Below are 132366 nucleotides of genomic sequence, written 5' to 3'. Positions count from 1 at the left end.
TGTGTGTGTGTGTGTGTGTGTGTGTGTGTGTGTGTGTGTGTGTGGTTTGTTTAAAAATAGTAGGGATTATAAGAGAAAAGGGAAAGCTCTTTTTTATAGTACACTACTGGCTAGTAAATGAAGAAGAATTTGTTGGTTTTTTTTTTTTTAAATCAGCCATGCTGCCACTATCATAGAATTTACAACAGCCATGAATGCTAAGGTGAATGAAAGTTTATTGAGGCAGAGGTTATATATGACACTTCAATGCTTAGTAATTTCAAAGGGAAAGGACATTTTGCACTTGACAAATGTGTGTACACCTTCAGAATCAAGTGAACCGAGTCAGCAATAATGGTTTCCTGACTGACATGCGCTCCCATGAGACCAATTCCGTCATGTGGGATTCATGCCCAAAACACAATGGGCAAGATGATGTGTTGAGCATTGCACCAGCTGCATATGATTGACACACAGGGGACCATACAGCTCTTCTCCCTGCTCTTTTGCATGATTTAATTTCTTTGTGATAACTGAAATATGAGAATGCTATGGAGGATTTTAATTTCCTATATGTATTCCATGAATATGTGATATTCATATCACAGTTAAATAAATGAAGGAGTGCATTTCCTAGGATATCCCATACTCCCTAGCTGAAGAAATAAAGGGGCCCAGACAAAGCCTCTGAGTCTTGCATCTTAAGACACTGAAGAGACATACAGCAGAGCTTAATGGGCAAGCACAGAACCAGGAAGAAAAGAGTCCAGGCAGCAGTAGTAGGATGACCTGGGAGAAAGCAGCAACAGACCAACAGACTAAGGAACCTATGGATGAGGACCTGCAGTGGGAACTTAAGATTTGCATAGCCATAGAATCCTGGAATGAGGGGCCATATCTAACGGCTCTCTCTCTCTCTCTCTCTCTCTCTCTCTCTCTCTCTCTCTCTCTCTCTCTCTGTGTGTGTGTGTGTGTGTGTGTGTGTGTGTGTATGTGAATGCAGTGTAGTGTATGAGCATGTACGGTACATATACCCACACGTGTACATGTGGAGATCAGCAGGGTCCTGTTCTGTCACTCTCCTTTTTATTCCTCCGAGACAGTCTCTCGCTGGACATTCAGCTGGTCTGGCAGTCATCAAGCCCCAGGAATCACCCTGTCTCTGCCTCCCACAGCAGGCCAGCACATCTATGCCTGCAGTCTAACTCAGCTTTTTATGTGCATTCTGGAACTTCAAATTCTGGTCCTTTTAGCTAGTGCTTTCTTATCAAGCACTCTTACCCACTGAACCATCTTCCCAGCTCCTCTAGAAAGGTAAGAAACCTTTCTGCTTCATGTGCTTCACAACACCTGGAGGATGATACATTTACAGAAAGCCCACAGGAAAGACCTAAGCTGCTCTATCCAGATTTCAGAGGTTGGGTCTGTGACTTCTTTGAATGTGACACTGTTTTCTCTTATGCTGGTTAGGACGGCAGCTCGAATCCGTGGTACCTGTGGATTTCCACAGGGATTATCTGACCTGCTTACTTTCAGTAATTTTTAGTTCCTTTTACATTACCATAGCCAAAATACCTGACAGAGATACTGAAGAGAGCAGAATGTTATTTTGGCTTGTGGTTTTAGTTTATATTACTCCATCATGTTAATGGCATGGTGGGAAGGACCAACATGTCAGTGGGTGTTTGGGATAGAGACTGTTCACAGAAGCAGAGAGCTAGACACAGAATATAGCCTTCAAAATCCCGCCCCTTTGTGGCCCTCTTCCTCCAACTAATTCCTGAATCCTTAAAGCCCTACCCACTTCAAAACAGTACCACTAGCTGGGAAACGGGTACTGAAAATATGAGCCTGGAAGGACACTGCAGATTCAGACATCAAAACCTATATAGTGCCTGCCTATGTCCAGGCATGAAACAGTTACTAGGCCCAAGGAAAGACCTATGTACATCTTGATTGCATGCCTTATTGAAGCCCTCACAAAGAAAAAGAGTGAGTTGATAAGTGTAATGACTACTCCTGGTTGTCAACTTGACTATATCTGAAATGAACTAAAATCCAGAATTGTAGGGCTCACCTGTGATCCATATCTTGAGGCAGGGAGATACAAGTTTCTGACCTGGATCTTGGCATGGAGATCTTGAGACATAGTGGCTATGCCTCCCAGGAGACTAAGGCAAGGAGATCTTGGAGTTCAAGGTCAGCCTGAGACAAAACAAGTCCCAGATCCAGGTGTGGTGGGCCACACCTTCTGCTGGAGACCTACATAAGGACTTTGGAAGAGGGAAGATTCGCTCTTCTTCACCTGCTTGCATTGACTTGCCAGCACATCTGTTAGATCTGCTAGCCTTGTGGGACTGAGCAACTACTAGATCCTTGGACTCCTCATCCTCAGTTGACCATTGTTGGGGAGTTTGACTAAGACGGTAAGTCATCATAACAAATCCCCTTACTATATAGAGACTATCCATGAGTTCTGTGACTTTAGAGAAGCCTGACTAATACAGTAAGAGTCAAGAGATTTTGGAAGGGTCCCTAGTTTGGGATTTGATACTTCAGACAGAGAACCTGACTTTGCACGTCCGTTAACTACTTTTTTGTTATTGCTTTTTGTTTGGTTGGCTTCTTTCTCTGAGATAAAGCATCATAACCAAAAGCAATGTATGGAAGAAAGAATTTACTTGTTTATTTTGGTTTACTGTCCAAGAGAAAGAGTCCATAATGGCAGGAAGCCATGGCAGCTGGCAGGCAGAAGAGGAAACTAAGAGAGCACATTCTCAAACATAAGTACAAAGCACAGAGTGCAGACTGGAAACAGAATGGGGCTATGAACTCTCAAACTCTGTCCCAATGAAGTACTTCCTCCAGCAAGGCTATACTTCTTAACAGTTCTGTAACCTCCCCCGAATGCCACCTGGTGACCAAGTGTTAAAATACATGAACCCATATGTCTTAGTTACAGTTTTAGTGGTGTGAACAGACACCATGACCAAGGCAACTCTTATAAGGACAACATTTAATTCTGGCTGGCTTACAGGTTCAGAGGTTCAGTCCATTATCATCAAGGTGGGAGCATGGCAGCATCCAGGCAAGCATGGTACAGGAGGAGCTGAGAGTTCTACATCTTCATCTGAAGGCTGCTAGGAGAATACTGACTTCCAGGCAGCTAGGATGAGGGTCTAAACCTTACACCCACTGTGACACATCTACTCCAACAAGGCAAAACCTCCTAATCGTGCCACTCCCTGGGCCAAGCATATACTAACCATCACACCATAGGAAACTTTTTTTTTCATTTAAATCTATACATCATGTATATGCAAGTATATTCCCCTGGGAAAGCTTTAAACTCCTAGAGATCTGACAAAGTAATCACCATTTTTTTTGGTTTTTTAAATTCAGCACCCTTCCACTGAACCAAAATTTGTCCCAGAGCCTCTGTGGAAGCAAGAAATGGGGCCAGGTTCCTCCCATCCACCACCTTGGGTGAGGAATGCAGTCACCTCTGAGAAGTATGATAGCCCAGCAAACCATCCTAAGAAATAACTGTGTGTTTTGTTGCTTTAGAAAATGGACATGGGGGCTGGAGAGATGGCTCAGCAGTTAAGAGCACTGTCTGCTCTTCCGAAGGTCCTGAGTTCAAATCCCAGCAAGCACATGGTGGCTCACAACCATCGGTAATGAGATCTGATGTCCTCTTCTGGAGTGTCTGAAGACAGCTACAGTGTACTTACATCTAATAAATTAATTAATTTAAAAAAAGAAAAGAAAATGGACATGGGTACCCAGTCCACAGCCAGGATGGCTCTTTTTACTAGATAAAAATAATTCCCAGGAGGCCTGTGAAGTGAGAGCCAAATAACAGCAGGCTCTATAATTTTGAGGGTTTTTTTGGTTGTTGTTTTATTTGTTTGTTTGTGTATGTGTGTGTGTGTGTGTGTGTGTGTGTGTGTGTGTGTGTGTGTGGTGCACGCGTGCACAGGTGCACAAGGGCATAGAGATCAGAAGTCGACCTCTGGTGTCATAACCAGTTTACCTGGTAGTTTTATTTTTTATGTTTTTCAGTAGTGAATCCAGCTGACCTGGAACTTTTATCACTTTCTCCTCTTTCCTGAACTTCATGAAGATAGCTATTTTTGTTTCTTTCATTTGTCAACACTATAACCTTAGATACCATATAATATAATTGAGAGGCACAATCTTCCATACGTCACTTACATTATACTTGTATTTCCTCTAGGCCTATGTTAGTCACTTTGACTAGACTTGGAGACAGTTTCCTAGATCCTCTTTGTAAAACATCTGAAGTTGACAGGTCACATGCTACCAGTTGCTCTTAACAGGAATCCCAGAGGGAGACTGGGAATCCAAAAGAATACTTATTCTCTCCTTCAGTTTCTTTTTTATAAGTTTATTTTTTACAATTTTATATTTATCTATTTGTGTGTGTGTATAGGTCATGTGTCACAACAGCATGTAAGTGGGGGTCAGAGTACAACTTGCAGGAATGGGTTCTCTCCTTCTACCATATGGATTCCAGGGACCTAACTCAGGTTTTCAGGTTTGGTAGCCAGTGTTTTTACCTGCTAAAGCGTCTCGCTAGAGCCTCACCCTCCATTTCAAGGTTGTACTTTCAGACTTCTTCACCTCTCTGGATGTGCTATACTTTGACTACCATGCACTGGATATATGAGCAAATATGTATCAGGAATGGAAAGAAATACAAAAATCAGATGTTTTTTTGAGGGTCTCATGTTTCTAGGTGGACCTTGAGCTCCCGGTTTAGCAGAAGATGATCCTGAACTTCCGATTCTCCTGCCTCTGCCTCCTGAGTGCTGGGATTAAAGGCATGTGCCACCACGCCCGGCTTTTTTTTTTTTTTCTTAAACACTTTAATTTCCCTTTTAACCCACCACCCACCAGAGGTAGTGGGAAAGAAAAGATACTGTGGAAGTGGACCTGTTTAGAAAGGTTCTTTGGAGTAACTCCCATCTGTGTTATTTGGAAACCAGCAGTTCAGTTCACAGGTTAGCAGCAGCAGCAGCAGCTCAATCCACTCACAAACTCTTCATGGAGCACCAGCAGTCCACTTTGGTAGAGTCAGGATAGCAGACAGGAATCATCAGTGGTGGCACTGCCTAGCAGAGACAGCCAGGCCTCATCCTTGGCACGAGGCAATAGCAGGAGAAGTATATGTTCTCGGCTGTGCCTCTCTCAGTGAACTGAAGATCAGCGAAGATTCAAGACCAACAAACACTGCACAACTCGCTCTACCAGCAAGCCAAGGTCATCCCCCATCACTGTCTCTCGAGTCCTATTTACACCCTCCATACATCACAGGTCCTCCATGGGTCATGCCTCAGCTGACATCACTCTGCCAATCAGCCCAAGTCCATGGAAGCAGCAAGAAACTGCAGTACATCACATAGAAGTTTTTGGTGCATTTCCCTCTGTGGAGTCCCAACAAATGGAGCTCAGCGACACATGTAAGGTGAACCAATACATGCGTATTAGCAAAGAATCCTTTATAAAGTGTCCTTTCACGTGCTTGCTTTAGCAGAACATCCTTTCACCTGTGTCTGCTTCAGGAAAACACTCCTCACGTGTTTGCCCCAGCACAACACCATCCAACACAACCAACTTTTAAAGAACTCTTAAGTTTTCACTTCAGGTGTGTGCCGCCACACCCAGTTTAATAGTATTGGAGATCAAACCCAGGTCTTCAAGCATGCTAGACAAAGCATTCTACCAACTGAGTCACATACCACAGTCCTGATTCAGAATTTTTATTTTGTCAGGAATCTAAATCTATTATTTTTTATTGTGTCCCCCTATTTTAAAAACCGTTTTGATTCTTCATTTTAAAGCATCCCAATATTTCAGTTTTAGTCAGATAGTTACTAAATTGTTATTTCACATATGAGAAAACTTTGACAAGTTCATTTTTCAGGTTTTTAAAAATATGATTGTAAGTGACTGTTGACTACTTGGCCATAGGTGGACATGCATTATCTGCTCCAAGGTCCATGGCACAGGGGCAGAGAGGATGTGACAGTCAGGGGGAGGGGAGGACCTATGGAACGCTGCCATCTGGGCCTGACATGGCAGTAGCACTCTCATACTCCCAGCAGCTCTGATTGCCTGCAAAGATTGGGCTTGTTTGAATTCCATGATGGAGGAGACAGGGTACATGAGGCTCCAGGCCTCTTAGGATCTATAGGCAGTTAAGGGTTGCTGGAGGAGGGAGAGAATTTTCTGTAGTAATGTAGCCATCCATAAGGTGCCCATGGGCTTTTAAATTACCTCTAAGTTGTTCTCTTGTAAGTGATCCTAGCAGAATTCATGGGGTCATTAAAAAACAAAACAAAACATGGAAGTAGAAGGGGAAGTCATTGAAAAGAATCAGGAGGGAGACAAGGAAGAGTAAGAAGGTGGTAAATATACTCATAAAACATTATATACATGTATCAAAATGCCGTAATAGAATCCTTATTGTATATAATTAACACATGCTAATAAGAACTTATAATAAAAATAAGATTGTACATGTATACATATATCACATTACAATCCACTCCACACAGATACACAACTGACAGACACACAACTGAAACAAAAGTTTCACATAATATCGGCAACTCGTACCCTGTATCACACATGTGCTAAAACAACTGTAAACTGTACACTTACGGTGGCCACACTGGTTTTATGCTGTAAGATATTTAACCTCTATCTTAAAACACATTATGAAATAATACTTGACTTTTACTTTGTGCCACTTTGATTCTAGTTTTGTTCATTCTGGTTGCAGGCATTTAAGTCTATTCGTGCTTTGCTGATGTCAAAGCTACTACTGGCAAAACGCTGACCCAGCTGATGAGACCACGGAAACTCTGGCTCCTGATTTCCTGCCACCCACATAATCTCCTCTATGTGCACAATCTGCTGCTTTTGAAGATCAGGTTTGAAACCCTACATAGAAACAGGCGCTTAATTGTATGTTAGTAAATGATATTTCCTGTATTAATTTGAAATTTTTATATTATTGAGTTAATTAATTTTTCTATCTTGAATGATACAAATTTCAAACACGAATGCCTTTAGGGACCGGGCAGTAGGGTCAGTGGAGGAACTGACTGGTGTGTGGTAATAGGGAGTGGTGAGCCTGCGGCTAATGAAGGGATGTGTGCACAAGGAGGAGGTGCTCCAATTCACTTTAACGAACGGTGACGCTGACATGATGTATGCCTGGAATCACGCACTGCCTGGAATCCCAGCACATGGGAGGAGGAACCTTGAGGGGCGGGTCTTCAAGGCCCTCTGGGGTTACACAGTAAAATTCTGTCTCTAAGAGCAAAAACAAAGCAAACAAAAGCACAGAATGGATGCACAAACTTCCGTGCTGACAAAGGGAATTAGGTGATCTTGGACCCAAAGTTCAAGATCGTGGTTAAAAACAGGTTTTTCAGAGGTTTGGGGGATGAGCATGACCTCGTGGAGAGTTTTAGGACTTGAAACCCGGAACACACGGAGTATGGAGAGCATTACCACAGAACACGAACTTACAGTGCCCCTGCCTCTTCAGTCTGATGAACCAGCTTAACATTGCAGAAGAAGTCGTTTGTAGTTTCTACCAACAATAGAGGATTTTACTAGCAATCCAAAGTGCTTCTACATAATAGCATTATGAATAGTGTAGACCAAGCTCCTGAAAAATCACAAGACGTGTTTCCTTTGTATCATCCCCTATACTCCAAACGGCGCTGGAATGTAATTTACCGCCATGTTTAAGTGAGGAATATAAAACTCAAACACTGGAACAATCTAGCTGAGATTCCCCTGAAAAGGAACAGAAAGCAAAACCGGAACACTGGAGTCTAAGCATTTTTTTCCCACTCCCCTCCCTGTGTCCTTTGTGCCCCACCTGCAGAATGGAACTCCTACCACAATGTGGCATTTTCCTTCATTCTCATTCATTCTCTCTGTCTGTCTCTGTCTTTCTCCTTCCTTCCCTCCTTCCCTCCTCCCCTCCCTCTTCCCCCCTCTCTCCTTCCCCCTCCCCATTCCCTCTCTCTTCCCTATATGCTTTGCTTAACACAGCAAAGTGGAAGACAAATAGCTTTCTATATAAAGAAGCAATCAGATTTAATATATTGCTCTCTGGTGGTTGGGTCATAATGTGCTGCCTCAGCCCAGAGAAGAGGAGGTTCTTCTTCCATTGAAGAACTGTTGTGTGTTGTGGGTTCGGCTCTGGTTATACAGCTCCTGCTGAGTGGAGATGAGAGTTAGTGGAGATCAGAATTCCTTTGGTCCTGAGAGGTTCTGTCTGTATCTTAGTGACTCCAGTTAAATGCAAGCAAATGTCCATCTTGCTGTACCCCTGACTCCTCCCTGTCCAGGGTAAGGCTCCATTCCTATCCTGAGCAACGTGCTGCTCATTCAGAAGTTCACACCAGGGCCTGGAGAGATGGTTCAGCAGTTAAGGGCGCTTGCTGCCCCTGAACAGTGCCGTCACCTCCACAGCATCTCGCCACCTCAACTCTACAGCTCCAGTTTCAGGGGATCTCACATGCTCCTTCCAGCCTCCTTAGACAGCAGTACCACATGTGATGCATATACATGTACACAGACAAAGCATCCATTCACATAAAACAAAAATAAATGAATCCTTTTGAAACAGGAAGGTCACAACAGACTCTTCTTTTGTTAATGACAGGGTTTTAACTGTGTTCCTCCTATGTTTGAATCTCTCCATGCTATGTATTTTTGTTTTAATTTGTATTTCCTGTGTTAAGTGTATTGTAAAACACTTTCATATGTTTTTTAGTATTTTTGTCTCCCTTCCAGCTTAGATTCTGTGGTGATTTGTATATGCTTGGTCTAGGGAGTCACACTATTAGGAGGTGTGGCCTTGTTGAAGTAGGTGTGGCACATGCCTGCTGGATGCCACCCTGTTCCTGCCTTGATTATAATGGCCTGTACCTCTGAACCTGTAAGCCAGCCCCAATTAAATGTTGTCCTTATAAGACTTGCCTTGGTCATGTGTCTGTTCACAGTAATAAAACCCTAAGATCCAGATTTTAAGTTTTTTTTTCTCAGAACTTCATACATGAACACTGCATCTAAATCACTCCAGCCCCCCTTTCTCACTTCCCCCCCCAAATTTATGACCTTTTCTTAATGATTATGGGCATATATGTGCACATATACATACATACATACGTATGTACATACATACATACATGATTATACAACCCACTGAGTTCATTTAGCCTTATTCATTAGTACATGTATCCAGAGCTGACCACTTGAGATTGGACAGCCTATTCAAGAGTTTGTTCCTGGAGGAAACAGATTCACTTTCTTTCAAGTCATTGACTACCTAGAGCTCTTCATTTATAGGTAGGACCTTCTGGATTTCCCCACCCCACCCCATCCACAATATCCATTGGTAGTGTTGTTATTCCGATCTTGTTGAAATTTTGTGGGTGCATTTTCCTTGCGTAGGGGATACTAGCATCAGGCATCGTGGTCCTCTGACTTACAATCTTCATGATGTTCAATGAGCTTTAGTGGTGATACATGTTACATTGCAGAGGTGTCAGTCAGGGTTGGACATCCTTCTTGAAGGAAGTTTTTTGTATTTTTACCTGTTGTGGTCCTCTGTAGTAGTTTCCTTTTGTTGCAAAAAGACACTTCAGATACAGATATTTGTGTAAAAATTTTTTTTGAGTAAAATACCTTAGAAATGAAAAAGGTGGGGACAGTTATGCTAATGGAAATAGAAAATACTAGTAGAGGAAAGGAGATAATTATAGAGAAGTTAGAGTAAGCTTCCCAGATAGCTAGAGTATCTTCTTGTTGACCAGGAAAAAAAAAAAAAACACATAAACTGCAAAAGAATAGAAAAAGGCTCAATGGATATTATACGATCTCTGGAACTTTCCCTAAGTTATTGATTCTTAATCACCATCACATCACAGCATGCTGAGATAAAGTAACAGAAATAAAAAAAGAAGCAACTTTAAAATTTTTTACATACTTCCAAAAATTCACAAAGAACATGCTATGTTCCTTCTTGCTACTTATTTTATCAAGTGTTCTCTCCACAGCCTAGGCCGGCCTTAAACTTTACTTCACTGACACCTAGTGCTGGGATTATGGGCATGTGCTATCATACTTACTCTTCATGTTCTTTATTTAAAGGTGTGTGTGTGTGTGTGTGTGTGTGTGTGTGTGTGTGTGTGTGTGTGTCTTCATTTCTGTGCGAATGTGTGTGGAGGACAGAGTTGATGCTTGGTGTTTCCATCTTTAGTTTGATACAGTGTCTCCCCTGATTCTGGAGTGCATTGATGCTGCCAGATGAGCTGACCAGCAAACCCCAATGATCTTTGTTTCTGCCTCTCACGTGCTTGGATTGTACAGGGATTTGACAACGCTGTGCTCAGAATTGGGATTGGGAAAATTCAAACTCAGATCCTCATGTTTGTGTGACAAGCACTTGGCCGACTGAGCCATCTTCTGGGCCCTATATTCCTCCTTCTGCTAACACTTTCTATGCTCTTAGTTACAAAGGCTTGCTTTAAAATGAAAACAAATACTTTTGTCTTGTTGGAGAAGGAAATAACGGTAACATTTACAAGTAAATGCACACTTATCCAAAAAGACAGGAAGATGCTCACATCATATATCTCCATAGAGACAAAACTGATATGAGATGTATGTAAACATACAAGATGGGAATCTATTGGGGAATTGGCTACGCTAGTGTAGCAGCTAAGAAGCTCCATGATAGGCACAACAGGCCAAGCTGGATGCTCTGGGATGCTTATTTAGGGACTAAACCCTGAGAATCTGGGGAGGAGGGTGCTGGCAAGAGTCCAAAGGCCAGGATGTCTACACTTCTGGTGCACTTGGGAGGGTGGTTAGTATGGCAGGTCAGTTTTCCTCCTGTATCTGTTCTGTCTAGTCCTCTGGCTGTACAGATGGTACCTATCCACACTAGACAAGGTTTGTCCCTGCTACAGTCTCCTGTCACCTTCTCTTAAAACACACTACAGGCACACCTAAAATAGTGCTGCATCAAACCCTTAGGCAGTTCTCCATCCAGCCAAGGGCACAGCAAAATTGGCCATCACAGGAGGCAAGCAAATTGCTGCTAATTTTCAAAGTAATTAGTGTGGTTTCCATGTTATTCTTAGCTAAAGAATCATAGGCAAATCACCCTTCCTTTGAAGCCTCTTCTTTGCTGTAGTGACATGATTGAAGAGTTACAAATGCAGAGCCTAGGGTCTTGGGGGTACCCATTTCTGCCCATACATTTTTACTTATTATTATTGTGTGTATGTGTGTGTATAGTTGCATGATGTGTGCATTTGCCATGGCATGTGTGTATCTGTATTGTGTGTATATGTCTGTGTGAGTGTGTGTTGTGTTGTCACCCATGGGGCCATCTCACTGGCACCAACTGCTGCCTTTTGTCTACATCTCTAACTTTTTATATCTTATTTTTCTATTTGTTGAAGCAGATAATTGAATTAGAAACTGTACTGTGGTTAAGCAAGGCTAATATAGTTGCCTTTTTTAAACTTCAAAACTTTTTTTTATTTTGATTTTAAGGAGAAAAGCACTGAACAGTGAGGACTTATGTTCAAGCTGACTAAAAGGAGCAAGGCCGGAACACTAACTCGGAACCATTTTTATCTGCTACATTCCAGAGCAAACCTAGCACAGACTCGAGAGGAAACAAGAATCAGCTCTTCATAACCAACGCCATGGGTCCCGCCAAGTCTTGGCAACAAGTGAACAAGCAGAAGGTTTTGTTCTGTTTTTTTCATGCACATAGACAATGTGGCAGTACTGTATGAGAAGAGCAGACAGCCAACTGAAGTACTTCCAGGTAGCAGGAGGGGTCAGTGGCCCACGTACACTAAGGAAGGCATCGGATGCTGGCCCAGCTAATGAAGGTGCACAGTGCAGTTCTAGGAATAAGGGAAGACCTAGCACAACCTAGCAGAGAATAAAATGTTCTCTGGCCCCAAAAGGCAGAGGTGAAGAAAACACAGAATTTCTTATGGGTGATAGGTGGTGCCTTCTTTAAATATAAATGTCACCCCAAATCAGGAAGTTACTGGTGTGATTTTTAAAAATTAATAAAGCAAACAGAACTTGCTCTATATGCATTCTAGTGAGACAGCTGGCAATGTGATCATGGACTTGGGACTTCACAGGGCTGCACAGAAGATTCTGAGAGCAAGGACTTTCTGTTCCTTGGGGGGTGGGGGGTGGGCTTGCTGAGACAAGCTTCGTGAAGTCCTTACCCCAAACTCCAAATATAAGGTCACATGTTTTTAATCAAAATTTTGATTCTGTGTATAATTTATACTCAGTTGTGACAAACGATGCAGAGAGATCCCGTGTGCATTTTACCCACCAAGGTAACAGATTGCACCACTAGAGCTCAATGTCATAACCAGACTGAGGGAGAAAACATCTCACAGTTCACCCCTTAGAGTCACTCACATGCCTACCAGAGACCCCTCAACTTTAATCCTGACAATCCCCCACTTACGGTCTCTATTTCTACAATGGCGTCACTTCCAGCATATTCTGTAAGTGGCAAGTGTACTCTTTTTATCTCTTTTTTTCCTCATTAATTTATTTATTCACTTTACATCCTGATCTCTGCCCCCCTCTTCCTGGTCCATCCTTCACACAGTCCTTCACCCATCCCCACTTCCCTTATCCTCTGAAAGGATGGACGCTCCCTCTGGGCATCTTTCCTCCCCACACAAGCACTTCAATTCTCTGCAGGGCTAGGCATATCCTCTCCCACTGAGCTCAGACAAGACAGCCCAGATAGAAAAATATATGCCACAGACAGGCAACAGCTTTTGGGATAGCCCTCGCTCCAGTTGTTCGGGACCCACATGAAGACTGAGGTGCATATCTGCTACATACGTGCAGGGAGCCTAGGTCTAGCTGTGTATGCTCTTTGGTTTGTGGTTCAGTCTCTGAGAAGGATCCAGTTTAGTTGACTCTGTTGGTCCTCCTGTGGAGTTTCTAACTCGATCCTTCCCCCAACTCTTCCATAAGACTCGCCCAATGTTTGGCTATTGGTCTTTGCTTCTGTTTCAGTCAGCTGATTGGTGGAGCCTCTCAGAGAACAGTCATGCCAGGCTCCTGTGTGCAAGCATAACAGAGTGTCGTCAATAGTGTCAGGGACTGGTGCTTGTCCATGGGATTGGTCTCAAGTTGGGCCAGTTATTGGTCGGCCATTCCCTTTGTCTCTGCTCCATCTTTGTCCCTGCATTTCTTGACAGGACAAACTTCGGGTCAAAGTTTTGTGGATGGGTTGGTGCCCATCTACTGGGTCCTGCCAGGCTGGTAAGTGTACTCTTATGTAAACTTTATCATAGGTGTACTTCATCCAGTATAATATTCTGGAGATTAATTCATACCATGGCATGGATAAGCAGGATTTTTCCCCTTTTCATTGCAGAGTTGTGTCATGTAATATGGACTTAGTACTGTTTGATTAATCGGCCACTTGCTGAGGTTCAACTGGGTGGTTTCCAGTGTGGGGCTAAGACAAATAAAACTGCTATCAATGTTTGTACATAGGTTTTTGGTATGAACACAAGCCTTTATTTTTCTGGGATAAATGCCAAGGTATGCAATTCATTGTTGTGTTGCATGTTAGTTGTATATTTAGCTTATTAAAAACGGTCAAACTGTTTCCACAGTGGCTGCATTGGTTTTTATGTTCCCACCAGCCATGACTATGTGTGAGCGATCTGGTTTCTCTCTGCTCACATGCAACATTTGGTTACTATGTGTAACTATTTGTTACTTTAGTCATTACCTTCTTTCCTCAATGCTGGAAATCAAGCCTAGGACCAAATCAAATCAAATGCTAGGCAAATGCTATGCAGCTGAGCTGCATCCAGGGTTCTCCTGTAATCATTCTGATGGAGACAGTGACACAGTGAGCTGTGGTTTTAATTTGCATTCCCTGGATGCTCCCCGAGTATCATTATATTGTACATCTTCTCATGCACTTATCTTGTCAATGGATATCGTCTTCAAGTTGGGCCATTTCCTACTTCATTACTTTGACCCCTTTTCTAATTGAATAGCCTTCTGAAGGCATTGAATTTTGTGAATTCTTCATATATGTTTGATACTAGTTGGTTGGAAACCTGGTTTGTGGGCATTTTCTTTTAGTTTGGAGCAAGTTCACAAAATAGTTCTTTATTGAGAGAAGCACTGACTAGCCTGGAATTTGCTATGTAGACCTCTCCTCCTCTTTCCCTTCTTGGAAGATTTTATTTCTTTCTCTTGCTTTAATTACAATGGTTAGGGTCCCCAACACTATGCTGAATAATGATTCCAGCAGTCATCCTTGCTTTGGTCCTGATGTCCTGGTCTTCCAGGACAGCATTAGGAGAAGAAGCACAAGGCTAGCTAGAGGTAACTAGGATGTTCCCATCTGTTCTTACTTTTTCAGAAAGTTTTTTTAAAAGATTTTATTTATTATATTTATATGAGTGCACTGTAGCTGTTTCTAGACATACCAGAAAAGGGCATCAGATTCTATTACAGATGGTTGTGAGCCACCATGTGGGAATTGAACTCAGGACCTTTGGAAGAGCAGTCAGTGCTCTTAACCACTGAACCATCTCTCCAAATGGAAAGTCTTGTTTTGTTTTTTAATCATGTAGTGGTCATTATTTTTGTTACATGTATTTTTCTGCATCAACTGACATGATTCTTTGATTTTTTTTTTCATTTTCTTCCCTCTTTTTTTTTTTTAAAGCTTGTGTAAATGTAATATGAGTTCCTGGTTCTGAGCTTCAAGTCTGCAGTTCCAGACTTCCCTCTTCCAGTTTCTTCCCTCTTAATGTGGTAGATTACATGAAAAATTCCACTTATCAACTTTATAATCTTAGAGCAAGTTTAACTATAGTATATTATTTCTTATACATGCTAAACTTTATATGGTATTTTATATAATTTTTGCACTTAAATTCATGAGCAACATTGGTCTATAGGTCTTTCTTTTTTGCACTGCTATTGTCTAGCTTTGGTATCAGGGCAACACCAACTTTATAAACTATCCTCTATTATACTTCCAAGAAAATATGAAGTAGAGCTGGGCTTAATCATTTAAATTTTGATAGAATGCTGTTGTGAAACCTCTGAGCCTAGAGATTCTTCCATTCAGGTTTAAGTTTTTCTATTATGAATTTTTTAAAAAATAATTTGTATTTCTTTTATTTCATGTGCCCCATTCTTTTTTTCAATTAAAAGGTACCATAAAGGAGCAGACTCAAATAAAGAAAATCCACGCTCCGGTATTCCAGCTGGCACCTGAGGCCGGCCGGCTGGATGCAGCCCTGAGCATCTGTGTCCCGTTGCCTTATAGCCTCCTCCCAGCACAGGTGTGTTAACCCAGCGTTAGGACTAGGCTTTGGTCTCAGCTTCCTGCTTAATCAGCCTTGCCCAGAACCTGGCCTGGTTGGCTGCCAAACTCTCCCCCATGCCTGCTCCTCCTCCTTACTCATTGTTCCTGGAACTTCAGTGTTGCCTCTTACACTCTGAGAGCCTTCTGCTGTTTACTTTTCCTGCTGTGACCCCACCTCCTTGTTGTTCTCATCCAGGAAGTGGACTTCTGTCCAGTTCAAGTCTGAACACTATGCTCTAGACTCTGGACCACCCCAGAGAGATCAACCCTGTCACCCAGGTCAATAGCTTCTTTTGGGAGGCTGGTGTCCTCTTCCTCAATTCTCACACCAAGGCTTCAGGTATATAAAGCTGGCATGAATTTTAAACTATATATTTGACCAAGTTGTTGTTAATATCAATAATGCTAAGCACTAATAAGTAACTAGTCTTTTTGAATATCAGTTATTTAAAATATCCTAATTTCTTTACTACACTCACATATCTAAATGGCATAGATAATGTCTCGCATGGCTTCTCTGCTGCTTTTGTCTTGTTTTGTTGAGACAGGCTTTCATGGAGCATAGGCTGGTCTCCATCTAATGTGTAGCCCAAGATGACCTTCAGCTTCCAATCCTCTTGCCTCTACCTCATGAGTGCTGGGGTTACAGGTGCATGTCACCATGCCTGGGTTTATGCATTGCTGGGGATTGAACTCTGGGCCTCTTGCAAACTAGATAAGCACTTTATCAATTATGCTATGCCCTCTTTAGATGTTCAATATCACCCATAGGGGTTTTTAATCACAAAAAGTATATCAGATGCATTTACTAGTATGATTAAAGAAAGGAAAAGGAATAATTGTTGTAGGGAGAAATTAGGATGATGGGCCTAAGGATGAAGGTAGAGGACTCTGATTGCAGAACACTCAAGTTCTCCTTCCTGCACAAGTAACATTCACATACAGATGTATCGGCTTGGTGGTCCAAGGGTTTCTTATTAGATAGAATGTAAGAACCAACAGAGGAAAACTTAAGAAGAAATAGGCTTATTGAAGTCAAAGAAAATGCTTCCTTAAAAGGGCCAGAAGGCACCCACTGAGCTGCTGAGTGACCCAAACTCTTAAATGTTGGGGATGAGGGAGGGTCTTATGAGTTAAGGCAGGTCTCATGCTAATTCTCAACACATAGCTGGGAATTCAAAGGAGTGGTCTGACCAAATGCGCATCTTTCAGAAGTAGGATGGTGACTTGGAAGGAGGTGCATATATACAATGGTAACTCTAAAGGAAAGTCCCTAAACGCTCTTCCCGATCGATCGTTCCGATCCCTGCAGTACCCAGCACACTGACACAGTAGCAAGAAGCCCTGCAGTGTGGAGCCACATCAGGACATGGCCATCAGTCCACATGTTTAACCCACTGTCCCTGTCCTTTTTAACTTTCCACATCAGAAACATTGGGGATGTTGAGGGAAAACTGATAGTTATGCTGGGCTGGAGTGCTGGGGTCTGTAGTGTCTGCTGCTTGGGAGGAGGCAGCTATTCCTGAGATGCTATTGTTCCTGTGCATTACAGTGTCAGCAACTGTGAAGCCGGAGAATACACACATTAACACAAATGAAACCACAGTTGGGAAGGGAATAAAGGATTATATTTTATATGAAATAAAATGTACTTTTTTCCTTAAAATATATCAACATATACATGAAGTCCCATATTTCTTCCAAAATTGGAGCACTTTGGTACTTTCTCAAGAGAAATGCCCAATATAATGATCCCAAAGCCATGTTTACAGAATCATGCCATACAGCTTGGACTTTATCTTTTCCTAATGTACATCCAAAACGGGTATCATGACAAAATAGCAATAGTGATAGCTCATTGATAACTCAGTGATGTGATCCACCACCAAATGGTGTCTACCTACCTACCTAACATTGAAAACCCCAGAGCCAGAGGTGATAGTGTACTTGGGAGACTAGAAGCAAGAGGACTGGGAGTTCAAGGCCAGCCCAGGTTATGAAAAAAAAAAAAAAAAGAAAGAAATAACAAAAACCCCAGGCATGTTTTTCATCTTGCATGTTTTTAGTTGTTCGTCATATTTTTATTTTGGTTCAAGCAAGCAGGGATGCACCACATAGCCCTGGCTTGTGGTCCATGCTGCTCTGTTCCAGAGGAGGAAGGTTGGTTCTCTGAGATCCTCAGAATTGCATGCACAGAACAGTCTTACAGGACCCTGGATAATCTGCCGAGCTCCTCTTCGTCTTCACTTGAGCCGCACAGCACAGGCATTTTCTGCTTGTCAGAGAGCTTTGGGCTCTCGCCTCTGCCTGAGACTCACTTTCCTGATTTACTCAATGCTCGTCACCCATGGTGAGAATTCAGAGAAACAGTGGCTATGATAGGGAGTTACGGGACACATATAGGGAAGGACATCTCTGAGATAAAGACCTTTACGTCTAGACGTGGAGTCTAGGGAGAAAAATCTCTAGGCAGAGGGTGCAGTATGTTAAAAAGTCCCGAGCCAGAACAAACCTCTAATTAGTGAGAGAAGGCTAGACAAGGTGAAGGTGTGAGGGAGGGGGAGGTTGGACAGTGGGCAAATGTCTGGCCATGTGTGCATTCTATACCCATTCCGGAGTCATCTGATCAACCAAGAGAGTAAAATGATAAGAATGGGGCTTAAGAGCATCCAAACTTTTTTTTTTTAAGATAGACAATGAATGGAAGCAGAGAAGCCATTCTCACCACCCCCGCACACACACCCCCCCCCCCCCCCCCGCCCAGATGATTTCGGCTACAGTGGATATTCAGTTTTGTCTGGAGGTGTTTGAAGTTATGATAGCTGTGGGCAGAGTGGAAGCCAGGAATGAGGCTCATATCCTGCTAAGCACAGGGTGCTCCCTTACAGTCAGATCCCTGCAAGTATCAACAGAAGTGCCGCCCTCCGAGAAACCTGTTGGTCAGGAAGAAAGCTGCCTGGGCCACAGAGAGTTGCTGCGGTGTCCAAATAGATGGGACGTGTTGTGGCTGGAGGCAGCTTCAGAATATATCTGGGAAAGGAGGATGTGACTTCTGAGAATGGAAACAGAACTCAAGTCCCGAGTTTCTGAGCAACCGTGCCTATGGAAACTTACTCACCCTGATGTAGATACTTGGGAGGTGTATGTGCTGTAGGGGGCAGGTGAGAGGCACATTTCGGGCATGTCTGGTTTGAAATAACCATAAGACATCCAAGTACAGGGTGACACTTAAAGGGTGTGTCAGGACTAAACGTCAGGACTAAGCACTGGGCTCTTCAATGAGTGTATAGTTTTGTAACTATCAGAACTGGTAGATCTGTGTCTTAGGGTTACTATTGCTGTGATGAGACACTATGACCAAAGTAACTGCAGGAGAAAAGGGTTTATTTGACTTACATATCCCAAATCAGAGTCTACTGGGGGAAATCAAGGCATGAGCGGAAACTAGGCAGGAACCTGGAGACAGAAGCTGATGCAAAGGCCAGAAATGGGATCATCCACCAGGATCTGGGCTCTCCCCCATCAATCATCAATTAAGAAAATGCCCTACAGGCCTTCCTACAGCCAGATATAAGGGAGGCATTTTCTCAATTGATGCTCCTTCCCTTCAAATGACTCTAGTTTATGTCAAGTTGACACAAAACTAGTCAACATATTTAGAAAATTACAAGAATACAAGTAAAACTGTCTCAGGGTAAAGCCTCAAGGCTCCCTTCTTTCACTAATACTCTCTCTCTTTCTCTCTCTCTCTCTCTCTCTCTCTCCATCTCTGTCTCTCTTTCCCCCTCTGTCTCTGTCTGTCTGTCTGTCTGTCTGTCTCATTTTGTGGTGTGTGTGTGTGTGTGTGTGTGTGTGTGTGTGTAAGGCAACACATTGTGGGTGTCATCCACCTTTTCCTTTTGAGACAGGGTTACTTTAGTAACCTGAAATTTGGCAATAAGAACGACTGTCTGGCCAGTGAGCTCCAGAGACCTGCCTGCCTCTGCTTCAACAATGCTAAGAATATAGGTTCTGGTGAGATAGGTACTCCAGTTTGCAAGACAACCACATTAACAATTGAACTATCTCCTTATGCCTAAACATTGTGAGGGTTTTTTGCATATATAATACAGTAAGGGAAATCACTTTGAATGGAATCATCCAAGTTGATGAAAAAAATACTTATAACATCAGAGCAAAGTTATATTTTTAATTAATTAATTAATTAATTAATTTTACATTCTGATCGCAGCCCCCTTCAGTACTACCCTTACAAATCCTCAGAGGAGAAGTGGAAGCCCTTCTTAGGTTCCACCCCACCCTGAAATATCTAGTCCGAGCAGAACTAAGCACATCTTCTTCCACTGAGGCCCAAATAGGCAGTCCAGTTAGGGGAAGGGAATCCAATGACAGGCAACAAAGTCAGAGACAGCCCCAGCTCCTATTGTTAGGGGACCCACATAAAGACCAAGCTACACATCGACTGCAAATGTGTAGGGGGCCTATGTCCAGCCCCTGCATGATCTCCAGTTAGTGGTTCAGTCTCTGTGAGCCCCCATGAGCCCAGGTTAGTTGACTCTGTAGGTGTTCTGCTGTTCTTGACTCCCCCACCCCACTTGCTCAATTATATCCCCGACTCTTCCACAAGACTCCCCAAGCTCTGCCTGATGTTTGGCTGTGTGTTTCTACATCTGTTTCCATCTGCTGCTGGATGAAGCCTCTCAGGAGACAGTTCCTGACTGTATGTTCCTGGTGTGGTAGGCCTGGTGAAGGTGGGCAAAGAGGTTGCAAAGCTGGTCTGGATGTTAAAATATACTGCATGTTTAGTGCTACCCTGTGGTCCTCCTCAGCAAGTGTGCAATACAAGAAATGTCCTGCTTCTTATCAGAGTATCCAAGGGTCTAAGGTGGCCTGTGTTAGTAGAACTGGGCCAGGCTAGGTGGAAAGAGCACTGTGGAGATCAAAAAATATGAACCAATCTCCTTTCCTGACATTGGCCCCAGACTCTAGTCATCAAAGAGTTCTTCTAGTGCTGAAACTCTCTGCTGCCTGATGACACTCAGCGGAAATCTGGCTTATGGCTAGTATTTGCTAACATCTTATATAATTGGTTAACGCATAGACCATTAATCCTGAATAATTGTATACATAAATATCAGACACGGGTCTCTGCTTGGCCAAACTTCCGTTGACCTTCTGAATTAGCCATGAAGTCTATCTGTGTATTTCTTCATGAAGCACATTTTGAGTAAAGCATGCTATTGAGTCAGTTTAGCGACTATAGCTCAGCATTCTGAACTTCTGTTTATCTACGATAGTATGATCAGCAGCAGCAGCCTCTACCACCCTTAGGTGACATCTATTCCCCTTGATCTGTCTTCAGCAAGATCCTGTCAGGTCAGTTTAGTTAGAACTCCCTTGCCCCCAGTCCTAGAACTTTTCACTCACTGGTCCCCACAAACCTCCTTGGCTATATGTCTCCACTGCCCACGCTATGTTCAGAACTAAGCTCTATGTCTTTCCTCACCAAAAGAGCCCATTTGCAGTAGTCACAATACAAGCAGTCCTATGCCTTGGCAGATGAACATTTTTTGCTCTTTAATACATCCTATATGAGCATGCAGTTTTACTTTGTTAACTTTTGTATTCCAACTTTGAATTCCTCAAACTCTTCTTTTATGACAAATCTTACTGTAGGACAAACCAAGTGATTCCACTACAACATGAAGCATCCGATAAATACAGAGCACTGGACAGAGCAACATACATTATGATAAAGAAAAGTAGAGCTCTGTCACACTCTGAAAAGGCCAAAGAGGATGCCGAGTGTGAAGCAGACACTGAGCTCTATAGCCAGAAAACAGCAAACAACTCACTTTACATCCGTAGGGTTTCTATCACCACCAACAAAAAAAAAAAAAAAAAAAAAAATATCAGTAGGCTTAGCTGGAAATCAGCACTGCCTTTAAGGAATCCCGGTGTTGTGTTCAGAGAGAAAGACAGACCCTCATTCTTTTTTTCTGACAGTTCATAGGCAGGCCCCAGCTCATGACTATAAGAAGAGAAACACCTTAGCCCCCTTGGTTCTTGCTGTTGTGGCTAAAATATATGGTATGTCAAGAGGATCTGTAGTCTCAAGAGAAACAGTTCCTAGATATCTTGAGGTGCCTTTTTCTTTTCCCACCTTCCCCACCTTATGCTACCTAAAGTTTTCCCCTAGGTGTATTGGAAGCCGTGAAAAGGAGAGCCTCCCTGGGTGAGCTCTGTCACAGCTGTAAGAAAACAGCTGCCAAGGAAGCAGAATAGTTACTGAGAAGAAAATTCGACCAAGCTTCAGGTTGCCTGTAAAGCAGCCCAGAGAGTCTCAGAGATGAGCATAGAAAATGAAAACATAATGCCCAAGTCCAGCTCACAAAATGGGAATGTGGAGGACAGGAGATAACTAAGTCAATAAAGAGCTTGCCATGCAAGCATGAAGACAGGAGCTCAATCCCTAGGACCCACTTTTTAAAAGCAGGGTGAACTAGCATGCACCTGTCATTTCATAGGGAAGATAGGACAACAGAAATTAATCCCAGAGGCTTACAGGCTAAGAGGAGCTCCAGGCAAGTGAGAGACCCTGTCTCAAAGAGACAAGATTGACAGCTCTTGAGACATAACAGTGTGTGTGTGTGTGTGTGTGTGTGTGTGTGTGTGTGTGTGTATACAACTTAGAGCTGTTCTCTGGCACACATACACACACTACACATACTGAGAGTGTTGGGGTGGGGGAGGAAGTTCTTTCTCAAGGTCCTTCTTATCCTTCTTTGAGTCACAGTTACTTTTGTCTTTAGGTTCCAGATAATGCTAGTGATATCTGCAGATGATTCTGCAAGAAAGCCTACAGTGGGAAAGAGGGAGCCCTGTTCTGGTTCTTGCCTTGATCATGAACTTTAAGTTGCGTATTCTTTCTGAACCTTGATTTACTCACCTGTAAACTGGGAGTCACTATTCTGAACTGCTAGGTTTTTTTAGCATTAAGGAACTGACTCATGTCACCCACAAAATAGAATAAGCAGGTTTGTTTATTCATCCCAAACAAAACCCTTATCACTGAATTCAACAATCATAATTGATGGTTGCTTGCTATGGTTGATAACAGGAGTCAAGGGGTCAATTGTACTGGCTGGTTTTGCGTGTCAACTTGACACAAGCTGGAGTTATCACAAAGAAAGGAGCTTCAGTTGTGGAAGTGTCTCCATGAGATCCAGCTGTAAGGCATTTTCTCAATTAGTGATCAAGTGGGAGAGGTCCCCTTCTGGGTGGTGCCATCTCTGGGCTGGTAGTCTTGGGTTCTATAAGAAAGCGAACTGAGCAAGCTAGGGGAAACAAGCCAGTAAGTAACATCCCTCCATGGCCTCTGCATCAGCTCCTGCTTCCTGACCTGCTTGAGTTCCAGTCCTGACTTCCTTTGGTGATGAACAGCAGTATGGAAGTGTAAGCTGAATAAACGTTTTCCTCCCCTACTTGCTTCTTGGCCATGATATTTGCGCAGGAATAGAAACCCTGACATATGAATTATGCATCCAAAGATACTTTTAAAAGCCAAAGGATTAACCCTCAGTTGTATTCGGTAAGTCAGCTGGGAATGGAAACACCATTTGTAACCTTATTCTGAACACCACACAGGGATTAGCTTTAAAGGAGGAATTCTTTGTAATATGAGGACCCTGAGCAGCATGTCTGAACAGATGCCTCTGAAATACCTCCCTCCTGAGAGACAGAAACTGACAGCGGAGAACTCAGGGAGAAAGCATCAATTCATAATCAAGGTCCTTCCATTTATAACAGGCTGCATTCAACACCACTGAAAATACTTCTATACAGGGCTGTCTCGTGCAATCTTCTGCCTTGAGCCATTTATTCCTGGAGGGTTGTGACTCACCAGCTGGTGGAAATACTGCTACCGTGGATTTCTGTGACAGCTACGCTTCCTTCGGGGACATTTCATTTAATTATAGCACAATAGTAGCATTGCATATATTCTTCTGGAGCAGATGCACTTAGATTTTTACTGTCAATGGAAACTGCTTGGAGAAAATGTGTGGTGTTTGCTTACAGAGTTTTGCAGCTATAGACCAAACACCACTGCTATTTAAAGCCTCGAAACTTAGCTCCATTGTAAGCCCTCCTCTACTTTCTCTTAGCTATTGATACAGCTTTCTATCCAGAGCAGAAAGGAACCCAAAAGATACTTCACCATGCCGGCAGTTCATGAGAGTGAAGCATGGTGTAAATTGCTGGCTGTGGAATTCCACCTGGAGATGGTTATTTTCATCAAAAAGAAAGAATATAAACGGGAAGCAGACTTTTGACTCAGGCACGAGCCAGAGACACTCTCCTTATACTCTAAGATCTAGCATTATCTTTGTTCTTGCTTCATCTATTTATAGTTTCATCGTGGCCTTCAGTTGCTGTATGGACCCAGCAGCAAGAAATTCTCAAAACAGACTAGAACGAAGAAAAATAAATGGAACTGCAGTAACAGAGCCACACAACTGTCCAGGAACTTCACACCAGCCATGGAGCCGAGAGCCTCATTTCTCATGTGTAAAATCAAATAGATTTTTAAGGATGTCTAAGTAAGGAGAAATAACAGCATGAAACAGAACCACTGGGAAAAGTAGGATAAATCAACCCCAGATATAGTGGTGCTAACTTAGAAAAGAGACAAGAGCTTTAAACAATGTTAAAAACAATAGTGTAATCAGAGAGACTCAAGAAAGTGTTGAATTTGACAGAAGGAGATGCCAGAGTGGAAGAGATAGACAGTTTCTAGTTGCCAGGTGTTGTAATTTGTATATGCATGCCCATGGAAGTAGAAAGACATGGAGCAACCTCATTGTCGCTCCTCCGTGGGTCTCACTGGCTTAGAGCTCAGCACATAGGGCAGAAGGGCTGGCTAGCAAGCCCTAGAAGCTCACCTGCCTCCACCTTTCCAGCACTGGGATACAAGGAACTGCCACCATGTCCAGATTTTAAAACCCAAGTTCTGGGGGTCAAACTAAAGCCCTCATGTTTTACAGAGCAAGCACTTTACAAACTAACCTATCTCCCCAGTTAAGCCATTGCCCTTTCAAAAGTACATTTTATTTTTATTTCTATTTTTATATTTTTGCTGCCCAAGAAACATAAATCTTTTATCTGTTGCCTGGGATGGGTAGTTTATATCTTCTAACTTCATGGCTCCTAAAGAACATTTCTAGGCTGCTTGACTTCAAAATTTGCCTAACTTATGACTTCTTCTTTAAGTTGTAATAGACAAAGAAAATATTATTTTGACAGTTGGAATAACTTGAAACTGCAGAAAATTCAGTGATGCATATATACATATACATATACATATATATAATGTATATACATATATTCACTTAAATGTATATGTATATGTATGTGCATGTATATATATATATATATATATATACATGTATATTCCTGTGAGAGAGAGAGAGAGAGAGACTGAAAGAGAGAGAGGAAAGTGTGTGTTCCTTTGAAACCCCTAGCAAAATGAAAATGCATGCAGCTACTTTTAAGCTTGGACCTCTGTTTCTCTATCTTAATCCCACTAGCTGCCGACTGCCTGAGAATTCTCTCCCCATGTTGTCCTTCAAATATCCATCCCTCACTTTGTATACACTGGTGCCTGCCAAGCAGCACTTGGAGGAAAGGAGAAAGTACACACTACTCTGCAGGAGAGGAGGCTCTGAGCCAGGTTTCTGGTCTATCCACCAAACTGGCACCTTCTTTGTAGAGCTGTTCCAGGAGCTGACTCAGACAGCCTTTCTACTCCCCAACTGTTAATGACCCCATGAACTCTGATGGATTAAATCAAATTATACAGGTACCAAACCCTCCAGCTAGGTATAATGGCAGCTTGGAGTTTGCCGTGTACCACAAACTACAAACTACATAGTTATGTTAGCAGAGTACTTATCGGCTCCCATCTGTGTGCCCAAGGCTACACCTACATCCAGGAGGCTCAAGCAGCAGAGTCTTTATATGGGCAGGTAAAGACTGCCCAAGTCTCTACCTTATAATTTTGTTCAGTCTAAACTCAGCAGGTTCCAACCAGAATGTTCCTTCCTTGGGTCTGTGAGGCACAAGACTCCAGGCTGCCATCCTCTTTGGCTAAGCTCACAGGCCCACTAGCCAATAGGAAGGTCTCCTCTGAGGCCAGGGTGGAGGATGGTCTTGAAGGCAAGGAAAAGGAGAAGAAAACTTTCTAGGTGACTGTTATTTGGGAGGGAAACAAGGAAGGTCCTAGAACGCAGCTGCGAGGCACACACACAGAAGAGCTAATGTTTTCTGGCTCCTGCCTTTACGGTTTTGGTCTAGAGTAAAGCCTGAGACACTGCCTAGGTTGTGTTGCCTTATCCTCTGTTGTTTCTTGATGAGGATAACTCCAAGTTAGAATTGAACTAAAGCCTAAAATCCTAAACCTTAGCAACTCTTCCCCTATCATAAGTATTTCTGACAAAGGGAGAACGGTTGTCGGTCCTCTCAGGGAGTCTGAGACAGTGTGTGGTCCTTCTCCAGTTCATTTTCCAGTCTTACACACTCCACTCTTCTGTTCAGATCCTCTTGGGTTCTGACATCAACATTCTGACTAGTGCTTCTCCAGGCATGCCGCTCTGCCTCTCTGCAAGGTTTTACTATACAGCTCAAGCCAGCCTCCAAGGTGCTATCCTCCTGCCTAAGTTTTCTGAATACTGAGACTGTACCTGATTTGGATTCTCCTTCTCCTTTCCCTTTGTTTCTTGTCTACTCCCTGCCCCCTTTATCCTCTTTCTGCTCCCATTACTTTCCCTTATCCACTCTCCAGTGTTTCTCTATGTTGCCCAGGCTGGCCTCGAACTCATAATCCTCCTGTTTTAGCCTCTCAAATGCCAGGATTACAAGCTCACACCACCATACTTGGCTCAGTACCTAATTTCTCTGCATATAGAAGTCATGCATCCATGGTCTTTGGCCACTAAGATGGAAGCTGTAGACAAGGCCAAAGTAAAAAATAAACACTTCCCATATTCCCACCACCAGGAAATAACAGCTTGTCTGTATATGCACTTCTAATACTCCATATGTGATCATAAAGAGGTATTATGATGCATGAATAAGGTTTTGTAGAGTAGCTTTTCCCTTCTTTATGTGAAACTCACCATTTTGTATCCCTAAATATACTGAGTGGGCAAGGGTCTGCATGAACTATACTTCAGTAAACAATTCTTATCAGATGCTAGCATTTTTTTTCCCCAACCATTTTAACCATTGAAATTGATGCTTTGATGAGTGTCCTTGTAAATACACCTTTGTGCACACTCATAATTACTTTTACAAGAAACATTCCTGGGAGTCAAATTACTAGGTTATAAGTTATGCAGCCAATGCGATTGGTGTGTCTCCACTGGCATACTTTAGCAAAGTTGCACTAATTAAGAGCTCACCAATCTTGAAAGTAGCTGTTTCCTTGAAGCTCCCACCTTCAACCCCAAGCACAGTGCGATCGTGCTGCTTTGTTTCCATGAACTGAAAAGGAAAAGCGAGCCGGGTGTGGTGGCACACGCCTTTAATCCTGGCACTTGGGAGGCAGAGGCAGGCAGATTTCTGAGTTCGAGGCCAGCCTGGTCTACAGAGTGAGTTCCAGGCCAGCCAGGGCTACCCAGAGAAACTCTGTCTCAAAAAACCAAAAACAAAAGGAAAGGAAAAGCATCTCACTGCCTACTCGTCTGTTTTGCCTATTTTCCTGTTGGAGTCGATATTTTTATTTTGTTTCAAGTTCTTTGTACATAGAAATATTTAAAATGTGGCAAATGGTAGATGATGGAGTCATTGTTCAAAACGCAGGAATAGTCAGTTGTTAAAGGCAACTGGAGTGACAGCTCCGTGCCAGTGCTCGAGCTCCTGGGAAGCTGTCTTTCCAGTTCTGAAATTATAAGTTATTCACGCTCAGATGATACCCACAAGGAGCATGAGGTAAGGACAGACAGCTAAGGATGAGCTGCCAGGAGCATCCATGCTTTTAAAAGTACAGGTAGAGAAAAAAGATGGACTCTCCCAGACACTTCCAAAGTTTCCCCAGGAACCAACATAGAAGGTGTTCTCATGGAAAGAAGACAGATTTGTCAGATACGACCACAGCACTAAATGCAAAACCAATACTAAGTAAGACCAGAACATTCAGGAAGCCCTGGGATTTGGTAAACGGGACATCCTGGTATATCTGCCCACTGCTGTTTCAGAGGTGTAGAAAGAATGGAATGCAGAGAGGAGTGTTCGATAGCCATCACTGAGAATCCCCGCCACCAGCCTGCGTGCTGACAGAGATTACAACAATCCTCTTCTCTCTGTTCAGTTAGAACTAACTGTGGACAGCATTTGGCTGGCCCTTTGGTTACATGGCCTCGGCTTGCTGACAGGCTGGACAGACTGGTATGTAGCAAAGAGCATCCTATCAGCTGTGACTCAGGCTGTTGTCTGCCTTTTTGTGTCATGATTTCTGATGTTTACTCAGAGTGGCTAGCTATTCAGCCTCCAGTGTCCATTCAGCAGGCTAAGCTGTTTGCTGGTGTTTTCCCAGACACTTGTAGAAGGCCATGTGACACTGACGTGTTCTTTCTAGGACTGTTCTTTCTAGCTGAGATAGTAGAATGCTTGCCTAGCATACACAAAGCCCTAGCACTGCATAAACCAGCTGCGGTGGCAGCATGCGCCTATAATGGCAGCACTTGGGAGCTAGAGGCAGAACGATCAAGGTAATCCTCACTACAGAGCAGCCTTGAGGTTGAGGCTAAGTTGAGCTACATGAGATTCTGTCTCAAAAAAAAAAAAAAAAAAAGTCTGAGAAATTAGTACATCAAATTGTCTTTGAAAAGCTAAGGTGGTTTGGGAGTATTCTTAGAGGTCAACTTTTGCAGCATTTTGTAGGTAAATACTGAACTTCAGGGCATGGTAGGTAATGGGGAATGATGATAGATTAAGCATCGAACACTAAGGAAAGGATTATAATAACTAAATCCTGATACCGTTGGCAGCTAGGGAAGAAAGGCTGATACGTGGGATTACACTGTGTAAAGACAAGTGGGAAAGAAGGGACCTCAGAAAGCAAGGAACGTGAAAGCAGCAGAATTTTTACAGAGAAAACCTTCAAAGAAAGACTGGTAGTACAGAAGAACTATCTTGAGGTAGAAAGAGGGTTTTATTCCTCAGCCTGTGATGAGGAATTTGGCAGCAGCTGGCAATTTGTTTCTACAAGCCAGCCGGGCAGCAGCAGATTTGTTCAAATGAGTCCTATGATACGAGGATACCCCGCTGAAATGGAATCCCAGGGCTGATGAGGCCCTGGCTCTTAGGAAAAGCTCTGACAATCCAGTCACTCCTGAGGTTTTCATCACACACAGCCTTCGGAAGGCAGGAAAAAAAGATGAGATTCTGAGAATATGACAGTATGATTGGAGGGCATCTCAACTGGCAAGGACTGTTTTCCTGACTCCACCCCTAACTCCTGAGAGTAAGACAGGGCCTTCACTCTAGGTAGGTGGGGAGAAGTCAAGAAGAGAAAGCAGCAGCAGCTAACAAAGAGTCTGTTCAGAGCAAACCGATGAAAATAGCACAGTCTGAGTACATCCTTCCACAACATTGCAATCACTGAGTGACAGGGTCAGAGCAGGGGATGGGGAGGGTCAAACTCCTGTGATACCCTGATCTGGAGTGGCTAAACCCACTGGTGGCAGACACAAGGTCATATCCCAGGACCTCTGTTTCTGACTCACTGTTGCTTTCTCTGTGTTTATCAGGTTGCATGGGATATTCTTTATTGATACAATTGGCTTAATATTTATTATGCTTTCTATTTGTTGACCTTATTATTTTTTCTTTGTGTGTGTGTGTAATGTCTGTGTGTGAATGTATAGGCGCTAATATGTATGTGAGCTCTCGTGTGTGTGTGTGTGTGTGTGTGTGTGTGTGGAATGTATGGGTGCTAATATGAGTGTGGACTTTTTATAGGAGTCTGACATCAATGTCAGCTGTCTTCCTTGATTGATCTCATCTTATATACTGAGACAGGATCTCCCACGTAAGCCCAGACTTTGCTGATTGCATTAGTCAGGCCAGCTATCTTGCTCTAGAGATACCGTATCTCCATCTTTCCCTCCCTGGGGCTTAGGCAGACCATCATTTCTGCCTAGAATTTACATGGATGCTGGGGATCTGAAATCCAGTCTTCATGTTTACCCAGCAAGCCCTGCGTCCATGAGCACCTCCCTAGCCTCACGCTCTCTTCTTGCTTTGCACTCCCTTTCTACTTTATTTGAGCTTTACATTTTCTTCCATGAATAGAGATTGAACTTATGGCTTCACTCACACTAGGCTATTAAATATTATATAAAATGAAATTTTTCTTCTCTCTGAACATGTCAATACACTTTTTAATTTTTTTTTAATTTTGTCTGTTACTTTCAAGTTTACAAAAGACATTCACAGCTAATCTAAGCCCATTCACAAATAGCACTGTGCCAACTCATCAGTAATACTGGCCACACAGCAGATGTCTCCTTCTCATCCAGTCTAAAGAGCCAGCCTTCACCCATGGGTGCGCTGTCATATTCTAGTACATTGTTACTATAAGAATTATGAATAATATTTAATATTCTTTTTCTTTGTTTCCTTCTTCTACTTCTTCTGTCTCCCCTCCTCCCTCTCCTCCTCTGCCCCAGCCGGCTATACTTCTTGAAGCTCTTCTGCCTTTAAATTTGGGGTTTTCATTTGTTCTGTGGCCTTTGTTTTTGATGAGTCCTAGAAAAATTGCTGAGTTTCTGTTTATTTAGTCTTTCTTGTTGTAAAGATGGGGTGACAACTTTCAGGCTCTTTATAGGTCAAACTGTAATGCTGATATTCTTTATTTCCCATATGGTTAGCCATATCTACTAAATAATGCATTGATTAATTTACTCAATAATGGCACTCATTTCCACTTCTCAGTCCCTGTCATTTGAAACTCATATTTTTTGTTTTGTTTTGTTTTGTTTTCTTTTTTTGTTTTTGTTTTTTTATTTTTATTTTTTTTGTTTTTGTTTTTGTTTTTCAAGACAGGGTTTCTCTGTGTAGCCCTGGCTGTCTTTAAGAGCCTTACTTTTGGCTGTGTTACTAGACACCTAGGGAAAAGGCCTCATTTCGCAACCTGTCACATAGCATGGAGTGGCACTGCATCTGAAATTAGGTCAATGGTATGCAAGTGAGATAGACTGAGCTTGGCCCATGATCTACTGGTCAGCTTCTCCATCCCTGCAACCCACTTGAGCACACTCCACGCTCCTCTCCTCTACGCCATTCACTCTACCACTGGGTACTCAGTAAGTCCAGACCATCGTTATCAACTTGGATCATCAACACTATTTCTGCTTTTAATAGCATTAGCTGAATGGGGGAAGAAAGAGAAAAGCGAATCAAATTCACACAGCTGTGGTTACTAGAGAGATTCCTTCCTTCCAGCCTCTTGGCTCTTGTCCCAGCTCAAACCCTGGGGCCTGCTCATGCCACTAAGGTGTTCTGGCTCCTTCCCCAGACTGGCTTTCCCTCCATCTTACCTTCTTTCTCTGTTATTTCTCACCATGTTACTGTTTCTCACTGTGTGCTTGAGTACCACGGGCCACCCAAACGTGGGGAACTGACAAAATGCATGTCAACAGGCCTTGTCTCAGACCTGTAGAATCAGAACCTCCAGTGTGAGGTCTGGGAGGTCTGGGATGTGCAAGTCCTCTGATAGTTCTTAGATGCATTGCAACTTGGTAAATTCTCTGGTACCTGAATGGAAACTTGGGAAACAGAAAGATGAACGAATCACGAATCACCTAGGCTTCACTAATTTAACCCAATGAGGAAGAAAAGATGTGCGAAATGACAATATCAGAGAAAACACAGGAGGTTCCAGAAAAGAGCTCTAAGAAAATGAAAACATAGATGCCAAATGTAGTTGGCTTTCTGTATCACTGTGTTCCTCATTCAACTGGTTGTGCATCAAAAATATTAACAACAAAATAATTGCACCTGTACTCAACGTGTACAGATGCTTTTCTTTGTGCTTATTCTCTAAATACAGTGTAACACGTGCTTACACAGCACTGAGCCCTGTATTAGATGGGCAGATATAAAGAGACAAGTTCATGTTTACAGGAGGATGTGCCTAGGGTTCGTGTAACTCCCATGCCATTTTATACAAGAGACTTGGGTGTCGCTGGATTTTGGTCTTTTTGGTATTCATAACACCTATTCTTCCTAATGGCAGAGGACTGACTTGTTCATATAAACCTGGCTCTTAGCCAACAGTTTTTGAGTGGACATTAGATCGTGTTAATTTTTACAGAGAATTTTGCTAATACTTAATTTCTTTTCTAGAAATTAAAACATTACATCTGTTATAGATGGAAGCACAAGTTCCAAGAATCTGTTAATTAAGGGGCAGGATAAATAAAAGACACTGGAGCCAGAATGCCAAATATTTTTGCAGCAAATATTCACTTTGTGGTAATGGGAACTGGAACTGACTGGTGTAAAACAGAGGCCTGGTTAATAGATAAATAGAGGTCAAAAGCTAAGTCAAGGTTAAAGGGCATGGGCCACAGAACACAGGGTTCTGTGTTCTGACTCCTAGTTTCTAGGTGCCAATGGGGACAGCACCGTGAATCCTATAAAGAACAAAGGTGTTTCTGAAGAGAAGGTAACAGCTGCCAGGCTGTGTTGACAGTGCAGAGGCTGAGGCTGCAGGGGGAGAGGAAGCTCTCAGGAGGCAATGGTTATGGCTGTGGCAGGGGAATGGGGATTGGCCATTTTCTTGAAAGGGAATGGAAAGGACAAGTCACCACCCTGGGAGAGAGGGTATATTGGATGTTCTGAGAAGGAACATTGCGAAACACCAATTCACATCTTGTGTAGATACACGGACAAGGAAAAGTGACATCAAGTCAGTGTGTCCACTCTCCACTCTCTATCCTTGGCCTTCCAGGCTGAGCCTCTGAGATGTGGTTACTTACCCGGACAAGAAGTGGTAGTAACCAGTCTGGGCTGGATGCACGTTTGATGTATGTCTTAGTCAGGGTTTCTATTCCTGCACAAGCATCATGACCAAGAAGCAAGTTGGGGAGGAAAGGGTTTATTCAGCTTACACTTCCACACTGCTGTTCATCACCAAGGAAGTCAGGACTGGAACTCAAGCAGGTCAGAAAGCAGGAGCTGATGCAGAGGCCATGGAGGGATGTTCTTTACTGGCTTGCCTCCCCTGGCTTGCTCAGCCTGCTCTCTTATAGAACCAAGACTACCAGCCCAGAGATGGTCCCACCCACAAGGGGCCTTTCCCCCTTGATCACTAATTGAGAAAATGCCTTACAGTTGGATCTCATGGAGGCATTTCCTCAATTGAAGCTCCTTTTTCTGTGATAACTCCAGCTGTGTCAAGTTGACACAAAACTAGCCAGTACAGTGTATAACTTCCTAGAGACATTCTCGAGTTCACTCTCAGTAATGAGAGAAAGGACAGCCCATAGCAATGACTCCACACATGCCCAGCTTGGCAGGATTGCATCACTGCAGTCCCCCGTGCAGCTTGCAGGCAGCTACAATATCAAGAGTCTTGCCCCCACCATTTTACTTGCCCCCACCTATAACCTTGAGAAGTGGCATCATGAGTCTGTTTCTTTTGAGTCTCTTGAGTTTCATGAGCCTCCTTGATGCCCCCTGAAGGAGTAGGTGTGGCCCTAGTGGAGTAGGTATGACCTTGTTGGAGTAGGTGTGTCACTGTGGATGTGGGCTTTAAGACCCTCATCCTAGTTGCATGGAAGGCAGTATTCTGCTAGCAGCCTTCAGAAGAAGATGTAGAACTCTCAGCTCCTCCTATATCATGACTACCTGGACTCTGCCATGATGATTATGGACGTAACCTCTGAACTGTAAACCAGCCCCAATTAAATGTTATCCTTATAAGAGTTGCCTTGGTCATGGTGTCTGTTCACAGTAGTAAAACCCTAACTAAGACACCTCCTATGTATTACTTCATGGTAAGTTTGCCAAGAATATATTCCTACTAAATAAAAGGGACACTGGGCTCAGGAAAGAATATGCCAGGCTGATATAGGGAAGAGGAGAGAACAATGCCTTTGATTATTAGGATGGACCTAGAAAACCTAGTTCAGAAGAAACCAGAAGACAGAGAGGTTCAAGAGACCAAGCCCAAGGAGATGGAGCAGGCAGAATCCCTAAAGTGTCTGTACATAAGAAGAAGAAACTGATATTCCTGGAATATCAGGATTTAGGAATTCATTTAGGCTCACAAAAAAGGCAATCAACTGATAGAAATGGTATTTCTTTTTCAGAAGAAAAGAGTATGCAAGAAAGAAATCATAATCTACCATGTAATGTTTATATAGAAACAACCAAATATTTCTAACACACAGTAGCTGGGATGTATGTGCCTATGTGGGTGTCTATGTGTATGCATATGTGCATTTGATTCAGAGAGGCAGCTGGCAGCAAACACTCTATTATGTGAAATAGATGCTACCCAAAAGAAAAAGAAAAAAGTATTCATTCAGAGCTTGTCACATTGCACTTTGTATTTCTCTCCCAGGGTCCATTCCCTGGGGACTTTTTCCATGTCCCTTTCTCCTTTCCTTCTCCTAGACCCATCCTGTAATGTTTAAAAGTGGCTTCCTTTTGCCAGGTAGGGCCCACTGATGGACAAGCATGCTAGTGTGTCCACCTGATGTGCCTGGACCCTCCCTGAGCACAAAGATCAGTCAGAATGCTGCCTCATATAAAAATATGGTAACCTTCTTTTGGGATGCTTCTAGAAAATTCTGTGTGACTGTTTTGTTTAATTTTCTTCTGCTAACAGATTCTTTTGCATGTGACATGTTCATTGTGTCATTCTTTCTGGTGAAAATACCCATTTCGTGAGCTGGAGTTAGCGTTGACTCTGTTATAGATGGTGTGACTCACTGACGTGGGTCCCTGAGGGTAAGGAGCATGACAGTACTACAGCTTACTTTTTCCATACATGAAGGAGCCTATGGACTCAGATACTCAGCCATCACTTGTTTTGAACAGTCTAACCAAAAGAAATGTTCATTTTCATTCATTTTTAAATCAGGTGTCTTTTCAGAGTATGGAGTTCATACAGTCTACAATCTGAAATTTTTCCCTTTGACAGGTATTTTTCCTATTTTTCTGGAGCAAATTTTAAATGTACTGGGTTGTGTCTTTATATACACATTTCTAGCTCAGAAAAAACCATGGACTTCTAGAAGTGGATAGAAAATTGAATTCAATACCCACTAACATTCCCTCTGCTTCTGTGACTCTAGAATCCTAATGGCGTGAGAAACTTCATTAACTTGAAACCTGATAATTTGTAGTTTGTTAAAATCACACTGGGGTTGGGGATTTAGCTCAGTGGTAGAGCGCTTGCCTAGCAAGCGCAAGGCCCTGGGTTCGGTCCTCAGCTCTGGAAAAAAAAAAAAAAAAAAAAAAAGACAAAATAAAATCACACTGGGCTCAAGTTGTGGTGTGCTTTTGAGCTAATAAAAAGACTTTCTTTTTAAAGATTTATTTATCTCGTGTAGATGAGTACACTGTAGCTGTACAGATGGTTGTGAGCCACCAAGTGGTTGCTGGGATTTGAACTCAGGACCTTCAGAAGAGCAGTCAGTGCTCTTAACCACTGAGCCATCTTTTCAGCCCATAAAAAGACTTTCTAGGCAAGGAATGTTCCTGAAGATCAAACTAAGGTCAAAGATCTCTGATATAATATGCAAATAATTTGTACATCTATTAAGGTAGTTTCTCAGAGACTGTGTTCAAGTATATTCTTCTACTTAGCAAGTCTGGTTTAGCATTACATTGAAACTAAATCTGCTGGACCTTTCACTAATTCCATTAGCCACTCCTCCCAGTTACTGTGAGCCTAGGGTTCTGCCACATGCAGCCGCCTTAAACACAGACGTAGAAAGAGGACTGAAAGGGCTTCCTTCCTTCTAACCGATGAACACAAAGACAAGCCCCACGGGATGGACACTGTCTTGCCAGTCAGAAGGTGTAAATCTGCAAGCTCACCATCTGACTGTGGTGCTTGAGTTGTTGGTCACCTCTCCAAAGGCTGAAATCCTGTGACCCACAAAGATGGATATTTTTTTCTTGAACTCTGTGATAGGAGTGAAAGTGTGTACTCTGGTAACAGGAGGAAGCCTCAGGGGAACGTTACAGAAGAACACTAAGTTCTAGTTTAGGTGAAAATTAATTGGGTAGTAACTATAATGTCCGAAGAGAAAACAGATGCCATCTTCAACTTAAGTGTTTCACAGAACAATGGCCGTTCCATAACTCCAATCTTCCAATCTGTCTCTGTCTAGATCTGACTACATCTGACTTTTTTTTTTAAAGATTTATTTATTTATTATATATAAGTACACTATAGCTGTCTTCAGACACACCAGAAGAGGGCGTCAGATCTCGTTACGGGTGGTTGTGAGCCACCATGTGGTTGCTGGGATTTGAACTCCGGACCTTTGGAAGAGCAGTCGGGTGCTCTTACCCACTGAGCCATCTCACCAGCCCTATATCTGACTTTTTATTTTAGTGCTATATTTTAAGAGAGATTTTGAGCAAACAATAGTAGGTTGAGATAGGAGTAAAAGAAAAAAAAAAACCAGAAACTATGTTTTATAAGGAATAATTGAAGGCTGAAAATAATTTCTGAATTTTGGAAATGATTTCAAAAAATTCTGAAATATTTAAATATAAGAGAATGATTCTGTTGGCATCATTTTCTATTTTATTTTATTTGGGTTCTTATATCTACCACTCTTCTCCACTCCAACCCCTCCCAACCCCCCAACAACATATATTCTACTTAGCAAGTCTGTCACATTTCTCTAGGTAACAGAAAGGTTAGAGGAAAATGGGGGCATTGAGTTCTTTTTGGACTACTTCCTGCTGATTAGGTGAGTTCCTTTGGGGCAATTCCAAGGATTCCCATTCAGGATATCTCCAACTTCTTGTCTCTTTTCTCTCCACCACTTGATAAACCAGCAAATAGCAGCAGCAAGATTAGGAACTAGTATGAGGCACAGCTGGCAGCCAAAAGAGTAAACTGACATCCAAATCAAAGAAATGAAAGACCCTCTAGATCTTTCTTCAGATGCCCATGGAGCAGCAGGTAAGACCCAACATTGACCTTACAGTCAGCTGATTCTGACAGACTGAGAAGGAAAACAAGGTGTGAGAGAGTTCTGTCCCTTGAGCATTTTTTTCTAGTAAAAGCCAGATGACAGAAGAAAATTCTTCCCTGGAGCATCTTTTGAGTGGGTGACAATACTCAGGAAAAGAAATGCTGCCACAGAACACAAAAGGCAGGAGTAAGTACCAGAGCATTTCCAGACTTGGTGGATATCAGTTCTGTTTCAACATTGCTGACCCTGAGTCAGGAGGGTGGTCTTCAGACCCGATGAAGGAAAAGACAGCCACGCCTCCTGTCTTGGGGCTCTGGCCTATTTAAACCCTCTCTAGAGTCCCCAAAATTAAACTCTCCTCAACTGGCATAATCATACCCCTGCCAGAACATGCGTGAGGCAATAGTCTGCTGCTGTGGACAATCTAAAGCAGCCCCATATTCCACACCTGGGATTAAAACAAAGCATGGTTACAAAACCGGGTTTTTAAAGAAACCAAAACTCTTACTATATGATTCCTTAAAAAAAGAAAGAAAAGAAAAGAAAAAGGAAGAAAAAACCCCTACATGTAGTCTCCCCTCCCCCAGCCTGAAACCTGCTTGCTCAGGGGTGGAGCTTCCTGCTCATTCGTTCTGCCACGCCCTCGGGTCCCCTCCCCCTTCCTTCATAACTGAGTGTCGCAACAGTAAAATGGGAGCTTTAATCACAATAACTGTCTTGGCTACATTCCTTTCTCTCGCCACCTAGCCCCTCTTCTCTTCCAGGTTTCCAAAATGCCTTTCCAGGCTAGAACCCAGGTTGTGGTCTGCTGGCCGGACACAACACCTACATATATTACTCTTCTCACTATTGTGGTCAAATACCTGACAGAAACAAAAGAAGAGGAATTCCTTTGACTTCACAATTGCAAAGACTCTGTCCATCAGGGTATGGTGTCTGGAATGGGTCAGTCATGGCAGCTTGCACTGGTGTCTTCTCCCAAGGTACCAGCTAAGAAGCTGAGATGGACCGTGTGATGGCTATTCTTGGCTGTTACCTTGACTACACCTGGAATTACCTAAAACCCAAACAACAGGGCACACCTGTGCTGGACTTTTTCCCTAATTATTTGAAGTCTGAAAGTTCACTTCTAATCTGGATTTTTTGAGTTGAGAAGATCTATTTTTATTTTATTTATTTATTTATTTATTTATTTTTACTTTTATTTTTTAGTTTTTCGAGACAGGGTTTCTCTGTGTAGTCCTGGCTGTCCTGGAACTCACTTTGTAGACCAGGCTGGCCTCAAACTCAGAAATCTGCCTGCCTCTGCCTCCCAAGTGCTGGGATTAAAGACGTGTGCCACCTTGCCCAGCAAAGATCTATTTTATTTAATTAGGTATTTATTTCAGTTACATTTCCAATGCTATCCCAAAAGTCCCCCACATGCTCCCCCACCCACTCCCCCATGCTTCCACTCCCACTTCTTGGCCCTGTCGTTCCCCTGTACTGACACATATGAAGTTTGCACGACCAATGGGCCTCTCTTTCCACTGATGGCTGACTAGGCCATCTTCTGATATATATGCAGCTAGAGACACGAGTTCCGGGGGGTACTAGTTAGTTCATATTGTTGTTCCACCTATAGGGTTGCAGATCCCTTTAGCTCCTTGGGTACTTTCTCTAGTTCCTCCATTGGGGGCCATGTGGTCCACCCAATAGCTGACTGTGAGCATCCACTTCTGTGTTTGCTAAGCCCCAGCATAGTCTCACAAGAGACAGCTATATCTGGGTCCTTTCAGCAAAATCTTGCTAGTGTATGCAATGGTGTCAGCATTTAGAAGCTGATAATGGGATGAATCACCGGATATGGCAGTCTCTAGATGGTCCATCCTTTCATCTTATCTCCAAACTTTGTCTCTGTAACTCCTTCCATGAATGTTTTGTTCCCAAATCTAAGAAGAGGCAAAGTGTCCACACTTTGGTCTTCGTTCTTCTTGAGTTTCATGTGTTTTTCAAATTGTATCTTATATCTTGGGTATTCTAAGTTTCTGTGCTAATATCCACTTATCAGTGAGTACATATTGTGTGAGTTCTTTTGTGATTGGGTTACCTCACTCAAGATGATGCCCTCCAGGTCCATCCATTTGCCTAGGAATTTTATAAATTCATTATTTTTAATAGGTGAGTAGTACTCCGTTGTGTAAATGTACCACATTTTCTGTATCCATTCCTCTGTTGAGGGGCATCTGGGTTCTTTCCAGCTTCTGGCTATTATAAATAAGGCTGCTATGAACATAGTAGAATATGTGTCCTTCTGACCGGTTGGAACATCTTCTGGATATATGCCCAGGAGAGGTATTGCGGAATCCTCCGGTAGTACTATGTCCAATTTTCTGAGGAACCGCCAGACTGATTTCCAGAGTGGTTGAGGAGTGTTCCTCTTTCTCCACATCCTTGCCAGCATCTGCTGTCACCTGAATTTTTGATCTTAGCCATTCTGACTGGTGTGAAGTGAAATCTCAGGGTTGTTTTGATTTGCATTTCCCTGATGATTAAGGATGTTGAACATTTTTTCAGGTGCTTCTCAGCTATTCGGTATTCCTAGGTGAGAATTCTTTGTTTAGCTCTGAGCCCCATTTTTAAATGGGGTTATTTGATTTTTTGGAGTCCACCTTCTTGAGTTCTTTATATATATTGGATATTAGTCCCCTATTTGATTTAGAATAGGTAAAGATTCTTTCCCAATCTGTTGGTGGCCTTTTTGTCTTATTGACGGTATCTTTTGCCTTGCAGAAGCTTTGCAATTTTATGAGGTCCCATTTGTTGATTCTCGATCTTACAGCACAAGCCATTGCTGTTCTATTCAGGAATTTTTCCCCTGTACCCATATCTTCGAGGCTTTTCCCTACTTTCTCCTCTATAAGATTCACTGTCTCTGGTTTTATGTGGAGTTCCTTAATCCACTTAGATTTGACCTTAGTACAAGGTGATAGGAATGGATCAATTCACATTCTTCTACATGATAACCGCCAGTTGTGCCAGCACCATTTGTTGAAGATGCTGTCTTTTTTTCCACTGGATGGTTTTTGCTCCCTTGTCAAAGATCAAGTGACCATAGGTTTGTGGGTTCAATTCTGGGTCTTCAATTCTATTCAATTGGTCTACTTGTCTGTCACTATACCAGTACCACACAGTTTTTATCACAATTGCTCTGTAGTACAGCTTTAGGTCAGGCATGGTGATTCCACCAGAGGTTCTTTTATCCTTGAGAAGAGTTTTTGCTATCCTAGGTTCTTTGTTATTCCAGATGAATTTGCACATTGCCCTTTCTAATTCATTGAAGAATTGAGTTGGAATTTCAATGGGGATTGCATTGAATCTGTAGATTGCTTTTGGCAAGATAGCCATTTTTACTATATTGATCCTGCCAATCCATGAGCATGGGAGATATTTCCATCTTCTGAGATCTTCTTTAATTTCTTTCTTCAGAGACTTGAAGTTCTTATCATACAGATCTTTCACCTCCTTAGTTAGAGTCACGCCAAAGTATTTTATATTATTTGTGACTATTGAGAAGGGTGTGGTTTCCCTAATTTCTTTCTCAGTCTGTTTATCCTTTGTGTACAGAAAGGCCATTGATTTGTTTGAGTTAATTTTATATCCAGCTACTTCATTGAAGATGTTTATCAGGTTTAGGAGTTCTCTGGTGGAATTTTTAGGGTCACTTATATATACTATCATATCATCTGCAAAAAGTGATATTTTGACTTCTTCCTTTCCAATTTGTATCCCCTTGATCTCCTTTTGTTGTTGAATTGCTCTGGCTAGGACTTCAAGTAAAATGTTGAATAGGTAGGGAGAAAGTGGGAAGCCTTGTCTAGTCCCTGATTTTAGTGAGATTGCTTCCAGCTTCTCAGAAGTTACTTTGATGTTGGCTACTGGTTTGCTGTGGATTGCTTTTATTATGTTTATATATGGGCCTTGAATTCCTGATCATTCCAAGACTTTCATCATGAATGGGTGTTAGATTTTGTCAAATGCTTTCTCCGCATCTAAGGGATGATCATGTGGTTTTTGTCTTTGAGTTTGTTTATATACTGGATTACGTTGATGGATTTCCATATATTGAACCATCCCTGCATCCCTGAGATGAAACCTACTTGGTTAGGATGGATGATTGTTTTGATGTGTTCTTGGATTCGGTTAGCGAGAACTTTATTGAGAATTTTTGCATCGCTATTCATAAGGGAAATTGGTCTGAAGTTCTCTATCTTTGTTGGGTCTTTTTGTGGTTTAGGTATCAGAGTAATTGTGGCTTCATAGAATGAGTTGGGTAGAGTACCTTCTGCTTCCATTTTGTGGAATAGTTTGTGCAGAACTGGAATTAGATCTTCTTTGAAGGTCTGATAGAACTCTGCACTAAACCCATCTGGTCCTGGGCTTTTTTTGGTTGGGAGATTATTAATGACTGCTTCTATTTCTTTAGGGGATATGGGACTGTTTAGATCATTAACCTGATCTTGATTTAACTTTGGTACCTGGTATCTGTCTAGAAACTTGTCCAATTCATCCAGGTTCTCCAGTTTTGTTGAGTATAGCCTTTTGTAGAAGGATCTGATGTTGTTTTGGATTTCTTCAGGATCTGTTGTTATGTCTCCCTTTTCATTTCTAATTTTGTTAATTAGGATGCTTTCCTTGTGCCCTCTAGTGAGTCTGGGTAAGGGTTTATCTGTCTTGTTGATTTTCTCAAAGAACCAGCTCCTTGTTTGGTTGATTCTTTGAATAGTTCTTCTTGTTTCCACTTGGTTGATTTTGCCCCTGAGTTTGATTATTTCCTGCTGTCTACTCCTCTTGGGTGAATTTGCTTCCTTTTGTTCTAGAGCTTTTAGGTGTGTTGTCAAGCAGCAAATGTGTGCTCTCTCTAGTTTCTTTTTGGAGGCACTCACAGCTATGAGTTTTCCTCTTAGGAATGCTTTCATTGTGTCCCATAAGTTTGGGTATGTTGTGGCTTCATTTTCATTAAACTCCAAAAAGTCCTTAATTTCTTTCTTTATTCCTTCCTTGACCAAGGTATCATTGAGAAGAGTGTTGTTCAGTTTCCACGTGAGTGTTGGCTTTCTATTATTTATTTTGTTATTGAAGATCAGCCTTAGTCCATGGTGATGTGATAGGATGCATGGGACAATTTCAATATTTTTGTATCTGTTGAGGCTTGTTTTGTCACCAATTATGTGGTCAATTTTGGAGAAGAAACCATGAGGTGCTGAGAAGAAGGTATATCCTTTTGTTTTAGGATAAAATATTCTGTAAATATCTGTTAGATCCATTTGTTTCATAACTTCTGTTAGTTTCCCTGCATCCCTGTTCAGTTTCTGTTTCCATTATCTGTCCATTGGTGAAAGTGGTGTGTTGAAGTCTCCCACTATTATTGTGTGAGGAGCAATGTGTGCTTTGAGCTTTACTAAAGTTTCTCTAATGAATGTGACTGCCCTGTATTTGGAGCATAGATATTCAGAATTGAGAGTTCTTCTTGGAAGATTTTTACCTTTGATGAGTATGACGTGCCCCTCCTTGTCTTTTTTGATAACTTTGGGTTGGAAGTCAATTTTATTAGATATTAGAATGTCTACTCCAGCTCGTTTCTTCAGACCTTATGCTTGGAAAATTGTTTTCCAGCCTTTCATTCTGAGGTAGTGTCTGTCTTTTTTCCTGAGATGGGTTTCCTGTAAGCAGCAAAATGTTGGGTCCTGTTTGTGTAGCCAGTCTGTTAGTCTATGTCTTTTTATTGGGGAATTGAGTCCATTGATATTAAGAGATATTAAGGAAAAGTAACTGTTGCTTCCTATTATTTTTGTTGTTAAAGTTGGCATTCTGTTCTTGTGGCTGTCTTCTTTTAGGTTTGTTGAGGGGTTACCTTCTTGCTTTTTCTAGGACGTGGTTTCTGTTCTTGTATTGGTTTTTTTCTGTTATTGTCCTTTGAAGGGCGGGATTCGTGGAAAGATAATGTGTGAATTTGTTTCTGTCGTGGAATACTTTTGTTTCTCCATCTAAGGTAATTGAAAGTTTGGCTGGGTATAGTAGCCTGGGCTGGCATTTGTGTTCTCTTAGTGTCTGTATAACATCTGTCCAGGCTCTTCTGGCTTTCATAGTCTCTGGTGAAAAATCTGGTGTAATTCTGATAGGCTTGCCTTTATATGTTACTTGACCTTTTTCCCTTACTGCTTTTAATATTCTACCTTTATTTAGTGCATTTGTTGTTCTGATTATTATGTGTCAGGAGGAATTTCTTTTCTGGTCCAGTCTATTCAGAGTTCTGTAGGCTTCTTGTATGTTCATGGGCATCTCTTTCTTTAGGTTTGGACAGTTTTCTTCTATAATTTTGTTGAAGATATTTGCTGGCCCTTTGAGTTGAAAATCTTCATTCTCATCTATTCCTATTATCCATAGGTTTGGTCTTCTCATTGTGTCCTGGATTTCCTGGATGTTTTGAGTTAGGATCTTTTTGCATTTTCCATTTTCTTTGATTGTTGTGACAATGTTCTCTATGGAATCTTCTTCACCTGAGATTCTCTCTTCCATCTCTTGTATTCTGTTGCTGATGCTTGCATCTATGATTCCAGATTTCTTTCCTAGGGTTTCTGTCTGCAGCGTTGCCTCACTTTGGCTTTTCTTTATTGTGTCTACTTCCCTTTTTAGGTCTTGGATGGTTTCATTCAATTCCATCACCTGTTTGGTTGTGTTTTCCTGCAATTCTTTAAGGGATTTTTGTGCTTCCTCTTTAAGGTCTTCTACCTGTTTAGCAGTGTTCTCCTGTATTTCTTTAAGTGAGTTATCAAAGTCCTTCTTGATGTCCTCTACCATCATCATGAGATATGCTTTTAAATCTGGGTCTAGTTTTTCGGGTGTGTTGGGGTGCCCTGGCCTGGGCGAGGTGGGCGTGCTGGATTCTGATGATGGTGAGTGGTCTTGGTTTCTGTTAGTAAGATTTTTACGTTTGCCTTTCGCCATCTGGTAATCTCTGGAGTTAGTTGTTATAGTTGTCTCTGGTTAGAGATTGTTCCTTTCATGATTCTGTTAGCCTCTATCAGCAGACCTGGGAGACTAGATCTCTCCTCTGAGTTTCAGTGGTCAGAGCACTCTCTGCAGGCAAGCTCTCCTCTTACAGGGAAGGTGCACAGATATCTGGCATTTGGACCTCCCTCCTGGCCGAAGATGAAGGCCCAAAACAGCACCTGTCCCAGAAGCTGTTAGCTTCTGTAGTCCACACTCTCACCTGTGCAGACTAGTCTCCGTGGAGTCCCAGAACCAAGATGTCTCCCGCAGATGCACAGGCAAAGCCCTCCTGGGCCGGGCGGACACGTATCCTCTGGCAGGGAAGGTGCCCGGATGTTTCGAAAAGATCTATTTTTAATCTGGACCACACCTTTGGCCTATGAAAAGAACATGGAAGAAAGAAGCTCCTTTGCTCTCGCCCTTGCCCTCGCCCTCGCCCTCGCCCTCACCCCCTCTTCTTTCCTTTGCCCGCTTGCTCTTGGTCTCACTATAAGTCCATTCCTTCATTGGCATTGTAGGCATTGGAGCCTACTTCTTTGGGAATCCAACATATACTGAAGACCTGCGAAGACATCCAGCCTTGTGGACTGAGCAACTACTGGATTCTTGGACCTTCACTTAATAGATAGCCATTGTTGGATTAGCTGAGCCACATCCTGTAAGCCATCATAATACATCTCATTATATATGTGTATATACATATTTGAACACATTCGTTATTATACGCACTGTGCAAATTCTATTCCTGTAGAGAACCATGACTAAAACAGATAGGAAATGATGACAAGGTGTAACTTTTAACAGCTCATGACAGATGACACACCTTTGCCAGCCATGCCTCAGAAACTGACAAAAGAGCTCCATCAACTGGAGAGCAGGGATGCAAAACCTTTGACCTGTGAGGGGCATTTCAGATGCAAAGCAGGAAACTAGGTGTGGTGGTTACTAGTGCTCAGTTGGTGTTCCTTGTCTTCCCTTCCACCCAAGCTCATTCAGGCAATGAGTATCAAACACTGAATTCACTTGCTGGGGTTGGATGTGGAGACTGGCAACAAAGGCTTCTTCTGCCTTTTAAAAAGGCTTAGAAGTAAAGAGAGAAATGATTTCAATTAGTGAAGTGCTACTCTCTCTCTCTCTCTCTCTCTCTCTCTCTCTCTGTGTGTGTGTGTGTGTGTGTGTGTGTGTGTGTGTGTGTGTGTGTGTGTTTAGGTCATGGACTATTTCCAACCTCCCTGTCAATCCAAGGGACTAAACTCAGGTTGTCAGGCTTAGCAGCATCTACTTTACCCACTGGGACATCTCCTAGACCAAAGAGTGCTACATTTTGGAATAAAGGGAAGAGAGTACCCAGGGAGGAGGAACCTCAGGGCTCCTTGACTGTGGCATCAGCAGCTTGCTCTCTCACAGCATCCCCAGTGGAATCTAGAAGGGCAGAAAGCCAAGAAAACATCACTAAAACAAGTAGGGCACCAATGAACAAAGAATTCAGGAAAACTCTGAGTATGTAGCTCTGTGTGGCTTCTGGGCCTTTCTCATTCACACGAGGCTACAGGAAAGTGGCTGGGGCTCCAATAATGGCCCCCATGGAGTATTGCTATCAGCACTGTCTAGGAGAGGCTCAGATTGGAATGTAAGCTAATTTAATGGCATGATAATTTCTGGAACAGTACATCTGTATAGCTCAAAGACACAAAAGATCAATACATAAAAGGTTACAGAAAGAATATTTTGGTTATCACAAGAAATAAATTCCTGTTGAACCTGCCTAGCAATTGGTTCAGATAGGTTTGAGAGGCACGAGCTCCTATCACAGAGCAGAAATCTGGTATATAAACCCTTCAGAAAAAAACTAGACTGAATGATCTCTTTACCCCTGGGTCTGTGAGTTCCTGAGTAGTTGGCTCACAGTACCAACGGAATGGCTGATCTAAGTAGCCAGGAAATATTACCACGGGGGCCCTCAGGAAACAATCAGTGGGTATCCTGTGTCATCACACTTCTTACTGAATAACAACTGAAGTGTTTGTTTAACTCTGGCTCCTAGTGTAGGCAACACAACTCTCAAAGAGGCGGAAAAGGCAGCTGTGTTAGCTTTGAATGTTCTCAAAGCTGGAAGTATGGCTTTTTTTTTTCTTTTGTGATGTCTAAGGAACATATTTTCTTGTACTTTGAGGTAACTACAAGACTAAGCATCAAAGAAGAAATTTTCAGTGAAACTGGAGGAATTACAGGCAAAGGGAAAAGGAAGGTTTAAAAAAAAAGATGGAAACATTTTAAACATATTACCAAAGCCAAACTGCAAGTTTTATGACAGGAAATGTTAGTTTCCAAGTGTTGGACTTGGCTCAGATGTCCTGGACTTGCTCTGCTGTGTCAGATGCAATTGTCAGTATTTGCAAAAACCAATTAAAGTGGCATTAGCACACACACCTTGTGCTGCCTAAGCAGTGCTTCTTGTCCAATACCTTTGGCAGTATGTCAAACTCAGACATAACTTTAGAAAAGAATAATTTGGGCAGATGATTTAGTACAGGAGTTGTCAAGGTGACTCAGTGGAGAAAACCTTTTTATGGTTAAGTCTGGCAACTTGAGTTTGATCCTCGGGATCCACACGGTGGAGGGAGAGGCCTAACTGTATCTGGGAAGATACCCTCTGGACAATACAAATGTACTTTGGCACACATAGTATGTATATATTTGAAAGGCTGGAAATTCAGACAAGCCCTGGATAATAACATGGGAAATTATTCTTTTACCCGCCTCTTGTTACACAAAGGATGGGTTATGAAATGAGCGTTTTCCCACACTTGTTTACTGTACTATAGGCTGCAGTTTGACCCTATGCCAAACCCTCAGAGCCTTGTCTTAAGTTCTGGAGTGTTGTTGACGTTAGAGTAGCAGAAGCTCCAACCTTCCATGTTGATTCTGAGGCTCAGTAAGAGAAGAGGGATTCTGTTAACTCATTTGATAACCTGGTTGTTAAAAGTTGGTAACTGGAGCCAGATTGGAAAGTGCTGTAATGTGTTTGAGTCGATTGAATTCCTTTGACATGGCTTTTATGCTGCATAGCTATCATTTAGTAAGAAAATAAAACTTCCCAGCATGTTTCTGGAATTAACTTTCCTGTGACCCAACAAAGACTCTTTACTTAGCCAAAGGTTAATTGGGATTCTGGACCTTCTGTTGGCCCCTCGGTGTATTGACTTGTAATATCCATCATTGACAAAAAAAAAAAAAAAAAAAAAAAAAAACTCTGTTAAGTCAGTTTAGCAGAAACCTCCTCATATTCTGGATCTATCTATGATACCTGCCAAGAGTCCTCAACCTCCACCACTCCTAAGCAATGTCTATGCTCCCTTGCCTGTCTTCAGCAAGAACTCTATAAGGTAAGCTCATCTACAGTCTCCCTTACCTGATCTTAGGCACTATTCTATACAATGACATGCACCCTGCTTTCTGGCCATGTGTCCCCACTTCTAGCTCTGCTGTATTTAGAACTGAGTCAGGTCTCTCCCTCACTATTGAGACCCCACCCAGCAGTCCCTGTGCCTATCAGGTACGTCCTGAAAGGAGTCTTTTTTATCTTGCTTCAACTTCTCACTTTAGGGTTTTTGTTTTGTTTTGTTTTGTTTCTTGCCTGAAGGTCTTTGTTTTACCTTTGTGCTGATTTAAAAAATATTTTTATATGTTCCTTACTTTACTGTGTAATAATTTTTATAATACTGTTTTTGAAATGGGGCATTGCAAATATAGAATTAAAAACATTAAAGGATGCTGACCTGATTTAATAGGGACTGCCGATCTCAGGCCTTCTGAATTCAGACTCTTGTATGGATACTTGCTAACGTTACTTTAGTTTCTCTTTGTCACAAATTCTTCATTTGTGAAGGAGAAATAGGAGTAGAGTTGGTAGGAGAATTAAATTAATCTAACTATATTGATATCAACAGAGGATTGCTGTGGACATGAACCTGAGAGAACAGAGATGTGTCTGATAGGATTAAGGATTTGATGAGTTAAGTCAGTATATCAAAACAAATATGGGCATATGAGCTTGTCAGGCCTAGATATCACTATGAATTAGCAACTTATCAGGGAATCTATAAAAGTTCCTCAGCCTTGAGGAATCCAAGTTTTCTTATCTATTATGATGGTTAATATTGTCAACTTGACAGAACTCAGAATCGCTGAGGAGACAATCCGCAGGTATGTATGTGTGAGGGAATAGTTAGAGTGGGTTACTCTTGGTGGAAGGATCCCCCTTAAATGTGAACAGTGCTGCTCCACATGATGAGGGTCTGGAATAAAAAAAAAGTGATCAGTTTTCATTTTGATCAGACTCATGACTCCACTTACAATGTGACCAACAATGTGACCACCTGCCTCATGCTCCCATATGCCTACTTTCCCTACCATGACAGACCACACCCTCAAAACAAACCCTTACTTCATAGAGGGTTTTTTAAAGGTATTTTGTCACAACAACAATAAAGAATACATCTATTAAGTAGGATTAAAGTCTCTTTTTATAGGAGTTTTTTAGATGTAATTATATAAGACCAGAAACATCATTAACCAAACCTGGTGTTTACCAGATACTCAGCCATATTAACTTCATTCTCTTCTAGCCCTGAGAGTATTTGTATCCATTCTTAGACCTGAAGCCAAAAATCCAATTTTGCGCTTAGAGAAAGCAGATGACATTGGAATATACATAGCTCATGTTGTCATGTTAATGGCATTAAGTGACTGCTGGGTCCTGAGAACCATTTTGTGGGCAGAGGTAGGTCAGGAAAGAAAGGCACCATCATCAAGCCCAGTGCTGAAGGACCACCAGGATCTGAGAAGCTGGAGTGTTCCTCCAGGGGTCATCTCTGTGATACAGATGCCCAGTGGGAATGAGGGCAGAGACTGCATAGTATCAGGCAGAGAGCTGTCTACTCAGAGAGGAAGCAGCTAGAAGAACCCCAGGATAAGGATGGACCAAGACAGTCACTGGACACAAGCCAAGCAAGTTAAGGGTCAGGCCAGATGCCAGCCCTGGCAGGAGCTAGGGAACTTAGAAAAAAAAAAAAAAAGAAGTAGAGGAGGTCTCAAGATTGAGTCTGGGGTCCAGGGTGCACCTGCCCCTTCTCCTCCTTTTCTTTCTGTTCCTCCTCCTTCCCTCCCCCCCCCCCCCACTCCCCGCTCAACTCTCTACCTCTCCACTGATCACCTGGATGCCTCTTGTGCTTCTCAGTCATCATCATTGCTGAGTTCCATATGCTTGGTGTCATCAGTCTCACACCTGAGGTATCTGCAATACTTTCTTCCAGGGCCTCCAGCCCAAACCACAGGGATCCCAGCAAATTGATTTCTTAGACACAGTTCAGTTCTCAACTGTATCCAGAGTTCCAGCATCTCTCTCCAAACATGCCACCATCTTCTTTGAGGCACTTAAACCAAGATCCAGAGCCCACATATCTTCTCCAGAGTTCGCTGGGTATCTGAGAAAGTATTCAAGTGTGCAATGGAGCTATCACATCAATTATCCTCCCTTGACTACCTAATTTTGCATGTAATACTAGGAATTGGCATGGTCAGACTTTGTGGGTTAGATTCGTCTCATGTTCATGTTTGTTGTTGTTGGAAGGAGAGGGGGTTAAGAGTTTTAAACTCTAAGAATAGAATGAAGGAAGGCTTCTAAAGTCATTTAAAAGAGACATTTATGTGCAAAGAAAACCCAGAGTTATTCTCCAAAAAGAAAATCAAATTAGGATATGAGGAGAAGGCTTGTTGGCTAAGGGTTCTTTCCACCAAACCTGATGAGCCAAACTCACTCCTTGGAACCCATATGGTAAAAGAAGAGAATCAACTCTTGAAAGTTGATCTCCAATCTTCATACATACTCTCACATACATGTGCTCAAGCACTGTTACCTCCTTCCAGCCTACCAAGGCTGGCTGTGACCAGCCACTGCTTAAGCGGAGCCACCTGCTGTGCTGCTCCTTTGATGTGCCACTACCTGTCTCGGGCCCAACCTGCCTGAGGCCAAACTGGTTCTCTTCCAACTGTTATCTTCGCTAGTTCCCACTAAAAGGTTGATCTGTCTACTTCAAAAGAACTTTACTTGTCCAGGGATGGGCCTCCCCTCTTCTTTATAAAGTGTGTTTGCTGACATTAAAATTGAACCTTGATCAGAATGACTGTCTTGGTTTCACCTTTCTTTCGTCCGCCTAGCTCCCTCTTCTCTTCCAGATTCCAAGACGCCTTTCCAGACTAGAACCCAGACATGTGAGCCGCTGGCCGGCCACAACAAAGCACATACATAAATTTTAAAAATTAGCATTCTTCTAATAGTGAAAATTATCAAAATAGCTAATTTTAAACGATCACAAAGTTTTCATATTGCTTTTAATAAATTTTAAGTAACTCAAAAGTCCAAGGTATTAGGGATTTAAAATTGGTGGGATCCAGAGGAGGGAATTTACTACTACACAAATGAGTAGCTAGTTTTTCATGGTAGCTGCTTTCCTTTCTTGGTCCTGTAAGATTTCATCATCACCTACAATCTCAGTGAAGGTGAATTTCTTCTTTACTTGTTTTCACTCATTGAGAGCCTCTCTGATCCCCCCACCCCCTGTATCTTCCTTGCCTGTTTCTTGAGTCTATGCATGGAATAGATCTATCTGTAATCCCGGTGTGGCCTGAGAAAGGTTCTCTATCTGAAAGTATTTTCTCATGGATTTTCACCTAGAGATGGGAGTTTGGGCAGAGAACATTGTTCTTATTCAAGACACCATTTGCTTGGAAATTATGTATAGATACTATCTCTGAGACTCACTGTCATTAGTTTGTCAACCAAAGTTGCCCTCTTCTCCTCGACAACTCAAGGTGCCTGGTTTGGTTACCAATACTTAATTCGGTCCACAGAGACTTCTGATTAAGATAGTAAAGTCTGAAAGAGAATAGTTCCAGCTTGTGGAGGTGCCACTCAAATAACCCACTAACCAGGCCTTTGGAATTTATGGAACACCCCAGACTTTTCAGGATGTGAAGAAGAGTATTAACCATTGAACTGTTGGTGTTTCTCTCATTTGCCTCAAACACACTTTGACTCTGTGATGTCTTCACTGTCCAGCTTATCTCAAGAGCCTAAGTGAATGGCTACAGTTTTAGGCAATTATTTGTTGCTGCCAATAAGATCACAATAGCAGATGCGGCCTCTGTCTTCAGAACCTTCATCCCTGGGAGGAGAAACCTGCAAGGGAAAGGAGGGGAGTGCTACATGTTTACTTTGTAACTATCAGCCCTGCAGTCTATCTAACTTTTTTTTTTTTTTAAGATTTATTGTTATATGTAAGTACACTGTAGCTGTCTTCAGACACACCAGAAGAGGGTGTCATATCTCATTACAGATGGTTGTGAGTCACCATGTGGTTGCTGGGATTTGAACTCAGGACCTTCAGAAGAGCAGTCAGTGCTCATACCCACTGAGCCACCTCTCTAGCCCCCTGCAGTCCATCTTTACTGTGGGGCTTCCTTCTGTGGGAGCAGTGCTGCCTACCCCCTAAGCTTGCTTTCTGCTTCTCTTTTGGGTTAATGGGAAAACAGAAGTGATAATGATGATAAGAAAGATAGAGTCCTGAAAGAGAGCGTGGTAGACATAAACATGAGTTTTTATGTGTCAGTTTAGCCCAGAGAAAGGGTCAAATATTCTGAAAGCTTTTATGAGGTATTTGGGATGAAATATTTAGAATGTTGCCTGAGTATAGGAGACTACTGTCCACAACTGGTCTAGTGTCCTTGGATCAGCTGAAGATTTCAAACAGAAGGAAAAATAGACTTCTCTATAAAGAGAAGGAAAATAGCTGGCAGATGCCCTTTGAACTTGAACTGCAGATTTTGGAATTGCTATTCTGTAGCAATTTCCTTTTCAGCACCTAGGATCCAGGATGTTCTAAAGAAGACTTGAGACATTTTACAGGTAGGCTTAATCCTTGAGATTTAGGAAGCAAACAATCCAGGAGTCTCTGGAGATACCTAAAACTGACCAGATGCACCAGGCCCCTCCCTCCCCAAGGCTATATAAAGCAGTAAATACATCTTCGGAGTCTGAATTTCATGAACCATCATCCATGCAGGATAGGAATGGGCTTTCAGTGATACAGCTGATGTTGCGATATTCCTGCTTCTATAGGAAGCATACTCCTGTTAGTAACCCGAGTAATCTAATGGGTTCACCAAATTAGACTCTGACGGTATAACTATTTGGTCTGTTGTCAGTTCCCTGTCTAGTGTAGGTAGACACTTGGTCACATCTCAGGAATGCTCACAAAACACTTGCCCAGACTTCATAACCTCATGAACCAATCCCCTTCAATCAACAAGTCAACCAATCAAACACATTCTTTTTATGTTTTTTATAATCTGTGTCCCCCTTCTCTGATGTATGCGTATATAAAATATTTATAAAATATTTGTTCTGCTTTTCTGAAGAATCCTGAATAATTACAGATTTTGATACCAAAAGGTGGGATACTGGTATAACAAATACCCTGAGGTATAAAAGTGCCTTAGTGTCTGGATCATGGGCAGAGGCTAGAAAAGTTTCGAGTTCTTGGTTAACAAAGTCCTAGAGAAGTGATTCCCAATCTTCCTAATGCTGCAATCCCTTAGTACAGTCCTCATGTTGTATGGGCACACAACCATAAAATTATTTCATTGCTATTTCATAAATGTAATTTTGCAACTGTTGTGAATCATAATGTAAATATCTGATACATGATTCCTGTGAAAGAATTGTTTGGGGAAAAAAAAGTTGTTTGATCCACCAAAGGAGTCGTGACCCACAGGTTGAGAACTGCTGTCTTGTCTAGCATATCTTGAAGAAACTTATGGTAGAAATATGAGTGTTAAGGTAATCCTGATGAGGTTTCAGAAATAAGCAGTACACTGCTGGAAAATTGAGAAAAAGTGGCAAGGAATTTGGCTGGATTATATTCTAGAGTCTTTTTTTGTATATTTGGCTTTTTTGAGATAGAGTCTCACTATATAATTTTAGCTGTTGTGGAACCCACATTAGCCTTCCTGCCTCAGCCTCCTTAGGGATACAATCACAAGCACGGATACCACACCCAGCTATCATTCTTATGTCCTGTGGGAGGTAAATATTTGAACATGAACTAGGACACTTAGCAAAAGGTTAAGGTGTGGCTTTGTTTCTCCTAGTAACTGGTACAAAATGTCAGAGGAGAAGATTATTATAAATAAGTGTTAAGGAACCAGGCTTGGAAGATTGGGGAAATTATTCACCTAGTCCTAGATTAGCCAAATGTGTCGTCACTATGACAAAATACCTCACACATGTAGCTTAAGGGAAAGAGGATTAATTTCGCTCACAGTTTCAGAGGATTCCGCTCCAATCACTGTGGCCAGGAAGCAGAGAGAAAATAACTATAACAGTAGGATTCGTCCTCACTTACTCTGCTAGGAATCTATACTATCATTTTGTCTATGTTGGGGGTGAGGGGTGGAGCAAACTGTAACCATCACAGACATAACCTAAAGGTGTGCCTTACTAATTCCAAGGTAACTCTCAATCCAGTTAAAGTAGTGACCAAAATCAACAAGCATTGCACCACAGTCTTCCCAAATTAGAAACTCTGTTGTCAGGAGACATGAAGGGAAGAGCTAAACAAGCACTTGGCTAAGAAACAGTGAGTATGAACCACGGCTGCATGCCATCTGGACTAAAGAAAACAGAAAAACGAGATAGACACAAAAGAAGACTGCGTTCTGTTTTTCTTTTCTGCTGCTATGATAAACACCATGACTAAAAGCGACTTAAGGGTTACAGCCCATCATTAAGGGAAGCCAAGGCAGGGACTGAGTACAGAAGCTTCAAGCAGAAACCATGAGCAACATTGCTTACAGGCTTGCTCCATCTGACTTGTCAGCTAGATTTTCTTATGGCCCATACCCACCTGTCTAGAGATGGCACCACTCAACAGGTCAATCTGATAGAGGCAATCCCTCAATTGAGGTTCCTTCTTCCCAGGTGTGTCAAGTCGATGAGTAGGCCTCGCCATCAAGATCTGTTAACACTTTGATGATTTTGCAAAATGGGGGAAAGGGTCATATGACTATAAAATATGTTTTATACTTTAAGGAAAGGGCAGGATAGTGATCCGGATGCTCACAAGCACAAAGGAAAGCCACGTGGAAATAGGTAGGAGCCAGGAAAAGAGCATCACAAATAGTCAAAATCACCTACATTTTTGATCTTTTATTTCCAGACTCAGATTTCTGAGAAAGTTAACTGTTATGCAGCCCAGTCCATACAGCTTGAGTAGCTTCATATAGTGAGTGGCACTTGATGGAGAAAATAGAATCTTCCATACCATGAATAGGGTGGAACAGAGCAGACGTTTAATAAAGCAGTGCTAGAAGTCGGCATGGAATTAGGAAGATGCAGAGCCCTTTAAACCATGGGGTAGGATACTGCTGAGCACAGCCATCAGTCAAGCAGAGTTGGGGGATGATTAAAGTTACAAACACTAGACCATGAGGCAAGGATTTACTCTTTGTTCTTACTCTTCAAGTGAAGCAGTGAATCTGGGGACAAGACAAAAGTAAGGGGAGGCACACATGGGTAAAGAGGTCAGAGGTCATCAAGTGACCTCTTTCATCACTCTTCACCTTGTTCCTTTGAGCTTATGATTTTCAGTAAGGCTGACAGTTGGTATATGCCAGCCATCCTCCTGTCTCTTCCCCTCAGTGCTTGAGATACAGGCATGTATGTGACACACCTAGCTCTCCTCTCCCTCTCCTCTCCCTCTCTCCTCTCCTCTCCCTCTCTCCTCTCCCTCTCTCCTCTCCCTCTCTCCTCTCCCTCTCTCCTCTCCCTCTCTCCTCTCCCTCTCTCCTCTCCCTCTCTCCCTCTCTCTCCCTCTCCCTCTCTGACAGAGTTTCTCTGCATAATAGCCCTGCTGCCCTGGAACTTGATTTGTAGCTCAGGCTGGCATCGAACTCAAAGAGATCTGTCTACCTCTGCCTCCCAAGTGCTGGGATTAAAGGCATGTGCCACCAAACCTGGCTCACATACAGAACTTTACATGGGGGCTTGGAATAAGCACTCTCAACTTCTGAAGAATCTTGCCAGGCTCAGAATTTTTATTTAATAAGTTTATTAGTTGATGCAAGTGCTACAGCACAAGCAACCGTGAACCATATTATAAAATCATTGCTCTTGTCCAACTTCATAACCAAGTCTTTCAGTGCCCTAAAATGCCAAAGCTAGAGACTTCCAGGAGTAGTGATTTAGTTCCTTGCTTTGGGAGGAGAGCAAAATCAAAAGACATAGAAACAGTGTTTGGTTCCTCATGGGTGTGGTATCAGTAATAACAGCGGCAGCAATCATCATTATCACCACCCTTCTTCCTGCCTTAGAGACTTCTGTAGTGAAGAGTAAGCCAAGTGGTCCATGCATCAATGTCAGGAGTTGATGCTTTTGACAAGTTAAAAGTAAAAGATTGTGGAGTATTTGTATGTTTACTCTATTGAAACAGGAGCCAGTGTTCAGGTGACACCAATAGCCACTTAGTTAATGGTTCTATGCACTTTTAAGGAGAGTAAGTGAATTTGCCCTTGCTATTAACTCTGTGATTCCTTATAGTGCTATGTGAACAAAGGTAACAAGGGGCTGAAATTACAAGGATTCTAGGTGAATATCCTAAATTTCTGTCATTTTAAGAGTTGGTGGCCGGGTGGTGGTGCTGCATGCCTTTAATCCCAGCACTCGGGAGGCAGAGGCAGGCAGATTTCTGAGTTCGAGGCCAGCCTGGTCTACAAAGTGAGTTCCAGGAATCCAAAAAAACAAAACAAAACAAAACAAAACAAACAAAACAAAGAGTTGGTGGCTGGAGAGAGAGTTCAGCAGGTAAGAGTACACAATGCTTTTGTAGAGGACCACAATTCAGTTCCCAGTGATCACATTGGGTGGCTCAGAACTGCCCCAAATTCCAGTTCTAGGGTATCTGATGCACCATCTGGACCTGGTAGTCCAACCTGCACATATTCAATACACAATCATGCTGGGCAGTGGTGGCACAAACCTTTAATCCCAGCACTTGAGAGGCAGAGGCAGGCGGATTTCTGAGTTCGAGGCCAGCGTGGTCTACAGAGTGAGTTCCAGGACAGCCAGAGCTATACAGAGAAACCCTGTCTCAAAAACAAACAAACAAACAAACAAACAACAAAACCAAGCCAAACAAAACAGCAACAACAACAACAACAAATCAATACACAATCGCAGACATAAAAGCATAATTAAAATAAAACAAATCAGCTGGGAATGGTGTCACATGCCTTTAATCTGAGCTCTGGAGAGTCAGAAGCAGGAGGATCTCTGTGAGTTTGAGATCACCTGGTCTACACAGTGGGTTCCAGAAGAGCCAGGGCTATTACAAAGAAACCCTGCCTTGAAAGAAATCAAGAGGGGAGGGGGAGGGGAAAAGGGGAGGGGGAGAGTAAGGAAAGAAAAAAAGAAAGAAAGAAAGAAAGAAAGAAAGAAAGAAAGAAGAGAGAGGGAGAGAGGGGGGAGAATAAGAAAAAAGGAAAGAAGAGGAGGGAAGGAGGGGGAGGGGGAGGGGGATGGGAGAGGGAGAGAGGGAGAGGGGGAGAGGGGGAGAAAGGGAGAGAGGGAGAGGGGGAGACAGGGAGAGAGGGAGAGAGGGAGACAGAGAGACAGCCAGAGGGGGAGAGGGGGAGAGAGGGAGAGTTAGAGTAGGTTGAAAAGAAGGGCCTGAGGTGAAGAGGCAAGAGTCAGACTTACCTGTATTTAGAAGTATGGGTGACACCTGCTTAAGGGTTCCTTTCTTCTGCAAACAAGGCTAGAACTGTTTTTAGAGAAGAGGACCCAAAGGTAACCCTCCACAGAGGATTTCTGTGAGTTACTTTCTGTGAGTTAAATATCCTCCACAGACTCATGTGTTGAACACTTGTTTCTTTTGGGGAGGTGTTGGACACTTCAGAAGGTGGGGCCTAGCTGGATGAACTGGCCACTGAGATGTGTCTTTGAAGAGTATATCTGATATTATTAAAAAAAAAAAAAAAAAAAAAAAAAACTTTTGGGATAGCATTGAAAATGTAAATGAGAAAAATACCTAATTAAGAAATATAAAAAAAAAAAAAAGAAAAGAAAAAAGAAATTAGAACATTACCAAAAGCCCTGTCTCATATTATAAAAAAAGAAAAAAAAGAAAGAAGAGTATATCTAGGTTCCAGCTCCACTTCTTCACCGCCATGTGATTGATGATCAGCATCTTACGCATTCTCTTACTACCATGCCACTCTGCCTCAGACGGCTGAGCAGTCAGGGAGCTCAGGACTGCAGACTGAAATCTGCTACCATGCTGGTGTGTCTTGGTCACAGCCATTCATCTGTAACTGACACACGATCCCTCCGATGTCTTCAGCAGATACCTAGCACATTCTGACACATGCAAGGAGAGGCTTCATCTGGGGATTATTCTGTCTTCCTTGTTTTATTAGGATAAAAAAAAAAAAAAAAAAAAAGGTGCCAGAATCCTATTGTGAGCACTGAGCACACTGAAACCTCTGTTTCTTATGACTCACTGGGCTCGTTGTTGCTGACGATGGGCATGGGCTGACATTTTTCCATGGACAGAGCATGAGTGTTGCTCAATGACCCGTGTGTTGGCTTTGGATAACAAGTTGAGATCTGACACCAGTGTACAAAATAAGGAGAAGCAGCACTGACAGGGAAGAATAGGTTTGGATAATGATGTTCCAAAAGAATGTGATCAGAAGACATGTTTGTTCATTCATGCCAACAGGAAGTGGTACTGCACATTGCTTCCTACTGTCTTCTTGATAACTATGGGCTGACCAGAGAGAAGGGAACACTGACAACTTAGGCCCAGTGGTGCTATTTAAGAATATTTTTTAATTGGGTATTCTATTTGTTTAAATTTCAAATGTAGCTGGGCGTGGTGGCACACGCCTTTAATCCCAGCACTCGGGAGGCAGAGGCAGGCGGATTTCTGAGTTCGAGGCCAGCCTGGTCTACAAAGTGAGCTCCAGGACAGCCAGGGCTACAGAGAAACCCTGTCTCGAAAAAACAAAAAAACAAAAAAACAAACAAAAAAAAAATTCAAATGTTATCCTCTTTCCTGGTTTCCCCTCTGCAAACCCCCTATCCCATCCCCCCTTACCCTGCTTCTATGAGGGTGCGCCCCCACCCACCACTCCCACCTCAATGCCCTAGCATCCCTCTACACCGGGGCATCAAACCTTGACAGGACTGTCTTAGTCAGGGTTTCTATTCCTGCACAAACATCATGACCAAGAAGCAGTTTGGGGAGGAAAGGGTTTATTCAGCTTACACTTCCACACTGCTGTTCATCACCAAAGGAAGTCAGGACTGGGATTCAAGCAGGGCAAAGAACAGGAGTTGATGCAGAGGCCATGGAGGGATGTTCTTTACTGGCTTGCTCAGCCTGCTCTCTTATAGAACCCAAGACTACCAGCCCAGAGATGGTCCCACCCACAAGGGGCCTTTCCCCCTTGATCACTAATTGAGGAAATGCCTTACAGTTGGATCTCATGGAGGCATTTCCTCAACTGGAGCTCCTTTCTCTGTGATAACTCCAGCTGTGTCAAATTGACACAAAACTAGCCAGTACACAGGACCAAGGGCCTCCCCTCCCACTGATGCCAGATAAGGCCCCTTCAGATCCTTCAGTCCTTCCCCTAATTCCTCCATTGGGGTCCCCGTGCTTAGTCCAATGGTAGGCTGTGAGCATCTGCATCTGTACTGATCAGGATCTGGCAGAGCCTCTCTGCAGACAGCTGTATCAGGCTCCTGTCAGCAAGCACTCTTGGCATCTGCAATAGTGTCTGGGTTTGATGCCTGCATGTGGGATGGATCCCCAGGTGGGGCAGTCTCTGGATGGCTTTTCCTTCAATCTCTGCTCTATTCTTTGTACCTGTATTTCCTTTAGACAGGACCAATTCTGGGCTAAAATTGTGGAGATGGGTGGGTGGCCCCATCCCTCAACCAGGGGGTCATGCCTAACCTCTGGATATGGTCTCCACAGGTTCTCCCTCCCTTTTGTGGGGCACTTCAGCTAATGTCATCCCCATGGGGTCCTGGGAGGCTCTTGCTTTCCTGGCATCTGGGACTTTCTGGTTGCTACCCCCAGCTCCCCATCCCCCATTGCTACACAGTGCTGTTCAATTTCCTGACCCTCTGTACACCACCTCCTGTACCTGACTCTGCCCCCTCCCTCCCACACGTCTCCCCACCACTTCCTCCCAAGTCCCTCCCACCCTCAGCTTCCCTTGATTATATTGTTCTCCCTTCTCATTAGGACTGAAGCATCCACTCTGGTTTTCCTTCCTGTTGAGCTTCATGTGGTTCGTGAGTTGTATCGTGGGCATTCCACGCTCTTTGCCTAATATCCACTTATCAGTGAATACATACTATTTGTGTTCTTCTGTGACTGAGTTACCTCACTCAGGATATTTTCTAGATCCATCCATTGGCCTGTGAATTTCATGAAGTCGTTGTTTTTAATAGCTGAGTAGTACTCCATTGTGTAAATGTACTACATTTTCTGTATCCATTCCTCTGTTGAGGGACATCTGGGTTGTTTCCAACTTCTGGCTAGTATAAATATGGCTGCTATGAACATAGTGTAACATGTGTCCTTATTGCATGTTGGAGCGTTTTCTGGGTATATTCCCAGGAGTGGTATAGCTGGGTCCTCAGGTAGTACTATTTCCAGTTTTCTCAGGAACCATCAGACTGATTTCCAGAGTGATTGTACCAGCTTGCAATTCCACCAGCAATGGAGGAGTGCTCCTCTTTCTCCACATCCTTGCCAGTATTTGCTGTCACCTGAGTTTTTCATCTTAGCCATTCTGACTGGTGTGAGGTGGAATCTCAGGGTTGTTTTGATTTGCATTTCCCTGATGACTAAGGATGTTGAACATTTCTTTAGGTCCTCGGCCATTCTAGTTTCCTCATTTGAGAATTCTCTGTTTAGCTCTGTTCCCCATTTTTTAATAAGGTTATTTGGTTCTTTGGAGTCTAATTTCTTGAGTTCTTTGTACACATATTGGATATCTAGTCTGTTAGTCTCTGGCTTTTTATTGGGGAATTGAGCCCATTGATATTAAGAGATATTAAGAAAAGGTGATTGTTGCTTCCTGATATTTTTGTTGTTAGAGGCAGAATCATGTTTGTGTGGCTATTTTCTTTTGGGTTTGTTGAAAGATTACTTTCACGCCTTTAATCCCAGCACTTGGGAGGCAGAGACAGGCAGATTTCTGAGTTTCAGGCCAGCCTGGTCTACAAAGTGAGTTCCAGGACAGCCAGGACTTACAGAGAAACCCCCCCGCCAAAAAAAGAAAGATTACTTTCTTGCTTTTTCTAGGGTATAGTTTTCCTCCTTGAGTTGGAGTTTTCCATCTATTATCCATTGTAGGACTGGGTTTGTGGAGAGATATTGTATAAATTTTGTTTTGTCATGGAATATTTTGGTTTCTTCATCGATGGTAATTTAGAATTTTGCTAGTTATAGTAGCCTGGGCTGTTATTTGTGTTCTCTTAGGGTCTGTATAACATCTGCCCAGGAAATTCTAGCTTTCATAGTCTCTGGTGAGAAGTCTGGTGTAATTCTGATAGGTCTGCCTTTCTATGTTACTTGACCCTTTTCCCTTACTGCTTTTAATATTCTTTCTTTGTTTTATATATTTGGTGTTTTGACTATTATGTGATAGGAGAAATTTCTTTTCTGAGCCAATCTATTTGGAGTTCTATAGGCTTCTTGTATGTTAATGGGCGTCTCTTTCTTTAGGTTGGGTTAGTTTTCTTCTATAATTGTGCTGAAGATATTTACTGGACCTTTAAGTTGGGAATAATCACTCTCTTCTATACATATTATCCTTGTGTTTCATCTCCTCATTAAGTCCTGGATGTTTTGAGTTAGGAGCTTTGGGCATCTCTTTGAGTGTTGTGTTAGTGTTTTCTATGCTATCTTCTGCCCCTGAGACTCTTTCTTTTATCTTTTGTATTCTGTTGGTGATGCTCGCATCTATGACTCCTGATCTCTTTTTTGGGTTTTCTATCTCCAGGGTTGTCTCATTTTGTGATTTCTTTATTGTTCCTATTTCCATTTTTAGATCCTGGATGGTTTTGTTCAATTCCTTCACCTGTTTGGTTGTGTTTTTCGTGTTTTCCTATAATTCTTTAAGGGATTTTTGTGTTTCCTCTTTAAGGGTTTACCTGTGCTCTCCTGTATTTCTTTAAGGGAGTTATTTATGTCCTTTATGTCCTCTATTATCATCATGAGATGTGATTTTAAATGAGAGCCTTGCTTTTCCAGTGTGTTGTGGTATCCAGTACTTGCTGTGGTGGTAGAACTGGGTTCTGATAATGCCAAGTAACCTTGGTTTCTGTTGCTTATATTCTTGCACTTGCCTCTCACCATCTGGTTATCTGTAGTGTTAGATGGTCATGCTGTCTTTTACTATGGCTTGTTCCTCCTGTAAGCCTGTGTGTCAACACTCCTGGGAGACCAGCTCTCTCCCAGTGGGATTTGGGTATGGAGAGCTGTGGCACAGGGTCATCTCCAGGCACAGATGGAAACCAGAAGTATCTTGTCCCAGGCTGCTCCTAGGTTCCTGTGTCCTGAAGGCTTTGGGCAGGTCCCTTGGAGCAAATGTAGTGTTCTTACCTGTGCTCTCAGGTGTGTCAGCACTCTTGGGAGACCAGCTCTCTCCTGGTCAGATTTGGGTATGGAGAACTGTGGCACAGGGTCAGCTCCAGGGTGCAGACAGAATTCAGAAGGATCCTGTCCCAGGTTTCTCCTCTGTTCCTGTGTCCTGAAGCTCTGGGCAGGTCCCTCTTGGGACAGGTATTTGAGCACAAGTGGTGGTCTTACCTGTGCTCTCAGGTGTATCAATCAATACTCCTGGAAGACCAGTTCTCTCCTGATGGAATTTGGGTATGGAGAGCTGTGGTACAGGGTCAGCTTCAGGTGCACATGGAAACCAGAAGCTATTTAAGAATATTTTATTTTCACAGTTGACCCTATTTCTTTATAATTTCTGGGCAACTGATATGAAAATGAGTTTGACAGGTTAAATGTTAAGTGTCTAATCCTATATAAACTTTTCTTTTTTCATTATTATAATTTCATTGTTATGTTTACTCCTGTGACAACGGACATTTGAGCTTGCAAAGGGCAAACTTCTTTAAAGGAGGCACTTCTACTTTGTTCCTCTCAACTCTCAGAAACTCTATTTCCTGTCTCACTTTAGAGTCCCTGACAGCACACAGCAAGGGAACTGAAAAGTTTGTATCAGCAGCAGCCAGAGAGCTCCCTGAGTAGGTGCTAGTGCTCCATGTGGTGACACACATTTCCTGTCTCTAAGATGTCTAATGGATTCTGGCATTGAGGAAAAACATGAGTCATAGGTCCTGTCACTGACCCTATCATGAAATAGGTAGTGCAGCACCAGCCCCTTGTCCCTGTATAACCAGAAAGACAACAAAACCAGTTTTCCTTGGAGATGCTTCCTGTCTGCATTCTACCATATTCATAAGAATCCTGCCATATTCTATCATAGGCACAATAATCTCAATTTGATGCTACAGGACATTGATCACAGGCATAGTCCACGGAACCCAGGCCATGGAGGTCATTCGTGTAACTGACTTACACAGCTTGCTCAGCATGACAGCCAGATGTCCAGGCTGGCCTTTAAAGACTGTAAAGTTCACTCTGTAGGAAGCAGAGCAGGGAGGAGATTTGGGCTGTACCTTTCTCTGCTCCCAAGTGACATCTAACCAAAGTATGAAACACATACACAGTACACTTTCAGCCACCCACAGAGCCTTTGCTATAGAATGTGAGTCAGAGGTCAGGAAGGGGGCATTCAGTATCTCAAACAGCACCTGTCCTTAGAGACACAGGTGCGGGTGCCAAGCAACAGTTTGATGGCAGTAATGTCTATGAGGAATCTTGGTTACAAACCCAAATCTTCATCTATTCACTTACATTTCATTTCCTTGAACCAAAAATAAATTATTCAAATTTCCTCAAACAGTAAAATCTTAGAATAACAGCTATCATTATCTTAAAAACTGTATGTGCATAATTGCAATGATACAGCTTTCTTTTCTTGTATAAAAATGGTGGTATTCACAAGTTTTTGTGCTGAGAGATATATAATATGGATACACAGAGAAAAATCTTCTGGTGGGCTTATTTTTCGGAAAAACACCAAGTGTCGAATGCCGATGGTGCAGTGGGAGGGTGCAGAGGACCCAGGGGCCAGGGAGGCCACGGCAGCTTCCAAGGAGGACTTGGTCTTAGGGGCTGTGGTCACGGGCATGGTTGAGGCCGTGTTCAAGGCCATGGGGCTCTTGAAGACAAGGAGTGGATCCTGTTACCAAGCTGGGCCGTCTGGTTAAGAACATGAAGATCATGTCCTTGGAAGCGATCAACTTGTTCTCCCTGCCCAGTTAGGAATTTGAGATTGTTGACTTTTTCCTGGGTGCCTCCCTAAAGGATGCGTTTTTGAGGATCATGCCCATGCAGAGCCAGACTGGGGCTGGCAAGCAGACCTGGTTCAAGGCTTTTGTCGATATTGAGGACTACAACGGTCACATTGGTCTTGGTGTTAAGTGCACCAAGGAGGTTGCCACTGTCATCTGAGGGGACATCATCTTGGCCAAGCTTTCTATAGTCCCTGTATAGAAAGGCTACTGGAGGAACAAGATTGGCAAGTCCCACACTATTTCATGCAAGGTGACAGGCCGCTGTGGCTTTGTGATGGTGTGTCTGATCCCTACTACCAGAGGCACTGGCATTGATGGCTGGTATAGATGAGTGCTACACTTCATCGAGAGGCTGCACTGCCACCCTGGGTAACTTTGCCAAGGCCACCTTCGATGCCATCTCCAAGACCCACAGCTACCTGACCCCCTGACCTCTGGAAAGAGACTGTGCTCACCAAGTCTCCTCATCAGGAGTTCACTGATCATGTTGTGAAAACCCACACCAGAGTCTCTATTCAGAGGACCTGGGCTCCAGCTGTAGCTATCACAAAGGGGGTTTCATACAAGAAAAATAAAATGAATTAAGACTTTTTTTTTTAATCTTGTGGTAGAATCAGGGAAGTATTTGCAATGTTCTCTGGTAAGGAGCCCCAGAAATCCAGAGGCTCTGACTGCTCAGTTCTTTACTCCAGTGCTAGTGACTCTCTCTTGCCCTGAGCACACTCACCATCACATACTGTAGAAGAAAAGCTTATCTCTTCATCATTCAACAAATATTATTTAGTTAGCTTTTTAAATAGTTTTTTTTAAAGATTTATTTATTATATGTAAATACACTGTGGCTGTCTTTAGACACACCAAAAGAGGGCGTTAGATCTTGTTACGGGTGGTTGTGAGCCACCATATGGTTGCTGGGCTTGAACTCATGACCTTCAGAAGAGCAGTTGGTGCTTTTACCCATTGAGCCATCTCACCAGCCCTAGTTAGCTTTTTTATTTTTATTATTACACTTACTTTATTTGGTGTGTGGGTATGTACTTATGTGTGAGCTCTCAGGCATGTACAGGCATGTCATGGAATATGTATGGAAGTCAGAAGATGACTTTTAGGAGTCAATTTTCTTCTTCTGCCATGAGCCCAACCAGGAAAGGCACTTGATGCCAAGCCAGATGATCCACAGAGTGGCAGGAGAAAACCAACTTCCTTGACTTGTCCTATGACTTCCATTCAAGTGTCATGGCATATACATACCTACACACACAAACATACACATAGTATACACACACAAATATACACACAGACACACACAAACATATATACACACACACAAACATATACATACACAAACATACACACATACACACACAGAGACACACACACAGAGAACTTAAATTTCTTTTAAATGTTGTTATTTTTTTAAGATTTTATTTATTTGCTTTATATATATGATGAGTACACTGTAGCTGTCTTCAGACACACCAGAGGAGAGCATCTGATCCCATTACAAATGGTTGTGAGCCACCATGTGGTTGCTGGGAATTGAACTCAAGACCTCTGGAAGAGTAGTCAGTCTTCTTAGCTGAGCCATCTCTCCAGCCCTCAGAACTTAAATTTAAAGCACAATTAAAATAAAGGAAAAGGAATGCTTAGGACAACTTTCCAAAGCAAGATTTATTTAGTCCCTGTGCTGAGGACGGGAACCCCGAGGGTGTGCATAGGTCTATGTGGATTTCTAAAACACTATTTAGCAGGGACTATCTCAAGCGGTCTGACCTATGACCTCAACCAATTCAACAACCCTGTGAGGTAAGTAGATGAGTTTCCTGTTACTGCTATAAAAAGTTATCACAAAAGTAGTGACTTGAAAAAACACAAATGTATAATCTTATATCTTGTAAGGTAGAAGTCCAAAGCAGGTCTTATTGAGCTAAAAATCTAGGTGTCAATACGAGTAACTGTGATAGCTACAGAGGAAAGTTCTCATCGTCTAGTCTTCCCATTAAATGCTTCTGCACTCCTTGGCTTAGGACTCCTTCCTCAATCTTCAAAGTAAGCAACATGAAATCTCCTGGTCCTTTCTTCCCTGGCCACATCTTTCTGACTACAGGTGAAAAAAATACAGATGAAAGCATTTTTAAGTGATGGTGGTGGGGTCCAAACCCAATCCTGCTGGCCCCACAGGTTCCTGGTCACTAAGCTAAAATGTCGTTGACTGAAAGGAAAATGAGCAAAGAGCAACCTCTGTGAGCTTAGACTCCTCTGGAAACATTCCTGGGTTAAAACAGTCATGCTGAAGAAGCCAACAAGCCCATGGTAGGTAGGTAGCTCGAGAGGATTGGATAGGTAATTAAGGAAATGCATTTATCTTTGTCCTCAATGTCTGCATCTCCTTTCTTGCCCCTTCTTCTGCCTTGATGGTTCTTGATGGCACCCTGTGCCTCTTTCATTCTCAACGCTCCTGGATTCTATGATATCCTTTGACAAAACAAACTTATGGCAGGTACCTTAGTGGTATATCTAGATACACATTCTCCTAGGTTTATGGGGATGGCATGGCAAGTGGTGGCTTAAGGCAGCTTTAAGGTGTAAATTCTAGGAGTGATTACATGCTGGAAGAGGACAGCTTCTTCCTGTACCATTGGCCCTTTCCCCTGACTATGAAACAATGATGGTATAATCCCTGCCTTCCTTTTCCTCATGAGTAAGCCTACTAGCCCACCACAGCAAGTGTTTGGGCTACAGGGTCATGCTCCACATTTCCTATTCCTGTATTTGGTCAAGACTCTGACACCAGGGAAGGGAGCCCATGGCAATGGGAACCTTACCTGTGGTTTGGTCCTTTTGTGGGGCAGGAGCAGGGGCAGGATTTCTTTATGTAATCCTGGCTGTGCTAGAACTTGCTACCCAGACCAGGCTGGCCTAGACCACTGAAAGATTCTCCCGCCTCTTTCTTCAGCATGCTGAGATAAAGGTGTGCACACCCACACCAGGCTTACAACTTTGTCTATTGGTGACAGGAGGACTGGGTGATATATGAGTGGTGGCCACTGGAAAAAGAAGGCATAGGGGAATTTATAGAATGAGGTTATATCCCAAGTATGCAGAACTGACACCTTGTCCAGTAATGGTTGAGTAAAGTTAATGTAAGTACCTATCAGAAATAGGTGACAGTTAAATTGCCCCAGTTTATTCACCCTGTATCACTCCTTCATATCCCCCCACCATCATCTTTTGGTTGTTACAAAGCAGCGTACTGTGATTCAGTTTCAGATTCTTTCAGATTCTTGCCTTCAAGAAACAAAACTGAAGAAGAGAAGGCGTCAAGCAATTCCTGGCTTACATGTGGTCAATACAAGGCAGGGTTATAAATACACACACACACACACACACACACACACACACACACACACACACACACTCACTCACTAGAGGAGCAGGGTAAAGAGAACAACCCTCTTTCTTGATTGGTGGGAAAAGAGGAAGTATTGAGGGATGAGTCAGAGTTCTTGATAAATGGAGAACTTTCTTTGTAAATCCTAAGCAGGGTGTGAGGAGGGCAGGTGCTAACTGTACAGGACAAGGTCCACCCAGTAGAAGACAAGGAGAGAGTAAACAGGGTCCATGCATGGTGGTGTTATGATAAGACTTTAACTTACTGGCGATGTGAATTATGAAAGGATCAGAGAAAGTCAATGAAACAACCATATTTGCTATGACTGGATTGTGGGTGCAGAGAAAGTGGGAACCAGATTAGGGAAAGGTGAGTCCAGGTAAGAAATAGTATGCCTCAGAATAGCACTGTGCTGTAGGAATGAAACTCAGGCCTCACTCAGAATCTTAAATGCTCTGGTCAAACATGCGCATACATATATGTGTGTGTGTTCCTCACCACAGAGAGAATAAAACATCCTCTACACCATTTTTATGTTGAATGTGCATACGCACAACTTGTACGTGTATATAGAGATAGATTAGATATGAAAATCTACTATAAGTACATATTATCTTTACTGCATAGTTATTAACATGTCAGGTGTTTCGTATCAGCAAATATACCATATCTCAGTTTTAGTATGTAGGATTCAGATATGGTACAGTGCAAAGTTTTTGGTGGAGGGTCTTCACTCTGGTGCCCAAATGTGATCTTATAAGGGATTTTTTTTCCTTTTTAAAAAATTTATTTATTAATTTTATTTATGTGAGTACACTGTAGCTGTCTTCAGACACACACCAGAAGAGGGCATCAGATCCCATTACAGATGGTTGTGAGGCACCATGTGGTTGCTGGGAATTGAACTCAGGACCTCTGGAAGAGCAGCCAGTGCTCTTAACCGCTGAGCCATCTCACCAGCCCCTATAAGGGATATCTTAATATGGAAAGTGTTAGTATGAGTGCGCGTGCGTGGTAGGAACTTACTAAGCACTCGGTTGACTTAGCTGGACTAGGAACTCTGGATTCCCAGAACCTATTCACTGACTGGCTAGGCTTGTAAATCTACAGGAAAGGTCAGGGACACTCTGTCAGAGGTGGGCGTTTCCAGTTTCTCTAAGGTCCTGGCCCACTTCACTACACAGAAAGGCCTGTTGCAGCAGAATTCCGTGCCACTTACTGGAGTCACTCTGATAAGAAATCAGCAAGATCCTTCTCCCATTCAGTAACCTGCTGCACCACCATCAGAGGTGTTATTTGTGCTTCTACTAATAAGCCCCACTCAGAGGACAGTGACAGCCAGCAAGCAGAACATTCTGAGTGGCAGGATGGGACAAGAAGCACCCTGATGTATGGGCAGAGGGGAAAGCAGAGAAACCAATGAGATTCTACTCAAACACTTGTGTGCTACTGCTCTGAGAGCTGCTGGTCTCAGAGTCTGCATTTATCAGCACTGACAAGTGAATAAAACCACAGAAATTCCTAGCCCTTGTCAGACATACGAAAATTTCTCAGGCGATGGATATTTTAATATTTGGCCTTTCCAAATGGAGAATAAATGCTAATGTGCTAAAGGTCCAATGATATTCAGGAACTCTGCCAGCTGGAGTTCTAGGTGATCAGTGGAGGCCTTGACAAGAGTTTAAGACACCACCTAGTGAGGGGATGGGGGGAGGGGTGTCCCTGCAGGTGCAGGCAGGTAGGGAAGTGAATTATAAAGAGATGAGAATGAAAACTTGGTTCAAATTGACTTAGTCAACCTAGATCAGACCTCAGGGAGTCTGATGTCAGGTAGTTTATTGTCAACATGTTAATTGACTTAGCCAATCTAGATCAGACCTCGGGAAGTCTGATGTAAGGTGGTTTATTGTCAACATATTTATTTATTTATTTATTTATTTGGTTTTTCGAGACAGGGTTTCTCTGTATAGCCCTGACTGTCCTGGAACTCACTATGTAGACCAGGTTAGCCTTGAACTCAGAAATCTGCCTGCCTCTGCCTCCCAAGTGCTGGGATTAAAGGCGTGCACCACCATGCCCGGCTGTCAACATATTTAAACCCAATATAATTTAGAAAAAAGTTTCCTGGTGTAATATAATCATCGGTGCACAAGAAAGCATAATTATATCAAAATTCAACTCAGGGTACACGTCATTTCTTCCAAAATGATGGGTGCTGGAGATTGGCTACCTGTATTAGCTTAAAGGCCTAGGGATAGATCTGGCATGGTCTAGGTCATACAGACAGCGTAGAGGTCATTTGAGCTGTCCATAATTGGTCCTGGTTGTGGAAGCTTGGGGAGCCCCTGGCTGTACAGGTCATACAAAGGTCATTTAGATTACTAGCTACCTGTGGTCCTAGTTATAGGAGCTTGATATGGCTTAGCCCAACAGATAACACAGATCAGTAGGCTGTCAATCACCTCCAATTTCCAGCTTTCTGGATGGAAGAACAGATTATATGAAGATTCCTTTGAGAGGATAATCTTTGCATGCTTAACATTCCTGGCTTCCCTGGAGATCTGCGGGTGCAAGGACCATTATGCTCCCAACAAGGCAGAGCTGGTCAGTACTGAGACCAGCTGGGCGGCGTAAGACAGAGCCGTTCTTCCTGAATCTCAAGAAGGTCTTCTCACCTTCTCCGATGTTTCCAAATTAGATCTGAAAGCTGCAAATATGTGCGGTATTTGCATGGTGACAATTTTGATGTTTTCAGCAATACTTCAGCTTGGAATTGCCTAATCTAGCAGAATATCAAGCATTTAAAAATGTAGGGGAGAGGTAGAATCCCACAGACTTAATAGCATCTGGCAACCTAGGAAGAATGGTTCCTTATTGGTATACCCATTAGAAGACTCGAGCTTCCCAGGAAGTCCCTGTCCCCCGCTTCCTGCCACTAACTAGTTGCACTTATCACTAGGACACACTTATCGCTAGCACATGGCACTGGCAGCAATAATTCTTTCCTCTTGCTTTGTTGGTGAAAATTAAAAGCTCTCTCTCTCTCTCTCTCTCTCTCTCTCACACACACACACACACACACACACTACTGCAATCTGCCCTACCATAGGGTCAGTCGAGGAGAAGTGGGACACCATCCAATCCCAGTAATTACTCTATTTCTAAGGACCTCATAGAAGCCATTTTGGTACTCAATAGGTTTCATTATAAGGAAGAATCTCTCTTCAGACTGTGTCTTTTGCTCATTAATCTTGTGTTTAACCCTTCCATTTTTCCCAGACAACATGAAAAAGCCTGCATGCATATATAGAATTTATTGTCAAACAGTTTTTTCCTTACAAAGATGAATATTGGGGCTGGAATATAGCTTAGTTGGTACAATGCTTGTCTAGCACTGGGAGATCAATTCCCAGCCTGACATAAACTGGGTGTGGAGGCTTAACGTAATCTTAATGTTCTAGAGGCAGGATGATAAGAAATGCAATGTCATCCTCAGTTACAGAGTATGTTTAAGGCTTCATAGTAAGTCTGAGGCTGGCCTGAGCTTCATGACACCATGTGTCAAAAAAAAAAAAGAAAAAAAGAAAAATATTTTATAATCAGGGTTAGGTACTTCAACAAGCAGAAAACACACATATACAGACACACAATGCATATGCATATGCATATACATAAAATCTCACTGTGTAGTCATGGCTGTCCTGGAACTTGCTAACTTGCTATGTAGACCAAGCTGGCCTCAAACTTACTGAGATCCACGTGCCTTTGCCTACTAATTGCTGGGATGAAAGATGTGTACAGCTACACAGAGCCACAAGGAGTACCTTGACATTGGGAGCCAGAGTGAAGCCTTGTCTGAATCCTTTTTGAGGATACTCCCAACTTGGCAGCTGGTGCTGAGTCTGAGTTGGTTAAACCAATAGGTGATTCCTGTTAGCAGAGGCTGTATCAAGACATGCAAAGGGAACAGCAGTCTGGGAGTGGTGCTTTAAAAAGACAAAAACAAAAACAAAAAAACCTCAGGTCTACAAGTTGTTCCTGTTATGGTAGTAAGTAGACTATAAAACACGTTACTACACCATGAACAGATTGAAGATTATGGGATTTTAAGAGCTTGCTTTAGAGAAATCCTAAAGAAACTCAAATGGGAAAAGGTGGGATTTCTTCTTATAAAAAGGAGTTAAGTACTTTGCAGTACTTACTGGAAGGAAAAAAGGCTGCTTCAAAGCTGTGTTAATACAGCCTGCAGCTGAAATGTATCGTAAACCACTGCACAGAGATTCCTCTCCACAGTACAGTAAGAGCCATAGAGACAGCTCCTGATTCAGGAAAAGAAAAGATGACATTTGGTGTTGGCCTGGAAAATCATGATAATGAGGGAGCAGAAATGAACTGTGATTTGATGCTTATGGAATAATTTTTGTGCACCAAATTTTTTATTTATTATTGTAATATCAACAACAGTAACACAAGTATAAAGTAAGGAAGGCAATCTAAATATGAGAAAAGTTCAGAGGGAGTAAGTTACACAACAGCCTGGTTGCCACAAATAGTGGGTAGATGACCACAGGCGTAAGTCACTGTCCAAGCTGCCACATATGGCTTAAGAGCTGTGTGCACTCAGAAGAAGTGGTTTTATTTATTTGCTTGTTATCCACAACCCCCACTAAGAAGATTGGAAAGATGTGTAGGAATAAGCCCGTATTCTTGTCAAATACAGTCTATGGCTAAAGGTATTTTCTCAAAGGGGTCAGTGGTTCTGAAGATGGTAACACCCAGGGGCTTGGAAGATGGCTCAGTGGACAGTAACTCTTACTGCACAAGCATGAGGTCCTGAGTTCAGATCTTCAGAACCCATGCAAAAAGTAAGATCTGGCTATGCATACCTACATGCATAGTGCAGGGCGGGACACTGAGTCAAGACAATCACTGGGGCTTACTGGCCAGTCAGTCTACTTGAAATGGTAAGCTCTGGGATTCAGAGAGCCTGAGCTCAAGAGAATGAAGAAGACACCAATGTGTCCTTGAGCTTCTGTACTTGTACACAAGTGTGCAAACCTGAGCGCACACATACTCGAAGAAGGGAGGGCAGAGAGAGACAGAGACAAAGATGACACTGGGGGGGGCGGGAAGGGGTAGGATTTAAAAGTCAAAGAGAGACAACTTCAACTAGTCATGGTACTAGTTACTAGATTGAGAAAGGGATACTTAGCAATTTCAAAGCAATCACAAAAGACCCGGCTGTTGAGAATACTGAACATTCTTGAGTCTACAATGCGTTTCAATAAATACCTTTAAGTGTCAAAAGGCAGAGAAAAGTGTCTGGAAAAAAACAAAGACACAGCCCCTGCTAGTCTTTTTCCCCCCTCCCTCCATGGTCACGAGCAATGTCCTTGGCATTAGAACATTTGCCTCTCCATGTTTTGTTTGGAGCCACTTCTCTGCTCTAGAGAACATTTTCTGTAGAGGCTGTCAAGCGGGCCACTGAGAGCGGCTCTGGCACTTTGCTGTGAGAGCTGGCGGTTACCACCCGCTGTGGTGCTCTTGTTACACAACTAGGTTGTCTGTCGCAGCGGGAGCTCCAGGGTGGACGTCAAAGGGCAAATGCCTGCTTGATTGGTCATTCATTTACTCTACTGAGGGTTTCTCCCTTTCTCACAGATGAGGGGAGGAAGGCCCAGACTTCAGAAGCTCCTGGGTTTCAGTGTCTGTATATGTATTTATTTATATATCTATACCTGTATGACATAAAACCAGAAAGAAGGTAGGAAGGGGATCAGCAGGAGGGGCAAAGAGTGAGAGAAATGGGGAGTGGGCTACAAATATGAGCCAAGGTACAGTAATATACGTGTAGGCAACACCTTAATCAAAAATATTATTTTAAAAACGGGGACTAGGGAGAAAACTCACTTAGTTGAGATTGTTCCCCATCATCCATTGTGTGGTGGTAATCTCAACGCTTGGAACATGGACACAGGCTCTGGCCAGCCAGCCTATTTGCTAGGACAATGAGAGATCTTATCTCAGAGAGGGAAGGAGGGAGAGAGAGAGAGAGAGAGAGAGAGAGAGAGAGAGAGAGAGAGAGAGTTAGTTGTGGTGCATGCCTTTAATTCCAGCACCAGGGAAACAGAGGCATGTGGATCTCTGTGAGTTTGAAGCCAGTGTACAGAGCAAGTTCCAGGACATTCAGGGCGACCCAGCTACACAGAGAAACCCTGTCTCAAAAAGCAAGAAAGCAAACAAACAATTAAAAAATAAAAAGGAGGAGAAAGGGACTGGAGAGATGGCTCAGCAGTTAAGAGCACTGGGTGCTCTTCCAGAGGTCCTGAGTTCAATTCCCAGCAACCACACAGTGGCTCACAACCATCTTTAATGAGATCTGGTGCCCTCTTCAGGCCTGCAAGTATAAATGCAGGCAGGATGCTGTATACATGATAACTAAATAAATAAGGAAAATACCCCGCCCAAGAAAAAACCCAGGGGCCAGCACCTGAGGAAAGATATCTCAGTTGTCCTCCGATGTCTGCATCCATATACAAAAGTGTACACATACAGAGGGTATTGAGGGAGAACTGCTGATAGCGTTGAATGAGACAACTGCCTACAGCAGTTCCAACCTGGAAATAAATAGTACTCAGCCTCACACAAACAGGCAAATATTCTACCACTGAACTATATCCCAAGATCTATCTTTACTTTTAGCTTTGAGATGGGATCTTCTAAATTTGCCCGACCTAGCTTTGAACTCATTCTGAAGCCACAAAAGCATTGAACTTGCCATTTTCTTGCCTCAGCCTCCCAAACAGGTAAGTATATCAGCTATGCTTTAAAAAGAACAGACCCAGTGTTCGGGAGGGTGGGGCTGTAATGCACACAGTAACTGGAGACCTCAGCAGACTTCATGGATACAAGGCATATTCAGTTAGGAAACATATAATACACTCCTTGTTCTGTGTAAGTCAGGCTTCACTGCTCCATCTCAGAACCTGCCTCACTTTTAACCCAACCCCCCATGTTCTATTCATAGAAATATTTTTTTCATTAGTTTAGCTTTCATCCTAGTGGTATTGCTATTTGCATATATATGTTCAGAGCTTTTAGGAATCATGTGGCTCTTAGGACATACAAATAACACAGATCTTCCATTGTCTCAAGGAAGAAGTTATACTGTGGGACTTAGAAAAATACAATCATCTGTGCCAGGAAGATGGCTCAGTAGATAAAGCAAAATGCAAGTGGGAAGACCTGCATTTGGATCTCTAGAACCCATGCAGATGCTGGATCAGCGGGAGTGCCTGCCTGTAATTTCAGTGCTCAAGGCAGACAAAGAGTCCCCAGAACAAGCTGGCTACCTTGATGAAATATATAGGTGAACTCTGGTTTCATCCGATAGATGCTACCTCGGTGAATAAGGTAGGAGACTGAGGAGGACTCTTGACAATATCCTTGGACCTCCACATGAATCCATAGAGCACACACATATGTCTATATACATTTAAGCATGTGAATGTATACAAAGAGGGGCAAGAAATAAAACAAGGGCTGGAGAGATGGCTCATTGATTAGGAGCCATGCTGATCACCCAGAGTACCCATTTGATTGCCAGTACCCACATGGTGGCTCACAACTGTCTGTGACTCCAGTCCCAGGGGATCTATCTGATGCTCTCTTTTGGTCTCTTGTGGGCACTGAATGAACATGGTTCACAGAATACATGTCAGTCAAGCATATATATATATATATATATATATATATATATATATATATATCCTAGATTTGTATTCTCTTATTCATGTTGGGGTAAAATGGAATAATTTCAGTCCCCCTAAATTTAATCTATACCTTAAGTTAGATCTAGTTCAACTTCAGCAAAGGTGAATTTTCCAGTCTTTGGGTAAATGGGATAAACCTAGTAGCCATTGGTACTATCATGGCCTCCAAAACCCCAAAAGGTAAAACATAAATATCAAACAAATTTAACATCTCAAATATCTAATGCCTTTATTTGAGAGATGTGGTGGGGGTAGTGGGGTTAAGATTTCAGAGACTCTGGGAAATGAAAGTGTTTCACCTGGCTAGTCAAACAGAACACCTTTCTATAAAGGTCTACAAGAGCTGGTGTGTAACAGCAAACATGGACATTCTTTCACCAAACAAAGCAGCAGAAGTAAACAAGAGGAGCCGCCTGGTCAAGGTCCCATGAGGGGTGACTCAGCACAACTCACACTTGAAGCACAGCCCTTGCAGTGAAATCCAACACTAGAAGTGTATTGCTCATTGCTGCTTCCTGTTGACAGATTGTATGGAGCTCCTGAAACAAACCCTCCTGGGAATAACGACTTCCAATGCACGGTCTTGGGAAAGAGCAGGCAGGAGACTCCCCTGCAGAGAGGCTTCAGTAGGAGAGGGAGTTCTGAAGCCAGACTAGTTGGCCTTCAAGTCCACAAAGGACTGGCATTAGGAGAGAGAACCACTGTTATAGCAAGACAGAAGTCCTGAAGGGAGAGCACGACTTATGGTTCCTGAAATATAGACCAGCTATAGTCAAACACGATGGAACCTTAAGAGTAAGAGAGAGAAACTTTCTTTCAGACCTGAAGAACAAAGGGAGGTTCTCACTCTTAGGTTTTCAGGGCTAGAGGGGAGGGTAAAGCTGGACTGGCCTAAATGCCAACGAGGAGAGAGCTAGGTGCTAGATAACACCTAAACATTTACCTTGTAGCTGCTAGGAAGGGGGACTGCAAAGCCACTAAACAACATGTTTTCCTACCAACTATCTGCTCCAGAGAAAGAGCTGCAGGGGATGTGGCCTGATATTTGGATAGGAGTTGGGGTAGGGTGGGTGAGACGACATGGACAGTCTAACACTGGGGAGCATCATTGTAGAAAAGTGGATCTGGGTTTTCCGCCTCATTGCTGAGTTCTGTGACCTCAGCTCCTTACCAGCTGTGTACCGTTAAATAGGTTACTTAACACTCGGTTCATTTCTCTGAGCATCACTTTCTTATCTATAGATTAAGAATACATAGTATCTCTTGAAGGATTGAGCTACAGTGTACTCATGCTGATATGTACCTGAAGGCCTAATGTGCCAGATGTGAGAATTAATGCACATAAAATGCTTGGAACCCTACTAGGCATGCAGCCTACTCTCAACAAGTGTTAGCTATTATTGTTGCTGTTGTTATGCAAATACTTGACACTCCTACCCAGTCATTAAAGGGTTTGGGAACAGGTTTGATGTGTCACAACAACTGGGAAAATAGCAGTGGGAGGTGGGGTAAGGCCAGGAGCCAGAACCTAGAGATGTTCTTTGTCTAGGGATGTGGGGTGTCCTCTTCACACCTAATGCCAGCTTCTTTCTTTGCCCAGTGATCCCCTTCACTGCTGTATGCGCAGTGCATACAATGTCTAGGGACTACATGGGAGCATTTGTGGAGACCAGTTAATGTTTAAACTTAAAATAAATACCAAGTCTTTTTAGAGATTTCTGGGAACACAGGAGAAAAAGAAAAATTTGTTAATTAGGAATGAATTTCCAAGTGGGATGTGTTGGTTTATGTCCATAATCCCAGCTTTTGAGAGGCTGAGGACTGCATGTTCAAGGTTAGCCTAGGCAGAGTGTCTGTCTGTCTGTCTGTCTGTCTGTCTGCCTGCCTGCTTACAATCTTGGGGTATATAGCAAGCCCCTGGGGTGTTAGTGGGGCTTACAGTTACCAGTTAGAAAGAAGCTTGTTCAAATTGATCCTCCTGACTCTTGACTAAGCTGAATTATTAACATCCACCTATTGTACCTCATTAGGCTCAAATGTTGTGAAGGCAAGAATAATTCTATCTTTCTTACTCATATATTTCAAGTGCTCAGAGCAATGCCCACAGCACAGTTGGGATTTAAGATTTATTAGCTGGCAACTATTGTTGCTGGTGTTATGCAAATACCTGACTCTTCTGCTGAATTCTCAATATACTAGAATTCCACATACTTTGTCCCAGCCACTGGGCACAGGCTTTTGGGGGTAGACTTTCACATATAAAAGTTTAAATTTGAAAAAAGTGAAATAGATACAATAATGAAGGTGAAGCAATAGGAATCTCCACCAATTGTCAGACAGCTTGAATGTGCACACATCATGGCTGTTGGGGTAGGTGTGACAGAATTTTTTGGTAGTGTGGTGAAGCACAAGACAGAAAATGAACAGAAAATCAGAAAACGTGGCCTGCATTTAAGAGACTTACACCCATCGTTTAATTTTCAAATCTGTAAAATGTGAAAGTTCTTGAGATGAGAGTTTCAGTATTTACCTCAGGCTAGGCTTAAACGTTCACCCCAGTCTCTCAAGTGCAAGGATGACAGGAGCGTCATACCCAGATCCGAAATGAGATGCTTGAAGAATAGACCCCAGGCACATGATAGCAACTTAGTGCAATCAGGGATTTTGCAGAGGTGAATGTCTTATGAGATTATGTTTATGGATATTTGTCTATACTTCTAGCTACTGGTAGGCTACCAAAGTTGTGTGTGCTTCCTTGGCAACAGGCACGTGCTCGCATGCACACAAGCACACACTCAAGCAAGCGTGCACACACACACACACACACACACACACACACACACGAATATTGATCTATCCATCTAACTACTGATAGGTCAATATTACTCTCATGTATCCCATGCTGGACTCAAATTTGCAATGTAGCCAAAGAGGACTCATATGTAGCTATGAGGCCGAGAGGACGAGATGGCCCCGGCTTCCAAGCCGATGTAGTCCAGCTAGCTGGAGCTTTGGATCTCTTTTTTCTTCCTCCTCCTCCTCCTCCTCCTCCTCTTCTTCTTCCTCTTCCGCCTCCTCTTCCTCCTCCCCCCCTCCTCCTCTTCTCCTCCTCCTCCTCCTCTTCTTCCTCTTCCTCCTCCTCCCCCTTCTCTTCCTCCTTCTCTTCTTCTTCCTCCTCCTCCTCCTCCCCCTCTTCCTCCTCCTCCTCCTCCCCCTCTTCCTCCTCTTCCTCCCCCTCCTCCTCCTCCTCCTCCTCCTTTTTTCTTCCTTCAGAAGCCCTCTCTGTCCCCATCAGCAGGGGCTCTGTACTTCTGAGGCCGAGAGGACGCCATGGCCCCAGCTTCCAAGCCAATGTAGCCGGGCTTGGAGCTTTGGATCTTTTTTTTTTTCCCCCTCCAGAAGCCCTCTCTGTCCCCATCAGTGGGGGCACTGACCTTAAACTCCTTGTAGTGATTTGAAAGAAAATGGCCCCCAAAGGGGTTCAATTCCTGAGTTCAATTCCCAGCAACCACATGGTGGCTCACAACCGTAATGGGATCCGATGCCCTCTTCTGCTGTGTCTGAAGATACCTACAGTGTACTATTATATAATCAATCAACCAACCGATCAATCAATCTTATTTTTTAAAAAGGGGGTGGCATGGTAAATAAATAAAACAAATTTTTTAAAGTAAATAAATAAGACAATTTAAAAAGAAGAGTTGCCATGGCCATGGTTTCTCTTCACAGCAATAGAAGCCCTGAGGCACTCCTCACCTTCCTGTCTCTATCTCCTGAGTGCTTGTATTACAAGCATGTTTCACCACAGCCAGGGCTCCATGCATGCCAGGCAAGCACTCACTCAACTGAGCTACATCTCCAGCTCAGTTCCTAGTACTTTTATGTTATATGATGTTTATCTAAAGGGCCCAGCAAAGTAAGGCCTAATATTTGGCATTTACATAAGAAGAGATGATTACTTGGAAATCTAAAACATGGGGGAAATCACTTCAATTCTACCCATATCTCTTTTTAAAGAGATTTATTTTATTTCATGCATATAAATGTTTTGCATGTACGTATTTGCACCACATCCACACCCGGTGCTATCAGAGGCTGGAGACGACATTAAGTCCCCTGGAACTGGAGTACAGATGGTTGTAAACTGCCATGTGGGTAGAGAAACTAAACCTGGGTCCTCAAGGAGAACAGCTTGGCCTCTTAAGTGCCAAAACATCTCTCCACTCACTCAATCTTGCCTCTATATAGGTAATATTAGCCTATCAGTAGCTAGATGAACAAATAGCCACATATATATTTATATCTCCACATACAGATTTAAATGTATGCAGGTATATTTCGGCATCTGTCTATATTTTTAACAATCTAAAATAAAGTAGTATAGAGGCTAGAGTTCTCAGAAACATGCTACTTTGACAGGATTATGTAGCTTCATGTGAAATTAGACATTATTGTTGCTGTGTTCCACCCCTGCCATATTCAAGTAGTACTTGTCATTCTTTCCCGCCTTCTGTAGCCTATTGTGACAAGACCAATGATAACATTAGTGCAGCTTGCTTTCCCTTTTGTCAAAACTTGTATTATACAATCAGCAGACCAGAGTACACTATTTGGTTCATAATGAGCTGTGTTTTGACTGCTTTCATTATTTCCCAATAGTTTTCAGAGCTCACACTTAGGTTGTTTAAGGAAAACAAATGTAAAGATCAGCCCTCTCATTTGGATCAAGTATACAGAGCACTTAGCTTTATGTTACTAAATGTTTTTTTGTTGGGAGTGATGTATCCTTCTTTCTAAAGTCCCAGTGACAAACTAAGGTGCATTTCCACCACAGGTCACTCTGGGAAACTAATGAGTTTCCTGGGTTTCCTTACAGAGCATACATGAAGGGTTTCTTGCAGGAATGTGGATGCCCTCCCAAAATGCCCCACTGTTTTTACCCAGCAGAAATGATGGCCTTCCCACAGACACATAAATGGGTCCCTCTCCCCAGTACTGGTCCTTCCTCATCTATATATTCTACTCCCTCCTGAGGCCATATGCAAGTACAGCAGAACTGCTTACAACTAATTGGAAGACGTAGCTAGATATGAGGGTGGGGCATACCCTGAAAATGGAGTTACAGATACTTTTAAGCTACCATGTAGGTGCTAGGAATTGAACCTGAGTTCTTTGCAAGAACAGTATATGTTCTTAGAGCTATGTCTTCAGCCCAATTTCAGACTATTTTCTGTATCATCACCACCACCACCACCACCACCACCACCATCATCATCAAAGTAACAGGTTTCATTATGACATTTTCATGTACACCTCCTTATACTTTGTTCTCAATTGCTGTCCTCTTTCACTGCTCTCCTCCATACTCTATCCCCTCTTTTGGTTGGTTCCCTTCTTTCACCAGTTACTCACATCGTCTGCTTTCTTATTACATGAATTCCATTACCTTGTCATTTTCCCCTCCCTTAAGATCTCTTCCTCTCCTCTCATGATCCCCTTTCTGGTTTTATAATCAATACACACATACTCATACATATACACAAACACATGTATATGCAATTTTAAATCTAGGTTCTACATGTAAAAGAGCATGTGAGGTACTTGTCTCTATGAGTCTGGCATGCCTTGTTCAACATGATTTCTTTCCATTTTCTTTCTTTTTTTTTAAAGATGTATTTATTTATTATATGTAAGTACACTTTAGCTGTCTTCAGACACTTTTTCTTCTCGCTCTGGCTCCACTTGCTCCAGCCCCGGTCGCTCTGGCAGCCCAAAGATTGATTGATTTACTGATTGATTTTATGTAAGTACACTGTAGCTGTCTTCAGACACCCCAGAAGAAGAAGACACTACTTCAGATCTCATTAAGGATGGTTGTGAGCCACCATGTGGTTGCTGGGATTTGAACTCAGGACTTTTGGAAGAACAGTCAGTGCTCTTAACCACTGAGCCATCTCTCCAGCCCCTTCTTTCCATTTTCATTTATTCCCCTGCTAACGTCAGGGTCTCACTTTTTTCTTGTGGCTGCATGGACGATCCTACTATATATATGCACCATTATTTTATTTTATTTTTAGCCATTCATCAGGCCAACTCTTTTCACTTCCTTTTCACCATGAGCAGCACAGCAACAAACATGGAACAAACACCTCCATTATGTGCCTTTCAGATGTAGACTGGAGAGTGGTTGGTTCAGCTGAGTCACATAATAGTTCTATTTTTTGATTTTTGAGAAACACCCATATTGAATTCTATAGTGGCTATCCCTAATGTACATTCCCACCAAAAGTGATAAGGGTTCCCCCTTTTTAAAAAAGATTTATTTATTTTATGTATGTGATATACTGTCCCTCAGATCCCATTACAGATGGTTGTAAGCCACCATGTGGGTGCTGGGAATTGAACTCAGGACCTCTGGAAGAACAGTCAGTACTCTTAACTGTTGAGCCATCTCTCCAGCCCCAAGGGTTCCCCCTTTTCCAAATCCTCACCTGCATGGTTTTTGATGATACTCATTCTGACTGGGGTGAGATGGGATCCTAAAGCAGTTTACATTTGTATTTCCCTGATGGCTAAGGGTGCAGGCCACTTTTAAAGTATTTATTGGTCATTTTCATTCCTTCTTTTGAGAACTGACTATTTAGTTTAATTTTTTTATTGGATAATTTGGTTTCTTAGTGTTTCAGTTTTGCTGTTCCTTAAATATCCTTGACATCATCAATCCTTTGCTTGATCTGTATGTGGAAAAGAAGTATTTCCTGACTCATCACTCAGGTAATTGTTTCCATTTTGGTAAAAATGCTTTTTAATTTTATGTATTCTCATTTGTCAATTCTTAGGGCTACTTCCTGTGTGTTTGGAGTCCTGTTAGGACTAATTCTTCCCTTAGCCTATGTGTTGAGATATCGTCCCTGTTTACTCTAGTAGTTTCAAAGCTTCAGGTCTTGGGTTCAGATATTTGATCCATTTTGAATTGATTTTTCTGCATGTTGAGTGCAGAGTTAGAGTTTCCATTGCTGTGAAGAGACACCATGACCAAGGCAACTGTTATAAAGGACAACATTTAATTGGGGCTGGCTTACAGGTTCAGAGGTTCAGTCCATTACTACCAAGGCAGGAAGCATAGCAGCATCCAGGCAGGCATGGTACTGGAGGAACTGAAAGTTCTACATCTTGTTCCAAAGGGAAATGGAAGACTGGCTTCCAGGCAACGAGGAGGAAGGTCTCTCAAAGCCCACCCCCACAGTGACACCTTTCCTCCAACAAGACCCATAATTCCTAATAGTGCCACTCCCTGGGCCAAGCATATTCAAACCACCACAGTGAGGAATATGGATCCAAATTTCATTCTTTTTGTTTTTGTTTTTGTTTTGTTTTGTTTTTGTATGTTTGTTTGTTTGGTTGGTTTGGATTTTTCGAGACAGGGTTTCTCTGTGTAGCCCTGTCTATCCTAGAACTCACTCTGTAGACCAGGCTGACCTCGAACTCAGAAATTCGCCTGCCTCTGCCTCCCAAGTGCTGGGATTAAAGGCGTGTGCCACCATGCCCAGTTTAAATTTCATTCTTTTACACATAGAAATCTGGTTTTCCCAGCACTGTGTGAAAGGTGTACACCTACCCTTAGCACAGCACAGCTTGGTCTAGAACAGTGGTTTTCAACCTTCCTAAGAATGAGACCCTTTAATACAGTTTCTCATATTGTAGTAACCCATAATCATAAAGTTATTTCATTGCTATTTCCTTTTTTGAGGGGTGGTGGTGGTGGTTTCAAGACAGGGTTTCTCTGTGTAGCCCTGGCTGTCCTGGAACTCACTCTGTAGACCAGGCTGGCCTCGAACTCAGAAATCTGCCTGCCTCTGCCTCCCAAGTGCTGGGATTAAAGGTGTGCACCACCACTGCCCGGCCCAAACTTGTTATTCTTAATCGGGCAAATCACTTCCTCTCCCTTGATCTGACCCCTCTGCTATCTGAACTCCAACTATGTCTCAATATGTGGACTGAATCATGCCTCTTAGTGACACCTTCCTGACTCCAACAGCAACTCCCATGTTTCCCATTCACGAGTTTAATAGAGCACCCATACCAGCCTTTCTCCACTTTCTTTTGCATGAGACGACACTCAGAGGCTCTACCCACAACCAGGAATGACCAGAAAAGATATGAAAACTAAATTAACTGAACTCATGTCATTCACTCACACATGCACCCCCCACACCTTAACTCATGTCACACACATACAGACTTAAGGATCATTTTTAGAAATATGTTCTTGTGAGTAGCAAAGGAACAAGGTGAAGTAGGTGGATTCTCTTCAACAGTGGAGTAAGCCTACATTTAGCATATGTTCTAGTCAAAGCTATCTCGGCTCTGCTACTTCTTTCAGTCATAGATTTTGATATTTGAAGTAAATGGAGACTAGATTACATTTCATCATGGCAAAAAATATTATGCTTTCAATAAAAAATAAATAAGTTACATAGCTAGGCATTGGTAGTGCATACCTTTAATGCCAGCACTCTGGAGGCAGAGACATGTAAATGAGTTTGAGGCCAGTCTGATCTACAGAGGGAGTTCCAGGACTGCCATGGCTACACAGAGAAATCCTGTCTGGGAAAACATAAACAAACAAACAAACCAATAGATAACAGTGAAGCTTAGCTTATAAGTACTCTAAAAGTAGGTAAGGGAGAAGAGATTAACTTCAAGGTGGAGAGATGGCTCAGTGGTTAAGAATACTGGCTTCTCTCTCTTCCAGAGGACAAAGGTTCATGGCAACTACATGGCAGTTCACCACCATTTGTAAGTCAGTTTCATGAAATCTGACAACGGTACCTCTGCTAGCACTAGGCACGCAAGTGGAGAACAGACACGAAGTCAAAATACCTATACAATAACAGAAAGCAAAACATAAATTTAAATAAATAAATAAATAAATCCTTAAAAGTTCCATCTCTTCTTTATGGGAAACTGAAATTACTAAGACCATCACCCTCTTCTCATAGAGTTTCATAATCAATTTTTAAACTAGTGACAATAATATCACATCTTCAGAATAACTTTGTTTGCTATTTTTATTCTGAGGGGGTAGGCAGCACAGCTAGCTGCTGAACCAGTTTTCATAATTATCAAAATGAAACTTGTTTTTGAGGTATGGTACAGCCTGCTTATCTTAAAAAATTTTGCCTGCAAAAATTTGGAATCACTTGTGGACTGATTATTCAAACATAAATAGATACATTCTAAACTTTTATTGTCATGCATTTCCAAAAAAAAAAAAAAAAAAGCTGAAAAGTTAGAAAGTAAGTTAAAAGATTTTTATTAAACCTAAAACATCCTTTTGGGAATTGCAAAGTGTTTTTAACAATGTTTTTAACACTGTGTTAACATGGAATGAATAATCATATATTGGTGCTATAACTAACACGTGGAAACATCCCTCATTGACAGCTGCTGATGTCAACAAGGGCATAAGCTCATGGTGGCAACCATCTCACCCGGGCCATACATGAAGGACAGAAACAGTGTGCTCACAGAAGAAACACTACATGTACACACAGTGCTTTAGTCAAACACTTGGGAAGTGGATGGCTTACACACACAACCCCATGTGCAACTTGTCATGCACTGGCAGTCACACTCAAAAAGGTAAGAACCTGAAAGAGGTCAAGAACAAAGTCACTCCTGGGAGGCAGAATAATGGAAAATGTGGCTTTGCAGTCCGATGGTTGTGAATTCAATCTCCACTTGTACTCCTTACGAGCTGTAGAAGAGTGAGCAAGTCACAGTCTCTCTAAAACCAGTGTGGCTCTCTCTCTCTCTCTCTCTCTCTCTCTCTCTCTCTCTCTCTCTCTCTCTCTCTCTGTGTGTGTGTGTGTGTGTGTGTGTGTGTGTGTATGTGTATGTAATGGGGATGAGTGTGTTTGGCTATAAAGTCTATACTGGCATGGCAGCTATGAACCTCCCACCTCAGTCTTATAAGCATTTGGCATGAACAATCACAAACAGCATTCTTATGTATGTCCACCTTTCTGGGGAAATCAAGATAGTTACCTGGCATGTAGCACTTCTCTGCATTGTAATTATTAAGGCTCAATGTGAAAAATAAAGTAAGATTTTAAAAAATTAGTGTAACTAAACACTATAGAAACAGATACAAAAAAAATAGTTACTACATACCAGGGTAACATATACTTAACACTTGGTCTCTCACTAGCCTATTCTGTGTGCAAATTATTGCTCCCAACTTACATATGAAGAAATGGCAGTTTATGGACATTGAAATATTTGTTAAGGATCACATTGGGTAGAGCTTGGTTTCAAAAGCAGAACATACACTCTAAACAGTCATGGAATTCCAAAGATGACTGGATGACACTCTTGGATGAGGGGTGACTTTAATATCAGCCATCAATACTCTCCATGAATAATGGAATTACTGTGGCTTCCTTGTTGGACTCTGACCTATCCTGCAGCTACACTTCAACCAACCTTACAGACCTGGGAAGAGATGAGATAGGCAGTGGGTAAGGGCACTTGCCATGGAGCCTGAGAACTTGAGTATGAGCTCAGGAACCCACATAGTGGGTGGACACCAGTAAATTGTCCTCTCACTTCCATATGCCTAACCCCCCCAATATAAATAAATGTAGTTTAAATTAAGAAAAAATTTACAAACCTTGCACAAATCTAGTGTATTAGTTTAAAAATATCAAGCCATATATGGTGATATATGTCTTTAATGCCAGCACTTGCGAGGTAGAAGCAGAAACACGCCTGTGAGTCAGAAGCCAGACTGGTCTACATGGCCAGTTCCAGGTCATCAGGGTTATACAGTGAGACTCTGCCTCAAAAATAAATGAATAGATAGATAAATAGATAGATAGATGGATAGATAGATAGATAGATGGATAGATAGATAGATAGATAGATAGATAGATAGATAGATAAAAGGAATAAAGTAAAGAAAAGAAAACAAATGTAGCCTTTAGTCCCAGCACATGGGAGGCATAGATAGACAAATCTCAGAATCATGGCCAGCCTGGGCTACACAAGAGCTACAGACCAAGTTCTAGGACAGCCAGGGCTATACAGAGAAACTATCTCGAAACAAACAAACAAGCAAATATATTGCCTAATATTCTTTGGGTATAATTTCAATCTGTTTCCATTATTAAAGAAAAACTATGACTAACCACTCTTTTTTTTTCAGTGAGTTCTCTTCATAACTAAATATTTTGACATTGAAAGACCTACATTGTGTAGACTCAGCTTACAGCCCTAGTTGACAACTTGAGGTATCAATTTATGCTAAGAGGCCATGGGTCAAGAGTCAGAAAATGGTTTTGTGGTAGAAAGTTAGATGTGCACAGCTGTAGGCGAATGAGGTGTCATCCTGCCTGCTCCATGGGCTCCTGCATTTTTACTTCAGCATAAACTGTGGATCAGGAATTAGTATTCTGAGCACTGCCTCATCGGAGGGGTGTCTGACCACTGGGATTCAAGCTGCAGTCCCTGACTCTGAGGTCCTGCATCTCTTTCCTCACTTCTAGGGAGCAAAGATTTACATGTTTCTGGGCTGGAGCAAGCCCCAGTTGTCATTCGGCTGGAAGGCCAGTGTGGTTTTCTCCTGTGAGAGAGTTTGGAAATCTGACCTATTTCAGAGCTATGAGCAGGGGAATCAACAGCCTTGTGATTCAGTGAAGCATCCTGATGAATAAAGAGGCCACAGACCCCAAATGTTTGCTCCTCAAGTGTACTGGGAACTTACTCCAGTTTTCAGTCAACAGAGTTCCAGCCATTGAACATTCTCAGAGCAGCGAAGCTTTGCTTTGAGAAATGGAAAAAGATACAGTCCCTGCCCTTGAAGACCTGGCTATTGCTTTTAGAAATAAGGAGAGTTTCTAGACATCAAAAAAGCAGCATGTGATTTACAACAAGTAACTTGTCAAAGCACAGTTCCTAAGGAGATCCATGGAAATAACATGCACACACATTAAGTTTCTCCTAATACTTCTGAAAGGACAGCTACCTATGGCTAATCCCCCCACAAAAGCGCCTTTTAGGTAAGAAGTTTGCTTACATTTCCCTGGCACAGCATCTATTCCAAGATGCACTTTTCATCAATCAGAATTACAGATAGAAAACAGAGAACAAGTCTACAAAATAGAGGCCTGAAAAATGAGCCTCCTCCCTTTTAAAACCATGATACCTTTTTCAGGCAGAAGTTTGGCAGAATGCCCTTGAAAATGACCTTTTACTATAGCCAAAGCTGACTCTCCTCTGTACTAAGGCACTGTTTGGACTTTACTGCTGTGAACAGACACCATGACCAAGGCAATCCTTATAAAAACAACATTTAATTGGGGCTGGCTTACAGGTTCAGAGGTTCAGTCTATTATCATCAAGGCAGGAGCAAGGCAGTGTCCAGGCAGGCATGGCGCAGCAGGAGTTGAGTGTTTTACATCTTCATCCAAAGGCAAACAGGAAAAGACTAGCTTCCAGGCAGCTAGGAAGAGGGTCTTAAAGCCCACACCCACAGTGACACACCTACTCCAAGGATACACCTCCAAATAATGCCATTCCCTGAACAAAAAATATTCAAACCACAACACATACACACTCTCTTAGCTCTGGTAACTGAATCTCTTTGTAATGAAATGGAGGCTCAACAATGCAACTCCTGCTGCTGGTGGCTCTCTCAGTTCTTTTAACAGGCCTTCAGCAGTTTGGTTTTACTGGAGAAGGTGACCAGTGGTGTGTTCACCTTGGATAAGGATGATCAGTATGTTTCATGGTAAAATGTGCTCTCAAACATCTGAGACACACATCTGCCCTTAGGAAGCTAAATGAATACAGGCGAATCATGAGAGGGGTAGATGGAATGGTGATTCTTACCAATAGGCAGGCGGTGTATGCCATATGGTATACTGTGCTGAGGTGACCCTCAGCATTGGTGCTCTAATTCTGGCTCATGATGAGTCATCATGTTTGTGTCTTTTAGGGATCCTCTGCAGGTGAACCACTTCAGAGAAGATATAGCTGCTGGTAAATGGCTTTGGTTTCCAGACACAATTTTCCAACTTCACATTCACAGATAAACAAAACAGAAGTGATGGTTTGTATATGCTTGGCCCAGGGAGTGACACTATTAGGAGGTGTTGGAGTATGTGTGTCACTGTGGGTGTGGGCTTAAGACCTTCACCCTAGCTGCCTGGAAGTCAGTATTCTGCTAGAAGCTTTCAGATGAAGATGTAGAACTTTCAGCTCCTCCTGCACGATGCCAGCCAGAATCCCAACATGTTCCACCTTGATGATAATGGACTGAACCTCTGAACCTGTAAGCCAGCCCCAATTAAATGTTGTCCTTATAAGAGTTGTCTTGGTCATGGTGTCTGTTCACAGCAGTAAAACCCTAACTAAGACAGAGGAAATGTGTTTGGTTTTGTTGTTGTTGTTGTTGTTGTTTTTGTTTTTTGTTTTTTCGAGACAGGGTTTCCCTGTATAGCTCTGGCTGTCCTGGAGCTCACTCTGTAGACCAGGCTGGCCTCAAACTCAGAAAGCCGCCTGCCTCTGCCTCCCGAGTGCTGGGATTAAAGGCGTGCGCCACCACTGTCCAGCTTGAGGAGATGTTTTATTTCTTCTTTTCCTGTGGTAGTTCTTATCCCTAGAAATTAACACAGAATCCAGGTTCTTCTTTTTTTTTTTTTTTTTGGTTTTTCAGGACAGGGCCTGCCCCTGCTTCTCAAGTGCTGGGATTAAAGGTGTGTGCCACCATGCTGGCTAGAATCCAGGTTCTTTATGACTATATCTTACTGAACCAGATCTGTATGGAAATAACTGAAATAATGAGGGCTTTTTCAAGAGTTAAGAATTATATTAAGATGTTAAGGATAGGAACTGGAGAGATGGCTCAGTGGGTAAGAGCACTGACTGCTCTTACAAAGGTCCTGAGTTCAAATCCCAGCAACCACATGGTGGCTCACAACCACCTGCAATGAGATCTGATGCCTTCTTCTGGAGTGTCTGAAGACAGCTATAGTGTACTTACATATAACAAATAAATAAATCTTTTAAAAAAAAGATTATAAGGATAAGAAGACAGACCCAAGTCTCAAAACTACATAATTCAGGATAGGGTTTGGCGATATTTGTGGGCTAAAGGGGGTAATTTAAGGCATGGAAAGAGTTGATTGGAGGCAAAGTAACCACGTGTAATTAAACTTTATGGCATATATTCAGAAAATTACAGTGTTCATATGATTTGAAGGTAAAGTTTTGGTCTCCTAACCCCAAAAGGCCAACCACTGGACATTTGTGCAGTAAAGACTTTCTGAACTCACCAGGTAGTGATGGTATACACCTTAACCCCAGCACTTGGGAGGCACAAACAGGTGGATCTCTGAGTTTGAGGTCTATAGAGAGAGTTCTAGGACATCCAGGGATACAACACAGAGAAATCCTGCCTTGAAAAACAAAAACAAACAAATTTACTGAATTAAACAAAAGTAGTGTTAAAGTCCCTGAAAAGTAACCTAGGTAGCACCCATTCTCATTGAGGGCATCTAATGAAAAGCTGGTGGGATACTCATATCATAGTGCTTAGTTACATGACCTTCCAAAGTCAGCTAAAAGCAAAATACTTGAAAGCAAATAGGGCTAGAAGGTTTATTTATTCCCTAGTCTACAAGCAATTTAAGAGATTATTGGTATTCATATAGGAAGAATTCTTAAAAGAAATTTGGCATTTAGTACATGATGACCCAAAGGAATTTCAGAATTACATTTTATGACTAATGGTGACTACACTGTCCCCCAACTCATGCTTTGCGTTTGTGTTCATGTATTTCTTACCTACCATAAATAATCCTTTGAGGGTATTTGTTGTCCCCCATATTGCCAAAGAGAAAACTAAAGATCAAAGGAATTAAGTACTATCTTCTGACTCACACAGTTTGTAAACTGGAGTTGGAGCCATAACTTAGAGCTTTTGACTCTATGCCTTTAATGCTTACACTCTCGAGGCAGAGGCAGGTGTATGTCTGAGTTTGAGACCAGCCTGATCTACATCGTGGGTTCCAGGACAGTCAGAGTTATATAGAAAACCTGTCTCAAAAAATCTCAAACAAACAAAGAAACAAATAAATGTAATTTTAATTCTTGGGTAAAAGAGTAAAAAAAATTGTGATGTTAGCTTTTTATTGGATTGGTTTATGAAACTCTTTCACATTTATTTTCTGACATGAACTTCAGTCTGTTTTCTCTTTGTCAAGGATAATCCATGTTTCTTTTCATGAGTGAGTCCTTTTCTGAATGGACAAGTGACCTGCAAGTGCAATCACATATGACATTTCATAGTATGTAATAACTTCTGTCCCTTATGCATGTTGTGTATATAAATGACTGTGCTTATGAGATAGCTGTAAGTTCAGCTGGCTTCCTCCAGGTCTGCCCCGCCCGCCCGCCCGCCCGCCCGCCACTTAGAGCTGTGCGATTCTGGATATGAAGTATGTCAGATCAGATCAGAAGGTTGCTGGTTGTTGAGGACTTTTTTCTTTTCTTCCTCTTTTCTTCTTCCTTCCTTCCTTCCTCCCCCCCCCCCCCCAAAGAAAGGGTTCGTCTGTGTAGCCTTGGTTGTCCTGAAACTTGATCTGTAGACCAGGCTGGCCTTGAACTCAGAGACCCACCTGCCTCTTGAGTGCTGGGATTAAAGGTGAAACCATGGCTGGCTATTTCTGGGATTTTAAAAAAATATTAAACTGTAAATAACTAAGTTAATATAAATACTAAGGTCATATAAATGTAAGATATTTTTCAATTACTTCCCTTAGATTAAGTGCTGAAGAAAGAATGGCTTCCCATCAGAAGCAAATAATGTATTATCTAAACGATGGTAAAAGAAAAAGGACTGGGGGGTGGAGCTCAGTGGAGGAGTGCTTGCCTAGTTCAATCTCCAGCACTTTACAAGAAAAACAAATTAGTTTAGCCAAGTGTGGTGGTGTCTCATATCTATATACCCAACAACACCCAGGAGGCTGAGGCAGGAGAATCACCACAAATTTCAGGAATTTTATTATATAGTGAGTTCCAGACCATCTTAGGCTACAAGCTGAGCTCCAGATAAGCTTGGGTTAAACAATGAGTCTCAAACCAGTCTGGGCTACAGAGCAAGACTTCATCTCAAAACAAAAGAAAACCAAAATCCCAAAACAACTTTTTTAAAAAAAAGGGTCCAACAACAAAAAAGAAGTTGGTTCTATAATAGTTTGGGGAAAGCCAGGAGTTTGAGAAAATACAGGACCTGAATAAAGGAACAATGGGGAAATAGCTTTGCTCATTTCAGATTTGTTGGACAGAGCCTTCCTGGGTAGTATGTGATTACAGCCAGTAAATTCTAGTAATCTTGGAGGTTTCATTTAGAATAATCAAAGCATGCTTATTTAACTTGCTGACACAATAATGAGCAGTAATGCTAAGATAACAAATGGCAATGTGCTTCAAATTGATTTTTAATACTGGAACGATGGGAACATGATAGACATTTTCATGAAGAAGAGCAGGACTTGTTAAAAGATCTGAAAAGTGAGAGAGCACACACAATGACTTAGAAGCAGTATGTCAAAGCAGGTTTTGTAGGAGCCAAGCCACATGTTCAAGGCTTTTTATATAATTCTTATATATCTTATATAATTTTATATAATTTCTACATATAACAAAATTGTATAGTTTTGTTTCCTCACCAAATATTATAAGGTTTTTGTAGGAGCTAAGTGAGTTAATTTGGGGTCAACTGCTTTGAACACTGCTTGAGCTATAGTCAGCCCTATTTAAGGTTTAACACCATATGGGATTCTTGAGTTACCTGAGAGTGAAAATTTTATCAATTGTCCAAGTGCTTCATCCTTATCCACTTCCTCCTATTTGAGCTGGGCTCCAAGGACTGAGTCTCCTTGGTGAATACCTGGATTCTGCTAACCCACTGTGTGGGACCACATACAGCTCTTTTGCCTTATTCCATAATTTTCCTTCTCTGCTCCTGTTCCTGGGATTCATCATCAGTAGGGCCACTCTTCTTATGACCTCACCTCTGCCCCTGAGGCCTCATCTACTAACTTTGTTTCAAGGTCTTTAGTCTTGGTCAACCTTGCTCTTGACTCTGTTCAGTTTTGTTCAGTACCCTAGTGGGGAGTCAGAATGTGAGGCTGTCCTTTCCTTTCCTTTTTTTTTTTTTTTTTTTTTTTTTTTGGTTTTTTGAGACAGGGTTTCTCTGTGTAGCCCTGGCTGTCCTGGAACTCACTTTGTAGACCAGGCTGGTCTCGAACTCAGAAATTCACCTGCCTCTGCCTCCCGAGTGCTGGGATTAAAGTCGTGCGCCACCACGCCTGGCCTTTTTTTTTTTTTTAAGATTTATTTATTTTATGTATGTGAGTACACTGTATATGTACAGATGGTTGTGAGCCTTCATGTGGTTGTTGGGAATTGAATTTTTAGGACCTATGCTTGCTCCAGTCCACCCTGCTTGCTCCGATCAATTCAGTTCACTCAGTTTTTTTTTTTTTTTTTTTTCCTTTTTGCTTTTTCTGAGACAGGGTTTCTCTGTGTAGCCCTGGCTGTTCTGGAACTCACTCTGTAGACCAGGCTGGCCTCAAACTCAGAAATCCAGCTGTGTCTGCCTCCCAAGTGCTTGAATTAAAGGCATGCGCCACCACTGCCGAGCCTCACTCAGTTCTTGCTTACTCCAGCCCAAAGATTTATTTATTATTATACATAAGTACACTGTAGCTGACTTCAAACGCACCAGAAGAGGGTGTCAGATCTCATTATGGGTGGTTGTGAGCCTCTATGTGGTTGCTGAGATTTGAACTCAGGAACTTCAGAAGAGCAGTTAGTGCTCTTACCCGCTGAGCCATCTCACCAGCCCGAGACTGTCCTTTCCAACAGCACAGAGAGATGCATTTAGTCAGAAAAGCAGAAAGTAAATGCTCTTGGGAAATACCCAATTTAACATATCTGGAGTCTGATTGAAAATGTCTGATTGTAATTAAAAAAGACACCAGGCTGAAAGCAACTTGTATTATCAAAGTAGTCCACACTGGGGCTGTGAAGGAGAAAGGAGAAAGGAGACTTTGAGGAGAGGAAGAACCTTGAGGATTATCTAGTTAGGGAGAGACTCAGGAAGGTAAATTAGCAAAGAAGACTGCATTCTAGACATCAAGTACCAGAATGATGGATGTCACAGAAAAATAGGGAGAAAGGTTTGAAGAAGATGGCAACACCTGAGAAAGGGTCTTTTAGTTAAAAGATAATCATGAGGCAAGAGTAGATGGATTAAGGTAAAGAAATGGGTGGCTTAATTAAACTGACAGGGAAAACGCAAGTGGGAAGGTTGGCTTCAATCCATGTAGGTCTGTACGGATCAGACTTTGTGTCTATGTCTGGTGCCTGGGTTCTGGGCAGCTGTGTGGGGGGCAGAGTTTTTTCACTGGCCCATGTCAGGTGAAGGTCAGGTGAAGGTGGAGCACCCACAAACCACCTCGAGACTGCAAGGTCAGGAGAGGAAACTCGGGCCACCTGGAAGTATGCAGTCTACTCCATTAACAGAAGCCCCGTCAACATAATTTACTCGAATAAATAACTTTCCACACTGCCAGGCGACAGACAGCCTTTCTTGCTCAAGGGACACCAAAGTGATGCAGAAGCCCCGCGCTGCGTCTTCCCGCTCGTCACTCGCTCTGGCCGCGGCGTCCCCAGAGGTGGCTGGAAACACCCTTTGGAGCCCCGAAGCCGGCTTGGGTGAGGGCAGTGTTTCCTGAGAGCCCCGCCAAGGTGGCCAGCCGGGAGTCTCCCTTTCACCCCGCAAGGTTATCTCTCCCACCTCTAAACCCAGCAGATCTCTACCGCGGCTCTTGGCGGCGGACTTCCCGGCCGAGCGGGGACGCTGTGGGACTAGAAGCCTGTCTAGGCGGACGCGTGGGCCACGCCTCGCGGACATTCAGGAAATGATGTAACGCTTGAGTCCGGCAGCCAAAGTTGTGTCACGCCGGATAGCGGAAGTCCCGCCCACCTCCGCCGGCGGAAGTCCGGTCCTCCGCTTCTCCTGGTTCCTCGTGCGTTCCACCGCCGGCATGGCGCATTACAACTTCAAGAAGATTACGGTGGTGCCGTCTGCCAAGGTAGGGGTGACAGAGGTCGTTTCCGCCTATCTCCATTTCCCCGACAAGTCGCCAGGGAGGGTCCAGGCCTGTATCCCCGAGACTGGGGGAGGGAGGACACCGTGCAGTCCCTCGGCCCTCAGTGCGGAGCTCCGCTTGCTAGGCTTTGTCCTCGCGACCCTCGGAGATCAGTCCCACTCTCTGAAACCAAGCCCCTCTCCTGCTGTCCTTGGGTACCCTAAGCCCTAGAATCCCTCCAAGACATCAGGGCCGTTCCAGAGCCTATGATTCTTGTGTGGCCTGCCGACGGGACAAAGTGTCTGGGTGGTGGCCACAGTAAGGAGCAGGGTAGGAAGCCTGAAGGGGCCAGTGGTGAGCGTCGTGTGAGTACCCTCCCCTTTAAGTAGAATTTGATTCGTGACGTCACGGTCTAAAAAGATTTTAGGTAGCTGTCATTTTGTCGTTGGACTTAAAAGATGCAATTGGTTATAAGCACGCAAGTAGCCAGGCCCACATTATGTAACGTAGCAAGATGCTTTCCTCCCAAATGTCGAGAATGAGGTAGGCTAAAGAACCTAAAAGGATACACCGGTTTCTCTGGCAAGCCATGGGCATTAAATTGCAGAATCAGTTAGAGGAACCAGTGTCACTATCGTTAAATTGACCGCAGTGTGGGTGTTTTCGACATCCCCCTTTCTGAATGAGCTTGCTTTGAAAACTTGTGTAAAGAACTAGTATTTTCTGGTGGGCGTGGTAGTGCACGCCTTTAGTCTCAGCACTAGGGAGGCAAAGGTAGGCGGATCTCTGAAAGACCCTGTCTTGAAAAGACAAAAACCATGTTTCCACTAGTTGTTTTCCTTACACGTCTCTGTATTTCTCCTTTCTTCCTCTTTCTGATATCCATTCTGATACGTTTTTCACACGTTTGTAATAATTGGAAAGAAACTACATGTAGGAATCACATTTTGTTTTAGCCCACGAGACTGTCGCCACTACTTCTCAAGTGCATGTTGAAGGAACTCGTACACTTTTTATTTCACTGGAAATAGAGTTCATTGGGTCAAAGGAACTTTGTTGATATAATTGACCTAGGAAAGGCAGCCTTTGTCTCTGTTGCCCTGAAGGAGGTCTGTTTGCAGATGAGTTTGCATGTGTGTAGATAGGTGGTGGGAAATAAAAAGTCAATCTGAAGAGTATGGGGTGCTTTTGTAAAGTGTGTGCCAAGTTCTGTGTATAGAAACACATAGAATAGTCTGCGTCTTTAAGAATCATATTCTGGGGGCTGGCGAGATGGCTCAGTGGTTTAGGAGCGCCGACTGCTCTTCCGAAGGTCTCGAGTTCAAATCCCAGCAACCACGTTACGTCTGTAATGAAATCTGATGCCCTTTTCTGGAGTATCTGAGGACAGCTACAATGTACTTATATATAATAAATAAATAAGTAAATAAATCTTAAAAAAAAAGGATTTTCTGAAGGAATAACTGAATGTGTTTATACCCACCGCAGTATGATGGAGAAGTGTGAGCTCCAATTGGCCCTCTGTATGAGTTCAAATCCAGAGTCAACCAACACAGATTAAAAACACTATTTGAAAATTGCATCTATATTTAATGTACATAGACTTTATTTTCTCTTTTTTGTTTGTTTGCTTTCTTTTTGTCTGCCTTGGCTGGCCTGGAACTTATACATTTCTGCCTCTAGGATTAGGATTAAAGGCGTGAGCCACCATGCACATAGACTTTTTAAAGGAGCATTCCCTACATATAGTTACAGCTATTTACCGTATATGACAAATATATGTGGATTCTTCTACACACAAGTACTGTGCCATTTTATAAAGTGAACTCAAATATCTCTCTGTTTTGGTGGGCGAGGGCTTGGGTGGGAGGAACCCTGACTATAAACTCCTGTAAATATCAGAGATTTGGGATAACATAAGAATGTAGTGAGAACTGGGCAGTCGGTGTTAGTGCATGCCTTTAATCCCACTACTGAGGAGGCAAAGGCAGGAGATCTCTGTGAGTTTGAGGCTAGCCTGGTGTACAGAGCAAATTCCAGGACAATCAAAGCTACACACAGAGAAACCCTGATTAGAAAAATAAAAACAAAGAATATACTAATAAATGGGTGAGTTTGGAGAAACTTTTCAGTAGGCAACTTTTAAAAGATATGAGGACCATGGAAAGGAACAGAGTAGAAGAGCAGCAGGCCTGAGTATCCATGCTCTCCGTAATCTGGCAGACTGTATTGTGATTACCTGCTTGCCTTTGGTTTTGTTTCGTTGGATCTTAGTGTCTTCTTCACTGTTTTGTCTTCAGCATTGTGTTCATTCTATCCTTTATTATAGAAAATGATCAATATTGTTCAATTAATGGAAGTGATCAAGGGAAAGTAGAACAGCTTTCTATGGTTGGGTAAAAGTGAATAAGTACAAATATCTCAAATAGTCTACTCAGCATACCCAGGAAATTTTAGATGATGAGTTTTAGATTTTTCATTTTATACCCCTTTAAAATCAAAGCTACAAAATCCTTGAAATTGAAGAGCTGGCTCTTTTTCTTCTGATTTATTCTTGAGTTTATTTGAAAGTTAAAATAGCATTAAAAAACATGGGGTAAAATATATTTCAGCAACCATTAGCAAGTCCTCTCTTCTACCCCAGGCATATTTTTATTGGAAGAGTGACAAGGAAGGGGCCTCCTCCATCAGTTGGAAGTATTCACAAGTTTTTCAGCCATTCCAAACTCAGGTCCTGGCGTGGTTGGACACATGGAGCATGCTCCCATTATCAGGGGCAGGGGCTGGGTCTTTGTGAGGCATGGCCTAGTTGATCTTGGTGTCATACTTGGTGTAGGGGCTGAGCGATTGAGGGCATAAATAATGCAAGGCTCTGACACTTAGAGACACTACCAGCACTGTCCCTTTTGGTCAGGCATTCTTGAGGAGGGTTGAGATTCTCCCAACTATCTTAGTCTTGGTGGTGGGTAGCAAGTTTTCATAAAGGCCAGAAACTATAAAGATGAGCCAAGTTGTATACAAAACAGTTGATTTTTGAAAAAGTAAATTTTGTAGTTTAAACCATGTACTACTGGGTTAATGCTTTAAGAAAGTTATAAGCAAATGTTTGAATTTTAATTATTCTCTTTAATCATAGGACTTTATTGACCTAACATTATCCAAGACTCAACGAAAGACTCCAACGGTTATTCATAAACATTATCAAATTCATCGGATTCGACATTTTTATATGAGAAAAGTCAAATTTACTCAACAGAATTACCATGACAGACTGTCACAGATTCTGTCGGATTTCCCCAAATTGGATGTAAGTGACAAGTATGGTTATAACATAGAAGACTACAGAGAGCCATATTAGCCAGATGGATGTATTTGTTAGAGACGAAATGAAATAACTGATGTGTCAGTTACTTCTCTTCCTGTGAACTTAGCAGAGTGGTTTAGAGAGCCCAGGCCCCCTCTCCAAGCTCCACCCCCTCGGGCAGGCGGCGTGCAACCTAGTGTCTGGGGAGAACTGGTCCTAAGTGGTTCTGTCACTGTAGTAGGATTGAGGTTAGTGTGACTACCAGTGACTGCTTGTTTCCTTAGGGGTGGCTTGATGGCTTGACAGGGTCTTTGGCCAGGACACGGGGTCTGGGGATCAGAGCTGCAGGTTTGAAGAGGGGAAAGGGAGCTGCTTCTCCGGTGGCTCTTTTCTTCTTTTCTTTTTTTCTTTTTTTGGTTTTTCGAGACAGGGTTTCTCTGTATAGCCCTGGCTGTCCTGGAACTCACTTTGTAGACCAGGCTGGCCTCGAACTCAGAAATCCGCCTGCCTTGCCTCCCAAGTGCTGGGATTAAAGGTGTGCGCCACCACCGCCCGGCTTCTCTAGTGTTTCTTACACGGAGTGACGTTGTACATTTCATTTTTTCATTATAGGATATCCATCCGTTTTATGCTGACTTGATGAATATTCTCTATGACAAGGATCACTACAAGTTGGCTCTAGGTCAAATAAATATTGCCAAAAACTTGGTGGACAAGTAAGGCATTTTCTTACTATATATCTTATAAGTTATTACCAAAAAATACAAACCCTTAGATTACTTTCTCTTTTTCTAAGTGTTGCTAAAGATTATGTGCGTCTTATGAAATATGGTGATTCTCTGTACCGATGCAAGCAGCTGAAGCGCGCGGCCCTTGGACGAATGTGTACTATTATCAAGAGACAGAGGCAGAGCTTGGAGTATCTGGAACAAGGTAGTTGTCATACAGTAAAAAAAAGTTTCACTGTGCTCTTTCATGTTTGGGACTTTTTTTTTAGTTTTCATTTTTTGGAAGTTTAGTTAGATGCATGTTTTTAATATTTAGTAAGTAAAACATAAATCTGAAAACACTTTTATTTAGTAGGAAATTTCAGAGTTAGAGCTGGTAATTGGACCTTGTGCTAACCCCTAAGCCCTACAAATATTTTGTTGGGCATTGTGCTCTTTCCCCTGAAAGTGTTTGCTACAGATCTGTGGGGTTCTCATGATAGCTTAGTGGCACATGCTAGAGCTGTGCTGGTGTTTCAGGTGAGACAACTAAGTGGACATACTTAGATCACAGCATGCATACTTGAAAATACACTGTGGACCAATTATCCGTTCGTAATCATCCTTCCCAAACATGGTTCTTAGTCTCAATTTGACTTAAAGCAACTGAGATGTAGGTTGGTAGATAAGTACATGATTCTTGGTGTAGCCATATTTGGAAAATACTCTTGTGTTGTGTGTTCATGTATATGTTGTCAGTTTCCTTACATCCCTCATTTTCTCCATCACTTTTGCAATTACAAAAGTGTGGTCCAGCTACTCGTGAAGCTAAGGTAGGAGGATTACAAGTTCAAGACCTGCCTGAGAAAGATCGAATGCACAGTTTGTTGTAGTGAGACTTTGTCTCAAAGGAAAAATGTGTTGGGGATACAGCTCAGTGATGCAGCACGTTCCTAGCAGGATACATACAGCTCTAAGGTCAACAACCAGTGTGCTCCTATTGCCCCCCTAAAAAGCTACAGTGAGGAATTTGTGCCATCTAAGGTTATTAAAATATCTATGAGCTTAGAGTATAATGGCATAGAAAGTAAAATTTCAAGCCAATCTTAAATTCTCAATTTTTAACTTAAAACTCTTTACAGTACGTCAACATTTATCCCGCTTGCCAACCATTGATCCAAATACAAGGACTCTGCTTTTGTGTGGGTATCCAAATGTTGGGAAATCCAGCTTCATCAACAAGGTTGGTGCTTGTTTTGTTTTATTGTTATATATATATATATATATTTTATTTGTAGACAAAGCAGCACCCTGGCTAACTGAATTCCCTTTGTGGGATTTAGAATGTGCTTGGGAATACTCATTAATAGAGCTGGCCCTGTCTGCAGGACCCTGAGGCTAAGCGTCCACCTTCCTTTGTCTGAACCTGGATTTAAGTAGTGATTGCCAAGACCACTCAGCTTGTTAGTTGTGTGCCATACAGTTTCTCAGGAGCTGAGGCATCTCAGTTAATTTTTGTTAACAGCTGGAGAGCGTATCATGGTAGTGTTGTGTCAGCTCACTCTGGGAATGCGCTTATGCCTGGTGGCACTCACTGAGCTGGAGTTTCTGAGCCTAAAGCTACTTGGGTGATTGGTTATCTATCGTAGTGATTGTGTCAACTTTCATGTGAGCTAGCTGTTCTTTGTAGTAGAGGTTTTCCGAATTAGTCAGTCTCTCTCTCTCTCTCTCTCTCTTCCCCCCCTCCTCCTTCCTTCCCTCCCCCCCCCCCTCCTCACTGGTTTTTGTTTTTTGTTTTTTTTTTTTTCTGAGACAGGATCTTGTTATGTAGCCTAGGCTGACCTCTTGCCTGTGTCTTCAGAGTTCAGGGCTGTGTCTCTCTTTACTTGAGTAGAGTTATTAAGCTTTGGTGTGACATTTAAGTAAAAGTAATTTGCTACTTCTGGACATATTAGGGCTTACCCAGTGTCAGAACATTTGTACATGTGTTCATGAGTGTGTGTGTGTGTGAGTGTGTGTGTGTGTGTGTGTGTGTGAGAGAGAGAGAGAGATGACGGTCAGAGAACAACTTGCAGGAGTTGGTTCTCTCCAACTATATGGTTCTTGGAAATTGAACTCAGTCATCAGGCTTGGTGCCAGGCACCTTTACCTCCTGAGCTACCTTGTTGGCCCAGTAGGTTTTAGTTTTGCTCACACGTTGCCCGGACTTGGTAGCAAACAATGCTCTCAGGGATCCTAATTGGAGTTTCAGATGCTTGTTGGCTTGCTCTGAATCTGCTGTAACCTTTCTGTGCTCTGAGGGATGATACAGTTTGCCACGTGTAGCCTTTTGGATTATGGTTTAAACTAGTTTAGCAAGATGGAAATTTCAGTAACGTGAACTGCATATCAAATCAAAATTTGGAGAACAGAGTGGTTAGTGGGCCCACAGTGCAAGGGAAGAGGAACCAGGCATTTACCAAAGTGGATAATACCTTCTATGCAGTTTACTCGTGTGTGTGTGTGTGTGTGTGTGTGTGTGTGTGTGTGTGTGTGTGTGTGTTTGAATTCAGGGCCTCACCCGTACTTAGCAGGGCTATCCCGTCCTTTTTGTTTTGAGCCTGTCTTTCCAGGTTGCCCTGATTGACTGTGAGCCTGTTACCTTCCTGCATCAGCAGCCTGTACAGCTGCGGCATCAGCACCGTTGTTGTGTCTTGGTAAAGTCAGGATGCCATGCTTAGGTTGTTTTTAGTGAAGTTGTGGTATGGGACTCTTGTGACTGTGAAAATATTGTTTTTGGTTTTTTTTTCTTCAAGGTGACAAGAGCAGATGTGGACGTTCAACCCTATGCATTTACCACCAAATCTCTGTTTGTTGGGCACATGGATTATAAGTATCTGCGCTGGCAGGTGAGAGAGAGTCTTGTCTGCAAACAGAACAGACGCCCTGGGTTTTGGTTTTAATAGACTTGAATGATTTCTTTTCTTGGTTTTTGGTTTTTCGAGACAGGGCTTCTCTTTATAGCCCTGGCTGTCCTAGAACTCACTTTGTAGACCAGGCTGGCCTCGAACTCAGAAATCCGCCTGCCTCTGCCTCCCGAGTGCTGGGACTAAAGGCGTGCGCCACCACGCCTGGCAACTTGAATGATTTCTAAAGAGCTGAAGTGTATCTCCATCCTGGAAAGCACTTAGTATATACAGCCAGTGGTTAGCAGCATCCTCTAGGGATAATTCTGAGGTAGGGGGATGGTTTCTCTGGTCTCACTAAGGACTGGAAATCTCTCCATTACCATAAGGAGAACTGGCCTGAGCATTGGAGATGCATGATGACAGACCACATTCATGTAACTGAGAGGAAGCTGTCAGCTGCGGTTTGGATTTCTGCATTAGTTCTGCAGGGGTGATTTCATTTCCTTACTGATGCTTCTAATGAATAAAATCTCAGTGTTATTTGAAGCTCTGTACTAGAAATGGCATTTACATTGAATAGTATAGAACAACCTAGTTTACAATCAAATTTAACTTTAAAATGATGACGCCATTAGGAGTTGGGAGAGTTTTTCATTCTACTTTTCTGTTTTTTTGATAGACATGTTTAAAAAAAGGCTCATTTCTCCCATGGCCAGTATCTCTTTAAGGGGGCTCTTCAGGGTTTCCTTAGACCCCTGCATGTATTCTTTTGAGACAGACAGGGTCTCACTCTAGCCAGGGTGACCTTAGCTCCCTGCAGAGGTCACTCTAGTCTTAAACTCATGGCAGTCCTAGGTTTGCTTCCTTGGTCCGGATTACAGGTGTGAGCCCCCATGCCAAGCTCCTGGATTGGGTTTTTGTCTTATAAAGAATATGTATTTTTTTCTTGTTCCTTTGTCTATTTCATTGTGGGCAGTTTTCAATGTCGTAGTTTACTCGCTAGTTTTGTTAGAACTGATTTGGAAGTATGAGAGTGACTCTGGGACTAGCCAAGACATTTTTGAGTGAGTGTTCTTTACTTTGGTTAATGAAGCCTGGTTGTTAGGTTGTAGATACCCCAGGGATTTTGGATCATCCTTTGGAGGATCGGAACACCATTGAGATGCAGGCCATCACAGCCCTGGCCCACCTCCGAGCTGCAGTTCTGTATGTGATGGATCTGTCTGAGCAGTGTGGACATGGGTTAAAGGAGCAGTTAGAACTCTTCCAGAATATCAGACCTCTGTTTATCAACAAGGTAAGTGTGCTAACTAATACTTTAATTTACAAGCTAGTACCTTCTTACTTATAGTTAATGGGTTCTAAGACCACGGAAACCATAGATGGTACTGAGTGTTCTATGTTCCTTGACCACAGATGTTAGTGATGTGACAGTTAATGTGATAGCTTACATAACCCAAGTGGCTGGCTGCCTGGTAGCACACACAGTAGTGAGCCAGACTGGTTTGTGTCCTGGTTGGAATGCAGCACTAAGACAAGACTTTACTGCACTGCTCAGGACAGGACACCATTTAAATTTACATGTTGTTTATTTATAGAACTTTCCACTTTATATTTTATAGCGATAGTTGATTTCAGCTTGGGTAAATGAAATTGCAGAAAGCAAATGCATGGACAAGGAGAGGGGCCTACATTATTCTGTAGTGTAAAAGTAATAACTTCTGTTCTTTCTTGCTAGCCTCTTATTGTTGTAGCAAACAAATGTGATGTGAAGAGAATAGCTGAACTTTCTGAAGAAGATCAGGTAAATCACTCATACATTAATTACATATACTTTCTTTTAAAAATAGCTTTGAGTCCTTAGACCATCATTTAGAAAGATTTTTAGGGCTTTCAGAACAGGTTTTTATTCTGGAACTAAGATGATCCTCAGGGGTTTCCTGGCAGGACATTGAACCTGAAATGCAGTTTCCCGATTCTGGCTCTGTGTCCAGTCTGTAGAAACGCTGGGTTTGGGGGTTTGCTACACTGACCTGTTGGGAAATGTGCTTCCCTAGGAAAGGGCTGCTTTTAAATTGGTACCCAAGGAGAAGCCAGGTACCTTGAGGTGTGCTTTTATCTTTTTCAGGCCTTAGCAAATGTTCTAGGGAAGTATTTCCCACAGGTTTCTCTTTAGAATGAGTGTAAATATGGCTTACTTGGTTATACAAAGGAATCTGTAGCTAAGTAAGTTTGACAAGTGAGTAAAGAGAGCACCTTCTAAGCTCTTAGAAGATGGTTCAGAGCTATGAGCATGTTACAGTGTCTGTCAGCATTATTCATGAGGTAGGCAGCATTGGGAGTCATTCATTTTCAAACACTTTAACCCTCTTAGTAGACAGTTTTCAGGATAAATGCTTTGAGAGACATGTACTTGTGCAGTGCTCTCACTGTGGGCCCTGAGTTCTCCTCACGTTTACCTTGTAGCTTGTCAGAAACTAGTACCCTTGGGCCCACAGACTCCTGATCCAAACCCCTGGGGTATGGCAGCAGTATGAATATGCACAGGTGTAATGTACACTGGCTTCTGAAACCAGTACACTAGAGTGAAAGTGCTGTCTGGATTTATCTGTTATATTTAAACCAAGGTGGAAGGCTCCTGAGTAGGAGAGACTTCTGTTTATGGGAAAGATCAGCTTGCCTTAAGTTGTCTTCTTAGGGTAGAACACAGCAAGTTTTGGTTTTGTTTGGTTGCTTATTTATTTAGAGACAGGTCTAGTGGCTGGAGAGATGGCTCAGTGGTTAAGAGCACTGACTGCTCTTCTGAAGGTCCTGAGTTCAAATCCCAGCAACTATATGGTGGCTCACAACCATCCACAATGAGATCTGATAACCTCTTCTGGAGTGTCTGAAGACAGCTACAGTGTACTTACATATAGTAAATAAATAAATCTTTAAAAAAATGTTTACCTTTAAAAAAAAATAAAGATAGGTCTAATATAGGCTAGGATGGCCTTGAACTCTTTTTTTTTTTTTTTTTTTTTTTTTGGTTTTTCGAGACAGGGTTTCTCTGTATACCCTGGCTGTCCTGGAACTCACTTTGTAGACCAGGCTGGCCTCGAACTCAGAAATCCACCTGGCTTGCTGTTCCACTTATTTTTTTTATTTAATTTATTTAATTAACTTAAAGCTGCTATTCAAGAATTAAAAACGAGTCATAGCTATTGAGCAAATAGTGTTTGCAACTTGCATTTGCAAAGTATACTTTGTTCTTTGTTCTCTGGGAAACTGGAAAACAAGAATGTACGTTTTGCTTCTTTTTTTTTTTTTTTTTTTTCTCTTCTAGAAAATATTTCTAGACTTGCAGGCTGAAGGATTCCCTGTCATCGAGACCAGTACCCTGACTGAGGAAGGTGTCATTCAAGTTAAAACAGAGGTTGGTACTTTCTTAACTGGGTCAGGGCCAGTGTTTTTGTTTTAGAAAGGTCAGTTGTGGTGGGAAACTTTTCATTTTAGGAATTACTGACACTGGAAATAATTTAGGTGGGTTGTTTTGTTTTGTTTTGTTTTCCTTGAATAGGATTAGTTGTTTAAATTGTTAGTGTCCTATGGGGAACCTAGTTACCTTCTGAAAGAAAATATGTAGGAAGTCAGCCTGTGGATGAGTGGAGGACTGGATTCTTCCTTGTAATGTGAGGCTGGGGCCTGGAGTCGATTGGCTTTGTTTGTGACTGTTGTTTTTGTGCTTTCTTAGGCGTGTGACAGGCTTTTGGCTCACCGAGTAGAAACGAAAATGAAAGGAAATAAAGTGAATGAGGTTCTGAACAGATTGCATTTAGCTGTGCCCAACAAGAGAGATGATAAGGTAAGATGGCCCTTTGCAGGACTCAGTTTTGTGTTGCTATGATTGGTCAGTGACTGTTTGCCACGGTCGGTTCCTGGTGCTGCAGATTGTTACACGTGTACACAAATTCACATGTAGGTTTCACTTTTCATTCATGGTAAAGTCACGCATGCTTGTGGGAAGTAAAGCTCGTGTGTGTGAGCTGAAGTAAGGAAGAGTTCTGTGAACCCACTTCTCCATATCAGCATCTGGTGCCAGTGACTTGTCATCTGTCCCTTAAAAGTGACTTGGGGGCTGGTGAGATGGCTCAGTGGGTAAAAGCACCCGACTGCTCTTCCGAAGGTCCAGAGTTCAAATCCCAGCAACCACATGGTGGCTCACAACCATCTGTAACAAGATCTGACGCCCTCTTCTGGAGTGTCTGAAGACAGCTACAGTGTACTTACATATAATAAATAAATCTTAAAAAAAAAAAAAAGTGACTTGGGTGTCATTATCACACATCCCCAGCCCCCTATTTTTTAAATTGAGCCAATGGAAGTTTATTTTTTATGTTTTTATTTTTGCCATTATAAGCAGTCTATATCCTTACTATAAGTTACTATAAGTAAATCTGTATTTCAAAATATAAGTTCCTAAAGTTTTTTTTCTTTATCACTTTTTTTCCTTGCCCACTTTGTAAATATGTACACAGTGTGCATTCCTGGTGTCTGTGGAGGCCAAGAGAGGGCATCCGATCCCCCGAAACTGAAGTTGTAGTTAGTGGTGAGCCACTTGAGACATCTCTGCAGGAACAACACATTTTCTTTTCTTTTCTTTTTTTTTTCAATATGTATTAGGCAGTTTATTTGTTTTGACATTTCTCATTTTCTTTCTTTATCTTATTTTTTTATTATTTAAATGTATTTTATACATCAAACATTAATAATGAGTGTTTTGAGAATGAAATAATACATAAAAATTTGTTCAACTTGCATATATATATCCCTTCACACCCTAAAAATATCATTAATGAATAATTAATACTATCCATAACTGAGGACCCTATATCTAATGTTGAATATTAAATTATTTCAAAACATATAAAATATTCTTTGGGAATTAAGCATAGTAAAAGAGCAGAAAATACTAAAAATGAATCATTTAGAAATATATTCAAGGGGCTGGTGAGATGGCTCAGTGGGTAAGAGCACCCGACTGCTCTTCCAGACTGCTCTTCCAAAGGTCTGGAGTTCAAATCCCAGCAACCACATGGTGGCTCACAACCATCCTAACGAGATCTGACTCACTCTTCTGGAGTGTCTGAAGACAGCTACAGTGTACTTACATATAAATAAATAAATCTTAGAAAAAAAAAACAAAATTAGAAATATATTCAAAGTTTGGCGTGGTGGCACATGCCTTTAATCCCAGCACTCAGGAGGCAGAGGCAGGCGGATTTCTGAGTTCGAGGCCAGCCTGGTCTACAGAGTGAGTTCCAGAACAGCCAGGGCTATACAGAGAAACCCTTTCTCGAAAAACAAGCAAACAAAACAACAACAACAAAAAAGAAATATATTCAAAAGCCCTCATGATACCACCTGACCCAGTAAGAGAGTATTTAAAACACATTATATGTTTGTGTACATTGTCTAACAATTAGTTTACTTAAAAAAGATTATCAATGTTTCTAAGAGAGAAATTATTTTATCAGAAAGTATATTTTAAAAATTTTAAAATGGCAAAAACTCTTTGACATTAAACATTTAAGAAAATGCTAATTTCAAGCACAGGGAGAAAAATATCAATATTTCCATGTTTGTAGAACAAGAATTTAATATTTTCAACTGTTAATATTCAACAAACCGAATAGTTAAAATATGTTTCGTTGTTATGTCTCCCTTTTCATTTCTGATTTTGCTAATTTGGATACTGTCTCTGCCCTCTGGTTAGTCTGGTTAAGGGTTCATCTATCTTGTTGACTTTCTCAAACAACCAGCTCCTGGTTTTGTTGATTCTTTGTATAGTTCTTTTGTTTCTGTTTGGTTTGATTATTTCTTGCCATCTACTCCTCTTGGGTGTATTTGCTTCTTTTTGTTCTAGAGCTTTCAGGTGTGCTGTCAAGCTGCTAGTGTAAGCTCTCTTCAGTTTCTTTTTTCTTTTTTTTTTAGTATAGAATAGAGTTTATTCAGGGCATGGGGAGGGGAGTTAAGAGGGTAGTAGAGGCAGAGAAAAGCAGAGAGAGGGAAAGAGTAGAGAAGTAGAGGCTGGCCAAGACCACATGGAGAGAGGGGGTAGGGAATGGGGAGAGAGAGGGAGCAAAAGGGAGAGGCAAGAAAGCAAGAGGCTAGAGAGAGGTAAGAGCCTCTCTTCAGCTTCTTTTTGGAGGAACTCAGAGCTATGGGTTTTCATCGTACCGCTGCTTTCGTTGTGTCCCATAAGTTTTGGTATGATGGGCTTCATTTACATTAAGTTCTAAACAGCCTTTAACTTCTTTCTTTATTTCTTCCTTGACCAAGTCTTCATTGAGTAGAGAGTTGCTCAGCTTCCATGTGTATGTGGGCTTTCCATTGTTGTTGTTGTTATTGAAGACCAGCCTTAGTCTGTGGTGACACGATAGGGTGCATGGGATTATTTCAATCTTCTTGTATCTGTTGAGGTCTGTTTTGTGACCAATTATATGATCAGTTTTGGAGAAGGTACCATGAGGTGCTGAGAAGAAGGTATATTCTTTTGTTTTAGGATGAAATGTTTTATAAATATCTGTTAGATCCATTTGGTTCATAACTTCTGCTAGTTTCACTGTGTCTCTGTTTAGTTTCTGTTTACGTGATCCTGTCCATTGCTGAGAGTGGGGTGTTAAAGTCTCCCACTATTATTGTGTGCTTTGAGCTTTAATAAAGTTTCTTTTATGAATGTGGGTGCCCTTGCATTTGGAGTATAGATGTTCAGAATTGAGAGTTCATCTTGGTATATTTTTCCTTTGACCTGTATGACGTGTCCTTCCTTATCTTTTTTTGATAACTTTTGGTTGAGAGTTGACTTTATTCAAATATTAGAATGGCTACTCCAGCTTATTTCTTGGGATCATTTGCTTGGAAAATTGTTTTCCAGCCTTTTACTCTGAGGTAGTGTCTGCTTTTTCACTGAGGTGCATTTCCTGTATGCAGCAAAATGCTGGGTCCAGTTTTATGTATCCAGTCTGTTAGTCTATGTCTTTTTTTGGGGAATTGAGTCCATTGATAATTCCTGTTATTTTTGTTGTTAGAGGTAGAATTATGTTTGCGGGGCTATCTTCTTTTGAGTTTGTTGAAAGATTACTTTCTTGCTTTTTCTAGGGTATAAGTTTCCCTCCTTGTGTTGATGTTTTCCATCTATTATCTTTTGTAGGGCTGGATTTTTGGAAAGATATTGTGTAAATTTAGTTTTGTCATGGAATATCTTGGTTTCTCCATCTATGGTAATTGAGAGTTTTGCTGGCATTTGTGTTCTCTTAAGGGTCCGTATGACATCTCCCCAAGATCTTCTAGTTTTCATAGTTTCTGGTGAGAAGTCTGGTGTAATTCTGATAGGTCTGCTTTTATATGTTACTTGACCTTTTTCCCTTACTGCTTTTAAAATTCTTTGTTTAGTGCATTTGGTGTTTTGATTATTATGTGATCTGGTCCAATTTATTTGGAGTTCTGTAGGCTTCTTGTATGGTGATGGGCATCTCTTTCTTTAGGTTAGGGAAGTTTTCTTCTATAATTTTGTTGAAGATATTTATTGGCCCTTTGAGTTGGGAATCTTCACTCTCTTCCATGCCTATTTTCCTTAGGTTTGTCTTCTCATTATATCCTGGATTTTCTGGATGTTTTGGGTTAGGATCTTTTTGCATTTTGCATTTTCTTTGACTGTTGTGTCAATGTTTTCTATGGCATCTTCTGTACCTCTTTTATCTTTTGTATTCTGTTGGTGATGCTTGCGTCTATGACTCTGGATCTCTTTCCTAGGTTTTCTAACTTCAGGGTTGTCTCACTTTGTAATTTCTTTATTGTTTCTATTTCCATTTTTAGATCTTGTATGGTTTTGTTCATTTCCTCGACCTGTTTGTGTTTTCCTGTGATTCTTTAAGGGATTTTTGTGTTTCCTCTTTAAGGGCTTCTAGTTGTTTACCTGTGTTCTCCTGCATTTCTTTAAGGGAATTATTTATGTCCTTCTTAAAGTCCTCTATCAGCATCATGAGAAGTGATTTTTAGATCTGAGTCTTGCTTTTTTGGTGTGATGGTGTATCCAGGACTTAGTATAGTGGGAGAATTCTGTTCTGATGATGCCAAGTAACCTTGGTTTCTGTTGCTTATGCTCTTGTGCTTGCTTCCTGCCATCTGATTATCTCTAGTGCTACCTGCCCTCACTATATGGACTGGATGGAGCCTGTCCTTCCTGGGATTCTGGGATCCTGAAATCCTGGGTGTGTCAGAGCTCCTGGGAGTCAAACTGCCTCTGGGATCATGTGGACTTGGGCTTGTTAGAGCACCTAGGAGTGGAGCTTTTTCTGGGAGTTGTGGGACTGGCTGTGGAATTCTCGCCAAGGTCTGCTCAGGGCACCGGCCCAGACTGGAAGGAACACAACAACACATTTTCTTAAACACGGAATTCTCTCTCTAGCCCCTCCTTATTTTGTTGTTGTTCTTAAACATCTCAATAAGATACACATTTTCAGAACATTAACATCAATACTTCTTTCGTAGTTATTAGATTTTTTTTTCTACAGAGAACTGGCAACATTCATTTCTAAAATACTTTAGTGTAATTTTCCTCTGTATTTTCATGCTTTTGTTTCTGTTTGCTTTCATTTCTCTTCTGAATAGAAGTTTTGTGTGTGCTGAATTTATTTTTTCCTGAGGGAGGTGTGGTTTATTACTTGTGGGCCTCGTATCATGGGGTTGTCGTTGGTCTCAACTAGTTACTGAATTTAATGCTATTGAATTTTAGACATACCTAGGTTTATGTCTGTTTCTCATTCTACTATTTTCCTGTTTGTTTTTCTTACATGTTTTAGGATAATTTTTATTCTTTTCCAAATGAACTTTAGAATCAATTTTGGGGTTGTCTTGTCTCTTGCCCACTCTGGCTCCAAAACTCAACTCCCCAGAATACATTTTATTTCAGTTGGTTTGGGTTGTTTTATGTCTTCCTTGCAGATTGCCTTTGTTTTTTTGTGTTTGGTTCCTTTAAGTTTCTCTCATACTTGGGAATGCATTTCATATACTTTAAATGATGTCTTCTTAGGAGAGACCCCCTTTCATCCCAGAAGGAGTGATAGCTCGAAGGAAGAGAATGGAGATTGAAGAGCCCAAGAAGAAGAGGGTAGGCTACTGGACCTCTTTGTCTGGGTTTCTTATGAAAAGGGATAGAAGGCCTGCCTGTGCACGAGAAAAAGTAATGCTGGGTGGTGGGTATGTAACAGAAGACAGGGCTTTAGCCACTCGAAGTGGACTTGATTCAGGAGATGCAAACTGAGTGTACCCAGGGTTGGGGGTTGGGCTCTCCAAGATTCAGGGACACAGCAGTGAATTCTTAACATACTCTTGAATGAAGCTTTTCATTCAGTTGATGTTAGATTGCAGTAAACAAAGTCCATGAGATACATAGTCCACTAGGTAGGCAAGAACAGCCTTCCTGATAGGCATAGATGCATAAAGGGTCAGAGGCTGTTTCATCGGTAAGGAGGTTGCAAAGCATCTGGGGACATAAAAGCTAAAACAAACTTTTGGGGATTTTCTTGCAGGAGCGAGATCTTGAGCTGGAAATGGGAGATGATTACATTTTGGATCTTCAGAGTAAGTAAGGTGTTTTGTAATGTCAGTTGTATGAAAAGAGTTTCAGAAAAGAAAGGAACTCAGTGAAAGTCTCCCAGTGAGTTGATTGGTTTATAAGCTTTTGCTTTTTTTCTTTAAAGATTTATTTTTTTATTTATATGAGTACACTGTCACTCTCTCAGACACACCAGAAGAGAGCATTGGATTCCATTACAGATGGTTGTGAGCCACCATGTGGTTGCTGGGAATTGAACTCAGGACCTCTGCAAGAGCAGTCAGTGCTCTTAACTGCCAAGCCATCTCTCCAGCCCCCAAGTTTTTACTGTTTTGAAGATTAGAAGTTGCAGACTTGAGGCCCTTGCCTTGTGAAGATTATATGCCCCAGTACATGGGGAATGCCAGGGCCAGGAAGCAGTGGGTGGGTTGGGAAGTGGGGGGGCGGGGTGGGGGAGGGTATAGCGGACTTTTGGAGAGGAAACTAGGAAAGGGCATAGCATTTGAAATGTAAATGAAGAAAAGGTCTAATTAAAAGTTGCAGGCTTACAGAGCTATGTAAAATATCTTCCATATTATTTCCTGTTGTTTCAGACGAAAGGATTATTATTACTATTATTATTATTTTTTTTTTACAGTATTTGGAAGTTAGACACATGAGTCAGGGTCATTCTTATTAGCAGTAAGTTAAGCGATGTTGAGCACAGCTTTTTTGTTAGGCTATAAAGTGATTTTACTTGGCATCCAGAATATCATTTTGATGGCATAGTACTTGAAGATACTAGAAAGTACCATAAACATAACTCCTTTTTCCTTTTCAATATTAGAATACTGGGACTTAATGAATTCATCTGAGAAATATGATAAGATACCAGAAATTTGGGAAGGCCACAATGTTGCTGATTATATTGATCCTGCTATCATGAAGGTCTGCAATGCTTTTTAAATTACCTTCCCCATTTTGACATGACCAGAAAATGCAAACACAACTTGAGCTTTTACTCCTTGTTGTCCTTTGCTCTGTGCCCTCAGAAGTCCTTCCACCCTGCTCTCGGCTCTCTTGAGACGTCACTCCTCCATTCTGACGACACTGTTCTCTAGTTCCCCTTGGTTCTTTCTGTGTGGTCCTGTTGGTGCCCAGCCTTCCTAACGGAGCTGCAGAGGCTTTGTCACTGGCTCTGTCCTCTATGTAGCCACTATCAATATTTTGAGTCTTCTCAGACCTCCTCCTGCAGTCTTTTGCTAGCTTAGCAAGTAATGGCGAATTACCAAGAAAATTCAGTCCATGGAGTCTGAGGTCTGATTTCCACATTTCTCCCTCTCGCTGACCTTTTTGTGTTTTGGATCCTTCTAATCTGGAAGGGGGTTTACCTCGGAGGGCCCTACTTTTTCTTAGACACATTCTCCTAGAGAGCTGTCCCATCGCCAACCTTTCTCCTGCTGTGGTACCTGTCCCTGGCTTGCTTTTTCACTGCATGTCAGTGTTTACATATTTATCTTCTCATTTATTTATCTGTGTGTATTTATCTGTTTGTGCATGTGTGGGTGGTGCGTGTGTGTGTGTGTGTGTGTGTGTGTGTGTGTGCGCTGGGGAATTAACCCAGGATCTTGTGCTTGTTAGGCTTTGTCACTTGGCTGCATCCCCAACCTATATGTGTATTTAAAGTTTCATTTTGTAACCAGTTTAGTGTGCTATTTGAGAGGACGAATGGGGGTTTGTACAAATTCATTTTGTGTATCTGCTGGGAACACTAGGGAATGAAGGAAGAGTTCCCTACATTTTTTATCTTTAAAGACGAAATGGAATTGGCAAAAATAGTGCATATAGTGTTCATGCTGTCTCTTTGGCCTTCATATGTCCCCTTTTCCATGAGATTAACTCTATACAAGTGGGGTCCACTTGTGACTAGACCATACAGTATTCTCATATTTTCAGGTACTTAAGGAAACATCATTCCTATAAATATGTTGCTACACTTCCGTGCAAGTTTTTCTTTGTGAATTTTGTGATTCTTTTTAAAGAAATTAGAAGAGTTGGAAAAGGAAGAAGAGCTAAGAACAGCTGCTGGGGAGTATGACAGTGACTCTGAGAGTGAAGACGAGGAAATGATGGAAATCCGACAGCTGGCAAAGCAAATTAGAGAAAAGAAGAAGTTGAAAATTCTACAGTCCAAAGAAAAGAATAAACAGGGACCCAGGATGCCCCGAACTGCCAAGAAGGTCAGTCTTGAGCATTGCAGAGGCAAGGTCCAAGCTTGCATGTTGGATCCTGTATAATCCCCCATGAGTGACAGGCTGCCACTACCTGGGCATGACAGGTAGTGGCACACCCTGAGATTCTCAGGTACACTGGCTTAGCAGGGTCTTTGCTTTGGGCTTTAGATTCTGACAGTTGCGTCTTTTCTCCATGCATTGCAGTTCCAGGTGCGTCTTTGTTACAGACTGAGTCATTGCTGCCGTGATGTGTTAAAACTAAACTTGAGGTGCTTGAGGATGTTTGTTAATTGTTAAATAGGCTCTCATTCAGTCCGGGCTAGCCTTGAGCCTCTAGCCAAGGAGCTCCTGACTCCTCCTGCCCCATAGATACCAGGATTACAGCTCTGTGCTATTATGGCTGGTGCTAACATTTTTATATTACTTAATTTGTCTATTGCTTGAGACTTCTAGATCCACAAGGCAGTTTATCAGTCCCTGTTACTGGTGAGGATAGGGAGGCGTTGAGTGGATCAGAAGACTTCACAATTCTGTGCACTTCTTGGCTTTGTATTGGGATATCATTGTGTCTTCTGTTCTTGTCTGATTGACAAGTTAGCCCCATGTCAGAGCACTACCTCCAGAGCCTTCCTGAAAGTTGAGGTGAGGGAGCGGCGGGTTCCCAAAAGACAACATACCGGGCAGTTAAAATATAATGGGAGGGGAAGGAAAGGAATTTGGCATTGTAGATTCCACAATGGGTATTCCTGGTTTGAAAATTCTATTTTTGTGTGATTGGGTGGTTGCTAATATTTACAGACATGTTGTTTCTCTTGCTGCTTGGTTGTCTCTGAGAAGAGAGTCTGGTTCACTGAGTCTGTCTTAACTCAACTGTAGTGCCTTCTCTAGTCTATGCAGCCACTCTCTTATCCCCAGAACATAACAGTCTTACCATGGCTTCTATGTAGCAAATACACTGTTTCTTTTCATGGGATTTAATTGAACTGTCCAGAAACTGAAGTTAACTCAACTGGAAAGAAAGTGTTTCATTGTAAAGGGTGTACTTTGAAGACCCAGAGCAAGAACAAACTCAGGTTTTCTTGCTGTGTGCTGACAACATGGATCCTTTATTTGATCCCAGGGTGGGTGGGTAGGTGCGTGGGTGAAATCTCCATCATCAAGCCATCAGTGAGGCCTGCAACAGACTCTGCCGGATATCCCCTAAGTTAATTCCCTTCTCACGCCATCTACTTGAAGGTAACATCAAAACCGAGAAGCTGCAAGTTCCCTTGCACTAGTGTAGCCCCATTTGAGACAACAGTCATGAGTCTGGGCCTCTAGAGCTCCACTCTTCAGTTACAGAGAATGATTTCCCTGTCTTGAGTATGATTAATTTACTAGACTACCTCACAAATTGGGGAAACATTCTCTTTTGTTGGTTACATTTGCCAATTTATTATAAAGTGTATTTTAAAATGTAAAAGATAAGGCAGTGCAGTGCTGAATAGGGGGCAATCTGAAGGACCTTCCGGTCCTGGGGCATGCTGCCCTCTTAGCACATGGTTGGGTGTGTTTCTCACTTTCCACCTCTGTTATCTTAGGGTTTTATTAAAGATTTCTGCATAAACAAACTTGGATCCTGCAGTGTAGACTACCACGGTCTGCTTATCCTCCTGGGCTTTCTCTGCTACACACCTTTGCTCCTCTGAAACAGGGTCTTAGAGCAGGGTAACCAGCTGGCCAGCTCCCAGACAGAAAGGTGGGGGAGGTACATGTTTAAGTTCTGTCATCTGCCTTGGAGAAGAGAATGTATGTAATATTACGTGTATTGTTGTAATTTTGTAGCCTGTTTTTCCATAGAGACATAATTGGTGCAGTTACTATTCCTTAGGAAGAAAAAGGAGCATGTGAAAGGGGGACAGAAGATAAGAAAACAGACGGACTGACTGACGGACTCTCGTCTATGACCTGAAGCGCCATAGTTCAGAAAGACTGTCCTTTACCTCAGGCAGCTTCTGGAATGAAGGACTAAAGTCCAACCGTTGTATTCCTTTCTGTCCCAGTGTCTGAGGAAGGATAAGGGCTGTGAGCATTAGGATACAGGAACGGAGCAAAACATGTGTCTACTGCCTACTCATTTATCTGCCCATCACAGTATCACCTGTATATTTTTCCCTCTCTTTTTTTCTTTTAAAATTAAATTTCAACAGACATTTTACTTAAAATAAATTATTTTCCCTCCCTCACTTCAGGTTCAACGGGCAGATTTAGAGAATGAGATGCGTAGTCTTGGTGTGGACATGGATGATAAAAACAATGTAAGTCTGGAGGGCAGCATGGCTTCACATGATCTGTTCTTTCGTTGTTTTCAGACATTGTCTTGCTATGTCGCCCAACCCGCCTTCAAACTCAGTATTTCCCGGACTGTAGTTCTCTAGTGCTGGTAGTCAGGCATGTGCTACCAAAACCTTCCCACAGGCAGGCGTTGCTTAACGATGTAGATACCTTCTGAGAAATCTGTCACTAGGTGATTCTATTAATGTAAATGGCATAGCATGCACATGATGTACATAAATGTAGATGGTAAGCATGTCTACTACTACCTCAAGTATTTGGAGTGGGAGGTTAAAACATCAACATTGACCATTGTCATTGCCGCTCATGATTGGTGATAACCAGTAGAGAACATTAGCACACAGGATGTGCAAGAGCTATGGCTTGAGAGCACCATCTCACTCACTACCAGCATGGGTGCTGAGCTGGACGTTCCCGAAACCTTCTCAGGAGGGACAGTGCCTTTGACCCTGGCTTCAAACTAGACCCTCTGCTAGTAAGTCGAAAAAGGCCTTCCAGAGTCTTTCACTTGTGTGATAATGGTTCTTAAGATCTTGGCTGTCTTCTCTTCTTGTTGGACAAATTTTGATTGTTACCAAGAGCACTGTTTGTGTGTTTCAGGCCCACTATGCAGTCCAGGCAAGAAGGTCTCGGAGTGTCACGAGGAAAAGAAAACGAGAAGAATCTGTTCCACCCTCTTCCACAGCGCGGAGTCGCAGTTGTTCTAGAACTCCACGTGATGTTTCTGGTCTTCGGGATGTCAAGGTTTGCTTCTTTGATCTGGGGCAAATAAAAATAAGAACCTTCAGGGGTGTTTACTTTATAGAACCTCCAGCAAGCACAAGCCATTGCTTGAGCAGGGTTGTGATTAAGAGATTAGCTGTTCACTCCACCTTCCACTTTGTAGCGTCCTTTGGAGAGGAACTTGGACCAGAAGCAGTTGGATACCCTGGATAGGTGTTCTGTCTGGCAAACCATTATGAAACCTTTAACCTGGAGGATAGACAGAGACATGACCTCATAAAGTATGGATAGTCTAGGCTTTCTCCTGTAAGGAAGTAGCCAGGAGAAAATAGTTCATTTATATCATTAGGGAAATTGTTTCCCCTTCAAGTTGGTAGCTTGTCACTATGGTATTATTTGTAATGTTTTTTTGGAAATGCGGTAGGTATTTAAAATCTCACTGAAATTTCTTTTTAAGAAAAAGTCAAATATAAGAGAAAAACTTTGTAAACTGGTAGGCCTTCTAATGGAAGCCTGAAGTTCTCATTTCAGATGTCATTTTCATCTGGAAGTCTAGGAAGTGAGTGTTGAGGCAGCGTTTTCCTATGAATCTCAGGCTGGCTGAGAGTCCAGACTGGTTGCTTCCATGTTCAGCTGGGATTACAAGAGTGCACTATGGAACTATGGGTTTTAATACTGGCATTGACATGAGTCAGATGTGGCATGTGCTCTCATGGTCCTGAGTTTCAGTGTGTTACTCTGAAAGCCTGGTCCAAGGTTTCCTCAGATAGTCATCAAGTTCCTGCAGATAGTGTGGTGGTCTGAGAGAGAGTGGTGACTGAGACAACGGGGTTGACATACTGGCTTTGGTAAAATGGTTCCCGGGTAGCACAGAAATGTGGTTTTCATTAATGTGTCTTCTCCTGCATAGATGGTGAAGAAAGCCAAGACTATGATGAAGAAAGCTCAGAAGAAGATGAATCGCTTGGGGAAGAAAGGGGAAGCTGATAGGCATGTGTTTGATATGAAGCCCAAGCACTTGCTGTCTGGGAAGAGGAAAGCTGGTAAAAAGGACAGGAGATAATGTCCTCTTCAGTTGGAACAGTTTAAGTAGACTCTTGGTTATTTTGGGTGTGGTATGGTGTGTTATAGAATTTGGAATCACCATCTGTTGACCAAAAGAAACAGTGGGAATGACTTTTAAATGCTTGCTGCTTTGCTGGAAACTGGCAAACCCTACTAAGTGTGCAGTGCTGTGCTCACTGCGCAGTTTGGGTTTTTATGTCCAGTGCGTTCCGTACTTGATGAGCTTCTTTCAGCATTTTACAGAAAAGACTTATTGGTGTACGGAGGCTGCGTGGGTGGAGGAAAACTGTTTTGTAGTGGGACTTTTGTCACCTAAAGTACCTATTTTTGTTAAGAAAGTATACCTGCTGGGAGGTCTAGGCAGAAGGCTATCCTCCTTACATTTAGGGTTTATCAGAGCTTAAACTACTCTTAAATTATTTTCTAAACCTGTAGTACAATGTATCATTGTAACTTCAACCATTTTATCCAAAGTAAACACCCAGCAAAAACATAGTTTGATGACTTACATTTTGTTTGATTTAATTGCAATACACTTGATGACCAAAAGGGGTGGTGGTGGCAGGGAATAGGACTTTGCTTTTTTGTTCTTAGAATAAAAAATAAAGGAAGTAAGTGCCTGGGGTATAGGCTCAAAACCAAAAAAAAAAAAAAAAGAAGAAAGAAAGAAAGAAAGAAAGAAAGAAAGAAAGAAAGAAAGAAAGAAAATGTCTTCTTTCATAAACACTTGCTGAATTAAGATTGATGTCCTGGAAAGTACAAAAACATCTACAAGCGGGATCCCGGTGTACCTGGAAGTGCAGCCCTGTCCTCAGATTAGAGGATAATCTTCAGACAGTCAGTGCTTCCTGTTAGGCTGCAGCTTCTGGCCTTTATGAGAATCCAGCGACTACCGACGGATTACGTACTCTAGCCTAAGATTCTTTGGACTCTATTGAGACCTCTTTTTTAAATTGGCTTTCTAATGTGTTTTAGTTCTCTGAAGAAGTTTGATGTCTTGATCTTTTTTTTTTTTAATGTCTAGATGATTAAAGTCTATAATCATTTCTATGCCTAGTAACTTAATTAAATCATAGAATTAGTCATGTAACAGAAGTTCTAGACAAGGCTTTTTTCTTAATGGAACTTGTATTTATTAAAATGTCTGAGACATTAGTGAGAAAGGGTAGAGAGACTGGAAAAATTAATGAGAGGAGGAAAACAAGGCTTAGCTAGAGTTTGTATTTCCCTTGGCAGAAGTCAGGAAAATTCAACATAAATTATGAAACCAAGATTGTTGACATACATAATACTGGTTTTTCTAAAGACATCTCAGCTGTTCAATACAAAAGAATTAAGCATATTTAGGAACAGAATGTTTGTGACCTTGAGCTGAACTGTGTTAGGCGTCAGTTCTCATTGCTGTTAGGACTAGGAAGAGGTGGCTGTGAATGCTGGCTTGGTACGTAGGCTGCCTTTCTGCCTACCAGGTCCTTTAGCGGTGCTGGTTGCTAGCAGGAGAAGCAGGGGTGTTGTGAAGGTTCAGCAGCGTCCCCTCCAGAGAGACACTAACAAGGAAAATGTTAGAGGACCCATTCTGATTGTAAGCATACACAACAAGGTAATAGTAATAACATTGTGATACTGTCATAATGACAGCCATACAGACTGTTGGAACAAAGTAGACAACTCAGAAATAGGTATACTAAAAAATGGACTGGAACTAACCGTGGGCAAAGGACTCTTTCTCCAGCAGCCATTTTGGGAAATGTTAACATATATGGTCAAAAGTTGGACTCTACACCCCACTAGATACATAAATTTTTAAAAGCCTAAGTATAAGATCCCTAAAACTACAACGTTTTAAAGAAAATGCTAAAACTATCATAACATTGGATTTGACAATTTCTTGGCTGTGACATCAGAGTTATAGGCAGGAAAAAAGAAAGTACATAAACAGGACTCGATTAGAATTCTGTAGGAGACTGCCTACAGAATGGGAGAGCAGGTTTGCAAGTGTGAGTAATACATGGTTTGTAAATTCAACAGTGACCAGCTCAAGTATCGGCAAAAGTCTTGAATATCTATTTTTCCAAACAAGATAGTCAAGTGCTCAGATAGCCATACGAAAGCATCTGGGGTTCACCTAATCGTTAGGGAGAGTCAGCGAGAAGCACGACTGAGCACCAAGACGGTCAGATCAAACAACAGCCAAGAAGGGGCAAGCACAGAAAGCCAAGCAAATCCTTCCCTTGTAGTTCTTCCCTCGGATGTTTGGTACAGTGCTTACCTAACATGGAACACACATGGGGATAGACAGTCAACACCCAGGTGGCTGTGAGAACGCTCACCATGCCTAGCTGCTTATCCTGCTTGATACTCAGATAAGTATCCTCCCTTGAGAAACATAACTAACCATATTGTAAAAACTACCTCCTTCGTTTTTAGTTCTTTTCTAAAGATAGCAGTCAATCTTGTTTGTAAGAGTGATGATATCATGTTTATTCTATTCCTGGGGTTTAATACATAAAAAGAAAAATGTTTATAACCAGAAAATGTAATTATTTTTAACTAGGTTACTCTTTGTTCACTAGATTTAGATTTTTCTCTAGATCTGTCTGTGATAATATCACTAATACAGTGATCTGAAGTTAGGGTCTATTTCCATCAAGGTAAAAACCATTGCTCAGCCAGGGGGTGGTGGCCCACGTCTTTAATCCCAGCACTTGGGAGGCAGAGGCAGGTGGATTTCTGAGTTCGAGGCCAGCCTGGTCTACAGAGTGAGTTCCAGGACAGCTAGGGCTACACAGAAAAACCCTGTCTCAAATAAACAGAAAACAATACCAAACCATTGTTCACCGTGGGGTGGGTGTGATGTTTATTGTTTGTTGACTACATGGGGAATTAACAAAAACCCAAATTGGAGAGCACATAGAGCTGTGAGGGATTTTTGCTTAATTTGAAGTTGGAAGGTGCTAGGTTTTGAGGTCAGAAGACACACCTTTAATCCAGATCTTTTGATAAGGGAAGACATAACCTCTAATTAGGGTTGCACCTTCTGCTGGAAGCCTATATAGGGACATAGAAGGAGGAGTCTTTTGCTCTTTGCCTACACCAGCAAGTCCATTCCTTCATTAGCATTAGAGCCAGCTTTTTTTTTTTCATATACCAATGTTTTCTTTTAAAATGTTTATTTTTGCCGCTAATTAAGTATACGTCTGCGTGTCTATTGTAGGGTATGCGCATGTGAATGAAGATATCTGCATAGGAGTCAGAGGTGTTGGGTTGTAGCTGAAACTACAGGTCCTTGTGAAACACCCAATAATGGTTCTGGGAATTGAACTCAGGTCCTTTGCAAGTGCAGCATACATTCTTAACTCCTGAGCCATCTAGAGCCAGCTTCTTTAGGATTCTAGCATATACCAAAGACCAAGTGAGAAATCCAATCTCATAGACTGAACAATTACTGAGGTCTTGTACCTTCTGTACATAGGCAGCCATTATTGGATTATCTGGAATACAGCGTGTAAATCATTCTAATGAATCCTGTGTGTGTGTGTGAAGAGAATCATTCTTTAAGCTCTGTTACTTTAGAGGTCCCTGACTAAGGCAGGTGGGAACATTACTAACATGGTCTTAGCAACTGCACACATCTTGTCTATTCCACATAAGGATGGAGGATGCGAGGTAAGTGACCTCAACACTGCACGGAAGCTATTTAGGGGGAAACAAAGATTTGCAATCAGCCTTAGAAGGTCAGAGATGACAGAAAAAAGTCTTGGATTCTTCCTGGGAATTCCAGTGCAAAAATTGCTGAATTTAAATGTTGCAGCAGAACAGGGGTGATGGCATAAAAGACATCCTGGAGTTTCAATTTTTTTTTTTTAATTTTTCAAGAAAATTGTCTAAGCTTGGTGTAAAAGCTTGGCACATGGTTTTGATTCCAACACCTGGGAGGCAGAAGTAGATGGATTTTTGAGTGGGATGCTAGCCTGGTCTACAGTGAATTCCAGGACAGTCAGAGCTATATAGTAAGGCCCTGTATTGGCAAAAAAAAAAGAAAGAAAAGAAACATAACTAATAAAATTACTGGTAGCAAGGAGTCTAAGAAGCAATGAAATAGAAGGCTGATTTTGTTTTCTCTTCACTAGAAATCAGTGAGGTAAACTGACCTTTTCCAGGTTTTTTGATGACTGAACCTTTTAGCACAATTCTCATAGTAAAGATTATGACCTTTGGTCATTATTGATAAATATATTCACAATAACATTTGACCAAGCAAATGTATCCCTTGATCCACACCAACGAACGTTAAATTGTTTGACTTTGCCACTGTTTTATGCATAGAAGATAGACTTAATGCTTGGTGCTGGGGCTCAGCGCTGGCTTAGGTAAAAATACAGCAGGAAGTACTTGATTATGCTCATCAGCTCCACAAAGAGTCCTTGTGGAATCTGTGAACCCAGTGAAAACCAAGGAAGCTCTTTGTTATCCATATCCATATCCATCCTCACTCACCATATGCCACCTGGAGAGAGAACCTTGGACAGGTGAGCCTGTGTTACCCATGGGAGAGTGGTGTCACCAGGGGAAGGTTTTAGGAGAAAACTGACACTTTCCATAGATGATATTGAAAAAATTTAAGAGCTGGAGAGAGAGAAGCAATTAAAATGAAGAGCTTGAATTTTAGTTTAGTGCAATTAAAGGAAATTAGTATTCAAGTTTCTGTTAAACATGACAGTTTTAACCATGGGTTAGTAATGAACCCAACTTTTTCTTTCTTTTTTTTTTTTTTAAGATATTTTAAATTTTTATGTGTATGGGTTATTTGCCTGGATCTGTATGTATACCACATAATGCGTGCCAGGTACCCACAGAGGTCATAAGAGGGGTAAGATCCCCTGGAACTAGAGTTATAGTAGTGAGCCACAATATGAGTGCTGGAATGGAACCCCGGACTCATGCAGGAGCATCGTAGTTACTGAGTCATTTTTCAACCCCATTCCCTGCTTCGAACATTACTTTTTATATCCCTCAGAGTCGATATATCTTTTCACACACATCCTCAAAATAAGGCCATCAAGGGAACAGGAAGTCCTCTACCATGCTTCTGAACTGTGTGGCGATCTCTTCTCACAGGCCTCCCTGTCCAGTAGCTCCTGCACGTCCCAGCTCATATACACCACTTCCCTGGTATCTGGGTTTAGCATAAGGTATTTTCTCACCAACAGAAAGTAGCCAATCTCATGATCTCCCCAGACCGCATCTGGCTGGCACTTGTGGTATTTTCGGGTCATTAAGATTATTTCCTTTATGAAAATTGTTGGAGTTCGTCAAAAGACCCTCACTCACAAAGACCACAGAGATTGCCATCGCTGCAAACCACATGAGGATTTTTATTGATCCAACATGTTGGGGACTCCCCTCTCAGCATGCAGGCCAGAGGAGAGACCCAGAACAAAGAACACACTTATATCTTGTTATGGTGATTTCTCTGAAAACAGCTAATATTATTTTGGCAGTTGCAAGCTTAGTCATTTTGACTGCTAAAACTTTTTACATTTGTTTAGCCAGCTTCTTTATCTGTCTCTGTACTTTGCCTGCTAGTACAGTTTGGAAAGTCCTTCTTGAAGGGGGAAGGTACTGGGTGGTCTTGAATTTATTTTGGATATTAAAAAGTATATTTGGATATTAAGAAGTTGGAACTGTATTAATTCAGTAATAGAGAAACTGGACATTTAGATAGAAGGCAGCTCATTTTTTTTCCCCTCATTCCCTTCAAGGGTGCCACACAAGCACTTAAGCTTAATTAGATGATAGGTAGATCACAGTGAAGAGGGCACTGACCCTCTTGGGTTTCATTTCCTGGCCACTATGGTTTCCTTTTTCATTTACAATGAAGACCATGTATATACAGGATGCAAACCCAGTTATGTACAATAGGACATACAAGTATGTAAAAGATTTCAGAATGGAAATGAAAACACTGGAGGGCTGATGATGGTTGCACATGCCTTTAATCACATACTTCTGAGGCAGAGGTAGGCAGATAACTGTGAGGGTGAGGTTCACCTCTACAAAGCAAGTTCCGGGACAGCCAGGCTTACTTACACACACACCTCCTATGAAAAACAGCAATCACCACTCAAGCTCCAGTACAGTGGCTTGTTTCACAGCAAGTCCTGTGGACCAGGATTGGGCACTTCCACAGGAAAGCTGTTTCCTATGCAAGACAGAGCCATGTTAGCCCTGCAGCTACTTCCTGAGTTAGCATTTTGGTGGATGAAACTAGACAGCACTGTCATATGACATTATTCCTATTAAAAGATCCCTGAGCACATGGAGAGGTACACTGAGCCCCATGCTGGAGTGAGTGGGTACCTGGTCATGAGAGATGCCCAGCTCAGCCTGCAGACGTCTCAGGACTGCACTCCTCACTCATTTGAACGGGTGTTGGGAACTTAACTGAGATACTCTGGAAGAGCAGTGAACACTCTTAATTGCTGAACTATCTCCCCTAGCCTCTAACATGTCCACATTTAAATATTAAAAGTTGGCAGTGGCTCATTATCTCTACGTGACTCTACTAACAATAAATATGTAGTGAGTGGATGTATGTACTAAAACATTGTGGGGTTGTAGATCTTAAATTTAACTAGAAACTCCAGATTGCCTGACAATCATGCTGCTGGTTCTTCACTTCCTTGCTTTTATTTTATACTCATACACACACACACAGCACTCTGTAATCCCGCACTATTTGCAAAAAGTGGAACATATTTGTAGAAAAATTAAAAATATTTTGTATGGTGTGCTGTTGAGCATTCTTGTCAACTTCTTCTTGGAGAAGAAGGAACTTCAGTTGAGAAAATGGCTCCATAATAAGATCTGTAGGACATTTTTAAAATGAGTGATTAATGGGGAGGGCCCAACCCATTGTGAGTTGAACTACTGCTGGGCTGGTGGTCCTGGGTAGCATAAGAAAGCAGGCTGAGCAAGCCATGAGGAGCAAGCCAGTAAGCAGCACCCCTCCATGACTTGTGCATCAGCTCCTGCCTCCCAAGTTCCTGCCCTGATTTCCTTCAGTAATGAAAAGTGGTTCAGAAGCGTAAGCCAAATAAACCCTTTCCTCCCTGAATTTCTTTGTTTGTGGTGTTTCACTGTAGCAATAAAAAACAGAAGTAGGCTATGTGTATTATTCCACTTTAAGAACAACATGAACTCTGGTTTAATTGTTGGAGTCCACCAAAGACCCTCACTCACAAAGACCACAGAGACTGCCATTGCTGCAAACTGCATGAGATTTTTTATTGATCCAATGCGTTGAGGACCTGCCTCTAAGCACGGAGGCAAGAAGAGAGACACCTGAACAAAGAAAGAACACACTTTTTATACCTTGTAAGGGACAGATTTAGGTAAAAGGGCTAGCTGGCTTATTCTCATTGGTGTAGCAAGTAACCCTTTCAGGCATTGGTTGGTTTGCATAGGTTGACTAACTTTGGCCTAGTGACTCACTTTGCCTGCCCTTATGGTAGGTTATTATGATTTGGTGAGCAAAGCAGCAGTACATTTTGAACTTATGGGTCAGCTATTAATGTCACAGCTATTAACGTCATGGGGAATTCTAGCCACAAGGTCAGGGCAGTTTGAGGGTTTTCTCAGAATTCAGTGTGGGGCTGGGTAGGGGAATTTTTCTGGGAACTGCTAATCTTCTTTTGGTGCCCCAGAACCTCTGGGTCCCTTTACGTGGAACGGGTCTCTGGGTGCAGCTGGGCAAAGAGTCAGCGGGAATGACAGATGCACACAGGAGATTGTGTAGAATCTGAATGTAATTTGTCAAGTCAAGCATCAAACTTTTTTTTAATAAGGTATTTTCTTCATTTACGTTTCCAATGCTATCCCCAAAGTCCCCCATACCCTCCCCCCACTCCCCTACCCACCTACTCCCACTTCTTGGCCCTGGCGTTCCCCTTTACTGAGGCATATAAAGTTTGCAAGACCAATGGGATTCTCTTTCCAATGATGGCCGACTAGGCCATCTTCTGATACATATGCAGCTAGAGACGAGCTCCGGGGGGTACTAGTTCATATTGTTGTTCCACCTATAGGATTGCAGACCCCTTTAGCTCCTTGGGTACTTTCTCTAGCTCCTCCATTGGGGGCCCTGTGATCCATCCAATAGCTGACTGTGAGCCTCCACTTCTGTGTTTGCTAGGCCCCAGCATAGCCTCACAAGAAACAGCTATATCAGGGTCCTTTCAGCAAAATCTTGCTAGTGTATGCAATGGTGTCTGCCTTTGGAAGCTGATTATGGGATGGATCCCCAGGTATGGCAGTCTCTAGATGGTCCATCCTTTCGTCTCAGCTCCAAATTTTGTCTCTAACTCCTTCCATGGGTGTTTTGTTCCCAATTCTAAGGGACACAGTGTCCACACTTTGGTCTTTGAGTTCTTGAGTTTCATGTGTTTTTCAAATTGTATTGTATATCTTGGGTATTCTAAGTTTCTGGGCTAATATCCACTTATCAGTGAGTACATATTGTGTGAGTTCCTTTGTGAATGTGTTACCTCACTCAGGATGATGCCCTCCAGGTCCATCCTTTTTGCCTAGGAATTTCACAAATTCATTCTTTTTAATAGCTGAGTAGTACTCCATTGTGTAAATGTACCACCTTTTCTGTATCCATTCTTCTGTTAAGGGACATCTGGGTTCTTTCCAGCTTCTGGCTATTATAAATAAGGCTGCTATGAACATAGTGGAGCATGTGTCCTTCTTACCAGTTGGGACATCTTCTGGATATATGCCCAGGAGAGGTATTGCAGGATCCTCTGGTAGTACTATGTCCAATTTTCTGAGGAACTGCCAGACTGATTTCCAGAGTGGTTTTACAAGCTTGAAATCCCACCACCAATGGAGGAGTGTTTCTCTTTCTCCACATCCTCGCCAGCATCTGCTGCCACCTGAATTTTTGATTTTAGCCATTCTGACTGGTGTGAGGTGGAATCTCATGGTTGTTTTGATTAGCATTTCCCTGATGATTAAGGATGCTGAACATTTTTCCAGATGCTTCTCAGCCATTCGGTATTCCTAGGTGAGAATTCTTTGTTTAGCTCTGAGCCCCATTTTTAATGGGGTTATTTGATTTTCTGGAGTCCATCTTCTTGAGTTATTTATATATATTGGATATTAGTCCCCTTATCTGATTTAGGATAGGTAAAGATCCTTTCCCAATCTGTTGGTGGCCTTTTTGTCTTATTGACAGTGTCTTTTGCCTTACAGAAGCTTTGCAATTTTATGAGGTCCCATTTGTCAATTCTTGATCTTACAGCACAAGCCATTGTTGTTCTATTCAGGATTTTTTCCCCTGTGTCCATATCTTCGAGGCTTTTCCCCACTTTCCCCTTTGATTTTCTCAAAGAACCAGCTTCTCGATTGGTTGATTCTTTGAATAGTTCTTGTTTTACTTGGTTGATTTCGCCCCTCAGTTGTCTACTCCTCTTGGGTGAATTTGCTTCCTTTTGTTCTAGAGCTTTTAGGTGTGTTGTCGAGCTGCTAGTTTCTTTTTGGAGGCACTCAGAGCTACCAGTTTTCCTCTTAGAAATGCTTTCAATGTGTGCCAAAAGTTTTGGTATGTTGTGGCTTCATTTTCATTAAAATCTAAGAAGTCTTTAATTTCTTTCTTTATCAAGGTATCATTGAGAAGAGTGTTGTTCAGTTTCCTCGTGAATCTTGGCTTTCATGTTGTTATTGAAGATCAGATTTTGTCCATGGTGATCTGATAGGATGCATGGGATAATTTCAATATTTTTGTATCTGTTGTGACCAATTATATGGTCAATTTTGGAGAAGGTACCATGAGGTGCTGAGAAGAAGGTATATCCTTTTGTTTTAGGATAAAATGTTCTGTAGATATCTGTTAAGTCCATTTGTTTCATAACTTCTGTTAGTTTCACTGTGTCCCTGTTTAGTTTCTGTTTCCATGATCTGTCCATTGATGAAAGTGGTGTGTTGAAGTCTCCCACTATTATTGTGTGAGGTGCTGTCCCAGAAGCTGTTAGCTTCTAGAGTCCACACTCTCACTTGCGAAGACTCGAGCATCAAACTTTTTATACCTAAGAATAACAAGAAACCAGGCGAGATACATTCACCAAGTTACAGTGACACAATACAAAAGGAATGTATATGTCACAAGAAGGCGTGGACCAGGACACTGCCACTAAGAAGGGAGACAGGTGTAAAGCTAGTCTATTGTTAAGCCCCCCACCAGGGGTTCTGCTCTAGCAGATATTCTCATGAATAATGCAATGCCACAACCCCCCTATTACCTGGGCCCTGATAATTTCTTGTATGAGTGTAACTTTTAAGTATCTGAGGAGAATATCCATTTGTCAGAAGAATTCACCAACTTGCTTCTAATATGCAGTGTAGCCTGTACTGAAGATTTCTATGTCAGTGGGATTTCCTAGCTCTTTCATGGTAAACCCACCTATCAGCTAGGCTAATTGTGTATTCCCTTGTTTTGGTGAGACTGGCTGCTGTCCCTTGTAAACACTCTGCAGACTAGCCCTGAGCTGCTCAGGCTTGGTTCTCTTGTAATGCTTAGTTTCACTTTGTCTACCGAGCTCCTTGGCTTCAAACATTTTCTAGGACATTGGAACACTGGCAAAGGCTGAGCTGTGTCAGAATTCAATCTTAAAGGGCACTTATAATAAGATAATACTAAAAAAGAGCACGTGGATCCATACACCAGACTAACTCGGGGATAGGGTAAGAATATATGGGTTATGAGAACGCCAAAGTTCCAGGAGGTGAGTTTCCCTAAAATTCTTTGCCTCTTGAGTGCTTCCAGGCCTCTCGGCCTGGCAAGCAAACTTCACCGGAGTGTGCGTGGCATTTTGGCAGTTGCAGACTTAGTCATTTTGATCGCTAGTTTGAAAAATCCCTTTAGAAAGGAAGGGAAGGGGTGGTCTTGAATTTATTTTGGATTCTACAAAATGACTTGCCCTGTGACTGTGTAGACTCTTGAGTGGTCTTTCCTTTTCTGAGCTCAGCCCTTGAACCAGCAGGATTATTTGGAAGCTTGTTTGCAATGCAAAGTCTTAGTTGGAAGGTGAAAAAAGGCTGAGCCTTCTTGGAGGAAAACAACAACAACAAACCCTTGGAAGGATTTGGGGCAGGGGGTTGTCAGTGCAGACTGCATGAGCAGGCCAGGCTGAGTTAAGTGATTCAGAGAGAGTGTGTGTGTGTGTGTGTGTGTGTGTGTGTGTGTGTGTGTGTGTGTGTGTGGTGTGGTGTGTTTCTGTTTCTGTGTGTATGTACAGGTTCAGGTGCATGCAGGGATTGTCTGTGTACAAGAGAGCCCACAGGAAGGTAGGTGCTGTCCTCACACGCACCACCAACTCCTGTGAGCAGGATCTCTCACTGTCTCCTCAGTCAGGCTACACTGAGTAACCAGTAAGCCCCAGGGATCTTCCTGTCTTTGCCTCAGTACTGTGATTGATTACAGCAAAATGATTTCACCAATTATTACCGTGGGGAGTGGCATGTGCCACAGCAGGCATAGAGAGGTCAGAGGACAATTGCAGAGTACATTATCACCCTCCATCTTACCACTCAGCCTGCCAGGCTTGCCTCACAAGTGCTTTTCAGCAGTAAAGCCTTCTTACCTGGTCCTGCACTTTACATTTGTGCCCAAGTTCTGAAGTTCAAATTCAGGTCTTTAGACTCACAAGGCAAGCATTTGATGACAGAATCACATTCCCTCCCCTCACAGTGGGACATGGTTACTATCAAAGTGTGAAATAGCACTGCTCACTTGGGATAGTACATATACTAGCTACACTATTTGACATGCCAATCCTATTAATAGAATGGGTTCCACACTCATTATTGAAATGGACTCAGAATCTGTGCTCTCTGACAATGTGCTGGAGGTTGTTGGTAACCACAGTGTGAAATAAACCAAGATAGGTCAGTGATGATGTGTACAGATTTACTCCTCGAGTCTCCAGGGAGTCAGCAAGATATAGGCACTGAGTCTAAACTTGGTAAGATACAAGTTGGGATATGACACAGGAGAGATCCTAGTGGCAGAAGCCCTCCTCTCCAAGTGTCCAGTTATACCTTGAAATCCTGTGAATTTTTTATTGGAACAATCACCCCAGATCTGTAGGCCAGAGAATACTCAGTCAAGGATTAGGTAATTGGCGCTTGGTTTTTATTTATTGCTGAGAAAATGACCTAATGCAATATGGTAGCAAACGGCAAAGGATTTAAAAAGCAATTTATTTAGTAACAAGAAATTAAAGGAGTTTTCTCATTAGTCAAAGGAAAATTAGAGAAATCAAAGTAGCTGTTTTTTGTTTTTGTTTTTTAAATCTGATTATAATTATTTTGGAACTGTCCCGAAGTCCAAGTGTTGACCCCGATGCAGGAGAGATGGTAGATAGTTTAGGTGACTAGATCATCAGGGCTCTAGTGTAGTAATAGTGGGCAAATCTATTGAATTCATAGTTAATTGGCTCTAAGGAGGTGGCACCTATGTGGGTTATGCCTGTGAGGATATATTTCTCTCTGCATCTCTCTCCCCCTCTCTGCTTCCTTGCCAACATGATCTTTTCTCTGCCTCTCTGTTTCCTCTTTCTGCTGGGAGGTAGGTAGCATTCTTAGCTCCAGCTTCTGCCTCACTGGTTTCTCTCTGACCTTAGGCCTGAAGGAATTGAGTCACACAATCCCAGTTGAGACTTTGATACACTCTTTCTTCCTTTTCTAAGTCTATTCCCCAGGTGTTTTGTCACAGTTCTAGGAGGCTGACTAACAAGTCAATGACTCAAGTATTTGCATTCAGTGTTTTCATGATATTTATGTATTAAAGATAGTTTGAAATAGACATTATTTGTTTATATAATGTAGACATAGCATTTTGCCAAAAGTATTCTGCCCTTACTCATTTTGAAGGAAATGAAAGTTTGATTTCTCATTACATTTGTACAAAGCACTCTGGTATGTTCTGTTGTTGTCACTACTAGGTAGGGTACTGATAGCACGGAAAGCAACTGTTACTCTGCTGTTTAGTTTACCAAATGGGTGACTGCTTCTGTGAAGTTAATGTGTCTGGTTACAGTGTAAGTCTCTGGCTCTTTTAGTTTACTGTAGCTATGCATCTATTTATCTACCTATGTATTTATTTTTGGTTTCTGAGGTAGGGTTTTCTGTGTAGCCCAGGCTGTTTTGGAACTCACTATGTAGACCAGGCTGGCCTCAAACTCAGAGATCCATCTACCTCTGTCTTTGAGTGCTCGGACTAAACGTGTGTGCCACCACCGACCAGCTATGAATTCCTCATGTACATTGTTATCATCATGCACCACACATCCTGGGGGGGTCTGCAGTCACAGCTGATGACATAGCAGAGATGACAGCTGTGGTCCTTGTCTGAGCCTCTGCTGTCCATGAGACTAAGGAGAGCAGATGCTCCGCAGAGAACTGTTAGGGAGGAAAGTGATATTTCTGTAGACTGCAGCGGAAAACTTTTTAAGAGCTAGAAGAATCAAGGGAACAATTGGTTAAAACTCGCAGGCTGGATTTTAGCTGGCAAGGTGACTGAAGGATTTCAGCATTCAACTTCTATAACTCCCCTCACCCTTGTGCAAGCAATTCAAATCCTGCCTTGGAGCTGACCTCAGCTATAGACTGTACTTCTCCCAACTCACAGTCCATATATCTTGTCAGGCTCCACGAATGAAGACACATCCTCTAAATGAGGCCACCAAGAGAACAGGAAATCCTCTACCATGCTTCTGAACCAAGGGGTGATCTTTTCTTCTCCTCGGGCCTCCCTGTCCAGTAGCTCCTGCACGTCCTTCTGGCTCATGTAGCAGCAGCGTCTCACTTCCCTGGTATCTGGGTTTAGCATAAGATCTTTTCTCACCAACAGAAGGTAGCCAATCTCATGTTCTCCCCAGATAGCATCTGACTGACACTTGTGGTATTTTCGGGTCATGAAGATTATGTCCTTTATGGAAATCTGTGTCAAAGTTGTTACAGAATTATGTCAATAATAGATAAACTAAAAATTTACATAAAAATCCAAATTTAAAACCAGAACAATTCCTTTCCTCAGCCCTTTTCACAGAGTGCCTCAGGAGCACTTAAGCTTTAATTAGCCCTTCTATGGTAGATCACAATTGTGCCTTCTTTGGGCACAATTCCTGGCAACAACAGCTTCATTTTTCATTCATATTGAAGACCACATGGAAACAAGACATGAGGCTAAAAACAGCTCTGAGCATGAGGACATGTAGGTATGTGAAAGATTCTTTTGAGAATGAAACAGCTTCAATACAGTGACTCGTGTCACAGCCTTTCCCATGGAATAGAGTTGGGCACTTCCACAGGAAAACTGTTTCCTATGCAAGACAGAAGCCATGTTAGCTCCCCAGCCACGCCCTGAGTCAGCATTTTGGTGGATGAAACTTGATAGCACTGTCGTATGACACTATTCCTATTAAACAGATCCCCGAGCACAAAGAAAGGTTCATGAGCCCTGTGCTGGAGTGAGTGGGTACCTGGTCCTGGGAGATGCCCAGCTCAGCCTGCAGACGTCTTAGGGCTGCCCTCCTCACTCCCAAGGCATCCTTCTCTTCCAGCTCCTCAGGCACATACAGAGGGTGACTAGAACAGGAGTCTGTAAAATGTCCTAGGGCAGTGTACAGCATGCTACTTTAGTGAGAGTGCACTTTATTAAATAGGGGGAAATTCCTACCTGGTCATTTAATATAGAAAGTGGGTTCACCTCAGACTTATCAGTATCAATTCTTCTATATGCAAATATTAATTATAAAATTCCATAACTCAATTCCAGGTACAAATGCTTGTAATTTACTGCCCTTGATTCTTCAGCTGGAATGGGACTGATGGGCTCTCTCTCTCTCTCTCTCTCTCTCTCTCTCTCTCACACACACACACACACACACACACACTCACACACACACACTCACACACACACTCACACACACACACTCACACACACACACTCACACACACACTCACACACACACACTCACACACACACTCACACACACACACTCACACACTCACACACACACACACACACACACACACACACACTCACAGCGGGGCAGGATTGGAGGAAGAATGTCCAGATGGGTTTTCTCACTAGTCATCCCTCTGAGGCTCCTAAACCCTAGGTTAGACTCCGGTGCACCCTGGAGTTGAGTTGAGTGGCTCACCTGGAAATGTGTACTTGGCATCTGCTCTCTGCTGGACCAAGAGCTCGTTTTTCATGTTGAAAAGGACCACACTGAAGGCTCTGTGTAGCAGACCTGCAAAGTAGTGTGTACAATGTAAAGCCACTCTAAGTCACCATGGAATCTGTACAGTGATCCCCTTCTCTCTCATTCTCGTCCAGCACAGGATGGTGGCCCTGGAGTGGCTGATGATCCTTGTTGTGATAGAATGTATGCTAGTCGTTTGGCATTTGCTGATTCAGTATTTATTTACACACAGTAAGACTGCAAGTGAGGACTGCAGTATTCCTCCACTTGTAAACACAAACTAGGGATCCCAGAAGCAAAGTAAGCTTTGCCAGGTAGGTTGAGACCCTACTGTGTGAATCTAAAGTCTTGAAACATTTGTTAGCTACTTGAAACTATATTGCTAGCTGCTTGACACTATGTTATGAGCTGCTTGAAACTCTGTTGCTAGCTGCTTTGGCCACACTGTGCAGGCAAATGGATAAGCCAGTGGCACACAGTCACTGCTTATGCCCTTGAAGTTGTGACACATGAGGCACTCACTGATGGGGCTCACAATGGGTTGCTTCCTACCGCCCACTTTTTCTAAATACAGGAATCGCTGTATACGCCTGACAGGTCTGAGTATGAAGTACAGGCTGGCTTTGAATTCACAGAGATAACTTGCCTTT

The 132366-nt window shown here is 42.2% G+C and overlaps 2 protein-coding genes, 1 long non-coding RNA gene and 1 pseudogene across 6 annotated transcripts in view; 3 read left to right on the top strand and 1 right to left on the bottom strand.

Moving 5' to 3' along the window:
* The first annotated feature begins 13186 nt into the window (after positions 1–13186).
* Positions 13187–87609, top strand: Gm36264. 3 transcript variants are annotated; one of them, XR_873116.2, is made up of 5 exons: positions 13187–13365; positions 15292–15422; positions 81122–81217; positions 83891–84088; positions 87444–87609. It is a non-coding gene; the product is annotated as a predicted gene, 36264 (long non-coding RNA). The 3 variants fall into 3 exon arrangements; XR_873117.1 differs by lacking the exon at positions 15292–15422 and adding an exon at positions 73827–74084 and having other exon boundaries at positions 13226–13365; XR_382038.2 differs by lacking the exon at positions 15292–15422 and having other exon boundaries at positions 13226–13365.
* Gm8782 (predicted gene 8782) lies at positions 63016–63829 on the top strand (annotated as a pseudogene).
* Positions 87610–93444: 5835 nt separating the features above from the next.
* Gtpbp4 (GTP binding protein 4) lies at positions 93445–117491 on the top strand. 2 transcript variants are annotated; one of them, NM_027000.4, is made up of 17 exons: positions 93549–93612; positions 96746–96916; positions 97526–97629; positions 97710–97846; positions 98763–98863; positions 100416–100508; positions 101614–101805; positions 102247–102312; positions 103834–103923; positions 104242–104352; positions 109582–109659; positions 110081–110132; positions 110933–111033; positions 112128–112325; positions 114551–114616; positions 115254–115397; positions 116287–117097. In NM_027000.4, exons 1-17 carry the CDS (start codon positions 93565–93567, stop codon positions 116437–116439), a joined length of 1905 nt encoding a protein of 634 aa, NP_081276.2. In that variant the 5' UTR covers positions 93549–93564; the 3' UTR covers positions 116440–117097. The 2 variants fall into 2 exon arrangements, with proteins under 2 accessions (XP_017171081.1, NP_081276.2); XM_017315592.2 differs by lacking the exon at positions 96746–96916 and having other exon boundaries at positions 93445–93612; positions 116287–117491.
* Positions 117492–128625: 11134 nt separating this feature from the next.
* The window catches only part of Idi2 (isopentenyl-diphosphate delta isomerase 2), an 8073-nt gene continuing 4332 nt past the window's right edge, over positions 128626–132366 (bottom strand). The window contains exons 3-5 of the mRNA NM_177197.4: positions 131672–131764; positions 130988–131118; positions 128626–130446 (exon numbers count right to left, since the gene is read on the bottom strand). Coding sequence (NP_796171.1) covers positions 130129–130446; positions 130988–131118; positions 131672–131764 — 542 coding nt within the window. The 3' untranslated portion in view covers positions 128626–130128. The remainder of the gene's footprint in view (positions 130447–130987; positions 131119–131671; positions 131765–132366) is intronic.

The sequence above is a fragment of the Mus musculus genome, chromosome 13 (genome assembly GCF_000001635.26).
Source record: "Mus musculus strain C57BL/6J chromosome 13, GRCm38.p6 C57BL/6J".
In the NCBI taxonomy this organism is placed as follows: domain Eukaryota; kingdom Metazoa; phylum Chordata; class Mammalia; order Rodentia; family Muridae; genus Mus; species Mus musculus.
This window is presented reverse-complemented; position numbering and strand designations above follow the sequence as displayed.

Excerpts from the sequence above, each read along its gene's own strand:
- Gtpbp4 (NM_027000.4), top strand. The coding sequence starts at position 93,565 with ATGGCGCATTACAACTTCAAGAAGATTACGGTGGTGCCGTCTGCCAAG. Across the intron at positions 110,133-110,932 it reads TTACATTTTGGATCTTCAGA|AATACTGGGACTTAATGAAT; the intron begins GTAAGTAAGGTG and ends TTTCAATATTAG. Across the intron at positions 115,398-116,286 it reads CTGGTCTTCGGGATGTCAAG|ATGGTGAAGAAAGCCAAGAC; the intron begins GTTTGCTTCTTT and ends TCTCCTGCATAG.